The sequence below is a fragment of the Bos javanicus genome, chromosome 11, assembly GCF_032452875.1.
Source record: "Bos javanicus breed banteng chromosome 11, ARS-OSU_banteng_1.0, whole genome shotgun sequence".
NCBI lineage: Eukaryota > Metazoa > Chordata > Mammalia > Artiodactyla > Bovidae > Bos > Bos javanicus.
In genome coordinates this window covers 86,376,543-86,520,721 of record NC_083878.1, presented here as the reverse complement: position 1 = coordinate 86,520,721, position 144,179 = coordinate 86,376,543, and the positions used below count along the sequence as shown (strand labels likewise).

Here is a 144,179-nt window from a genome sequence, read left to right as displayed (position 1 = left end):
CTCCTTTGTCCATGGGATTCTCCAGGCAAGAATACTGGAGTAGGTTGCCATGCCCTCCTCCAGGAATCTTCCCAACCCAGGGATCGAACCCAGGTCTCCTGCATTTGTAGGTGGATTCTTTACCATGTGAACCATGCTGGAAGCCCCCAGGTGTAATTAACTGCCTGATTAACTCCCACAATTCAGGGAGCTCTTGTGGAGCAGTCACCTAGGAAAACTGAACCAGGCCCCGTGCTTCATCTGAGTCCAGAAGGGGAAGGAGGAGCCAGGTCAGTTTGGCTGTGACCATGTGGGCTCAGCCATCACTGGGGTCAAGGACAAGCCTGGACCATGTGGTTCAGACCTGGTTGTAAGCTGGGTGCAGCCATCCAGGTCACCTCCCCTGGGCGGCAGTGGCCGAGCCTGGGGCCAGTGGGCAGCCTGGGTGCACATAGCTGGAGGCAGGGCCAAACCAACTGGCAGATCGGACCAATTCTGTCTCCAGATGTCTTGACTGTATTTCAGAAGCCCTTCTGTGGATGGTTAACACCTCCTGTCCTTTGTGGATGCTTTGAAAGTGCAAAGCTGATCTCAAGGCTTATTGGAAGTGGGAGCCACCAGATGTGGGCTCAGGCCTGCCATGCCTTCCTGCTTACTTTTGGGCAGGAGCTCAGAGGGAAACTGGCCCCTGGTTGAGCCCCTCCCAAGGCCCACACCCAGAGTCACACAGGACAGTCTGTGTCAAGTAGGTGCTTGCCGTTCCCTAAACGCAAGCACAGACCTGCAGTTAAAGCCCTAAGAGGAATAGCCACAGTGCAGTTGCCCTTATTTGGTTCAGAAGCTGGGTGAGATGAATCAGCCTTGAAAAGAACAGGGACCCGGGACACTTCTTGGCACTGGCACTCGGAGGACCCGCAGATGCAGTGCCCTGGCCTCATCTGCCTAGTGAGGGCTTGTGGCCGCTGTGGGGCCACTCCTCTCGGGCCCGCTGTAACTACAGGGAGTGGCTTCAGCTGAGCACATGCCCTTCACAGGACCGTCCACCGTCCATGCCCGGTAACTGATCAAGGAGGGCTGTCAGAGTCTGGCCATCTCCCCTTGGGGCTGGCGGGGCTCTGCCGGGCTGCACGGCACTAACCCTGGCCTCTCCCCTTTCCATCAGATCACAGGCCTCTGTCCCCCTCCTAGGACAAGCCAGATGTGGAAGGGGTGATGGCCTGGTACACATGCAACATCCTATCAGGTTGTCATAACCACATGAGTTTGGGGAAATAGTGGAAACAGTGAGAGACTTTTTTTTCTTGGGCTCCAAAATCACTGCAGATGGTGACTGCAGCCATGAAATTAAAAGACACTTGCTCTTTGGAAGAAAAGCTATGACCAACCTAGATAGCATACTAAAAAGTAGAGACATTACTTTGCCAACAAAGGTCCATCTAGTCAAAGCTATGGTTTTTCCAGTAGTCATGTGTGGATGTGAGAGTTGGACTAAAAGAGCTGAGTGCCGAAGAATTGATGCTTTTGAACTGTGGTGTTGGAGAAGACTCTTGAGAGTCCCTTGGACTGCAGGGAGATCCAACCAGTCCATCCTAAAGGAAATCAGTCCTGAATATTCATTGGAAGGACTGATGCTGGAGCTGAAACTCCAATCTTTTGGCCACCTGATTCAAAGAACTGACTCATTTGAAAAGACCCTGATGCTGGGAAAGAGTGAAGGCAGGAGGAGAAGGGGATGACAGAGGATGAGATGGTTGGATGGCATCACTGAAGCGATGGACATGAGTTTGAGTAAGCTCCAGGAGTTGGTGATGGACAGGGAGGCCTGGCGTGCCGCAGTCCATGGGGTTGCAAAGAGTCGGACACAACAGAGCGACTGAACTGAAATGAACTGAACCACACGAGGAAGAACTTGCAGTTCCCCAGAGGGCTTTGGCGGGCAGCCCATGGTGTGACTGAGCCCCAGGAAGCTCCCGAGGATGGGAAGCCATGCACACTTGGTGGCTGGGAGCTGATGTGGAGGAAGGCACTGAGCTCCTGACGTCATAATTACTTGGTTCTTTGCACTGAAACATCCCACAATGACAGTAATTATCAAGCCCTGCCTGACGTGACATTTTCTTTGACACATGAGAAGACACTCCTGAATTTCTTCTCCTTCCTCCCATCCCCCTCCCCTGCCTCTCTCCATCCCTCTTCCCATTCTGCTCCTAGTTCACATTCAGCCCATGCCGCTTCCCTCACTGTGCCCTTTCCTCTCCTCATTTGATCCCGTAACGCCCCCTTCTCTGGCCAAAAGTAGATGTGGAGCTGGGGGCAGTCAGAGACAAGCGTTTGTCAGATGTTTGCAGGGCAGGGCCTGGAGCAGCTCGAATGTGTGTTAATGTCAGGAGCTGAGCCCTTTGCTGAAATCCACGGGAGATAAGGAGGGGCTGGCTGTCCCCACTCCTGAGGTTCCCTTTCCCCTGCACTCTGCTGGGGATCAGATTTCCTATATGGCAGCCAAGTTCAGTGAAAAACACTGGACTTGGACATACACACCCAGATAGATTTGTGTTAAAATCACTAGCTATTCACTTTTTAAAAAATTAAGGGACTTCCCTGGTGGTCCAGTGGCTAAGACTCTGAGCTCCCAATGCAGGGAGCCTGGGTTCAATCCCCGGTCAGAGAGGTAGATCCCACATGCCAGAAACTAAAGATCACGTGTGCCGAAACTAAGACCTGCTGCAGACAAGTAGATAAATATCTTCTTAAATTGATAACCTTTATTTTCTTAAAGCAGTTTTAGGCTTCTAGCAAAATTGAAGGGACAATATAAAGAGTTTCCATATACCGCCTGCCCCTACACAGGCACAGACTTCCACAGACTGTCAATATCCTCACTAGAGGGCATCTTTAATACTATCAGTGAACCTACACTGCTGTGTCATTATTCTCTCTTGGTGTCGTACACTTTATGGAAAGTGTTGGTCACTCAGTCGTGTCCAACTCTTTGCAACCTCATGGACCGTAGCCTGCCAAGCTCCTATATCCATGGGATTCTCTAGGCAAGAATACTAGAGTGGGTGGCCATTCCCTTCTCCAAGGGATCTTCCCAACCCAGGGATTGAACCAGGGTCTCCTGCTGGGAGCGAGCTCCGCCCGTGGCAAAGGTCATGAGGAAGGAGGCTTGGCATATGCAAAGGCGGGATCGAGCCTCAGGAGTTCCCCTGGAAATTCTTGAGCATCTACCCCCGAAACCAGAGTCTGCCTACTTTCTGCTTTGAGCTTTCACCTACACTCTGACTTTACGGGGGGCTGTCCCCCACTACCTCTCTCTGAAAAAGAGTTAGCTTACAGCTCCAGTTAATAATTCCTGGGTGTGACAGTGTTTCAACCTACAAACTCCTTTGGAAGTCCTCTAGCCTGCCTGAATAGGTTTTTCTGGCCACATGTGATTGCTCAGAGCCTCCCAACTGTGAGAGGCATGAGATGTTCTAAACTGTCTAAATACAGATTCCTTTGAGCAGTTAAAAGATTGATTAGAAATTGTATTGGTGAAGGGATTTTCACTTGTTAGGCCAATGTTTGCTGCTAAGTTTCCATATCCCTTACCTGCTGTGTCCCTGGCAGTGTATTGATTAATATAATTGGTGTAAGTAGTAGCTTTAATGTTTGTAACCTGGGACCCTTGAGTTAATTCTTTTTCTTGTTATAGCCCACCACACCTTTGCTCTGTAGGAATGCAACTTTATCTAATGCTTTTGGAGGGTGGCTCCTGACCAATCACCTTTAGAGAAAAATAAGTTTTCTGAAGAAAGGGTCTTAAAATGTTAACAGGCCTCCGGGCCAGAAGATGATGCAAATCACCTAGGCTTTTGCATATGATAAGTTTGCAGGAAGAAAGCCTGGCTTGCTGCGTGACTTTACCTCTTCCCCCATTATCCTCTATGCATAACTTAAGGTATAAAAACTACTTTGGAAAATAAAGTGTGGGCCTTGTTCACCGAAACTTGGTCTCCCCATGTCGTTCTTTCTCTTACCTTCTGGCTGAATTATTCAGCCTCTTTTCTCCACTGAATTTCCTCACTGAGCTATCCTTATTTCAGCCTCTTTTCTCCACTGAATTTCCTCACTGAGCTATCCTTATTCTATTACTCTTTATATCCTTAATTAACGTTTAATTAAGCAGTTGTTTCCTGATCCTCGCAGACGCCGTCCCCGCTTCGAATTCCTGGATCCACCGGGGCTGGACCCTGGCAGTCTCCTGCATTACAGGCAGATTCTCCACTATCTGAGCCACCAGGGAAGCCCGTATACACTCTATGGGTTTGGACAAATGTATATATCCACCCCACCCCCATAGTATCATACAGAGAAATTCACTGCTCTGTAAACCTCTGAGCTCTCCTGATTCATCCCTCGCCCCCCTAACCCCTGGCAACCACTGATCTTTTTACTGCCTCCATAGTTTTGTCTTTTTCCAGAATGTCATATAGTTGAAATCACAGAGGATATGGTCTTTTCAGATTGGCTTCTTTCACTTAGTCATATGCATTTAAGTTTCTTCCATGTCTTTTCATGGCTTGATAGCTCATTTCTCTTTAGCAACGAATAATATTCCTTTGTCTGGATATACCATTGTTTATTTATCCACTCACCTATTGAAGGACATCTTGGTTAAGGCCAAGTTTTGGCAATTATGAATAAAGCTGTGATAAACATCTGTATGTATCCATTTCATATGGACATAAGTTTTCAACTCATTCGGGTAAATACCAAGGAGCAGTTTTGTAAGAAACTGACAAAGTGTCTTCCAAAGTGACTGTACCATTTTTCATCCCCATCAGCATTGAATATATCCTTGTTGCATATATCCTGCTGCTTATCCTTGTTAGCATTTGGTGTTGTCAGTTATTTGGATCTTGAACATCTTATAGGTGTGTAATGGTATTTCACTGTGGTTTTAATTCACAAATTCTCTAATGGTCTAGAATGTGGAACATCTTTTCATATAATGACTTGCCATCTGCATATTTTCTTTAGTGAAGTATCTGTTCAGGTCACTTGCTGGAATTTTGATTGGGATTGCATTGAATTTACAGACCAAGTTAGTAAGAATGGACATCTTGACAAAATGAGTCTTCCTATCTATGAACATGGACTGCCTTTCCAATTACTTAGTTTTTCCTTGGTTTCTTTCACCAGAATTTTGTAGTTGTCCTCATATAGACCTTATACAAACTTTTTTTTTTCTTATACAAACTTTTGTCAGATTTATACCTAAGTATTTCATTTTGGGGATGCCAATTTAAATAATAATACCATGATGAATGCTTAAGTTAATCAAAGGGAAGATCCTTCTGGGCGGGTGTGGCCTAATCAGTTAGATCAGAGACTCTCTCATGCTGGCCTCAAAGCAGATGAGGCCTCCATGAGTTCTATAGTTGAAAGGAAATAAATTCTGCCACCTAGGCCTCAGATGAGACCCCAGCCCCTGCCAAAACGTTGACCACAGCCTTGTGAGATCTTGAGCAGATGACCCAGCTAAGCCTTGGCCAGATTCCTGACTCATGAAAACTGTGAGATAGCAGATGACTTTGTAAACAGCACTGACTTTGGGGAAGAGGGAAGTTGGGTGTGCAGATATGAGATTTTCACATTTTTGAATTTTTGCAATGAATATATATCAATTTTGTAATTAAAGGAAAATGTGAAAGGACTTGTCTATTTATTTATTTGGCCGCACTGGATCTTAGTTGCAACACTCAATATCTTTGTTGCATCATTCATGATCTTTCTTTGCAGCACCCAGGTTCTCTAGTTGTGGCGCTTGGGCTCAGTAGTAGTGACTTAGCTGCTACGAAGCATGTGAGATCTTAGTTCCAAGACCAGGGATCAAATCTGCATTGCAAGGCAGATTCTTAATCACTGGACTACCAGGGAAGCCCTTCAGGAATTTGTTTTTAAAAGGATGTTCTTCTCCTTTTACATTCCTTTTAAAAAGCTAGTGCAAAAGCAGACAGCATCCCATCGCCCTCCTGGTAACTGCTCTGCTCCACTCCACACAGCAGGGCCTGAAACCTGAGCATTCCCCTTTGCCTGTGTTCAGTTCAGTTCAGTTCAGTCGCTCAGTCGTGTCCAACTCTTTGCAACCCCATGGACTGCAGCATGCCAGGCCTCCCTGTCCATCACCAACTCCCGGAGCTTGCTCAAACTCATGTCCATCGAGTCGGTGATGCCATCCAACCATCTCATCCTCTGTCATCCCCTTCTCCTCCGGCCTTCAATTTTTCCCAGCATCAGAGTCTTTTCTAATGAGTTAGTTCTTCATATCAGGTGGTGCCTGTGTTGTCACGGCATTTTCCTTTCCCTAAGAAAGTCAAAGCAACTTCATGTCAGGCCCAGAGGGGGGTCATACTCCAGCCTCCAGGGCAGCTGCCTGCATCCCAATTCTTTGACGTCTTTCTACACATCTGGGCTGTGCCCTGTCACATCCACAGCCTTGCCACCTGAAGCCTGAGCTGGATGAGTCACACCTGAACAGAGCTGGGGGGCGGGGTGTACAGACACAAAGGGTCACGCCCACAGCAGGACTGGACCCAAGAGGTCAAATTCTCTTTCTGTGCCCTTGCCTTCACATTTTTAGCATCCTATAATTCATAAAGGTTATTCACACCCATTATCTTATTTATTTCTTGTGAGATCTTTTCTTAAAATACTTATTTGGCTGCACTGTGTCTTACTCGCAAAATGGAACCCGGGCCCCTTGCATTGGGAATTCAAACTCTTAGCCATTGGACTACCAGGGAAGTCCCATTCGGTATAAGATCTTGTACTCAGAAAGAAAAGGTCACTACTTCCATTTTGCAGATGGAAAAACTGAGCCATAAAAAAGAAAAAGGAAGCTCAGGAGCTGGAGCAAAAAAAAAAAAAAAAAGAAGTTTCCTGATGAATCCATCTTAAATCATTCTGTTTTCTACCCACTTCTCCATCCAATACCCACTCCCACCAGGCTGACCTCCTGCACTCGACTTCCAGGCACAGTTTATTTAGACAGAGGAGGAGGCCTGAGCCTTCTGGTCAATCAGCTCCTTGGCCCCAGGGGGCAGCTTGCAGGCTGATGGGTGCTCAGCAATAATGAAATGCAAATTTTCGGTGGAGTACAGAACTGAATTTTAATGAAAGGCATTATTAAATTCAGCAACACACAAAGAAATCTGAACTGAAGAGAACTGATTATTCCATAAAAAAGAATAGATTGCAGCTTGCCTAGTCCGTTGTCTAGACGAATCACTTAGATACACATGTGCTGGTTTTAATTAGCACCGTGGAAATTAAGCGTTCTGTAGCCTGAAATGTTATTGTTCAACAAATAAAAAAATACATATTCAATAAAAAAATACAATTCAAACAATTACCCTCCATAATGCCTAAATAGACTCTGTGTTTTTTCCCCTACCCTATTTAATTAAAAGCCCACATGAATCAAATTGCTTCTTCATCTTGTGTATAATAGAAGGCTTTGTTCTCCCCCAGTCCCCTCCCCATTCATGATATTATGAAATGTACAGTTCTAATAGAAGTCCTATGCAAGACTGAATAAAGACAGCAAGAAACTTTCCATTTTTGGCCAAAAAGTCCAGACTTTAGTCCCCTGGTTTAATCCTTCATGAATCTGAGCTCCTAGCTCAAATGTCTATGGATCACTGACCTTCAGTGAAAAGGCACAAATACATATATTTGTAAACCTATGGTATACCAGTCTAAGCTGCCCCGGAATCCAGACAGGGCCTAGGGGTCAGAGGATGAAGGGATGTGGCCAGAACCTTTGAGGAGTGCGGTGTCTAGGGAAGACTTGGCAGGTATAAGGGAGGAGGATGACTTAGTCTGCTCCAGCTGCCATAACAAAATACTCCTGGTAGCTGGAAGTCCAAGATCAAAGTCTTCTGAGGTTCCTGGTGAGGCCGCTCCTCCTGGATTGTGGATGGCCACCTTCTTGCTGCATCTTCACCTGGTCTTTCCTCTCCTGAGTGTGTGCAGACAGAGACAGATATTTCTGGTGGCTCTTTTTATAAGGATACCAATCCCACTAGATGAGGGCCCCGTGAGCTCTTTGTTTTGGTTCATAAGCTTTCTCTAGTTGCAGCGTGTGGGCTTAGTTGCTCCTAGGCATGAGGGATCTTACTTCCCCAACCAGGGATCAAACCAGCATTCCTTGCATTGGGAGGCAGATTCTTAACCACCGGACCAGCAGGGAAGTCCAAGGCTTCACTTTTTTTTAACCCTAATTATTGTCAACCAGTCCATTCTGAAGGAGATCAGCCCTGGGATTTCTTTGGAAGGAATGATGCTTAAGCTGAAACTCCAGTACTTGGGCCACTTCATGTGAAGAGTTGACTCATTGGAAAAGACTCTGATGCTGGGAGGGATTGGGGGCAGGAGGAAAAGGGGATGACAGAGGATGAGATGGCTGGATGGCATCACTGACTCGATGGATGTGAGTCTCAGTGAACTCCGGGAGTTGGTGATGGACAGGGAGGCCTGGTGTGCTGCGATTCATGGGGTTGCAAAGAGTCGGACACGACTGAGCGACTGATCTGATCTGATCTGATCGTCTTAAAATCCCAGTGTCCAAATACAGTCTCACTGGGGGTTATGGCTTCAGCCCATGACTTTTGCCCTTGGCTATGATTTGGTCCATGCAGAGAAGGCAGTGTGGGCCCGGGGGGAACACTGGACGAAAAGGAATTCCAGACCTGACCTCTGTGTGCTGCCCTGGCTAGGTGAGTGGAGATGGCCCTGGGAGGATGTGTGACCCTTGGTGGGATGGAAGGGGAGGGGCTTCTGGGGCTCAGGCAGGTCAGTCACCAAGGCTCCGAGGCTTCCAAGGGTCTGAGAAGGAGTCTAGGAGTTTGAGGCACAGGGCAGGCAGGTTTGGAGGGGCCAGTGAGCGCCAGCCAGTTCCCCTCTCTGAGATGCTGGCTCCTCCCACTTTCCCTGTCTGCCTTCTGGCTCCAGCCTGTTCTCCTGTCTCCAGCAGGAGTCTTCCTCCCTGCTTTTCTTTGGTTACCACCCCTCCAACTTGTCTTGACCCATGATTTACCTCTGTATCTCTCTTAAGTTCTGTTGTCAGCAGGCCCCTGCTCTCCTCTGGGCTGTTTAGGGACATTTGTCTCCTCTTCCTTTCCCACTTCCTCTCAGGACCAGCTTTCTTCCCTGTAGGGTCCTGAGATGTGCTGAATGGACCACATATAGTCAGCCTCTGGTTACTCTTGAGAATTTAAGCCATACTTATTTTTACCATGTCTGATGCACTCTGATGTTTCCTCTTCCATACTATCTCAATAAAAATGATGGTCAGTACTCAATAAATTGATTGCACAATCAATCAACTACTTGAGGTCTGAAAAATTGGCTTACCGTCCATACTCCTTGCAGGACTCACTAGGTTCTGTGCAGTCTGTTTCTAGATTTATCCATCAGTTTCTTGGGGCTACCAGCCAGCCACATGCCTTCCTCTGCACAGGCTCCTTTCCCCAGGGTGAGGTAGGTCAACCAGGTGAGGTCCTCATACATCAAGGCTCAGCACCAGCACCTGCCCAGCCTCCAGCTCTGGTGAGCCTTCAAGTTGTCTGTGGACTCCTGGGCTCCTGCAGCACCTTGGACCTTGTGACCATATCAAGGGGTGGCCAGGGGGTGGTTCAACCTGTTTGAGGAGTCCCCATCACACACCCCAAATGCACACTTTAGCCAATAATTGCTGTGCTTCTAAGCGAATGCAGCCTCTTTGTCTTCCAACCTTTTCTCAGCCTTCTAAACCAGCAACCACCACTTGATGCCCCCTGCAGGTGAATTCAGGAACCACCACTCCTTTCATGTAACTCTGTTAAACGGCTGCCTGTGTGCCTGCTCAGTCACTTGTCGTGTAGGACTCTGTGCAGTCCCATGGACTGTAGCTCGCGAGGCTCCTCTGTCCATGGGATTTCCCAGGCAAGAATATTGGAGTGGGTTGCCATGCCCTTCTCCAGGGGATCTTCCCAAGCCAGGGACCAAACCCATGTCTCCTGCCTTGCAGGCGAATTCTTTACCCACTGAGCCACCTGGGAAGCCTGTGATGACTGCAAACTGATTATTAGTTATTCAAAATATATTCTCCACTGAAATATGAACCCTGCTTCTCACCAGGGTAGGGTATTGTTGTGTGTGTGTGTGCACTTGCCATTGCTGCTAAGTCACTTCAGTCGTGTTCGACTCTGTGTGACCCCATAAACAGCAGCCCACCAGGCTCCACCGTCCTTGGGATTCTCCAGGCAAGATCACTGGAGTGGGTTGCCATTTCCTTCTCCAGTGCATGAAAGTGAAAAGTGAAAGTGAAGTCGCTCAGTCCTGTCCGACTCTTAGCGACCCCATGGACTGCAGCCTACCAGGCTCCTCCATCCATGGGATTTTCCAGGCAAGAGTACTGGAGTGGGTTGCCATTGCCTTCTCCAGGTGCTTGCCATTAGAAGTTAATAAATATTTGAATAGCCCATTAAGCTAGGCTAAAATGCCATTTGAACTTGACCCTGGAGGTACTAGGGAGCAAGAGAAGACAACAGAGAAGGGAAATAACATGAGTAAGGCCTGGAAGATGGATATGGGGCATGTGCAGGAGGTGTGTGCTGCACTATATCAGAGAGAAGAATTGGCATGAGGTTAAATCCCAGCTCCCCCAGCAGCCGAGCAACCTGGACAGGGAGGCGAAGCCTGTGGGCTGGGGCAGCAGGCTCCCAGGGTTCCCACCACAACTTCGCCACCTCCTGGCTGAGCACTTCAGGCAGGTTACGTGACATCTTGCATCCTCAGAGGGATGCTATGGAGATGCAAGTGCTTGGCTCATGATGCATTTATAATAACTGTTATTTTTACTCAACCTTTCTGAATCTCAGTTTCTTATTCTGTAGTAACACATCATAGGTTTATTTTAAATGGAAACAAAATAAAATCTGTAAAAAGAAGTTTCACCAAACTATCTTCATGTGATGTATTTTAACATATTCAGTTTTACATGATCTCATTAAAGAAGAAAAAAAAAAAAAGTACTGTCAGTGACCCAGCCTACAGAATATATTTTTAATAGATTTTTAAAGAGCAGTTTTAGGTTCATAGCAAAAGTAAATAGTAAGACAGAGAGTTCCCACATACTCCCTGCCCCCTCATTCCTTCAGCCTCTCCCACCAGAGGTGCATCTGTTAAGATCAATGATACAACACTGTCACATCTTTATCATGCAAAGTCCATAATTTACGCTGACATCCACTCTTGGTGTGGCACACCCCACAGTTTAAACAAACACAGGATGACATGTACCCAGAGCTAGAGTGTTACACAGAGTAGTTTCACTGCCCTAAAAATTCCCTGTACTCTGCCTCCTCATCCCTCTCTTTACAATATTTCTGTTAACACAGTCCCCGGTTCACAGGTGATGCTTGATAATTTGCAGGGTAGATGCTGCTGCTGCTGGAATGGTGCAGGCAGAGGCTGCAAATCTGGAAGAGAGGGGAGGGTGTGGGACGTTTCGTGGGAGGGACACACAGGCCTGGGTGACAGATAATGGGGATGGGGAGGTGGGAGTCTGGGGGTTCAAGGCTCTGGAGGTTGGTGGTGATTTTGGATTGCAGAGAAATGGAAAGTGGTGGACAGCGAGGACTTCGAGGCAGACTTTCAGTCCGCTAAGGAGCGTGTGTAGCAGGATTCTCTGAGGAAGAGGCGCCCATCCTGGGTTCCATTCCCATTTCACTGTGTGACCTTGGGCAGGTCCCTTCTCTCCTCCACGGGGCTGAACTGGCTGTAGCCGTTATACAGCACTCGGTGAAGGTGGAAAGTGACCCCCTAGGGGGAGCGAGGGAAGCATCCCGGGACCAGGCGGGACCGGCGGCCGGAACGCGCGGGAGGGCGCCTGAAGGGCTTTCTTGGGCACGGTTTGCGGGGCGAGCAACAGGCGGCTGTGTTCTCTCACCATCGATCTTCTCGATGCAGAGAGAGAGAGAAACTTTTCAGCCAGCGTCGGCCTGTCGCTTTCAAGCCGGAGGTCCCGGGCCCCGTGTGACCCCCGGCGCCAGGAGGCGAGGACAGGCGCGCGGCGGTGGCGGCGGGCGCGCAGCTGTGCCCGTCTGCCCAAGGGTTAACCCGTTCCCCTGCCGCTGCCGCGCGTGCCTTGCAGAATTTCACCAGAAGAGGGTACAGTCTGAAAAGCTCTTGACGTCAGGCTGGAATTCCTATTGTGTTTAGAAACGGCTTGGGCAAAGCAAGCCCAAGTTCGCTCTCCGCACACCTCGGCGGGCGGTGTGGGTCCGGCAGCGACGGGACCCGTCTCGCGCCGGGGGCGCACGCGGGGACCCGTGCGCCCGGGGACCCAGGACCCTGCCTGTCGCCCACGAGGGGGACCCCACTCCTGCAAGAGGCCGAGCCGAAGCGGCGGATCGCCGCACCCGGGAGCCGGGGTGAGTGCTCGGGGCGAGGCAGGTGGCCGCGAGAACCGACCCCCGCCACACACCGCCCCGCACCGCCGGCGCGCTCCCAGCGCCCGGATGCCCGCCGGGACCCCAGCCACCGGGTGCATGCCTCCCCCGCGGCGCGCCCCAGCCCGCAGCCGCCGGTTGTGACCGCGCTTCCAGGCAGGCGGGCGCCGGCCAGGCTTCCCCTGGGTCCGCGCACCGGTGGGACCCGCCGACCCTGCGGCGGCTGCAGGGCGCGGAGCCGAGGCCGCGCGGGCACAAGCCAGGAGAATGGACGGGACCGGGGAGCGCAGCCTCCCGGAGCCAGGTAGCCAGGACTCCCGGGCGGACGACGACATCGAGATCGTGGTCAACGTGGGGGGCGTGCGGCAGGTGCTGTACGGAGACCTCCTGAGCCGGTACCCCGAGACCCGGCTGGCCGAGCTCATCCACTGCTTGGCCGGAGGCTACGACACCATCTTCTCCCTGTGCGACGACTACGACCCCGGGAAGCGCGAATTCTACTTCGACAGGGACCCGGATGCCTTCAAGTGTGTCATTGAGGTCTACTACTTCGGGGAGGTGCACATGAAGAAGGGCATCTGTCCCATCTGCTTCAAGAACGAGATGGACTTCTGGAAGGTGGACCTCAAGTTCCTAGACGACTGCTGCAAGAGCCACCTGAGCGAGAAGCGTGAGGAGCTGGAGGAGATCGCGCGCCGCGTGCAGCTCATCCTGGACGACCTGGGCGTGGACACGGCCGAGGGCCGCTGGCAACGCTGCCAGAAGTGCGTCTGGAAGTTCCTGGAGAAGCCTGAGTCCTCGTGTCCGGCGCGCGTGGTGGCCGTGCTGTCCTTCCTGCTCATCCTCGTCTCGTCGGTGGTCATGTGCATGGGCACCATACCAGAGCTGCAGGTCCTGGACGCCGAGGGCAACCGCGTGGAGCACCCGACGCTGGAGAACGTGGAGACGGCGTGCATCGGCTGGTTCACGCTGGAGTACCTGCTGCGCCTCTTCTCTTCGCCCAACAAGCTGCACTTCGCCCTGTCCTTCATGAACATCGTGGACGTGCTGGCCATCCTCCCGTTCTACGTGAGCCTCACGCTCACACACCTGGGCGCCCGCATGATGGAGCTGACCAACGTGCAGCAGGCGGTGCAGGCCCTACGGATCATGCGCATCGCCCGCATCTTCAAGCTAGCACGCCACTCCTCCGGGCTGCAGACCCTCACCTACGCCCTCAAGCGCAGCTTCAAGGAACTAGGGCTGCTGCTCATGTACCTGGCCGTGGGCATCTTCGTCTTCTCTGCCCTGGGCTACACCATGGAGCAGAGCCACCCAGAGACCCTGTTTAAGAGCATCCCCCAGTCCTTCTGGTGGGCCATCATCACCATGACCACGGTGGGCTATGGTGACATCTACCCCAAGACCACCCTGGGCAAGCTCAATGCGGCCATCAGCTTCCTATGTGGGGTCATTGCCATTGCCCTGCCCATTCATCCCATCATCAACAACTTTGTCAGATACTACAACAAGCAGCGAGTCCTGGAGACAGCGGCCAGGCATGAGCTGGAGCTGATGGAACTCAACTCCGGCACTGCTGGTGAGGGCAAGGCAGGGGGCTCCCGCGGTGACCTGGACCACCTCCCGCCGCCGGAGCCCGCTGGGAAGGAGGACCCCAGCTGGAGCAGCCGGCTGAAGCTGTCCCACAGCGACACCTTCATCCCCCTGCTGACCGAGGAAAAGCACCATAGGACCCGGCTCCAGAGCTGCAAGTGATGGGGGCCGACTCAGGCACAGACAGGCCGGCTGGTGGAGAGATGGATGGACCAGCGTGATGGGACTGTCCATGACTGCCCGGGAGGGGCCGTCCTTTGTCCCCCTCCCTACCCACTCCTGAACAGAACTCTGGAGGCCCCCTTGGGCACCTCTGATGAGTCTGGGGTAAGATTCCCTTTGTGTTGTCCAGGGGCAGGGGAGGGAGACAGACAGGTGTCCAGGAGTCCCTGACAGTGTGGGGGTGATGGAGGCCATGGTCTGGTTGATGGCAAGAGCCCTCACCCGGTTCTGTATCTCCTTCAATAAAGCCTCCAGCTCTCTGCACCTGCCTATCTTCTAGGTTCTGTCTCACAGGCTGGCTGTTCCCCACTCCCCGACCCGGCACCCCTCTTTCAACTCCCAGATGTGGTTCAGCCCCACCGGGGAAGTAGGTGCACAGCCCAGGGTGATGGGGGGTGTTATTTTTAGTTAAAGGCTAATTAAAGAAGGGCTAATACTCAGGGTCCAGCCCAGGGAGCCTTGTCACATTCCAAGAGGCTCTGTGCCTCTGTTCCCTTCTGAGGAAAAGCTTGCTCCCAGGAGAGGGAGACTCCACAGAACGGGAAACACCGAATAGCGTGGTTACTGTTTATTTATCACCTGTGTGAGGCCCTTTCCACAACTTCTTTCCATTGCTTCCGGCAACGCTGTTAGCTAGGTACTCCCACTTCACAGAAGGAGAAACTGAGTTCCAAGGGCACACAGAGCAAGGATTCAGTCCCAGGACTGCTGAACCCAAAGCATATGCATTCACTGTGATGGGAGGAGGTCTTGGGACAGAAGACAGCTGCAGCCTGGGAGGGCGGCTGAGCTTCCTCGGTGTGGCTGTATCTGTCCTCCAGCTCGCCCTGTCTCCTGGAACCAGCACCTCTGAGGGATCAGCTGCAGGGACAAACGTGAACACGGCCCCTGCGGCCTGCGGCCAACCTGGTCTGAGAGCCCCCGGGAAACAGATGCAGACAGACCTGGGTTTGAATTCCAGAGATTGAGGAGGAAATCTCTGAGATGCCTTCTAGTTTCAAATCTCTGAGATGTCTTCTCAGAGAAATCTCTGAGCTGTTCTCTACCATCCCTCCCCTATCACTCCCTTCCTTGCTGTGTGACCTTCGTCTGGCTGATAACCTCTCTGATCCTCATTCTGATCACTTATTAAATGGAAGCACTATCTCAGAAGATCACAGTGCTTAGCACAGTGCCTGGCACATAGTAGCTGCTCAGTAAATGGCAGGTGTTTCCGTTACTGTGTGCTGGGAGGGGTGTGAGGGCCACAGCTGCCCACTCTGGCCTCCACGGGGCCGGGTGGTCATGCTGACGGGGGAGGGGAGGACGCAGGGCCCTGTCACACTGTCCTCAGTCAAAGGCAGGCCCCTTGGCAGGGGCGTGGTCCCAGCAGGCCCCTCTGGCTGTCCACCTCCCACAAACCCCAGCGCCCCATTCTTCCTTCCCCGCCTGGGGCAGCTGGTGCAGAGGGAGGAGCCCTCTGCAGTGAGGGGAGGTATGGGGGAGGGGGAAGGGAGGGGGGAGGGGAGGGGAGGGGAGGGGACGGGGGTCCCTGATCTGCACTGTCCTGGGTGTGAGTCCCTCCTCCTCTGAGACTTGGTCTCCCGTGTGTATGAAGAGGGATGCGTTCTCGGGGACTCTTCCAGGATTTAGAAGTCTAGGGCTGCACACATATTGGGCTGGGGGCTCCAGGAGGTGGGAGGCTCCATGTGATAGGGGCCTTGCAGGGAGGAGAGACTCAGAGCCATGCCTGTGGGGTGCAGGGCCCTGAGCCAACCTAGTGCACCCCTCCCTCACCCTCTTCTCTAGGGAAATCCCAGGTAAGGGGACCATGGAAGGCAGAGGAAGGAGATGGGCCTGGGGTTATGGGACTCAGTGGGAAGGAGGAGAGGGGGTCGGAAAGAGGGGATTGTCGGCCATCCCTGGGGCTCAGTGGGGCCTGCTGAATGTGACGAATGGGACTGAGTGGGGTGAGGTTGCCTCTTTTTGTCCCTACTGCCCCCAGAGTCCTTGGGAAGCTCCAAGCCTGGGCCAGTCTGAGGACTCTGAGCCCTGAGCCGGGGAGAAGCTGGGGGTTGGAGAGAGGCCAGGAGTGTCTTTCCTACTATTCCTCTGGGGTCAAGGGACAGTGGTTTTGTTTTGGGCTTTTTGTTTTTTTGGCCAGGCTGCATGGCTTGCAGGATCTTAGTTCCCCGAGGGTGCATGCTCAGTCGCATCCAACTCTTTGCAACCCCGTGGGCTCTTAGCCTCCAAGGCTCCTCTGTCCATGGAGTTTTCCAGGCCAGAGTACTGGAGTGGGTTGCCATTTCTTCCTCCCCGGATCTTTCCAACCCAGGGATCAAACCCGCGTCACCTGTGTCCCCTGGATTGCAGGTAGATTCTTTACTGTTGAGCCAGCTGGGGAGTCCCTCTTAGGTCCCCCACGAAGGATTAAACCTGGGCATCTGGCAGTGAAAGCACAGAGTCCTAACCATTGGAGTTCCCAGGGGAGAGTGTCTTCACGGCTACAAAAGCACTCAGAGCCCATCTCATCCATCCTAAGGAGGAGACTGACTCCCAAGAGGGCGGGCATCTTGTCTGAGCTCCTGTGTCTAAGATTGCATGGAATCTTGGTCCTGGAGGAGCTCAGGGCGTAACCTGAGCTCACATGGTGACAAGCTTTGTGAAGGAGGAGTGACCAGGGGTCTTTGGGAGGCAGGTTGTGGGGGGGCCAGCCCTCTCTCCTTGGGGATCTTCCTGGGGCACATCAGAATCTGCCAGGGAGCTTTACAAAATCCCAGTGTCCAGGCTGCAACCACACCTGTTATAGCCCAATCCTGGGTGACAACCAGGCATCAGTATTTTTTTTAAACTTTAAAGTGCACAGAGGTCATCCAGAGATTTTTGCTGAAATACAGACTTTGAATCAGTCACTCTGGGTGGTCCCTGAAAGTCTGCATTTTCACCACGCTCTCAGGTGAGGCTGACCTACTAGTCCATGAACTGCATTTTGCATAGCAAGAGGCCAGAGCAGGACTGGCAAACGATGACCCCTTGCTTGTATTTATACAGTCCCCAATTTAAGAACAGTCTTTGCATTTTAAAATGATTTTTTTTAAATCAAAGGAAGAATAACACTTTGTGACACATGAGAAGCACCCAAAATTCAAATCAATTCTTTTAGGAGTAGAGCCACGACCCTAGCTCACAGGTCACGTCTGGCTGCTCTAGAGCTACAAGGACACAGTTGAAGAGCTGTGATGGAGGTCACGTGGCCTTAGTCAAAACTGCTTATTCGTGGCCTTTCCATTACCAGTGTGCCAACCCTGGGCTACAGGAAACGAGCACTAAGTCAGGGGTTTTTGTTGTTGTTGTTATTATTTGGCTGTCCCTCACAGCATGTGGGATCTTAAGTTCCCCAACCAGGGATCAAACCCCTGCTCTCTGCATTGGGAGCATGGAGTCTTAACCACTGGACCACCAGGGAAGTCTCTAAGTCAGGCCTTGATGGATGAGTGGGGCTCCCACCAGAAGCAGAAGGAGGGGAGCTGCGTGAGCAAAGACACAGAGGGTAGGGCCACCTCACAGAGGGCGAGACCATGTCCATCTCGTGGAGCCTTGGCATCACAAATCCTCTCCTTCTTTCCCCCAAGACACCCCAACTCCCGGTGTCCTGCATGAGGTTCTGTGGTCCTGGCTCCTGCTCTGGGAAGTGTTTCCTTTCCCTCTATTCCTCTCATCCCATTCCCCAGCCCCCCATCCTGGAACCATCACCTGACATCCTCTTCTCTGATTCTCAAGGATCTGACAAACCTCCTGTGAGCTGTTAATTTCTATTGAAAGAGAGAGAAAAAGAAAGGTAGTTTTCTTGGAATCACAGGAATATCCGAGTAAAAGGAAAATAGGCAGCATCTGGTCCAGCCACCCACCTTGTCCCCTGCACCTTACTGACGGGAAAACTGTGGCTCCAAACCACACACAGGCGAGTTATGGGGGCTTTAATTAAAGTCTTCAAGGTCACAGCCAGATGGAGGACTCCCGCTTGTCCTACCTCTGTTAAAGCTGGGTGTGTACAACGAACCCGTTTTGAAAATAGAGAATGGTGACTGTGGCAGTGTGTGTGTGTGTACGCGAATCACGTGGTGAGCTGGTCACCCTCAGTTTTTCAGATGGGGAAACTGAGGCTCAGGGAGCAGAGGCAACAGGCCGGTGGCCATACTGCTTCTCGGTGCAGGAGCTGACCGAGTGTCCACGGTCCACACTCACCCGGAGGCAGGTGGTGACACGCCCCTAGCCTCCACCTGGCGTTTACCCCAAGCTTCCCTGATGAGGCTCAGGGTGCCGTCATCCGATCTCCCAGGAAAGCATCGCTGCAGATGGACTGGTTCTGGCGGTGGTGTTTATAAGGAAAGAAAAAGAAGGAAAAGGAAAACATTTTCTTGGGCAAGGCGCTCTGGACCAGATGCTCGGTCCACGCTGGGTTCAGGATCCATCCTGGCAACTGTAGGAGGTGTCTGCAGCTTCAAACTCACCATCTGGGGTCTGCAGGTACCACACACCACCACCTACGAGAGGCAGTATCCAGAAAACGGGGGAAAAAAATCCGTGAAAATGGCAAGACCTGGAATTATTTCACCCACGCTCCCTGAGGAAAGCTGACAGAGGCAGGTGAGACCGTAGCAGTTGCCGGGGGGTGATGGTAACGGGAGCACATGACCTGACTTAAAGGGTCCCTCTAATGGCATCATTTCAGCAGATGACAGGCCAGTGTCGGAAATGGTTTCCAGGCAGGGGCCCCTGCCTCCCCCACCCGCCCCGCAGCTGGGAAGGAGATGGCTGGTCCTCCCTCCTCCCCCACAGGAGGAGAATTCAGTGTCTCAACTGTGTCTTGACATCTCCCTGGGAGACGAGAGACAGGTGTTTCCGGAGAGACCTCCCACTTTTCCGCCTCTGAGACTCTGAGCACGGGGCCCTGGGAACGTCTGGCAGCGGATTTGAAAGGGGGTTTCAGTCGCACCGATAATCTGAGGAGGAAGCGCTTTCCTCCACTTACAGCAGCCTGAGTCTTAGCGTAGCCGCAGGGACGCCGTGGGGTTCCAGAAGGGGAAAAAAGAAAAAAAATGACAACAAGTATTAGGAGACTGTATGCTCCATCATTTCACTGTTATTGAGGCTTTCTGCCAGATTTAGAAGCTGGGGCTACTGTAACCATGGCTTTATTTCCCTCTGTCAACAACGGGCCCGAGGGAATGACTGCTCTGGCCTCGGGTGAGACCTGGGTGTCAAGTCCGTGTGCCTGTGGTCACATAGCTAAAGAGAAGTCATGCAGAACTCCAGCTTGGACCTGGCAAGGCAGTATCCCCTCTGAAGCAACAAGCTTAGCCTCAGGGTCCCTCCCCAGGCAAAGCCTAGGAGGGAAAAGACTCGCCCTGAACAGGAGCTGCCGGAAGTCACATTTTGTCCCCCAGTGCAAAATGGGGTGCCTGTTGACCAAGGCTTGGCTGGGAAAATGGGACCTGCCCTTCTGTGTGGCAGCCAAGAGAAGGTGCAGATATTAACACGCAGGCTGGTGTCTGCTGGCGCGCACGCTGGCTCAGGGGTTGGGAGCCGTTGCTCAAAGCTGCTTGTCTTGGCCATATTTGACATGTGTGGCTCCTTGCTAGATTTGGTGGGGCACATCTGACCCGGCCTTGGGGAGCGCAAGCCCCAGGGAGACCCAGTCTGCTCGCAGGTAAACTGGAGCCCCCAGAGCACCAGCTGCTGTCCATACCTCACACCTGAGTGGGAGTGGGAGCCATGAGCCAGAGCCCAGCTGTCCGCCCTTCGGTGTCCCCAACCACAGGCGACGTCCAGACTGCCGAGCTGGGCTCTCAGGGTTCCCACGGCACAGCTCCTGGTAGCCCACCCGCTTTATCTCCTGCTGTCCCCGACATCACACCAGACCAGGTGGCTCTGCCTACCCCACAGGCAGGAGAGTCTGCGCTCCCTGCCTGCGCAGGGGTCCCTAGCATCCCTGCTGTCCTTTATCCACCACCCCTTTCCCACTGTCGGTCTCTACCCCTGCATCCAGACCCAGCTGTGATGCCGTATTCCATTCTCAGAGGTGAGACTGCCTCCCGCGTGGCCTGTCAAGCTGCGTCCTGGCCCCGTTGGGGCAGAAACTGTGCTGGGAGGTCCTGGACTCTGCTCTTGGGGAGGTGGGCCCCGGGCAGAGTTAGCATGCATACACGCAGGCAAAGACACATGAACGCCTGCCTTCTAAATGAAAAGAGGAAGATGCTAAGGCCCTTGGTGCACCTCGAAGCCGCTCCTCCCCACTCTAGTTCCTTGCCTTTCTCCTTGAGCTGGTTCACAGCCAGCAAAGGCCGGGTCTGCAGACACGTCTCCTTTCTGTCCCCAGGTGCACCAGCCACCCTTGGCTCCTGGACCAGATGGGCCTGCCCCGTGGGAGACGGGAACCCCAAACATTCTTCTTAGCCGGGAGCATAGGCGGTGGGTGTGCAGACAGGGACCAGTCTCTCCTATAACAGAACCTTCCACACATTTTCTAGAAAACTGAGGCTTGGGGAGCTTAATGAACTTGTCCAGGGTGTCCCACTAGTGTGGGCAGAGGGGATGGGCCAGGATAGAGACCCTCCTGGGGATGGAGGCATTGCAGTCCAAGGCCCCTGGCCGCCTCTCCCTGATGCTGCTGGCTGTGGACGGTGACTTGGGCTGTGAGCTCTTCAGGGCAGGTTGGCATCTGGGCACCTAGAGCAGTGCCCGGCACACAGTGGGGCCACAACAAGTAATACGGGATGAACTTATTGTCACCCACTATGTGCATGGCATGGTGCCACGGGCAGCCTGGCTCCTGGCCAGACTAGAGCTCCTCTTTGCACTTTGTGCAGGGCTATCCTGTCCTTGAGGGTGGGGCCCACGTCCCACCTCTGTAGCTGGGCCTCACGTCGTGCCTTGGGCACAGAGCAGCTCTCTAGGTGTTCACAGTGCATGCCAGCTGGGCCCACCTTCCGCCGGGTCCCACTCCTGTGCCCGGCCCCATGTCCAGTTCACGCTGGGGCCATGTCCACAGGCGTCCTGGATGATCTCTTAGGCCTTGCTTGTTCTGACACCGGGAATTTTCTAAGTGCGCAGCCAGTGCCCACTCCGGGCAGGCGGTGTAAACAAGGAGAGATTTACGGCCGACTTTGCCTAAGCGGAGAGCCTGGTGGATTCCACAGCCCCATCTCCAGGCCTTGCTGTTCCTGCGCTTCCCGGGGGGTGGGGAGGGGACCTCACTTCCAAGTCGGAGGGACTCAGTTCCGGGAGCACAGAGGACATGGAATCATACCTGGGAGCTGTGGTGGGGGCCAGTGTTTTGTTTCATTTAACATCTGGAGCCCCTTCTCCCAGCCGCTGGTCCCCTCTCTGCAGGCAGAGGTCTGGAGCTGTGAGCACATTCTTCCCTGGATGCCCTGGGGCAGTGCCTGGATTACCGGGGAACACCACCCCCACCCCCACCCTCCACCACACCTACTTCAACCTCCCAGCCTCCCCACACTCCCTCCTCCCTGCCCCCACTTCCTGAAGCCTGCATCCTTCATTGCTAGGTGGAGACGGCACCTCTGGGGCCTGACAACCCACAGGCAGGACAGTTAGAGGGTCCTGGCCTCACCACTGGAGCCTGGTTTACCATAAAAGCCCACTCGCTTGTCCCCGGCCTCCAGTCTAAGTCCTGAAATCCTGCAACAAAGGACTTAGTCAAAAATGCCCATCGAGCAAGTCACCACCTTGCTTCAATCACTGGGGTGAGGTCCAAACTCCTTGACATCCCTTTGAGGGCTCCAGGATGAGGCTGAGTGGCTTGCGTCTCTTCCACCCCCTCTCTGCTCATGGGGGCAGGGGTGACCCCTGGGAGGCTTCACTGCAGGTGACCAGCAAACGTGAACTGCACAGGTTCAGCAGATAGGGCGGTGCTCAGGCTAAGGTGGGCAGTTTCAGGTCAGAGAGGCCCAGCTCCCTCTCCCTCTGGGTGGCTCTCCCTGCTCGGAACCCCCCTCCCCAGGGGGCCTCATCCTCTGACTGCCGCAGGAGTGTGCTCACCTTCACAGAGGAAGGAGGGGCACCATGCTCCTGCAGCTCAGGTCAGGAGGAGGGGAACTTCCCCCAGTCCCCAGCAGATGGTCCCTTCATTTTCACTGGCCTAAACTGGATGCTAAGCCCTTTCCTCCCTTGCACTCTTGGAACAAAACCTAGATGGTTATAAGATATTGTTCTTTTAATTCCCGGCCAGATTCCACTTGCAGTTTTATTTAAGACTGTTGCCTCATATTCACAATGAGACTGGCCTATGGTTATCTTGTTTTGTGCCATTCTTTCCGGGTGTTGGTATCAAGGTTACATCAGCCTCATAGGGTGAGCTGGGAAACCCAGGACTTTGGAACAGAATGTGGTAATTGCCCTGATACTTTTAGACCCAAGTCTTCCCCCTGATCTACATGGAGGTACCTCCCCGACATCCTCTTCCAAACGCCCTCTCCACTGCCTGCTCTCGCTTGCTGTGTCTTTCAGCATCTTGGTTTTCTTTCAGTTGCTTGCTTCCTCTGCCACAGGGCTTTTGCACATGCCACCTGTTCCCTCTGATAGAACTGTTCTTCAACCCCTTGCTTGCTGACTTAGCCTTGTCCTCCCGGTTTCCCTGTCTAGTCAAACACCTCTTACTGTACCATGTGTCTTTCTTCCTACACTCATCACACTTGCGATTTTACCTTTATTTATGTGATTTTATTGATATAATTAACACCTGGCTCTCTCACGAGACTGTCAGTTCTTTGAGGTTGGGGACTGGGTTTTTGCTTACCTTTGAACTCTCAGACTACACCACAATGCCAAAGCACATAATATATGCTTAATAAACTTGTAGTGACTAAAGGAAAGAACTTGCCCCTCACTAGGAAACAGGCATCTTACCTGCTACGTTAGTGACGATCTCTGCAGCCACACCTAAAAATGTTTACTCCCATAGTTACTCTTATTGTTTTCTATAACATACAGGAACTTTTGTCTCTCAACACATTAGCTCTGGTCAGCATCTCTTGATTTCTCATGATGTAGGAGTAAGATTAGGGCCTGATGGTTCCTTCTGCCTTCCCTCTTCCCCTGCTGCCTGACCACCAGGTCCTAATCTCTTCATGGCCCAAGCCTTAAAACACACACATTCTGTTCTGCGACTGTAATTACTTCTCTGCTTTGACAGTTGGCTGATTCTAAACAAGTTTAAATCAATGCCCAGCATTTAAATATTATTCTCATGTAATATTTTTCATCACAGATGTGGGGGAGATGGAATCTGACATCATTAGGTGAAGGGGCAGTACATAATTTTTTAATGTATCATGTTTTGATATACCTCCTCATTATCACTAGGAATATCCACTTCTTCCTTACAAGTGTTTATTAAAGATGAATCTGTTTTTCCTCTTGACAACATTCTTTTCAGAGCCTTCTAATGTCCTGATTGGGTTTGTACCATTTGCTCTCGAGGTCTGTGCCACAGTTGTCATCCTCTGATCTTGTTTGCATTACACCCCAGGGTTTGGTGTACAGTTTCTTGGCTACTATGTCATTCTCTTTCTTGGATCCCTGTTTTGTTTTCCTGGAAATATGTCCTTGAGTGTATCTTTCAGGATAGGTCCATGGATGATAAACCTTCTGAGTCTTTGCATTTTTGAATATGTCTTTATTTTGCCCTTATAGGGAATGGACCGTTGGACTGGGTAATTTGTCTGAAATCAGTTTCTTTTTTAGACCACTTGACTTTTCACTTTGGAGGCTTTTAAGATTTCTCTATATCTTTGGAATTCTGAAATTCTTTGAGGACATGAAATTTCACATAAAAAGCTCACCTCTTTTTAAGGTTTCCTCATTCAACACTTGGCTGTGACTTTCAATTTAAGACTCAAGTCTTTCTTTAGCACAGAGAAATTCACCTCTGTTATTGCTTTATCTTTTCTCCTGCTTGTCTGGGTTTTTTGTCTCCATATATTCATTAGAAATTGTGCACACTTCTATATTTAAAACAGATAATCAATAAGGATATACAGTATAGCACAGGGAACTCTGCTCTATACTCTGTAATTACCTAAATGGGAAAAGAATTCGAAAAAGAACAGGTACTTATATATGTATAACTGAAACACTCTGCTGGCCACCTGCAGCTAACACAACACTGTTAATCAACTATACTCCAATATAAAATAAAAACTTAAAAAAAAAGAAATTGAGTACCAATTTCTCATGTTTATTAACAGTAAATTTGCTTTGCTTGTGTGTATATTTTGCTTTCTCTTGCCCTTCTGTCCTGTATTTGAAGGTTTCTTTGGTTTTATTGTCTATATTATTGATTCAGTGTTTGGCTATGCCTGTTTTATCATCCTTCTAACTGTCTGAATTTTTTCGGCATTATCACTAAATTTCCAAGACATCTTTCTTTTCTGATCGCTCCTGTTCAATATCTACTCATGGTCTCCCCTGACTCCTCCCTTGTGTAGAAGTTCAGGAAGCAGAAGTCAAGATTATTTTTGTAGAGCCCGAACCTGAAAAACCACAGAGGGAGACAGTGGGATCTTTTCAATGTCTGAGACAGAGTCTGCCTGGAAAGGGTGGGGCTTTGAGCCCAGAGACACCAGCTCAAACTCTGCCTGGAGCACTGACCAGTGGTCTTAACTCCCACAGTTCCAGATTCCCCATCTGTGAATGGGGAAAACACTTCCTACCTTGCAGGCTTGCAGCCAGGATGGAAGGGCTCCCCTGGGCCCCTGGATCTGCACATTTACTGTGAATGAGTCTTCATCAATTAATCCAACACCCCTTCACCAGAGTGGAAAACTGCCTTTTGTTATTCTTCACCCCAGAGTTGTTTGGCTTTTGGACTATATATATGTATGGATATATTTTAGTCATTTCTGGGCAGCTTCTCATGCATATTCAAATCCAAGCAGTTAGGGCTCTGGGAGTGATTCAAATGTTTGTTGCACAGTGTAATTGATCTGAATATAGCCACATCACCCAAGGCTGCCATTCCCCCCCTGGGCCTCCTCCGCCCCCGCCCCCGGACCTGTCTGGGCCAAAGATCAACACGTGGACATACTGCCGCTCTCCAGCCTGCCCAGAGGAACTGGCAGGGCTGAGGGAGCCCTTTCCATCCTCTGGGTTTTTGTTTCTTCTCTAACCCAGTATTTGGTTCTTGTTAACCATCCTTTGTATAGATGACGGGATATCAGGAGAGGAATATCCAGGAGGTCATGCCTGTCTAAAATCACAGGTCGCGGGCCACGTGGCTGCCCAGGGCTGGCGCTCGAGGCTACTTGTGGAACGAATGAGGCGCAATTGGAGCCCGGAAGGCAGATCGCTGCTCTGGAGGAGGCAGGATCAGAAATTGTGAAACAACCTTGTAATCGTAGGGTCGGCGGGGCCTTCGCAGGCCAAACACTATGGACATCTTCAGTCGTGTCCGACTTTTTGCGACCCCTAGGACTGTAGCCCGCCAGGCTCCTCCGTCCACGGGATTCTCCAAGCAAGAATACTGGAGTGGGCTGCCATTTCCTTCTCCATCGCAGGCCAAAACAGCATCCTGTTTAAAGCCACAAGGAGGGACCCAGAGATGGAGGGCCGGCCTGTGCTGCATGAGGAAGGGGGTCCTACGGGGGTGGGAGGGGCTTGACTGGAAGGCTCCACCCCCTCCAGCACTCACCCCTCCCTCAGTCCCCCGCCCCTTCCCTTCCCCTCCCACGCTCGCCCTTTGTCGGCCTTGGCCACCCGTCGTGGCTCTATGGAGAGATGAGTGCCCCGTGGCTTTGGCTGTGCCCCTCACAGCTCCCCGGCCTGGAGACTGGCATCCAGCTTGTGACACCAGAGCCAGGCAGAGGCAAGTCCGCGGGGAAAGTGCCTTTGCACTTGGACATGGAACCTCTTCCGTCCAAAGGCTCCAGGAGCGCAAACAACAGACACTCAGGGCAGTGTCTCCGGGAGTCCTGCCTGGAAAGAAGCTGTCAGAACAGGTGACTCCCATTACCCACAGGGAGAAGCTCTGGCCCCTCTCCTGGCTCCTCTGACCCCTCTGGCCCCTCTCCTAGCCCCCCAGCCCATCCTGCTCAGACCCCTTCCTCCAACCCCCTGTTTCCTGCCTGGAAGGGGCAGGATCCTCACTCACATCCTTCAGGGATCAGCTCCAAGCCCACTTTCAAATCCTGAGTCCCTTGATCTCTGGCCCCCTGGCCACCTGGTTCACTTTCTCCGTGGTGCCCGGCACCCAGGCTGGTTGACCATGGTCCGCGCAGCATCTCTGGGTGTGCTGGCTGTGTTCCGGTCATGTGAGGGAAGGGGCAGTGTAGGGGCAGCATTCTCACACAGGAGCCCGAATCAGGAGCCTCTCAGTTCAGTTCAGTTCAGTCGCTCAGTTGTGTCCGACTCTTCGCAACCCCACGGACTGTAGCACACCAGGTTTCCCTGTCCATCACCAACTCCCGGAGCTTGCTCAAACTCTTGTCCCTTGAGTCAGGGTGTGTTAAAACAGAGGCCAGGGGCCCCACCCAGAGCTTTTCATTCAGTGGAGTGCAGGAGGGCCAGGGAATTTGCATTTTGATGTTTTCCAGGTGAGAGAACTGAGCCCAGAGAGCAGCTCCTTAGCCTGGTGGCCTCCCCTTGAGAGAATGGGGTCTCTAAGGAGGATGGAAACTGTGACAAACTAAGAAATATATACTGGGTCTCTGCCCTCAGCTTCTGATACAACAGCCCTAAAACTCTTGTAATTTCCGGAGTGAAGAGGGCATCTTTTATTCTAATGGGGCTCACCTTGGGTTAGCCCTGCCCTAGTCCAGGGATTTTGAGATAAATGAGGCCAGAGCCCTGTCCTTAGGAAGGCAGCAGAGAAACATTGCATGTGTGGGGTGCTGCTCCATCCCAAGGGAGACAGCCAAGATGAAAAAAAGTCCCCTGACTCTCAAGATGCTCGGAGCTCTAAGCCAGAGTGTGGGGCCCTGGGCTGGTGGTGAACCTCTGAGACTTATGGGTACAGGAGGGACCTGGAAGCCGTCTGAGTGCACAAGGACTGGGGTTTCCAAGACATCCTCAAGGATTATGAGGACATGAGACAGATCATTTGAAATAACGACTGTCCTAGAAGTTGACAGCTGTCTGTGTACACACAAATCTTCCTGCTACTAAACAAAGCTGTGGTGAGGGACTGAGTACCTGGTCCCTTGAACTAGCTGCCTCTGGGTTATTGGGAGAAACACAGCGGTGGAAAGCACAAAGCCATCAGTCAACCAACCTTGATTCTCACTGTTACTGATTCTGTTAGGCTGGAGGGGTCGCTTAATCTCTGGACCTGAGAAATAACACTTCCTTCCAGGGTTGCTGTGAATCAGAGATAACCAGGTCCATTGATAATCACTTTGTTCCTGCTTTCTGGCCCCTTGCCTGCCCTTTTCCCTCCTGGACAACACTGAAGGCCCAATAGAGACGTCTGTGGACTTTGCACACCCTCAGCTAGCGAGTCACTGATGGAGCGAGGGGCCCCCTTTGAGTGAAGGGCCCAGGCACCTCTTCTGTTTCTCGGGCTGCCAGCACCCAGCCTCAGGAAGGAAGCTAAGGGTGCTACTTTGAGCCGAAGACCGGAGCCCAGTGGTGACTGGAGCAGGGTCCAGGCTGGACAGGCAGTGAGATAGGGCTAGAGGCTCCAGTCCTGACTGGGCTGGGAGGGAACCAGGAGTTGAGGTCACTCCGGTCCCGGGTGTGGCTGAGGGGATGCAGCCAGAGAGAGCTCCTCCCTCCAGCACATCCTCCGAAGATGCTATCTTTCCAGCATCTTTTTTTTTTTTTTAATATTTATTTATTTATTAAGCTGCGCCGGGTCTTGGTAAAGGCACACGGAATCTTTGATCTTTGTTGCAGCAAGCAGAATCTTTAGTTGAGGCATGTAAACTCTTAGTTGCGGTGTATTGAACCTACTTCCCTGAAAGGGATCGAACCTGGGCCCTCTGCCCTGGGTGCACTGGATACACTGGGTATGTGGAGTCTTAGTCACTGGACCTCCAGAGAAGTCCCTCCAGCATCTTAAACGGTGGAGTACTGACGTGGATCTTAAGGCTCTGCTGCAAAGATGTTAGGGGAAATGACAGTGAGCATGACAGGACAGGCTGAGGTGGGCCTCCGGCAGTCCTGCCCTGCCCTAGGCCCCTTCCCCAGGTGCTAACAGCTAACGTCAGTGAGCTCCACGCAGGGCAGGACATTGTAAGTTACCTGCATCAACCCCACCCCCTTTACCTCCGTCTCCTGCCCTCACCACTCCTATTCTGACAACACCTCCCAAGGCAGTATTATTTTGACAACTCCTTGTTTTACAAATGAGAACTTGGGTGCAAAGTGTTGTCCTACAAGAGGTGAGCAGTTGGGCTTCCCTGGTAGCTTTACCATGGCTGGTAAAGAATTCACCTGCCACGCAGGAAACCCTGGTTCCATTCCTGGGTCGGGAAGATCCGCTGGAGAAGGGAAGGCTACCCACTCCAGTATTCTGGCCTGGAGAATTCTATGGACTGTATAGTGCATGGGGTCACAGAGTCAGATGAGATTTTCACAGGTCTGACCCGGGAGCCACACAGGAGGCCTTATGCCCCCACCCTCCAGGTTAGGGTCCTTGAGTGTGTCCCTAGCAGGTCTCTAGGCTGAGCAGCTGGCCAGGAGCTTTCCCCACGGCCATAGACGCTCGGGCTCCAGACAGTGGGTGGGCAGAGAGCTCATTTTGCTCACTGCTTTTCTTGCATTTGTGGGGGATACTGAGGTCCAGAGGGCAAGGGGTCCACCTCTCAGGTTGGACAGCCATCAGAGCCGAGGGTGCATGGCCCCAGAGTCTGGTCCATCTGCATTTCCCTTCTCTGAGCCCCACCGGAGACAAAGCCAGACTGGAAGGCCGTTGACCTTTCTTCCATCAGGGGCGCTCTGGGGACATAGAAACATTTCCAAGTCTTTTTAAAAAACTTAAATACATATTTATGATTTGCAATAGTGACTAAAAAAGAATATTTACACCAACTCTTAGGAACAGATCAATGGAACTGCTTTGGGGGAGGAAATAATGAACCTGTTAGAAAAAGTAAGGCATCTCCATTTGGTTCTGAGTGTTTGACAAGGAAAAATGTGATGATTGAACCGAGTGCCTATGATCAGTGATGCAGAGGCATGGGCCAGCAGCCCTGCATTCAGCCCTGGACACTAATGGGCCAAGGAGAGGAGAATATGCTTTAATAAGCATGATAGAGGACGTCCCTGGTGGCTCAGATGGTAGAGCATCTATGTACAATGCAGGAGACCTGGGTTCGATCCCTGGAGAAGATCCCCTGGAGAAGGAAATGGCAACCCACTCCAGTATTCTTTCCTGGAGAATTCCATGGACAGAGGAGCCTGGCAGGCTACAGTCCATGGGGTCACAAAGAGTCGGACACAACTGAACGACTAACACAAGCATGGTAGGAGCTGGTTGCCCGCAGGCAGCTGGGACCCACCCCTCCCTGGACACCTGCATGTCCAGGTGTTTTCTCCATCTCTCAGCCTGTCGGGTGGAGCGCCAGCCTATCCTGCTGACTCTGTCCAGCCCAGGGAAGACTATGACAGGCCCCTTGGCATGAAGAAACAGGAGAGGGCTCTACGTAGCACTCACAAAGAACTTTCTGTGTTTTCTCTTATTATAAATATGATATATATTTATTATAAAAATTTAAGATAATTCATAAAAGTACAAATTAAAAGTACAGAGTCCAATCACTCAGAGACAGCAGGAGGCTGCTTCACAGGTTCAAAGAGGCTTCCCGGCCCAGGAAGCACCCCGCTTGGACCCTCCCCGCCCCCCAACATCCCAAGACAGGTTTCTCAGAACTCGAGCTTGTGACATCAAGCCTTAAATTGTGTAGAATAAGTCCTTAAAGATAGTTTCTCTAGCGATTCCACTGGCTGTTGAGCAAACCTTATTAGTAATTAGTTTGCCAAAGATAGCAGGCCCTCAGAGTGCAGAAAGAAGTGGTAATTACTGGAGCCAGCCCTTCCAGCTCTTTTCTGCAAAAATGAATACCAACCCCCTGGGGTTTCTCTGGACTGTTTTAAATCCCAGAGCCTACCGCCCAGGATTTGGCTCCCCACTAAGCATGTCAATCTCGTTGAGACACACTTTCCTCATCCATCAAGTGGCGATCCCAGGTTTGCCTTGGTCACCCACTTCATATCCAGCTGTGTCTGGCTGCATGCTTGCCAATTGCTGGGGGGTGGGTAGGGAATATAGGGGCACTTCAGCAAGCAGGGGATGGTTGAGATGAACAGCAAGGGCACTGCAAGCAGAAGCCGCCCAGGCACGTGGAGGGTGTGTGCAAAGGGGCCTGAGAGGGGGCTGCAGCAGCTGGGACCATGTCATGAAGGACCCAGGGTCTCCCGCCAGGTTGAACTCCATCCTAGAGGACACAGGAGTGACTGGGGCGTCTAACGCTGGGACACAAGGTCAGATTATTAGTTAGAAGAAGAACTTCCAAGAGAGGATGACGGTGGGACTTGCCTGGCTCTCCAGTGGTTAGACTCCACTTTTCCACTGCACGAGACACGGGTTTGATCCCTGGTTGGAGAACTAGGATCCCACATGCTGGGAGGTGCTGTGAAGCCTGTCGGGGACCGGCGAGGACCCCTGTGAAATCAGAGATGGTCGAAGCAGCTCGTTGCCGGGTCCACGGGGACACGAGGACATTTCACATTAGGAATGTGTCCTTGGTTGGATTTGTCAAGAAGATTGCAAAGTGAATGTAAAACCTTTCCAACTCTAGCAGAATGAAATAGAATAAGAATCACCAAACAGATGGCCTCCCCGATCCTTTCTCACTTCCCCGCTGGAATGCCATTTCTCTCTGTCACCGTGCAACGATACAGGATTTATAGACATCTTCCTTTCCTGCAGAAGAAAATCAGGTCTTAAGGAGCAGACCGCATCCTTCCTATGACATTTCCCTCTTCCGAGAGATGCGTCTCTGAGTAAAGAGCAGGTCGTGTCAGATGGCCCCTCCTTCCTGGAGCCAGATGGACCCCTCTCTCCCTCTTGGCAGGAGGGAGCCTTCCAGGGGTCTCCCCACCAGGTGGAGAGTTTGCCTGCTTCCTGTCTCGCAAGGATGCTGGGTGAGCTGTGAAGTCATGGGTTTTGAGCGTCTCAGAGTGAGGAGGACTGGATTTGAACTTCAGTTCTGCCACTTACATAAAGTGAAGTATGGTGAGTTATGGGATAATGCTGAGGCTCGTGTGATGTCTTCATAAAATGGAATAATAACACTTTTTTGTTGTTTGAGGATTGAATCCCGCAAATGACCTAAAGCACCGGACTAACCCATAGAGAGTATGTGACGAACTTTGAAGCTTCTCCTTTCTTATGCCTCTCTGGGTGTAGCTGCTGATGTGGCTCACAGCGGGGCTGGGACGGGGGCTGGGGATTATTGAGGAGGAGGATTCAGCTGCAGAAACCAAAGCTGATTTTCAAATAACAGAAAACTGGATATGCAGTCAGAGCAGAAGATACCTAACAGCCGGGGGGAATGGGGAAAGACATATAGCCTCAAATATGTTATTTTCATTTCAGATGAGTGGTAGAACAATAAACTCATACCATAGAACTGAATAAATTCAAGTTGGATTAAATGTATTAACGTACTGGGAGAAAACATCATTCATTACTGTATATAGTGAAGGTAAAAGAAGATCTTTAAAACATGATGACAGGCACTTCCCCTGTGGCTCAGTGGTAAAGAATCTGCCTGCAATACAGGAGATGCTGTTTTGATCCCTGGGTCAGGAAGATCCCCTGGAGAAGGAAATGGCAACCCATTCCAGTAGGGGAAAAAAAAAAAAAAAAACAACCCAGCATGATGACAAAGCTAGAAACTATCACAGATAAAAAGAGACTAGTGAAGATAGCAGAGTACAAAGACCCTTAGCTGACCTCCTCCCACAAGTACACCAGAATCAAACCTATCTGCAGAACAACCCTCAGCGAAAAAGACTGAAAGCTACCAAAGGTAGAAACTACCAAAAATAAAATACATAATTGATAGATAAAATTGGCAGATTTGATCATAAATTTAAAAACTAAAATGGATAGATTTGCTCATAAAAAGAGAACAGCTATGCTTCCCAAACCAGTCATGAATAAAACCAAAGGCAATCGACAACCTTGGAAGATATATTTATCATGTATATAGCTGGTAAGAATTTCAACAACTGTAATGTATAAGTAGCCATTAAAAATCAATTGAAAAGAGAAAAATATTTCAGTAAAAATGGTAAAAGAACATGGAAAGATATCACAAAAAAGAAATGTAACTGATCAATATGGGAATAAATGTTCAACTGTATATTAACCAAATATATGCAAAATGAAGTATCATTTTGCCTTATTCTTCTGTTGGCAATAATTGGTGAGCAAAGACAGACATAAATTGGCAATTTCAGACTCTACTCTCAAGGCTGTAAATGGGTATAACTTCTATGGATGCATTTTGGTGATACAGTTGAAAAATTTTAATTTTTGCATACTCTTCGTAATTTTTGCATACTCTTTGTGATTTTGTCTTCAGAAAGTTATTACAAGGAAATAATCATCAGTAAATACAGAGACTTAGCTACAAGAATACTCATAGTAGCATTGTTCACAAAAGCAAAAAGGTAGACAAAATAGAGGATCAATTTAAAACTATCTCCATATTATATGATTATTAAAATAATATGTTAGCAAGATATATATATAGGGGAATGTATCTATATTATTCATATGGTTATATTATTCATAATATATAAGTAATAGGTGAATATTCAGTGACATAGATAGAAGTTATTGCATATTGTTAGCTAAAAAAAGCAGGCTACAAATTAGTAATATATTCATTATAAGTCTTGATTCATTTTTTAGTACATATATGCATAGAAAGAAACACCGTATGTATGTCAAGAGCAGTAATCCCAAGGGGATCATTTTATTTTCTGCTGTTTGGTTCTCAGCATTTTCTATTTTTCTCTGAAATGAATATTTATTACTTTGCAACAATAGAAAATTTCTACTTCTAAGAAAACTTATTTAAGAAAAGAATCCTCCACTTTGACTGCTGCAGATTCTGCTGCCTTAAGTCTGTCTCTGAAATGTTGGTTCATAAAAGTAATAGATGCCAGGGATGCCAGTTTATGGATGGGAGTATCTCCTACAGAAGATATTAAAGCAAAACATCAGTAACAAAATCTCCACTGCTTCTGGAGTGAAACGGGGCTGTATTTTACAGTAGAGTCCCACTGGAATATAAAATCTCAGGTTCTCTGCCTTCTCCCCAGCGATTGCTTTGTTGATGGTGGTCAATATCCTGATGGGCACATTGGAGTACAAGTGTCTGGTGGCCATGGTCCAGGCTTGGTGAGGCAGATGGGAGCTAGCAGGGCACAGCAATGGTGGGAAAAGGATAACGCATCTGGGAAGCCAGCCCAGGAAGAGCTGTCGGCCTGGGAGGGAAGTGAGGAGTCCTAGTGAGGGCTTGGGCTCTGTTCACCATGTCCTGCAGCCTCTCCAGCGAAGTGGGGTGGCTTGCCTTCTTCCCTACTGCCCCCAGAACTCATTTAGTCCTGCTGGAGCCCCTCAGAAACATGAGAGCCTCGGCCCCACAGCAGCACTGAGAGAGCTGGACGTATGAGGAGATGCTTTGCATCTGGAGTTGAAAAATGGCTTGAGGTCACAGGGCCCCAAGTCTGGGAAGGTAACTCCGATGATGGTTCTTCTCCTGCCATTCACCTGGGATAGGATTGGATTTCCGAATGAACCACAGCGCCCAGCTGCCTACAATCTAAGAGAAAGGACACCTTTTCTAAGGAAGATAAAGCTCAACATGAGGGTGATGCTTTGGGAATAGCAGACATTTCAAATGGCACCCCTGTCTCATCCACAGGATATGGTTCCCCCCAGCCCCCCACCTCTGCTGCAGGAGCCTCAGGCTTTGGACCATATAGTCCCCATGTCAGGCACAGGAGGAAGGTACCAGTGATGTTACAACACAGTCCCTGGGAAAGTTGTCACTCACAAGTGAGCTAGCCCGTCAGACCCCGATCTTAGGAACATGCATGTGCATACATGAAAGATAATCCACTGTTAGTCTTCCCTGGTGGTCCAGACGGTAAAGAGTCTGCCTGCAGTGCAGGAAACCTAGGTTTAATCCCTGGGCCTGGAAGATCCCCTGGAGAAGGAAATAGCAACCCACTGCAGTATTCTTGCCTGGAAAATCCCATGGACAGAGGAGCCTGGCAGGCCCCAATCCATGGGGTCACAAAGAGTCGGACATGACCTAGCGACTAACACACTCACAATGTTAGTGGTGGGAAGGGATGGTGAAAGAACCCGAGGAGAGACAAGCCATGGGGCAGAGTTGGGGCCGGAACAGCAGCAGGGGGGCTCCCGGAAGGGCAGAACACAGCCTGGGCCTGAGGAGCTGGGACCCTGGCTCGTGTGCAGAGGCCCTGGGGCGGGTGCTCGCTCCTGCCTCTGCAGGTATGACCTGTGCAGTCACATGGGGCCCCACGCTTGACGCACTGCCTTGCTCCTGCCTTCTTGAAATCCATAATACTTTTTGAACTAGGGTCTTTGGTTTTTCATTTTGCACTAGGCCTTGCAAACTATGAATTATGAAGGCAGCCTCTTGTTTTTCATTCACCATTTCAACCATTTTCAAGTATACAAGTCGGTGGCTTTTAGAACAATCACCATGTTATACCACCATCATCACTCCAGTTTCAGAACATCTTCATCACCCCCAAAAGAAACCCTGCTCCGTTAAGTATTTGCTCCATATTCCTCCTTTCCCCCAGGCCCTCATCTATTTTCTGGGTTTGCCTGTTGTGAGCATTTCATATGGATGGCATCATTATAATACATGGTCTTTTGTGTGTGGCTTTTTTCACTTTTGTTTTCTTTCTTCTTTTTGGACTCAATAATTAATTTTTTTTCCTATTTAGTGTTCATTTATTTTCCTTTTATGGCATTTGTTTTCAAGGTTCATCCTGGTTGTAGCTTACATCAGGACTTCATTCCATTTTACAGCTGAATAATATTCCAGGGTGTCAATCCATCACATTTTGTTAGTTCATGCATCTGCTGATGTATGTTTTGATTATTTCTACTTTTTGGCTGTTAAGAAGAGCACTGCTACAAACCTTCGCACACAGTACGTTTTTGTTTGGACATGTGCTTTCATTTCTCTTAGGCTTATCCTCAGAAGTGGATATTGCTGAGTCACATGGAGACTCTATGCTTAACTTTTTCTGGAACCCCCATGCTGTTTTTTGCACCAGCAACGCACGAGGATTCCTATTTCTCCACATCTTCATCAGCACTTCTTTTCCGTTGTTTTGATCATAGCATACATCCTGGTGGGTGTAAAGTGATATCTCACGTGGCATTGATTTACATTTTCCCGATGACTAATGATGTTGAACATCTTTTCATGGGCTTATTGGCCACTTGCAGATCTTCTTTGGAGAAGCGTCTATCAGATCATTTGCCCACTTGTTAGTTGACTGTCTTTTTGTTGTTGAGTTGTAGTCCTGACTTTGATCTGTGTGAGGTTTCATCTCCCTTTTCTCCTATGTAGAATCTCCTCACAGTCTGCCCCTCAGCTGGCATGAGCAGGTCTTCTTGCTTTTATCCCCTACAGAAGCCAGACACTAAGCTCTTTTACCATTTCCCTCTCCTTTTTTCTAACCCTCTCCAAAGGTGCTAGTTTCTGCTTTGGGTTTTTACTTTGAGAAACATCACCCCCATCCAAATACTTCCCTCTGGGTAGCACCTTCCTGGCTCATTTGTTATTTGGGACTATTTTTAAATGTACCCATTAAACCTTAGGTAATTAGCACAACTTGGAGACTTCCTCCCCATTTAGAAGGAGAGAAAGCCACTTGCCTCACTCAGCCATGGATTCATTAGAAACCTCATCAGTGAGGGGCTATTGATGGGCACTTGCTGTTTAGGCAAAGTCACGAAGGAAACAGGGCACTAGACACTGAGAAGTAAGTCCCTTTCTGAGTGAGCCCAACAGTGATCATATTTTCTGCCTGTGGCAGATTTTGGAAAAGAAGAAATTAAATCTAGAAGCTTCCATCGAAATTCAGATCAGCACTAAGCCCCAGAGTCGTGAAATGGTAGGAATGAGCTGCAGGACTATTTGGTCCTGGATCCCCGTCAAGCTCAGCCCCTGCTTCCTCTGAGGCCTTGAGGGGGAGCCCAGATGAAGGTGAAATTTCCAGACCCGGTGCCTTGACTCTCAGAGATGAGCCTCCAAGAGTTGAGGATCCGCAGCTGGACACCCTGTATGACTTTGGGCTGGCCACTCACCCTCTTGTGCCTGAGTGTCCTTGACTGTGAAAATAGGGCAATTTTCATACCTACCTCATACGCTAGTATGCACTGATAATTGTTATATTCATAGCCTTAGTCTTACTAGAAGAGGGGACCCAGTAGCAGGAATGGAGTGTCTAAAAGTGAAAGAAAGGATAGAAAGAAGGCAGAGGAGGAAGGTGACAGCTGGGAGTGGTGGTTGAGGAAGAGAGGTGGGGCTCACCTTACTCTTGATAATCAGAACGTAGGCTCTCATGGCAGGAGAGACCTAAACGTCTCCATGGAGCAGTGGACTGTCCACTGCAGTGGGAAGAGTTCTAGTCTCTGGAGGCCACACCCCACCGTAGTAACCCTAAGGGGCTCAGCAGTCCTATTCACGGAGACCCAAAGCAGACGCTATGGTCTCCTTTCCTGTCCCTGGCCTGCAGGTCTTACCAAAACACTGCACTTTGCTGACTCCTAGGGCTAGCATCCAGGAATACAGGCAAATTACTACCCCAGGCTCCCTGCATCCCAACCGATGACTGATAGGAGTGGGGTAAACATCCCCACTCCCTCTCCTGCTGGGCGAGCTCAGATGTGTGTGCTGCGAGCTGCAGGTCCCAATGGATGACCGTCATCGCCCACAGTGGGGTGTACTGGGGGGCACTCCGCCCTGCTGCCCTCTTCTGTTGCTTTCTTCCATCAGCACTGGCCTCCCGTTTCCTGGGATCACCTCCCTAAATGATTCACCCAAACTGAGCCTTGTCTCAGGGTCACTTCTAAAGATTCTAGACAAGGATGAAGCCCAAACCTGCCAGAGACTTCTTCCCACGGGGCCTGGCCATGCCACCAACGTCCAGGAATAGAGAGCCTCCAAGTATTGTGGGAAAGGCTTCCTGCAGTCTGGGCCATGGAAGCCCCTTCAACCGCCCCCTTTAGGGAATGGGTCCCCATGGGGTCCTCAGATGAACCCCAGCCCTTATCTCTCTCCTGAGACATCGCCCAGGAAGCCAACTCAACCTTGTGCTTGAGCTGAATTTGGTATTAAAAAAAAATTAAAGGTAGAAAACTGTTGAAAATCTCATGGTTGTTTTATGGGAGAGAGGAAGGGAAGAAGGAAACACCCTTCATGCCTCCTGGGCATAAGGTGCTGTGGTGAGTGATCCTACACAGCAATTACGCCCGGCCCCAGAGTCACGCCACCCTTGCCTTCTGTTTCTTGTCCTCAAGCACCTCACTCCTGCGAGCCCAGATGTCGACAGGTGCAACCTGCCCTGGCCAGTTCAGCCTGGCTTGCTTCTGCCCTCGGGGCCTCCTGCTGGGGGCTGCCCACTCTGCACTGGAGGATAAGCCTTGTCCAGCCTTCTAGAAGCTCAGTCTGAGGGTGTCAGATTCACCAAAATAACTGAGGGCCAGCCAGATGGTGATGAGGCAAAAATAGAGGCTCGCAGACCGTGGGATCTGTAAGAGGGAGACGAACCATGGTCAGGAGCTGGTGAGGGCATCTGTAGAGGGGTTTTGGAGGAGGGGGAATTGGGGCTGGTCCTTGAAGAGGAAGAACCACGGTAACGGTTGTCAGGACTGATAACAGCAGCCGTAGCTCAGGTTTGTGCCCAGAACGGTTCTAAGCACTTACATCTTTGGGTCCTTTAACCCTCCACCACCCTATCAGATGGTGCTGGGATCAGCTAACAGATGTGGGAACTGGGGCACATAAAGTGACATTTTTTGATAGAGGACACGTGAGTTGAAGGGGCTCCCCAGGTGGTACAGGGGTGAAGAATCTGCCTGCCAATGCAAGAGACGCAAGAGACTTGAGTTTGATCCCGGGGTTGGGAAGATCCCCTGGAGGAGGAAATGGCCACCCACTGTGGTATACTTGCCTGGAAAATTCCATGGACAGAGGAGCCTGGTGGGCTGCAGTCTATGGGGTCACAGAGAGTCAGACAAGTAGCACACGTACATAGTCATGACTTGAAAGTGGCAGAACAGGGTTTTGACTCCTGTTGCAGAATGAGGCTGAGCAAACAGGCCTCCTGGACTGGATGGAAGGTCTGAGCTGAGGCAAGGGGACTGCAAACCGTGCAGAAGACCCTGGGATGCAGGGCGATGTGCTGAGTGCTGTGAGCTGAGACCAACTGAACAGAGAAGGGCCTAGAAGGCTCAAGCAAGAGGTTTGGACACCATCATGTTGGCAGCGGGGCAGAGGGCAGTAGGCAGTACCTCCTGCCCAGATCTGAGGTCTCTAAAGGTCACTGCATGATGCGGAGACTGCAGGATAGATGTGGCTTGAGAGACAGAAAGAGGCCAGTTCACCGAGTCGGAGTCCAGCAGCCTTGCCTGAGCTGGTGCGTGTCTAGACATGGAAATCGACAGATGTCTAAACATCACACAGCTGCCCTCTGAGCAGCTTTCCTGGTCACCCAGACTCTCTTCCTTCTCCCTTCTTCCCTTTCCCTGGACACCCAGAATTAACTGCTATGTGACCACGCTGCCCACACACTCACACGCCCTCAGGCTCAGGACCTGCCTGGGCCAGTTCTTCCTGATGGACAACTCTCACGACTCCTCCTTTAGCTTTCGGCTGATCTCCATCAGAGTTCTCAGGAAGAAGGTCCTGGGGTCACAGCGGGGCCTGATCCTCCCTGTGGGTCTCCAAGGGCAGCATCTCTGATTGGTCACTAGGGAGGAGGCAGTTGGAAGAGAGAGACAGCTATTCATAAGTTTAATGCAGATAAAAAGTCATAGAAAGCCAGATTCTGGCCATAGGTGATGTCTTCTCTAGATGGGTCTGACCTTGAAAGTGAAAGTTGCTTAGTCATGTCTGACTCTTTGTGGCCCCATGGAATAGCCCATGGACTTCTCCAGGCAAGAATACTGGAGTGGGTAGCCGTTCCATTCTCCAGGGGATCTTCCCAACCCAGGGATTGAACCCAGGTTTCCCGCATTGTGGGTGGATTCTTTACCAGCTGAGCCACCAGGGAAATCCTATGGCCTGAGCCAAAATCTCCTTCTGTCCCCATGACCACAGGGATAGGCAGCAAAAGCATGAAGGGCTTCTCCTAGGATGGCTGCATGGTAAAAAGAAGAGGGGAGCCCAGCCTGCCGAGTTCTGATTTCCCACCCACCTCCTGTCGGCACTGCGGTGAGGACGGGGACCAGTTACACATGGCTTTCAGGTCAGATTTCTCTCCAAGCTGACATTCATTCCACTGCTCAACCTGCTTTTTGAGTCATTCAAACCCAACACAGCTCAGCTCCTGGGCGGGGTGGCAGGGCTCAGGAAATGAGGTGCTGTAGCAGCGGGAATGGGGAGGGGAGGGTCCGGGGAGGGAAAAGGCTTGGGGCTTCCAGGGGGAGGGGGGCACCTCCTTACAGAGTCTGTACCATGGCTGCCCCCAGTCCCCCACCAAGGGCTCAGCTCACAGGCAGGTGACAAACACAAGGTGGGGACCCCTGACCACAGAGACATCAGTCGTTTTAAGGGCCTGTGGAGCGTCAGGACGCGTGGCCCTGGCAGGCCCAGCCCTCCCCAGAAGACCAGGCGCCGTGTTCCAGGACTCTCTCCCTCTCCATGGTGCCCTTGTCCTCAAGGAAGCCCTGACCTCCTGCCCCGTCCCTCTGGCTTCGTCAGGAGAACAGCACCTAAATAATAATACCAGAGAGAGCACGACGCGGCAGGCGTGATGTGTGGCATCTCGCTGAAACCCTGGCGACAACTGTTTCTTCCTTCTGTGGCTGAGATGTGCTCTGCGCTGGGAGCTGGTGGGTGAAGCCGGCGACTCCTCCCCAGATGTCTGGCTCTGAAGCTCCTGCTGTTTCTGAAAGGCGTTGTCCCTGACGGGGGTGGGGACGGAGGAGCTTAAAACGAAGGGATGAAGTAGGAAGGTGGAATTTCTGGAAGCCGGAGTGGGGGCAGCCTCCTCAGGCACCTCTGACCTCGCCTCACACGGGCTGTTTCCTGTTCACAGCTGCATGGGACCAGCCCTTGGAATAGCTTTCCAGCTGGCCTTGTTCTCAGTTGAAGTCAATTTACACTGAGGTAAAATAGAAAGGATATGTCTGAAGAATGGCATCCTCCTTCCTGCCCCTCAGGATCAGAAGTTTGAAGTGAAAGGGGCTCCCCGGAAAAGACTGAGTAGTTCGAGACCCCAGAATTCTTCCTCCACTGAACTTGGAGACCTTCCTCGCTGGGCCCTGGCGTGCTTCATCATAAATGCATGACATCCCATCTTCTGGATGAAGACACTGAGGCTTGGGGAGGTTAAAGGACTTGGCCAAGGTCACTTAGCTCATTCATGTGAGAACCAGGGTTCCAATCCAGGTTGCTTGGACTCAGGGTCTGCTCACTTGCCGCTACACTGTAGATTTCCATTTTGTTGTTGTTGTTCAGTCACCAAGTCGTGTCCGACTCTTTGCGACGCCATGGACTGCAGCACGCCAGGCTTTCCTGTCCCTCACCATTTCCATTACAGGAAGCATTAGGGAGCCACCTGTTGAAGCACAATAAAAAGAGTTAAAAAAAGTAATTTGGGCGGAGCATCCCTGGCTGTCTAGTGGTTAAGACTCAGTGCTTCCTCTGTAGGGAGCACAGGTTTGATCCCTGATCAGAGAAATAAGATGCTGTGCAGCCAAAGGAAAAAAGTAACTTGGAAAAGTTTGGCTACTATTTCTTCATCCCATGAATCACTTGGTGTCTTTAGAAGGGAATAGGGTGAACTTTCTGAAAGATTCACAACTGTTCTAAAAAATAATGAGATAGTAAGAGTCTTCCTCTTGTTTCCTCATAGTGGATTTCATTCTTTAATTTCATATTTAAAAGTTAGATGTAAACGATTAGGGGCTTCCCAGGTGGCCCTAGTGGTAAAGAACCTGCCTGCCAATTCAGGAGACATAAGAGATGCGAGTTCGATCCCTAGGTCGGGAAGATCCCCTGGAGGAGGGCATGGCAACCCACTCCAGTATTCTTGCCTGGAGAATCCCATGGACAGAGGAGCCTGGCGGGCTTTCAGTCCACGGGGTCACAAAGAGTTGGACATGACTGAAGCGGTTTAGTGTGCACACACTTACATAAATGATTCAGTTCAGTTCAGTTCACTCGCTCAGTCGTGTCCGACTCTTTGCGACCCCATGAATCACAGCACGCCAGGCCTCCCTGTCCATCACCAACTCCCGGAGTTCACTCAGGCTCACATCCATCGAGTCAGTGATGCCACCCAGCCATCTCATCCTCTGTCGTCCCCTTCTCCTCCTGCCCTCAATCCCTCCCAGCATCAGGGTCTTTTCCAATGAGTCAACTCTTTGCATGAGGTGGCCAAAGTACTGGAGTTTCAGCTTCAGCATGATTAGTTGTCAACAAAGCCCCCGTGGGCATGTCCAGGGCAGGCAGATGTGCTGGCTGTGGTCTGTCCTGGCTGGGAATTCCTCAGGCCCAGGTGTTTTGTCCCCGAGAGAGGAGGCTGTCCTTCAGGCACAGCAAGAGGATGACCATCAACACGCGTCTGCGACTGAGCTGCTGGGGGTGCACTTCTCAGGCCTTTGTCCTCAGGACATCAGCGCGATACTCGTCTCCGAGCTCTCTCCTCAGACCTGGCAGTCACCAGGTTATGAATCCCCAGATAGGAGTGATTTTCATCCCTTCACTGCCAATGGAATCACCCTTTTTCCTTACTCTTTCCCTATGTTGGAGGGTTGGACCTGGGTTTCTTCCTCCAGAATCTGTTGCCTATTTCTTTCTAGCAGCTCAAGCTGTATTTTTGAAACTCCTCCTGACCTCTTAAATCTCAATGTGAGATCTATATTGGCAAGCCCTCTTGTGGTTGCAATTGATGGAAACCCTACTTGAAGTAGGTTAGATGAGAGGCAAGTTGATGGTGAGACTCAAGCAGTCAGCAAAGTGGGGGCTAAAGACAGACCTCACCTCTTGACTTCCAAGAGCTTCCAAAATTTTCTCTCTCTCCTCTGTGACTCTCCTGAAATGTCAGTTTTATTTTCTTCTGACTGCAGACTGACTTCTGCCTCAGAGCAATATGGCAACCAACATCCCTTAAATCCAGCCGGTCTTTCTTGGGTCTGTCAAAGGATTAATACAATGTTTTTTAAGAGTAAAATTGTTTCTTTCCTAGAAATAGGAGATGAATATAGGTCAAATATTTTATGTAACTAATTAATAATGAAAGATCCAACAAGAAGAAAAGATCAAGTTTAAAAAAGAATCCAAAGAGGAGATATATATGTATGTATACACAAGTAAATACACATGCAATCAGGAAGGCAGAAATGAATTTGCTACTAGATATAAAACTGTCTTCTACCACAGAGGGTACTAATCAGTTGCAACTTGGCAGGACAAAATTGTTTGCATTTCTATGAACAGAAATAATGGTAATCACCTTTGTCTCTCTACAATGAGTTTTAATCTTTAAATATTTGAATAATAATCAAAGACAATGAAAGACACAGACCCTTGTAGGATCGGATAACCCCTAAAATGTTCCCTAGGCAAAGTCTAGCATTCCACTAAAAGGATATCCAATCCGTTTTTGCTCATTTGAGAATTTCACAATTCTTCTTGGTTGGTCACGTGCCCGGGGGCCAATTAACCATGGCCAGAGGGGCAGGATGCTGAGTGGTCCAGCATGGGACAGGTGTACATCCTTGTGTCCATCATTCTGTCCAGAAGACAGGGGCATACACCTTTGCCATAAGCTACAGGGAGCCCATCTGAGGATGCTGGGGTCTTTCTCAGAGAAGGTGAAGTAGTGGTCACTGGGATGTGACCCCCTTCTTGTCCCCAGATTGTCCACCATGCAATGAACGAATGAAAAGTGCAATTAAATGTTCTTTTTCCTACACTTTTTATTTTGAGCACAAAAACAAAAGCTGTTTTAAGCAATTTACATATGCCTGTAAGTCTCTCATGTTTTTCTTCTGGACTAGTTTTCTGTTTACCTAGAAATTTCTAAAGTTTTCACACCATTGATTGTATGTCATTCATTCATTCATTTGCTGCTGCTGCTGCTAAGTCACTTCAGTCATGTCCAACTCTGTGTGACCCCATAGACGGTAGCCCACCAGGCTCCCCCGTCCCTGGGATTCTCCAGGCAAGAACACTGGAGTGGGTTGCCATTTCCTTCTCCAATGCATGAAAGTGAAAAGTGAAAGTGAATTTGCTAGACACATGTTTACAAGTACCAGCCCGGCTCTGTATTTCTGCTGGGGTGTTCAGCTGTAAGCTTTGTGCATCAAGTTCTTGTTTCTTGATCTTTCCTTCTAGTGGAGAAGACAGACAGCAAAGAGATAAACAAGTACATGCCTGCATTTTTAGTCACTTCAGTCATGTCCGACTCTTTTGTGACCCCATGGACTGTAGCCCATCAGGCTCCTCTGTCCATTAGATTATCCCAGGCAAGAATACTGGGGTGGGTTGCCATGTCGTTCTCCAAGGGATCTTCTCCACCCAGGGATCGAACCCACGTCTTCTGTGTCTCCTTCATTGCAGGTGGATTCTTTACCTAGTGAGGCAGCTACGTACAGTAGTAATATTCAAGATGAGGGGGAGCCAACCTAGCAGTGGTCAGGGGTCAGAATCACAGGCAGAGGGCTGAGTGTGTATGGAGGTCCCCAAGGAGAATGGGTTCACCCCATCAACAATCAGACACACAGAATATTAACTCCTGACATCTTTCATGTTTTACTAAATTCCAGGCACATAAGCTCTATCATCACAGATAATTTTTCATTTTGAGATTATAAAGGTGTATTGGTCAAGGCCATAGTGAAAGTGAAAGTTGCTCAGTCACGTCCGACTCATTGCAACCCCATGGACTACAGTCCATGGAATTCTCCAGGCCAGAATCTGGAGTGGATAGCTATTCCCTTCTCCAGGGAATCTTCCCAACCCAGGGATCAAACCCAGGTCTCCAGCATTACAGATGGAGTCTTTTCCAGCTGAGCCACAAGGGAAGTGCAAGAATACTGGAGTGGGTAGCCTATCCCTTCTCCAGGGGATCTTCCCCACCCAGGGATTGAACCCACATCTCCTGCATTGCAGGTGGATTCTTTACCAACTGAGTCACCAGAGAAGCCCAAGAATACTGGAGTGGGTAGCCTATCCCTTCTCCAGGGGATCTTCCTGACCCAGGAATCAAATCAGGGTCTCCTGCATTACAGGCGGATTCTTTACCAACTGAGCTATAGGGAAGCCCAAGATCATAGAATGGGATGTGTTTTACCTAAGAATTTGTCAGCTCGGCATATAACCTCAATATATTTAGACACGTGGTATGAGGGCCCCCAGTCTGGAGGGTGGGCCTGCCCCGCAGCATGCATGGCAGGACAGCATAGGCCTGGGGGCTGCCCCCTCCCCCCGCCCCCACCCCCATCATGGCTCCTCTGGGACCCTGGATAGAGAATGAGACGCTGCAGTAGGTGAAGGCCGTCTGGAGGGCAAGAGGACAGGGCCAGGCTCCCAGGCAGCCAGAGCGGTTCTGCCTGCCATTTCTGGGCCCCAGTGGCACAGGAGCACCACCAGCAGCCCTCATACCCCCACTTCCGCTCCTGTCCACACGAGCTCCCCTGGACCTCAGGAGGCTTTGGCACTGCTGTGATGCATGGGCCCAGACAGGCCGGCCTTATTACTGTCATTGCTCAAGGCTTTTCTTTGAAAAACTATGCTTTTCTTCATGGGGAAGAGAGGGGGGAGGCCCGATTGCAAGTGGTGGGTCCAAAGGGCCAAGACAACATGTCTAAGCCTTCAAATTCACTGGGAGAGCTGGGCGATGGGGAGAAAGCAGGCCCTCCTCCCCCCAGACCCCGGCCTCCACCTCCCTCAGACTCCAGGGTGGGCTTCCCGGGACTCCAGCTGCGACCGGGAACCCAAGGCTGCAAGGACAACCCTGGTGACCGAGCCGAGCAGTGTGAACAGAGACTCTGAAAGTCACTGAAAAGACACAGCGAGTGTCCCTGACCTCTGCAGGGGGACCTCAGTAATGAGTCGCTATCAGTTTCTTCAAATTAGCATGTAATTTGATACGACCGCTATTCCCTGGACAATTAGCTGTCCAGCTGTTCCTTAATAATACTTAGATGATCTAAAGCTGACTCATTCTGGGTTGGTGTTCTTTCCCCACATCTACATGTGTCTAATTAGCACCTTCTCCCGGCGGCAGACAGAGAAGTGTCCTTAACCGCAGAGCGCTGGCCCCGGGCCCCACGGTTCCTGCTTCAGACATGAGCCCACAGCCTGCTGTGCTCTGGGTGGTGGGCCAGGGCAGGGAGGGCAGCGAGACCCTCTAGGAGGAGAAACAGGTGCACGAAAGGGTCAGTGTACTACACGGCAATGATCGTGCCAGACGCTGGGGTCAGAAGGCGACGTGGGTGGGTCAGGATTCAGTTGTCTCCAGCTGGGGCATCAAGGGGATCAAACAGGGGAGGACGACCAGGCGTTTCTAGGTTGAAGGATCAGTGTTCTCCTGGCTGACTCTCGTCTCTGTGTGAAGTCACTGTGCTCCGAGGTATGGGCCACCCGTATCTGTGAACTGACTCCTGCCTGGGGCAGGACCCTGGCCTCCCAGCTCACAGTGTGATCCAGGAGACCCAGGGCTGAGTAGGTACTCAGCATGGGTCTCGGTTCCATGCTCCTGGGGAGTGATCGTGGGACAAAGCTTTCCTGAGATCAGCAGGGATACTTGCTGGCTTTCTGCTCAGCTAAGCTGTCAGGAGGAGCCTCACAGCAAAGGGTGACAATAAGGTTGCGTGTGTGCCTGTTCACTTTCAGTCGCGTCAGTCTTTGCAACCCCAGGGACTGTAGCCCACCCTTCAGGCTCCTCTGTCCGTGGGATTTCCCAGGCAAGAAGACAGGAGTGGGTTACCATTTCCTTCTCCAGGGGATCTTTTTGACTCAGGAGACCTGCGTCTCCTGCATTGGCAGGCAAATTCTTTTCCACTGAGCCATCTGGGAATCCCACAGTAGGATTAATGGCACAGAATTCAGACATGTCCTCAAATGACTAAGCTCCTCTTTCTACCACAATGCTGCAGCCCAGCTCTGTGTTTTGAAACCTACTTATATTCTTTAAAGTTGGAATATTCTGCTGCGCTAGATCATGAATTCCCAACACCAGTGATATTACCTCCGAGAGGGCAAAAATCAGTTCTTAGGGTAAACACATTTTTTTTTTACTCTTTTTATGTATAAAGCACAGAGTGAAGCATAAACAGATATGCAGCATATCCATGGTATTCAGGTTTCATGGGGGTTGGTGTGAACAGGAAAATCTAAAAAGGTCTAAGAAGTCCCTGGGGAATGATAAAGAAGATGATTCTAAGACACACTGAGCTGGAAGGAGAGGAGACTGATGACCACATCCTCCTCTTCTCTTCTCTCAAATGTATTTGGAAGTGAGATTGCATGCATCAGGGGTTAGTAAAGATACATAATGTATCTGGTTATTCTGTTGTTCAACAGACATTAATGAGTACCTGTAATAATATGCCAGGTGGGCTTTTCAGCTGGATCAGCAGTAAAGAATTCGCCTGCCAATGCAGGAGACACAAGAGATGCAGGTTCGATCCCTGAGTCGGGAAGATCCCCTGGAGAAGGGAATGGCAACCCACTCCAGTATTCTTAGGGATAATCGTGTGGACCGAGAACCCTGGTGGGCTACGTGGGCTACAGATGCGAAAAGCTGGACATGACTGAGTGAGTGAGCACAGTATTATGCTGGGCACTGTTCCAGAAGCCTGAATGAAGGACAGGAAAAATTCCTTCTCTCACTGCTGAAGCTCACGGACAGTATATACTCAACTCTCTTAAGGCCCACCGCCTCCGCCCTCGCCCACCGCCCAATGTCTCATTTCACTATATTTTTAGCTTCTTTGTGATGGCCACACTCTTTTTCCAAGTACTAAAGTCTCTATTGTTTTTGTTCAGTTGCTAAGTCATGTCTGACTTTGGGACCCAGGGACTGCAGCACACCAGGCTTCCCTGTCCTTTACTATCTACCAGAATTTGGTCATACTCATGTCCATTGAGTCAGTGATGCCATCCAACCATCTCATCCTCTGTTGTCCCCTTCTACTCCTGCCCTCGGTCTTTCCCAGCATCAGACGGTCTATTAACAGAATACATTACCCTAAAACTTAGATGCTTAATATAATCATAAACATTTCTTTTTCTCTTATAGTTTCTGCAGGTCAGAAAATCAGTGGCTTGGCAGTTCTGGCTCAGGGTCTCCCAGGAGATTGCTTGTCAGTGTCAGCCTGGGCTGCAGTCATCTGAAGGCTTGCCTGAGGCTGGAGGAGCTGCTTCCAAGGTGCCCCTCTCTTGTGACTGGCAGGTTGATGATGGCTGCCAGTGGAAGCCCTCTATTCCCTTCCTCACCATAGCACTACTTGAGCTTTCTTCCAACATGGCAGCTGGCTTCCCTTAGAACAAGTGATCCAGAGAAGGGAAGGAGGAAATGGTGATGTCTTCTGTGGCTTAGCCTTGGAAATAGCACACTGTCACTGCCATAGTATTTCTTGGTCCCAGGGGTCAACCATGACTGAGTGAGAGGAGGGACTACATGGGGCATGAGAACAAAAAAGTGAGGTTCATTGTTAAGAGGTTCATCTTATAGTGAAAAAGCAACAATGTAACAAGAAATGATTTTGAGTAACTGAGAGAATGTAAGGAAAGACAATTCATTTAGAATATTTCCTTTCCAACATCACAGAATTGGCAGCATAATTCCTCCTCTGTTAACTGGCTCTACTTTGAATATCATTTACACAATCATTATATTACAGGCATTGTTTGTTTGATTTCAGTGTTCAGTATATAGGGAAATTTGGGAAGATTTTTAAAATTGGAAGTACAAGACAGAAATTCAGTGTTTGAATAATGACAATGTAAAAGCGATGTGGAATAAAAAACTGGGATGTGGGTGCCATGAGCAGAGGTGGGTAGAAATACAGGGACACTAATTATCCATTTCACATGGTAGGGGAGGAAGAGACAAGACCTATAATTGATGGATCAATGAATTAACGTTTACATGTAGTATGTAAACTGAAGTAGGTAACCATTAGTGCTTCCCTGGTAGCTCAGCTGGTAAAGAATCACCTGCAATGCAGGAGACCCTGGTTCAATTGCTGGATCGGGAAGTTCCCCTGGAGAAGGGATAGGCTACCCACTCCCATATTCTTGGGCTTTCCTGGTGGCACAGATGGTAAAGAATCTGCCTGCAATGCAGGAGACCTGGGTTCAATCCCAGGATTGGGAAGATTCCCTAGAGGAGGGCCTGGCAGCCACTCCAGTATTCTTGCCTGGAGAATCCCCATGACCAGAGGAGCAGGCTTCAGTCCATGGGGTTGCACAGAGTCGGACGTGACTGAAAGACTTAGCACAGCACAGCTTAGGTAAACATTAGGTTCTTGGGTAACCACAGAAAACGTATAAATATTACTTTAAAATTGCAAGGAGGGGTTTTCCTGGTGGCCCAGGGGTTAAGAATCTTCCTTGCAATGCAAGGGACACCAAGGTCAATCCCTGGTCCCGGAGGAGCCCACATGCCATAGAGCAACTAAGCCTGTGTGCAGCAATTACCGAGGCCACGCTCTACAGCCCAAGTTCCACAACAAGAGGAGCCACCCCCGGGAGAAGCCGCGAAGCACAGCTGGGGAGCAGCCCCTGCCCGTGGCGACTGGAGACGGCCTGCACGCAGCAACAAAGACCCACCACAGCCGAAATAAATCCCTTTTTGAAAATTGCAAGGAGGAGTTGAGGGAAGGAGGTGGAGGGTAGTGAAAGTGATCCAAAGTTATTAGCCCTCGTGAATGGTAGTCAGTGAATGCTGCTTCAGATTAAAAAGCAAAAGCACAGCCTAAACACACTATTAAGACAAAACAAAGCAAAAACAATTTTTAACCTCAGAAATGTATACTATTATGTACTGCTTGAAACTGTATTTCCTGCTACATTTATTGGTTTTTAAAATAGCTTTATTTAAAAAATAAATAAATAAATAAAATAGCTTTATTTTATTATCTCTTCCTGGCTTTAGAAAACCAGAATTTGAAGACTCAGGTAGAGTTTAGAAAGCCCAATTTTCCCAGTGCACTGAGAATTTAGGCTGGATGCTATGATTTGATAGGTAATAGTAATATTGGCAGATACCTCATAGGATTATTGTGTTACTTTAATTTATTATTAAATTAAATACAATATTTCAATGTAAATTGAAATTTAACAAAGGAACATAATTCATTGTTGATCTTACTGTTAAATTATTAGAATTATAATACTATTAATACAAATATTAATAATAGGATATTGATTGGAATGAGAAAGGATATTAAGCTATATTGAAGTAATACATTTGTATGTATTCATTTACTAGTTCAAGAGACATACTGCTTCGTATGCCAGTATGGCAGTGGTAGTATGCCAGTATGCCAGTATGACATAGGCATGCCAATGCCAGTGGAATGCTATGAGGCCATTAAAATGATTTTGAAAGAGGTTGTTTACTGTTATGCAAGGATATTAAGTGAAAATATTATGTTTCAAAACAGTATGTTTCATGCAGATTTTGTTCATAGATTAAGAATATAATAAATGTGCACTAATAAATATTTTATCAAAGGAATAGATGACGTAATGGCTAATATGTGCGTATTATACACACATACACACAAAGCTTCCACCAAAATATTAATAGCCTTATCCCTAAGTAGAAAGTTTTGCAGCTGTTGTTATTTCCTCCTTTTAAAATTTGCATTTTCTAAACAGTCCTTAAAATACTTTATTACCTTTTTAGTACAAAACAAACACACACAACAGAGAAAGAAACAATAGGAAGTTATTTAAAGATACACTGGAAACTCTCAAAACTGTTTATGTTTTGACTTGTCATTTTATTGCAAAAAGTATTTGGGTAGCAAGGGCATGATTGTCAGAGGAAGTTAGCTGTGTGCTAAATGACCTTTAGAAAGGGGTTTGGGGCCAGAAATCCCATCTCTTTTCCATCATCCCCAAGTGACAAGTGCAAGAATTGCGGATGTGGTCCCTGGGGGTAAATAGCCAAACTGGTGGCTCAGAGGTTAAAGCGTCTGCCTCCAATGCAGGAGACCCAGGTTCGATCCCTGGGTCGGGAAGATCCCCTGGAGAAGGAAATGGTAACCCACTCCAGTATTCTTGCCTGGAGAATCCCATGGACAGAGAAGCCTGGTAGGCTACAGTCCATGGGGTTGCAAAGAGTCGGACACAACTGAGCGACTTCACTTCACTTCACTTTAATTAAAGAGTTGACCTCAAAACCTAAAATTGATGGTGAAACAAAGCACACCCGGAGGAGAAGCTGGCACTGCCTCTTGTCCCTGCAGAAGGAGGCCAAGAGCCCCCTTCCAGCATCCGGTGAATTCAGTGACAGAAAACTCAGGATCTCCCCTGCTCGCTGGTGGGGCTGATCTTTCTATCTTTCTGGACTTGATTCATCCATTTAGGCAAATCCGAGCCTCACTGAAAATTGAGGAATATTCCTGAAAATATTAAGGGTGGGCTAAGGTATTTTTTCCCCTGTGATTCACTGAAAAGCTTGAAGTTTAACTTTATGATTAGGTTCACAAGTGACAGCTATTCCCAAACTCATCCCTTGCTTGCTGAAAACAATGTTTTTGTAATGAATGTCTACCATTTATCTTTTGGAAATAGGGGGTTTCCATTTTTGTTCTTTTCATGGCATTACATGCAGGTCATTGCAAAAGAGGATCTGCTGTTCCAATGACTTCAGAATGTTCCTACGGAGAAGGCACTGGTGACCCACTCCAGTACTCTTGCATGGAAAATCCCATGGACGGAGGAGCCTGGTAGGCTGCTGTCCATGGGGTAGCTAAGAGTTGGACATGACTGAGCGACTTCACTTTCACTTTTCACTTTCACTTTTCACTTTCACTTTTCACTTTCATGCACTGGAGAAGGAGATGGCAACCCACTTCGGTGTTCTTGCCTGGAGAATCCCAGGGACGGGGGAGCCTGGTGGACTGCTGTCTATGGGGTCGCACAGTCAGACACGACTGAAGCGACTTAACAGCAGAAAGAAGGAGACACACTATTTCAAAATTATATTTCCCCTAAAAGAGACAGAAGGAGATTACCAATTGTCCCAAAATGTAGATGAGAAAGAGAAAGTAAGAGGCATTTCTAGGCATTTCTCTGCCTTTCATATCCTTCTGCCTGCTCTCCCTCAGCCAAGCCTTTGCCAAACAAGAGGAAGTCTATTCTGAATGTGAATCAGAGCTGTGCCCCATTACCTGCCAATTTTCTATAATTTTCAGATAACATTTCTTCTTTTTAATTTTCTTGAAATATAATATGGCTGCCAAGGCTGCATTCCCTTGTGTGAAATTCTTTGAAAGGAAGAGATACAGTAGCAAGAACAGGAAATATTTTTTTTTAATTCAATTGAATTCAAAGCAAAAATAACGAAAGTAGCTTTGCCCAAGAGAAAAGCTGGGAACTGAAGCACCCTGGGGGACTTTTCTCAGAACTCATGGAGATGACAAAAGTTAAGTGGCAGGAAGGATGGTGAAGTTAATAACAGTCTCCACCGAGACTGACCTGTTCCAGACCTTTCCATGTGTCATCTCCCAGGGCTCATGAAAACTCATTGACATGCTTATTATTATTATTAATCATTATTATTAGGTCCTTTTTACAAATGAGGGATGGAGAGAACATCTGTTTCTGTTGGAAGGAAATTCCAAATAGAAAAATAAGATTCATCTGGCTTCATTCAGCCTCAGACCTCCAGATTTCTGTTTTCAAAAGGCTGCCCTTCGGCCTGGATGGGAGGGGAGTTTGGGGGAGAATGGATACCTGTATATGTATGGCTGAGCCCCTTTGCTGTCCACCTGAAATTATCCCAACATTGTTAATAAGATATTCTCCAATATAAAATAAAAGGTTTTTTTTGTTTGTTTGTTTGTTTTAAGAAGGCTGCCTTCCTGCATCCTCACTCAACACACTCAACACAGAATTGGTGCAGAAAGAACACATGCTGAAGTCAACAGAATGCTCTCTTCACTGCTCTCCCCTCAGACCCTGGAAAGTCTCCTTTCTCGGGGTGGAGGGGGGGAGTCAGGGAAAGCCATGTGGTCCAAACACATTCTGGTTCCCAGGAAGAAGTTCCAACCGCCCGTCAGCTGGATGAGACTTCAGTTGTGGAGGGTTGGAACCAAAAGGGACGAGAGCAACTCCATCATTTACTGGGAAAAACCAGGAGTTGAAGGACTTGTTGGAGTCACCCAGAGCATCGGCAGAGCCAAGATGGGACCCTTGGCACCCTCTTCCCATCTCCGTGTTCTCACTGCCTCCTCCGCCATGCCCTCCCCTCTAGGGCAGCCATCTGCTCATCTCCGTCTCCCTGATCCTCTTCCCTCCAAGAGGAGATATGTTCGGGTTCTGCCCTCTTCAGAACAGGCTGGAGTTTTACCCTCTTTGCAACCCACAAGAGCATCTTGTCTATGGCAGGTTTTCAATGCATGCTCATGGCTGACTACTGTCTTCAGGTGGCCAAGCTTCTGTCTTCGCTCATCCTGTATCACCATTAATAGCATTAACTCACTCTTGTGCCATGGTTTCCTTCCCAGATATACTCGAGCAAACTGGAAAGACAGGCTGGTGAATTATCCCATACCATACAGCAAGTATCAGCAGAGGTTAAAAAAAAAACTCTTAAATTCTGCCATGATGTCCACTTAATATGACAAAGGAAGTGCTTCTTTCTCTACACACAGTTACCAGCACATGCTTCACCAGCTACCAGGCACTGGACTAGGCTGAAGGAGGTCTCTGGGTGAAAAGACAGATTCTCACTCCCTTGTCTTCCTTTAAGCAAGAGAAAAGGGGAAAGGAGTGGACAGTGTGCCTGGTGGATGCGAGCCAGAACTGCGAGAGATTTGCACTAGAAGGGAAGTGGTTGGAATGACCTGGGGTACGAGGGAGTTGAGAGTCTTGGCAAGAATTTGGTTAAACACTCTTCCATGGAGGCCACACCAGCAAAGGAAGGTAGTCAAGAGGAGGGCCGAGAGTATGGAAGGGAGAGAGATCAGAGGTCTCCCTAAGGTCCACCTGCAGGCGCATCCTCAGTGAGAAGGAGGGGTCAGGTAGTTAGAGACTGTGGGCAGAGTGGACCCCAGGCTTCAAGATTTCTGAGCAGGTATGCCTCTGGGTGGTGGTAAATTCCAGCACCGACCAGACTCCATAACTAGTGACCTTTCCCTGCTGGGGCACCTAGAATCCCAGGAGGGGCCCAGAAGAGAGAACTATAACACAGCAGTCCTATGGCTGATCCTGAGTCCATCAGAGATGTCATTACCCATCCCTGGATCTTTTTCCGACTCCACTGATTTCTGTAAAGAGCCTCCTTTTCCTTTAAAGTTTCTTCTCTAAGTAACCTGCTTTGGTTTCCTCCTTCACTCAGCCTTTGGAATACCTGAAGGATGCTCACTCCTTTTTTGGGCAAAACAATTACTGTGCAAACAGACTCATTTTCTTTTGCCAGTTACCTTGGAGTTATCACTTCCACTTAAATAGAATCTGAACTAAAAATAGGTGTACTGAAGTGGGTTTCCACCTGTCTTCTCTTGCTTCCTGACACCTGCGGTCCTCTCCTTTTCAAAGCAAAATAAAGCTGCGTGCAGACACACAGACGCCCACCAGCGAAGGCGAGCACATTCAGGGAACGGACATCGGCTAACAGACACTTTTATCTTTCAACCTCCTGTCTCCCCTGTGTTTTTCAGAAAGCTGGGCAACAGAAGAAGCAGAAATGCCAGACTGCTTTTTTGGCTATAGCTCTGAAAAAAGAACGATCTGAAAAGTGGTCGGCCTATAAGATAAAGATGTGGGCTGGATATGCTGCCTTTTTAAATGTCAAGGTTTTTGTTGAATAGGCATTGAGTTGGAATGGAAAGGTCAAAGCTGACAGGCTAAACTCATACTCAGAAAAGCAGTTCGAAGTTCCTTTCCTTCCTACCACCTCCCCTTCCAAATGGAAGGTTGCTAACGTTACCCTAGCACAGCAATTAATGGCTCATGAGCACAAGCCAAAAAATAAACCAGCTTGAGGAATTACTCAGTACAATGTAAAAGCGGCTTAATGTCCTTCTTAAAACCAAAACAGTTTGTGGCAACTAGAAATCCTTCTTTTTATTAAAGAAAGTCTTCATTTAGGCAAATAAGCAGAAAGGGTATCAGATCCTCTGGGACCCCAGACTCTTCTTCTTCTCACAATGAAATCACTTGATTTCTGATACAGGCGTAGTTTCAGCCCAGGCACTAAGATCAACACAGCCTCTGTCTGGGCGGGGGGAGTCTAGGAACATCAGGTTGGCATAAGAAGTCATCATGATGGTGTCTGCCCTGTTCAGCACACACACCAGGAACTGGGCATGCTGCTTGTTACTAGGGATGCTTAGATTTAATAATACAGAAATGGCAGCACCTCTGCCTCCCAGAATCTCTCTGCAGCTTGAGAGACACATAATCAGATAACGATGGTGTGGGGATGTTGGGGCTCAGACAGGACGGCACAGGGTACTTGGAGGGAATGGAAAACAATTCCCTTTAACTTTGGACCAGGTCGCAGGAAGTGGGGCGCCTGCCAGTTTTCTCTCACTCGGGTTTTGTGTTCCAGCTTACAAGCTGGTCCTGTTTGTCCTGAGCACATCTGGGTGTTCTCACATCTAGATGCTGACAGATGCTGCCAACACCTCCATGCTTTTATTCCCAGATTTCCTGCTTTCTGTATCACTGTCTGTACATTAGAATTTTCTGGAGAACTTTTAAAACTCTGTTATGAAGGAATACCTCAGACCAATGAAATCATAAAGTCCTGGGGGTAGGACCCAAGCAGCAAGAGTTTGGGTTTTTTTCTTTTTTTTTTGTATTGGGGTATAGCCGATTAACAATGTTGTGATAGTTTCAGGTAAACAGCAAAGGGACTCAGCCACACATATACATGCCTCCCCTCTCCCCCCAACCCCCTTCCATCCGGGCCACGCAGCAAGAGTTTTGACAGCCTTGCAGGTGGTTCTAGTGTGCAGCCAAGACTTTTTTGCACTCATCTTCCAGACCAACCTATTGATCGTCCCCAGCTCCTGGCCTTGGTTCCCCCTGCCAGCTTCCACCCCTCCTGAGAAGTCAGTCACACCCATCATCAGAACCAGGGCTTCCCATTTTGACCCATCCCCCGCCCAGTGGCTCCTCGTACCCATTGTGACAGCTGGAGGCATTCAGAAAATATTCAGATGTGTTAAGGATGCCTCCATTGCTGCTGCTGCTGTTGCTAAGTCGCTTCAGTCATGTCCGACTCTGTGGGACCCCATAGATGGCAGCCCACCAGGCTCCCCCATCTCTGGGATTCTCCAGGCAAGAACACTGGAGTGGGTTGCCATTTCCTTCTCCAATGCATGAAAGTGAAAAGTGAAAGTGAAGTCGCTCAGTCCTGTCTGACTCTTAGTGACCCCATGGACTACAGCCTACCAGGCTCCTCCATCCATGGGATTTTCCAGGCAAGAGTACTGGAGTGGGGTGCCATTGCCTTCTCCAATGCCTCCATTACTGGTGTTTAGGGTTTAGGACTTCCCTGGTAGCTCAGGCACTAAAGAATCTGCCTGCATTGCAAGAGATGCGGGCTTGATCCCTGGGTCAGGAAAATCCCCTGGAGAGGGGAATGGCAACCCACTCCAGTATTCTTGCCTGGAAAATCCCATGGACAGAGGAGCCTGGCAGGCTACAGTCCATGGGGTTGCAAAGAGTCAGACATGACTTAGCGACTAAACTCACAGGAGTTTCAGGAGTCTGCCAAGTCTATTTGCTCTGAATTTCTGCATAGATTAGATGCAGGAAAGAAACCTAGAGGGTGAATAGACAGCCTTTATCGTGCATTTCTAGCATGCAACAAAGAAAGTCCCAACATCCTTCTGTCAGTGCTGTGGAAGCCAGCTCCATGAACTTCGAGCCTGAATGATGCTTCCTTGTATTGAGGCCTGCGAGGTGCTCCTGTTCTCTGCATCATTCATGCACTATTTCAGGTGTCACATAGTTGCCCCATTTTAGGAGTGAAAACACTGAAATCACATGTTTGAGCTCATCCAGTTGGCAAATGGAGAGTCAGGATTTTAATCCAGACAAGACACCAAAACTTGAGTTCTTCCCTCTACATCTAGTGGAAGCCGGCAGTTACTGCTGTAGCTCACAGAGAATGAATGGCCTGGTCTCCAAGTCAGAGGTGCCGTCTTATTAAAAAATATATACAACACGGGAGTTATGAGTTAAGTTTTTATTCGGGGCAAAATGAGGACTGCAGCCTGGGAGACAGCACCTCAGATAGCTTTGAGAAATGGCTCCAAAGAGGCAGAGGGGAAAGTCAGCATACACATGATTTTGGTGACAGGAGAATACATGCAATCAAACACATATTTTTCCAGAAGGTTTCTAGTAGTCTCATGAAGCCCTTGCTAGTCACAAGGAATGGTCGTCACCATGAAGGATTTTAGTGCTTTTCTAGGTATAAAGAGATATAAGAATTAGGCTCATAAAATCGGCTCCTGAAAATATCTAGCTATCTGAAGACCTGTCCTGCCAGTTTCTCCCTGAGCACAGAGCGCCTCATTTCTGCTCTCCTCCCTGAACTCCTTGCAGGGGCTGTTGAAGGTCAGCAGCTGCAGCAGCACAATATTTAATCCTCGTAGAGGCAGAGGGCAAGTGCCCATGGCGAGTGCCACTTTGCAGTTAACAGAGATGTGTCCATGTGTCCCCATTCCAAGTGTCCCCAAGCACTTCCTGGTGCCAGGCTCTGTGCAGCAGCATCTATGCAGATCCTGGCTGGGATGAAGGGGCAGACTTCACGTGACAACCACACCAGGATGTCTGATGCCAGGATGGCTAACACCATTTACCAATCCTGAAAGCATCCAGTGGTTTGGGTTTTCCAACCAGCCTCCTGTGAGTCTGGACACTTGGGCCTGGTGGCCTGCATGTGGGCCCTGGGCCCTTGCGGACCTGGCCAGGCAAGCAGCTCCATAGCCACAGGGTCTAGGGACCTTTCAGCAGGAATGCCTCTGAGCCTCTCTCCCAGCCTCTTGGATCAGGTGGCCTCAGCTTCCACTTGAGAGGTTTCCTTTCCCTGCTCTAGTTTCTCCATCTGCTGATAAACCTTGTTGCTTTCTCATTGGAATGATGTGTTTTTCTAAGCCAGAGCCCATTCATGGATAAAATAATATGAACAACAAATTTAGAGTCCTGTTTTATTTCTCAGTAGATGTGGAGTGAGGGGACAGCTCAATGATAAAATGTACATGGTGATTTCACAGTTATTACTGCTTTATGAGATTTCACAGCCAAATAATCACTTCCCCAATAAAGGATCAAATTCCAGAATATTGCTCTTATCTGTGGAGTCTAATGCCTTCTGATTGAAATAATAACCTGAAACAACACTGGGATTTCAGTAGGCTCCACTTAAAGGAGTTTATGGCTTGGGGGAACCAACATCTCAGAGATTCAAGCTGATTTCAAATCCCATGATCTGTCTACAATGTGGGCTCCTCACCGAGACTTCCTCTTAAAAATGGACCAAATCACCTGGCAATGGGCTTCAGCTCCTGCACCTCCCAGTGGGGGCTCAGCCTTGGGTGGGGTACCAGGGTGGGGAGCAAGACACTGTCTTCTCACCTCCCCAGACTCCTTCATGTGGCTTCCCACTGGGCTCTGGGCTGACATTCGGCACCAGCTGGGGGCTTAGATGTTTTCTTGTTGGAGAAAAAGAGCCAGACTGGGGGATCTCTGGGCTACCTTCCAGCTCGGGGAGACCAGCAATCTAAGAAACGAGATGGCTTCTCTCATGGGAGACGAGTCCAGCTAGAGCACCTGCTCCACCGAGTCTCGTGGGTAGGACTCAGCGCTCAGGCTGAGGGAGGGTCCCCACCAGCTGCCTGTCTGGGCTGTGCTCTTGGGCCAAACATTGTGAGCATTCAGCCCCTGAGACAGAGGGGTCCACTTTGAAGGGCAGCGCAAGCTGGTCCCGGGCATATTCGTGTGCTCCGCTTGTTGACCTGAGTCTGCTTCTCTGAGAATGCATTGCTGAGCTTGCCAGCAGGAGGGAACGCAGCCTCCACACTGCCACCCAGACAGGCTGGTGCCAGGTGCCTGGCAGCTGTGCCCGGAGGCACCTTCTTTCACAGGAAGAGTGTCCTCAGATGCTGTACATCTTGGAGGCCAATCCCGGAAACAAAGCTGTAGGTGGGTGGGGCCCCATGACCAGGGGCCAATACTGGGGAGCTGGAGACCCCCAGAGGCCCACGGGGGCTTGTTCCCACTCTAGCCCTTTCTGGGTGCTTGTCACAGGGAACTAAGATGCAGGACAGCAGTTTGGGGCCCGCTGCAAGGAGGGGTCCACCACATAATCCAGCCGTGGGACAGGGCCTTCCGTCGGCACAGGTTTGGCCAAAGTCTTGGAGTCCCTCGTCACTGCCCCAAACCCCCCGGAGCCCCTTTTGCCCAGCAGTGTAAAGGCAGAAGCCTTGAGAACCTTATGTGAGGCTCCCTGCCTCTGGTCCGGATGTTGTTCCCATTTTCTGTTATACTCTGTGCCGGAAGCAGTCATCCAATGGTTCATTTTGAGAGACAACTATGGTCCAGACAGTTATCTTTGTATCTGCCCGGGTTCTCCATCTGTCAAGCCTCCCAGCCACCCATCTCCTCTCAAAGTGGCCATCTCACACAGCCTTCACGGCTTAAGCCAACTGCCTCCAGGTCAAGTGACCCGACCCTCGGTGGCAGGAGCCCTCGTTCTGAGTGCAGAGCCTCTGTCTCTGACATCCCTGCTTCTTTGATATGGGGATCTCTCCAACTTGCTGTGTAGTGGTTGATGTCTTCATCCAATAACATTTGTAGACAGTGAGCCTGTCTTGGCAGAATCGATGTCTAATTATCCTGTTTGCTGAATGAAAGCAATAAAGAGGAATTATTCACTGGCTGGATGGGAAGGATGAAATCAAATTATCTGCAGGCTCCTTTCAAGGTTCGAGTTCAAACTTCTTTCAGATTTTAAGAACCTTGGAGTTAACCTCAAACCATGCGTTTCCCAAAGCACTTTCTAGAGTTCACTACATCAGGAATTCTTAGACTGTCTGAGAAGTCCTACGGACAAGAATCCCATGTTTTTGTTAAGTTAGACATTGCCCAAACTTGCTACAGCACAAGACTTCTTTCAAGTAATAACCACTAACATCCAAAATAAAGTGATGCAAGGCGTGGGATATGAAAATCCATCCTAAACTGTGGAAGACCTCCATTTTAAAAACAAGAATTTTTATTCATTGCAACCCAGAGGAATTAGCTCTTGAGAACTGAGGGAAGAACCATTCCTGGACAAGACCACAGCAGCCCCCACCTCCAAGGTGCTGGAGTAGAGTGGACAGCAGCAAAGCCCACCCCCTTCCCCTCCTCTACTTCTCTTCTCCATCCTTTTGGAACTGGGGGTCATTTTAAAGAGAGATCAGGAAACTAGGAGCCACATTAAAGAAATACATTTACATTGTAACCCAGTATACACCTATATGCACCTATAAGTGTGCATAGGCATATAAATAACTAAATTAGAAGTTTCACTAAACAATACTTAACCTTGCTATGTGTAATATTGTCTGATATTTTCTATCTATTCTCTTTCATTAAAAAAAAAAAAACACAGGCTATGATCTACTAAATAGATTTCATGAATCTCTAATAGGTCACAACGTGTAATGCAAAAAGCACAGGACTGGACTGATCTTTTAAAGAATTAAAGTTCCTGAAAGTTATGAAATCTGCCACAATAGAGACTGGCCACTGGCTAAGAGCAGGGACTGGAGAAAATGAAGATCATTTCATGAGAAAGCCCAGGCGAGTCAGATTGCCTTATCAGCTGGTTGTATTAGAAGGTGGTGAAGCAGGTTGTGTAAACTCTGAAGGCCAGCTGAGCCCATGGGGGTGACCTCCATCTCAGAGCAGGCCTGTGTGTCTGGGACCAGGAGCAGTGGGTCGTGGGAAGTGAAGGACATGGACTCCTTCTCAGCGGGCAGCTCCTTCTCATTCCTACTGCTCTCCTGGAAAGAAAGGTGGGCCTGTCCTCAGGAGACCCTTTGATGTGTCAAAACAACCTGGAGGAACTTCCCTATGGTCCAGTGGTTAAGACTCTGCACTGCCAATGCAGGTGGTACAGTTTCGCTCCCTAGTCTGAGAACTAAGAACCTGGAAACTGGAATATTCATGTGAAAGATCTGTTTGTTTTTTAGTGTCAGCAAATAATATTTTAAAATATGTAAAGCACTGTGAAGGCAGCTTCATAGATCAAAGTCCATCTCCAGACATAACTGACCCATGGGCCGCCTGTTTGCAAGGTTGCAAAGCTGATGATGGGTGACAGAGAGCAGACTTAGAGGGAAGGGAAAGGAGGCTACGGGTCCTGCAGGTCAACTAGGGCCTGAACTAAGGTAGAGGCAGTGGGACCACAGACCCCAGAGCCACGTGGGAGGGCCAGTCAACAGGTGTTAACCATCTATTAGGTGCTGGCATGCAGGTGGCAAGGCTAAGCAGCAGTAGAGTGATGGGCCAGGAAAGGAGAAGGAAGGAGCTTAAGTGCTGGTTAGCACCCCGCAGAGCAGCCGCAGGGCACACAGCTGAAGGACAAGGCCCCCTCCCCACCCCCCGCCCCGAGCTAGTGAGATGTCCCAGTGACTCCTCCGGGTTGGGGTGGAAGACAGATGTCTAAAGCCATGCTGTTCAGGATTTCTGCCAAAGAGAAGAGAAATAGCTTGGGATTTTGTGTCCGCAAACATTCCTGAGCCCTTGTCAGGAGTCAGACACAGGACATTTCAAAGAAGGATTGTCTTGCCTGTAAAGAACTTACTGTTTACCATGCAGCTGTCTGCCAGCATAATAAACTTTCTTCCCAGAATTCTAGAAAATTCCTAAGAAAGCAGAGAGGATGAATAAGTCAGGCAGCAAGCAAGATGGAGAAGGGAAAAGGAGCTCACATTTACTGAGTAACTACCATGTTCCAGTATAGATCAGGAAACCCATTTCTCGAATCAAGAGGAAACATGACTGAGTGGGTAGCAAGCAAGGGTGTCTCTCCCTCCTGTAACTCAAGGGTAGGCTATCCAGGGCCTGTGTGGCTGCTCCATGAAGTCACGAGGGGTCCAGTCTCTTCTCTGCATCTCTCTTCCACCATCCTCTTAGTGATAAGATAGCTGCCACACATCTAGCCATCACATTTGCTTTCCACTTAGGAAGATGGTAAAATCCCCTTATTCTCCATCTTTTTCATCTGGAGTGAAAGCCCACCCCTAAGTAGATTTCCACTTACATCTTATTGGCCACAGGAGTGTCACATGGCCACCTCTGATAGGAAGATGTCTAGAAAAATTTGTTTTAACTTCCCAGGCTCTAGAGAAGAAGGACACAGAAAAACAAACAAAACGCAGTGGGGAGCTGGGAAGAGTGTTAGTGTGGCCAGTCCACAGTGTCTGCAGAGTCCGTTGCTGAGTTAAGCTGTACTTCATCTTGTGTGTTCTGGAGAGTGGTGATAGCCAGTACTGTGAATGCTTACAGCCCCTGTGAAATGCACTGCAGGAAGACAAGACTGGAGGCCAGAGAGAGGGCTCCAGGGAGCCCTACTCTCCTCCAGGGAGGTGACTCTCAGTGCAGCCTGAGGCGCGTGGTCTGGGTGGAACAAGTTAGAGAAGCACCAGCAACAGGACTTGCTGAGGCTGGGGGTGGGGTCAGGGGGTGAAGACATCAGCAGGACCCCTAGATTTCTGGGCTGGGAAACTTCGAGAATGGTGTCAACACTGACCACGCTCATGACTGAGGGACACAGCTGCCAAGGGACAGGACGCTGTCAGTGAGGCTGGAAGTTGGAAACCAAGGACTCCGTTCTCTCTCTGATGGCACTACGGGTGGGTGCTGCCTAGTCTTGCCAGTAATCTTTGGTTTATAGATGCGTTGCTCCAGTCTCTGTGTCCATGGTCACATGGCCCTGTGTGTGTGTGTGTGTTACATGTGTATATGTGTATGTGTGTGTGCATGTATGCATATGTGCATGTGTGTGTGTGTGTGCACATGTGTGTTTTCTTCTCTTCTATTGTGGACGCCTGTCCTATTGAATTAAGGTCCCACCTGACTCCATCGTGACTTTTTCTTAACCTACTACATCTGCAAAGATCCTATTTTCAAACAAGGTCACATTCTGAGGTTCATGAAGGGAAGGACATGAATTTTAATGGAGGGACGTTATCCAACCCAGTGCATTTATACTCGGTTTTTATCTCATGCATCTTTAATTTATATTTTTGTACCTAATGTATCACTAAAGTAGGACTGAATATATACATATTTCAATGTTGAACTAGATTGGAGGTTGGGAGACTGCTGGTTCCTATCCCAGTTGTCCATATGAAGACACTAGCAGGTCTCTTGGAGAAGGAAATGGCAACCCACTCCAGTATTCTTGCCTGAAGAATTCCGTGGACAGAGGAGACTGGTGGGCTGCTGTCCATAGGGTCGTACAGAGTTGGACACGACTGAAGCAACTTAGCAGCAGCAGTGAGTCTCTAGGATGAGACCATGATGGTTCGGCTGTACGTGGGCTGAAGTGGGGGTGAACTGGGTGCTCCCAGGGGCCCTTGGTGGAGACAAACACAAAGTTCCCCTTCTTCCCATGGTTCTAGCAGCCACATCTCTGCAGACCAACCGCAAAAACAAGGAATCTCTTGGGCATCGAAGTGCTGCTTGGTATTTTGCTAAATGCTAGGAAGGCATCATCTGCCTGATGCATCTGTTGATTTGCTCTGTTATTTGAAAGCAAACAAGAAAAATAAAACAAAACTCAGAAAGCCTTCTTGCTGATGGACATCCTTCAGAATTGTCTCCAAGCTCACAAGCTGTGTCAGTGTACATCCGTCTCTTTCCTGTAGCACCGTTCAAGGAGCCTGTGCTGCGGAAAGGCTAAAGGTAGCAAAATTAGGGCAGAGGGTGAGTGCTTATGACATCTACTTGGAACCGAGTGGGCCCGGGTCCCCGGCTGACCCCCCCACCTCTGGAAGACATGTGCCCCCACCCAATCTCCGCTTCACTTTCAAGTTCTCAAACTTGTGGTGCTCCCTTGGGCACCACAGACACTCACACGGCAGAAGGGGGTGGGTCAGGGCACAAAGATGCTCTCCAAGCAGTCAGAGGGTCAGAGCTGGCCCTGAGGCAGATCTGGCCCAAACTAAGAGCTCAGTCTTAGTTTCCAGAATATCTTGCCCAGAGGTAAAGTGGAGCTTTTTCTAGCTCAGATCCGGCCATCTCTCTCCTTCAAGAAAAGGAGCCTCCTTCTGTCCTCACAGAGTTCTCCTGCTGAAGGTCCAGCCCAGGGGAGTGTCGGCTGATTTAAGCTCTTCACCCCACTGTCCAGCCTAGATACCCCCGGCCAGGTTTCCGGTCCTCTGAGCCACCCCTCTCTACCTCTCACTTCCTGGTCCTTCCTCCTCTCTTGATTCCTGAGATCCATGAGCCAAGTTCTTTTTAGAAAATTCTGGAGGCTTCTTCTTGCTATCCTTCGCTAGTCAACTTGGCAGTACAGTCATTTTATGAACATGAGAGAAAGAAAAAAATGCTAATAAAAATATAGAGAAAGCAGTGACAGCCACCCTTCCGCGTCCTAACAAAGGGACAGCATTTCACCCTTCTGTTGGAGAAAATGTCCTGAACGGTTTGAGAGGCAGGACATCCCAGACCAGATGGGTGAGAAGTGAGGCAGAGGGCAGACTGTTCTGTATCACAAAGTCATAGGAACTGAGGGACCATCCACTGTCAAGCTTCTCAGTGACCAGAGATAGAGCCCGACTGGGAGTGCCTTCTATCTGGTGGTGAGGCCCAGCTGTGATGGGTGTGGGGACCTCAAGGAAGAGGGGTGAGTGAACCCTGACTCCCCCAGGCTGTATCCTCTGTCCTGCCCTGTGCTGTTGGGAAGACCTGGGATGGTGGAGTGAAGAGCCCGCCCCAGGTCCATTCCACCTCTGCTCACCCCTCCTCCCCAGCCCTGACCCTGGTCCCCATTCACTTCCCATCCTGTCTCTGCTCCTTTCCGTCCCATCCCACCCCGCCACGACCATAACCACAACCACGGTGTCGTCCCCATGAGGAAGGGAAGTTGCCCCTTTGCAGCTCCAGAGGGGAGTCTGGTGCCTCAGGGCCCTATGCTGCCTGGGGTAGGATCGGGCCGGTGTCTTTGGTGGTGTCTCCTGGACCAGGATGGTCCTTGTCCCACACTGTCTGTCCTACCAGGCTGCCCCTTTCTCTATCCTTTGGTTCAAAACAGCAGCTTGTGTTGAGAATTTCATTCTTTGTTGGGCTACGGCATACGCAGTCGCCTTATTTAGAACACCCTCGTTGGCAGGTTGTGATAAGTTTTCCTTAAATTTGAATTCCTTTACCTCGAGGCAACACAGGCTTAGGTTTGGGTTACTAACATGGACTACTAAGGTGATACAGCAGCTTGCCAAGGTCCTGCTGTTGAACTCCAAAGAAGGCCATCACACTGAGAGTGTGACCTCGGGGTGCTGGGCCTCTTCACACCCCAGACCTCCCTCTTACCCCCTAGAGCATCAGAGTCAGTCCTGGGGACTCATCAAGTCAGAATCATCCCCATCCTCAGCATCGTCCCTTCCTTACTGACTGGGTCTAATGGCCTCCTTGTTTAATTAATTTTATATTACAATCTCTCAACAGGGTTTTTTGGTATCAGTCCCAGGCCCAAGGTTATGGCTCAACTTCAACCCTCCTCTTCTACAAAAGTTCCAGGAAAATTCTCACTTGTCTTGTAATCAGAGCCATGCTTTTCCTTGGCAACGGGTTTATTTTTACCTTACAGATATTAAGAGTTAAGGGAACGATCATATTATTGGGTTTCTCCCTTCCCATTGGCTGCTTGAAGGCTCAGAACCAGGATGTGGCTTATCCCTAGCAGGTGCTTAGGACACAGAGGCATGTATTATGTGTGACAGCCTCGCTCATGGCTTCAGCTTACCCTCCTACACTTACTTTACCTTTTCTTATTACTAACTTTACCTAGCTATCTTAAAGTATTATTTGTGTCTTTACAAGATTGCTCTTTTTTCTGGAGGAAGGTAGATAATGGAAGGATGGATGGACGCATGTTCGGATAGGTGCCTGGATAGACAGAGTGTTACTAAGTCCAAGTTCCTACTGCTCCCTGCACGACAGGCTGATAAATCAAGACAAGAGTTGCTGGGGCAAAGGAACAGTGGCTTGACTTGGAAAGCTGGCAGAGACAATGGTGGACTCCTGTCCCAAAAAACTATCTGCCCGAGTTAGAATTTAGGCTTCTTTTATACTCGAAGGGGAAGGAGTAAAGTCAAACGTTCCTGGTTCCCATCAGCCTTTGTAGGAGGCGGTGGGGGCGGAGTTAATTTCTTCCTTCCTGTAGCCATTCACGGGTGGGGAGGCAGGGTTCCCTGAGGTGGACCGTCACGTATGATTTAAGCTTATAGGCCACATCCCTTCAGTGACTCATTGTAGCAGAAACAACGGTATTCAAAGGTGAAAATAAAAGAAACAGATGCAATATGGAGTCAGATCTGTTCTTCCCTACTCCAGGAGAGCTAGAGCGCAAGTCCACCGCTCTACTGGGGTTTTGACCTCCTGTTGTTTCTGGCATGGTGTCCGACAGAAGCTGATGTATCTCCCGAAGGCAGTAAGCCACCAGCCTCCTGAGAGGCCCCCTGCCATGAAGCTGCGCAGGTGACATGGAGCCTACAGACTCTCTCTGGAGACGGCCTCAAAGTCCAGCTGGTCCCATGTCCATGGGGATCCCTCTTCTCTCCAGCACATTCTGCATGCCATGCTACAGTTTTCTTTCTATAAATCTTGGACTTCTCTGTTTCGTTTTCAAAGACAGTGCTCATTTCTTTCCCTGAACAGAAGAGTACAGGCAAACAGTCTGAGGATGAAATGCGCTGTGTGAGAAAGGGGAAAGAGAAAACCAAGCATAAATCCTGGGATCCTGGGACAGAATGAGATTCTAGCCAAACTGGAGCCTCTGGAACACCATCACAAAGTCAAAAGTTAGCAAAGAAGCCTCTGTGGGAAATGGAATGTCTGTCACAATGCCCGAATTAATATCAGAATTAACTCTTCCTTCCTACTCCATCTTCCCAGCTTTGGTTTCTGGTGTCCTAATTCACAGTAGATAAGCTGCTTCCCTGAACTGTCTTCTTTGTAATCGTCTTTCTAGAAGATTAAGCACCCTTTCCTCTGGACTCCCAGCCCACCTACATTCTGCATTCATAATAATTAAGTACCAACTTATTGTTTTCCTGAACTAGTCTGTAGGATTTGTGTATTATTCATGTCTTTCCAAATAGTCTGTAAAAAATGGTAAGATAGTACTGTTCCCCCTCTTTGTAATTTTCCTATTTCCTTTGATCATGTTGATAGCTCTTCTTTCTTTTGTAGTTTTCTGTAAAAGTGACATAAAAAAATTAAAATTGCAAATGTCTCTTTTCATTTCATTCTCCTCTGGAAAAGTTGTGGGACTCCAAAGGCGTGAAGCCAAAAGAAAGAAGCTGAATCTATAATTTATTTTTGGAATAATCAGTTGCCAGTTAATTTGTTCATTAATTTCATGACTAAATGTGAGCGGGGAGCATCAGAACAGTCCTGATGACTCATCCCATCAGGGCCTCAGCTTCATCCCTTCCCCACTGGGCTCATCTCAGAGAGAGCAGGGCAGTGGGAGGGCCCGTGCACAGGTCTCAAGTCGGGATGAACGCAGTGTGTTTGAGAACTGAAGGAAGACCATTGGGATGAAAGTGCAGTCAAGGAGGGGTGGGAGGAAGGAAAAAAGGGGCTAGATCTCAGACAATTAAGTAAGGGTCTGCTAATTAAAAAACCACTTTTGCAGTCATGTGGACAAGGGATCAGGGAGACCAGTGAAAACACTCTTGCAGTGGCCTGGGGAGAGATTAAGATACTCCTGAATTAATTAACTACCTTATTTCAGGTGACCCTCAATAACTAAGGGTAGGCTCATGGCAGGCAATATGGAGAAAGGTCATCTTTTAGAAAGGAGTAGAATGGCCTCGGAATAGAACTTGCTCATGGGTTGGGTTGATAAAAAGAGGGAGAGGGAAATGAAGGATTAAGTCCAGACTTCTGCCTGAAGCTCGGGGTGGACGTTGATATGACAAAAGCAAAGATAGCTGGGAGAGAAATGGCCATGGAGGGTGCCAAGAATTGGAGCAGAGACATCAGGCAGGCTCTTGGGAGCATAACGGTTGAATCTTTTAAGAGGGGCAGTTACAGTTACACCTCCATTCCGCCAATGCGGGAAGGAGGCTCGGAGAGGTGTTTGGTCAAGTAACTGGCCATACCCTGCAATGTATGGTAGAGTTTGTGTTTGAACCCAGTCCTGCCTCTAATCAGCTTAGAAAATGAGCTATTTTTGCATAATTAAAAGTTTGCAAATTACTGGTTTACCCTTTAAGGAAGTGAAACACTTATTATACTTTTAAAATTTTGATGGAAATTTGCATACAACAAGACACACAGGAGCTTACCTTTCTCTGCATCCCCACCTGTGCCCTGAGCTGCCGGCGGGGAGGGACACAGTGCAGCCGTTGGGGAAGGGTGTGACTCTGGGGTCGCCCGAGTGTGGGGGATGTGTCCTCTGCCCAGTGGTCCCGACTGTCTCTCTTTCTCTGGGCCACTTAGAGAAAGGACACACCTCCTTCCACTGGGTTCTCCATTTTATTCTCTAGTACCGTCACCAGGAAACGATAGGCTGCTCTTGCGGCTGCTAATTGCTACTAATTTCTGGGATTTGTTGGTTGCTAATGTAGGCTGCAGTGTTCTTGCCTGGAGAATCCCAGGGACAGGGTAGCCTGGTGGGCTGCCGTCTATGGGGTCACACAGAGTCGGACACGACTGAAGCGACTTAGCAGCGGCAGCAGCAGCAGCAGTGTAGGCTGCAACATCGGAAGTAAGAATCGCTGTGCTCCTTGCCTTATGGAAAGGGAACGCTCCTGCTCCCTCACCCTCCCAGAACAGGACATTCGGCCTGAGGCACAAGCATGGACGAGCCAGCAAACAGGGGAACCGAGCCAAAACGCAAAGGATGGCAGGGCGGAAAGACATGATGGATGCCAATAAGGCGCGCACCCCACCGAGGCGCATGGTGGGACGATCTCCAAAGTTACACACCCTGACCTCTCCATCAGACAGGATGGCGAGGATTTAGAGAGCTGCTGGCATCTCTTCTAAAGAGATAAAAGAGGACATCACAGCAAGGAGATAAGAATAAACCAGGACAACCGTTATTACTGAAAAGAAAGTTAAGCAGTAAAAATCACAATTGAGCAATTAAAGTCACTTTAGGAAACAGAAGCATCATGGAATTAGAAAATAAAATCAAGAGTCTTCTTAAGGAGTGGGAGGGATGATATTGGAAAAGCAAGAACCAAGGCTGCAAGTGGAGAAGGTTCACAGGGTCTGAAACTTACAATCACAGATAGTCACCAAGACTGTGTCTCATAAAAATTTTAAACCACAGGGAGAAAGATAGAATTCAACAATCATCCAAGTAGAAAAATCAGGTTACAATGAAAGAGTATGAATCATAGCTACCTTTGATTTCTCCAATAACCTAACTTCCCAAAGAGAAAAGACAGAGATCTATAAGCCCCAGCTTGGCAGAAAACAAAGTGCTCTGAGAATTAGTTTCACCGGGCTTCCCTGGTGGCTCGGAGGGTAAAGCGTCTGCCTGCAATGCAAGAGACCTGGGTTCGATCCCTGGGTCAGGAAGATCCCCCCTCAAGAAGGAAATGGCAATTTACTCCAGTACTCTTGCCTGGAAAATGCTATGGATGGAGAAGCCTGGTAGGCTACAGTCTATGGGATCGCAGAGGCGCACACGACTGAGTTCACTGAGAATTAGTTACCCAAACAAGCTGTATATTGTAGGCTGCAGAATGACACTCTAGGATCCACAGAATGTCCTTATATGGCTGCATGAATCCACAGATCAGAGCCCCCATAGACCCCATTACACATGGGAATCTATTACACACCAGAGTAAGCAACACCAAACACTGGGGAAATATAAGGCTGTTTACTAAAGGAAAGTGAAAAGTGAAAGTTGCTCATCGTGTGGACTCTTTGCAACTCCATGGACTATACAGTCCATGGAATTCTCCAGGCCAGAATACTGGAGTGGGTAGCCTGTCCCTTCTCCAGCGGATCTTCCCAACCCAGGGATCAAACCCATGTCTCCCACATTGCAGGCGGATTCTTTATCAGCTGAGCCACCAAGGAAGCCCAAGAATACTGGAGTGGGTAGCCTATCCCTTCTCCAGGGGAACTTCCTGACCCAGGAATAGAACCAGGGTCTCCTGCATTGCAGGCGGATTCTTTACCAGCTGAGCTACCAGGGAGGCCCCCTTTATTAAATGAAGTTAGGCTAATTGCATAGGCTCCCCTGGTGGCTCAGATGGTAAAAAATCTGCCTGCAATGCAGGAGATCCGGGTTTGATCCATGGGGTCAGGAAGATCCCTTGGAGAAGGGAATGGCTACCCATGCCAGTATTCTTGCCTGGAGAACTCCATGGACACAGGAGCCAGGTGGGCCATAGTTCATGGGGTCACAGAGTCAGACATGACTGAGCGACTTCGAGAGAGAGAGAGAGGCTAATTTATAGGGCTGTTGAGTTTAATTGAGACCTGCATCTAATATCATGCCTCCAAAATACACTCCAGATGCTTCAAGGAGTTAAATAATTTTAAATATGTAAAATTGAAGGGAAACCTGCTAAAGATAGATTTGAATATTTATCTCAACTTCAGAGAGAGGCTAGACTCTTCAAAATGGAGTCAACAGAAGCAATTTCAATGGAAAAGAGCATTTAACTGTCACTGAAAATTGAAATCCTTAGTGTAGCAAAAGCTAACAAAAGTCTCAAATCTAAAACCATGTCTGGTAATAATGTCTTCAGCATGTTTTAAGCATCAGGTCCTGTGCAAGGCACTTATATGTCATCCCGTTTCATCTTTGCAGCAGCCCCGAGACGAGGTGTGGCTACCTTTGCTTAATCAGTGGCAGGGAGGCTGTGTGTTTCCCAACCTTGTGATCAAGTCTCTCCCACATGTGCTCAGTCATGCCTGACTCTTTGGGGCCCCACGGACAAGAGCTGATGACAAAGGTGTTGCAGGAGGGGATGTGACCTAGAGACCATGGAACCTCTACTGCTTCCAAGTGAAGATGCAGGGCAGGCAGGGGTGCTACACAGAGATGAGGAAGCTGTCAGTGCCCTGGGCTGGTGCCACGGCCGAGCACGCCCCGATGATGCTGGACCCAGGCCACTGCTGCCCCAGAGCTGACACCAGGAGCATGAGGCTTCACACCTTCTCTCACCTTCTGATCTGGTGCCAGGGCCTCCTGTTGGCCCACTTGAGTTGGAGCCCAGGCAAGGGAGGGTAGGACTGTGGTTGACAGGCTTCCAGCCCCATCTGTGTGTAGACAGAATGACATTGCCAATGAGAGCTAGGTCCTAATCCCCAGAACCTATGACTACATTAAGTGATGTGGCAAAGAGGAATGAAGCTTGCAGATAAAATCAAGGTTTCTAATCAACTGACTTTAAAACAGGAAGATGATCCTGGGTGATCCAGGTGAGTCCAGTGCTCTTACAAATGGAAGAGGGATCTGAAGAGAAACAGAGGAAGAGACACGAGAAGGCTCATCTAGCATCGTCAGCTCTAGAGATGCAGGAAGGGCCATGAGCCAAGTGGGAGGCCTCTAAATCTGCAGACAGTAAGGACCCACGTTCTCCCCTCGGCCTCCAGGATGGGAACATGTTTTCTTTTGAGCCCACTGAGACTCGTGCTGGATTCCAAATCTACTGAACTGTAAATAGTAAGTATGTATTGCTCTAAGCCTCTAGGTCTGTGCTAATCTGTCACAGCAGCCGTGGAAAACAAACGCACTCTCCCATCTCAGAGGAACGTTCTAAATCACCAAAAGGTTTCTGCTTGCAAAGGGAAAGCAGCAGGCCTAGGACTCTGTGAACAGAGCCAGGCTTCCCTAGTCTAGGGACGCAGAGCCTCCAAGAAAGGTATTATTATCTCTACTTGATACATTAAGAAATGAAGGCACAGAGAGGTCAAGCAACCTACCTAGAGTCACACAGGTATTGTGTGTCAGTTCCAGGATCCGAGCCCAGACAGTGTGACTGCAGGGCTATATTCTCATCCACTATCTGATACTGTCTTAGACGTGATAAGCTGGTTGCAAATATAGTAGCAAAATACTGGAAACCACCTCCTTATCTATCAACAGGATTAAGTAAATGGTGACGCAGCCGCTCGATAGGGTTTAGGGAGATTTTCAAAACGGTAAGTATGAACTACATGGGGAAATATTTACAAACAACATGAAATGCAAACAGCAGAATGCAGAATTATACTTACTCCATGATGGCAATATGCCAAAGCCTTGATGAGATAAACAAGAAGTAGATAACTTCATAGCTGGTAGGAACGAGGGGCCGATGTAGTTCCTTAAGGAGTTTCCAATGTGAGATGCTGAAAAAACAGGGAGAATTTGTCAGGCTGTTTCCACCAGACATCACGTCGTTCTGTCACTTCTCACTACCATCTTGCGTCATCTGCAAAATGGGAAGAAAACACCCCTCATTCCCAGGCTGCTGTGACCATCAGATCAGACAAGTTGACAAAGCTGTGACTGCAGCTCAGGAAGCAGATCGCCCCTCCTCTCCCTGACTTTTATGTCAATACAAGTTTTAAACAATGTAACGTATTTTAAAGACCCTGGAACTCTAGGGTTTATTTGGGGGTCACAAATGTTTAAGGAGAAGCAGGAGTGACAACTGGCTAGGCTGCCGTCAACTCAGAGGAGCAGTCAGGAAATTCCCGTGTTTAGGGCACACACTTGGATGTGTCAGACGTGTGCGCTCCCAAGGCCTCCCCCCGTTGGGATGACCAGCACCCATCACCTCAGTAGTCTCCGGGTCCCTTTGTCTTTCCCCTCTTCACCCCTGTCCCCAGGCACACGATCTGCTGTCACACTGGTGGTTTCTAGTCAGTACCTCTCATTTGTCCCCAGTGATGGCTGCTGTCGGAGTTTATACCCTTGTTTGTGATAAAACAGAAATGAAATTATGTCATTAAGCTCTAATGGGACATGCAGTTTCGGCCACCGTTTGATTGCATATTCATAGCTGAGCCCTAATTAAATAACTGTCAGGAGAACATCTCTATAAATCTCTCCTCTGGTGCAATGTGACTCAAATAACCAGCAAACAGGTGAGCAGGTCTAAAAGCTCCTGTCTCTCGACTTTTCAGACATCCAGATGGAGCCTGTTGGGCTTGTTCAACGTCACCAACACTGGCTTAGAAGACAGACTCCCTGCCGCCTGCCTGGGGAGCCCTGGTTTCCGCTTCTCTCCTTCCTCCCTGTCTCCTGCTGCAACTCCTGCAGCGGAAAGCCTGCCCCTTCTCTGCCCTTCACCCCCAGCTTCTTTTCCTCCATTTAAAGGAGGTTTGCTCTCACCAGTTCTGTGAAGGCCACTGTCTGAGTCTTCCAATTCCAGGATGTGTTCTGATGCCAGCACGAGTGAGGCTGCTTCTCTGGGTGTGGTTACCATGCCTGGAATGGCCTGTTCTGTTCTCTCCTTGGTTTACCTGAGGCCAGGTGCACCAGGAGGAAGTGGGGGTGTAAGGCAGCTGGAAACAGACAGGAGCTATCAAATCTGGGCCATCAGATATCTGTGTGTGTGTTAGTCGCTCAGTCGTGTCCAACTCTTTGTGGCCCCATGGACTGTTGCCCGCCAGGCTCCTCTGTCCATGGAATTCTCCAGGCAATAAAACTGGAGTGGGTAGCCATGCCCTTCTCCAGGGGATCTTCCCAACACAGGGATCGAACCAGGGTCTCCCACTCTGCCCGGCAGATTCTTTACCATCTGAGCCATCAGGGAAGTCCTCAGATATCTACTTGTGCCTAAAACAACAAGTCAATTTCACTACCTTAAAACAAACGTAGAAAACGTCAGAAATAATAATGGGCATCAGCCTTGGCTTTTGTTCATCCTACTGATAAGGCAGAAAGAAAGCACTGTCAGCTGTGGGCACTTGGGCCTGGAACCCAGCAGAATCTGGACCGGAGGCTCAAGCATTGTGGGTAGAAAGCACATGGTTTAAAGTAGGGAGAGGGGGTGGGGCTGGATCCCCTCTTATCACCTGAGGGTTACACAGTGTCAGAGGGTAGACGTCAATGAAAGTTACTGAGACTGGGGTGAGCCGTGGAAACTCTCAGCCTGGGTTCTCTCAGGATGTCTCAGCCACTTCCTCGGGCCCTAAGAATCCAAGAGTACAAATAAAGTATCTCAGTGTTGAGGAATAAACCAGGTGCTCAGTAAATGCCCCCTGTAGGGTAAGGGAGTTAGAGAAGTCGAGGTTCAGAAAAAGAACAAGACCGGCACTTTACAGGAACAGATCACCTTTAATGAGGCGAGAAGGGGCAGCAGTCAGATTAGTGAACTGCTGCACTAACCCAAGAAAAGAGTAAATATATATAGGCATATATGTGGAAATCTACTGTCTTAAGGGGGCCTGTTCTTCTCCAAGGTGGTTCGGCTTGGTTATCTCTTAAACGGCTGGGGCTAGGAAAAGGAATTCTGGAGATCGGCCAGAGGCTGGGACTGGCTGGGAGCTGGTCGTAATCAATCTTAATGCCCATTTTTTTTCTTCTCCTGAGAGAGTTCTTTGTTTTGCATAGAATTGTGAGGAGGACCCGGAGGGGAGTTTTAACTCCAGGCTATTCTGAGCCATGTAACTTTCCTTCACCCCGCCTCTCAAACAGCACCAGGACTTCATTTACTCTTCAAAATTGGAGACTGCAAAAAAAATTATTGACACCTGATAGATACCCTCTAGAATAATTCTTGGAGGGTAGCTGTCAGTGAAAGTTACTGACAGTGGATGTGATGGCCGATGGTCTTTGGCACCCACTCCGGACCCAGGAGAGCTGGGACTATCTGACCTTCACAGTGGCTGTAGGGCACTAGCTCTGAATCTGGAAGGAGCCTTCCAGGCCAGGAGCAGGAGGACACAGCGGCCCCCCTTTAAACTCGGTATCATACACCGCGGGGTGGATATAAACTATTTACCAGCGCCAGGACCACAGAACAAGAGAAAATTTTTCCAAGTTTGGTTTGTTTTCCCAGATCTGAAAATAAACTAGTCTCCATGAAACAAACATCTCATAAATTAATCATTTGGAATTCTGCTTCACTTCAAAAATTTAGTGAATGTCTTATTAACTTGGATACTCAGAAGGATTCCTAAAATAATCAAATAGAAGTCTACATTATCGTTTTACACTCTTTTTTACAAGTATTGGGGAATACCAGATGGCTTGTAGGAACAACGTATTCTGCAACTACCCTTTTATCCTTGTAAAAAAGTGAATTACGAGTATCCATGGATATTCTGGCTCAGAAACTCAAGCTTTCCAGTGATAATTAAAATATGTCATACTGGCACGTGGATGGAAAAATCCATGGAAGAGAAAAGCTAATCCAGACACAGACCTATGTATTACGCATTTGGCATATGATAAAGATGATTATTTCAAATCAGTGGAAAAAGGTAAGTCAATAGATGGTATTGTCACAATGGGCTATCCATTTAGTAAAAAATTAATATGGCGCCTTACCTCACATCTCACATGTAAACTCTGGGTACATTAGATAACTAAGTATATGTCTTTGGATCTGGAAGGAAATGTAATAGTCTTTAAAAAAAAAAAAAGTCAAAGTACACAGTAAGCATTCAAAATGAGGTTTCTCTGATTTCAAAGCCTGTGTCTCCCTGATGTTAAGAGACGAGCACTTTTCCCTACAGGCCTCCGTGTTTTGTGATGACAGATAAAGTCATTCGGCTTCTTTCACCCATGCCCGTTGTCAGCACTGCCACCTACTCTAAGCCAAATACCAAGACGGAAGACAGGAAATAGAAATTCCTAAGACCTATGGCAAGAAAGCAAACTCCGGCCCACCTTTTCCTATCTTGTCAATGTCAGTTCCTTCTTTGGAACATTTCAATATATTCTGGGTGAAAGGAAGTAGGAGGAAGAACAACATGGTTGTACCAAAAGGAGAAAACATCTCAGATGTGCCTGCGAGATGGAGGCTAATGATAAATGCTAGTTAGAGAGAAATAATAGAAACAACATAAATTGTGAAGGCTGCTAGGAGGAATAAACAATTGCTCAGGAAGAGGAGTGGGAAATTAGCAGGAGCAGCAGATGAAAGGGAAACTCGCAAAGACATGAGGTAGAGAAAGAAGGATGTGAGGGTTATTTCCATCTGAGAAAGAGAAAAAAATAATCAACACCCCAAAATGTACCCAGCAGATAACAAAGACTCAGAATAGAACAAACAAGAGCTTCAAAAGCAAGTTCAAAGGAAATCAGACTGTGTGAATGAACAAGGGTTTAACGGGATCCCAGGACTGCAGACTTGCCAGGTGAGTCTTCTCAGCTGCCCCAAATCCTTCCAGAGGGAGTGGACAAGCCTCCAAAAAATGGGTAGGTTTGCCCAAGTTCACACAGAGATCAAAGGAGCTGAGACACAACCAGCCCTTCTGACTTCAGATCCAGGACAGTTTCTATGGCTTCCCAGATACTTTGTTCAAAATTCAAAGTAGGGAAAAGATGAAGTCAGAAACTGAAGGCAGAACCACAGAGGGCCCAAAAGGACTCCAAGAATCTCCAAGACCTCAATCAAGGTGCAACTGAAGACTAATGCTGGGAATTTAGTATTGTCAAGCAAAATACTATATGTTTGCTGGCATGCTTCCTATTTTTGAAAGCAAAACTTCATTCCAGAAGACTTGTAAGGAAGTATCCATGAGTACACTCCATCCATCCAGGAAAACATCCCCCTCCCCCACCCTAACATCCAAGGCAGTGTTGCTGAGGCAGCACACCCAGAAGTGACAGATTTCAAATGAGGGCACTTACAAAAGGAAAGAGCCTCAGCATTTATTTTTAACAAACTTTCAAGTGGCATTCTCAGGACTGCATGTTTCTTCTTTTTAACCATGCTACCCCCAATCCATCTTCAGAAGACAGGTAGGCAGGAAGGGCCTGCAGAGAGCTTGCTCCTGGGCGCTGGGGGGTCAGCGGTTGTCTGATTGGGTCCAGCCTCTCTCGGTTTCAGGGCAAACAGCAAAGTATGGGGGCTGAGAGCAATTTCCAAAATCAGAAAAACTCAGTCAGAAGGCTGCATTTTAGAGCTGAGGCTGAAGGTCAAAGCAGTCATGCTATGCTGGGATAAGACCAAGGCTTCCAGGCAATGCTAAGCTGTCCTGATGAACTCTGGATGGAACAGCTGGGAATACTGGGGAAAGAAATGGATCTGGAGTTAGTTCAACTGGGGTACAATATACTCACCAGCACCGTGCTTCCCGAGTGGTTTCCTACCTGTCTGAGACTCGAGGTCTTTCCTGGTAAAAATAAAACAATGTTGGCTTCCTAGTTGGAAGAGAACCGAGGGCAAACAAGAGGTACCAAATAGATGTTCGGCTTAAAGCTCAACATTCAGAAAACGAAGATCATGGCATCTGGTCCCATCACTTCATGGGAAATAGATGGGTAAACAGTGGAAACAGTGTCAGACTTTATTTTGGGGGGCTCCAAAATCACTGCAGATGGTGATTGCAGCCATGAAATTAAAAGACACTTACTCCTTGGAAGGAAAGTTATGACCAACCTAGATAGCATATTCAAAAGCAGAGACATCACTTTGCCAACAAAGGTCCATCTAGTCAAGGCTATGGTTTTTCCACTGGTCATGTATGGATATGAGAGTTGGACTGTGAAGAAAGCTGAGCGCCGAAGAATTGATGCTTTTGAACTGTGGTATTGGAGAAGACTCTTGAGAGTCCCTTGGACTGCAAGGAGATCCAACCAGTTCATTCTAAAGGAGATCAGTCCTGGGATTTCTTTGGAAGGAATGATGCTAAAGCTGAAACTCCAGTACTTTGGGCACCTCATGTGAAAAATTGACTCATTGGAAAAGACTCTGATGCTGTGAGGGACTGGGGGCAGGAGGAGAAGGGGACAACAGAGGATGAGATGGCTGGATGGCATCACCGACTCAATGGATGTGAGTCTGGGTGAATTCTGGGAGTTGGTGATGGACAGGGAGGTCTGGCGTGCTGCGATTCATAGGGTCGCAAAGAGTCGGACACGACTGAGTGACTGAACTGAACTGAACTGAACTGAAATGACATTCCTGTGGGTTGGGCTTTGGAGTCTGACAACTTTGTGTCTAATCTCTGCTTGGCTCCTCCCACGCTGCGCAGCTCTGCCCTAAGTCCTGACCTCTCCGGACCTCAGTGCTCATCACTCTGATTATAGTGCCAATAATCTCCAGCTCACAAGGCCCCTGGGAGGTCAGAGGAGGGATGCCCCATCTGTGCATTCTGATGAGCAGTGTGCAGCCGCGTGTGGAGAAGGAATCAACAGGGACCGGTTCTACTTTTCTCAGTTATCTCCCACCCCCGTGTTGGGGCAACTCCCCCTTCTCCATGCTGGGTGGCAGCTCCCTTGATTACAGCCTGACTGTAAGAACCTTTCAGTAGGCACTCAAGATCAAGTCCAGTGTTGGGCCCTGGGAATAAAGTGGCCAATAAGTGATGCACTTGCCTTCAAGTCTAGGAGAGGCAACAGCTAGAAGACAGAATAAACCAGCCAGATGTCCCCCCCACCTTCCTGCCACCACCATTAGAAGGAGAAGAGGATGCCATCTTCACCAGACCAGATGAATCAGTGATGGGACCCTGTCGCCGGGCAGTAGGGAGAGAAACTACAGACGACTTGTGACATTTCTCTGGGAAGGCAGCCAGGCTGGGGAGGGCAGGAAAGAGCTAAACCTCCTTGGCACAGTAATGTTGGCATCTATTATTCCCAAAAGGTGGAATCTCAGAGCCAAAAGGAGACACAGCCGTTCCTCAGTATGAGGTTAGACCGTGATGTTTCTAAGGAAGCAGGGATGCTCACCCTGTGTAAGGTGGGCTGACTTTTGGGGGATTCATTAAGCAAGTCAGCCACCACTTTCTTTGAAGAGGAAGTCAAACCAGAACTGGAGCCCTCCCTGACGTTTCCTCCTAGCGTCCACCACCCTACCTGTCACACCTGGGCCTCCAAGTGAGCAGAAGAGCTGGAGGTGAGAGAGACAGGTCAGAAGTGGAGTGAGCTGGATCTAGAGGCAGCTCAAGGGGCAGCTATGGGGCCAGTACACCAGCACTGGGACTCCAAGCCGGTAACACCCTCTGCACATTGCCCTGCCCTCTGGGAAAGAAGAGCACGCCCCCACCTTGCCCTCTAGAAGGGCTAGTCTGGTACAGGCTGATGGGGGCTGAGGACAGATGACCTCAGGAAGGGGCGTGTCTCATTCAGTGTCATCCTTTGCCAGCTTAGCAGAGAACAGACTGGCGAATCATTGGCCACCACCTCTGGCACCTTACAGATTGTGGGAGGTCCTGCTTAGTCGTGTCCGACTCTACGACCCCATGAACTGTAGCCCGCCAGGCTACAGTCCATGGACAGGCTCCTCTGTCCATGGGATTCTCCGGGCAAGAATACTAGAGTGGGGTGCCATGCCCTTCTCCAGGGGATCTTCCCTACCCAGGGATCGCATCTGTGTCTCCTGCATCTCCTGCATTGGCAGGGGGATTCTTTACCACTAGCAGCACTTGGGGGTCACCTTCTGCTAGAGGCAGCAGCTGAGGACCTCCTTCAAGCCCCTCGTTAAACCCCAAATTCTAGAGATAAAAAGACTCAGCATCATGGTTGTCCCCACCAAGTTCCAGGGCTGACTGTATGCCACAGAAGAGGGGAAACACCAGGACTGTATGAACAATTGAGTGAAAACAGCCTTTGCTAGTATTGAGACAGACGTCTACACAGGGACTTAGAGGGAACTCACATCCCCCTAAAGGGGCTTTCAGGAGTCATCCCTAGAGGATGTGGCCCCCCACTGAGTCTAGAAAGGTCAGGAGGAGGAGAAGAATGTTCTCAACAAAGGGTCCCCTTAAATCATTTGTTCATTCATTCACTCAATAACTCAGTGCCTACAAGGTACCACCACAGGGTGAGCATCAGTTCCTACCCCGTCACCCCCACCCCCCACATCCCGGAACGTCACAGCGGAGAACAGAGAAGAGGGGTCAGAGTTATTCAGTGTCACTGGGAGGAGGGTAGAGGCTGCACCCTGGAGAACTGAGATTTCACATTTCTGCCTGCCTAGAGGGGTCTGAGCACCTCTGTTGCCTGGGGGAGGTTTGAAGGCTTCTACCCAGAGGGTGAGAAGAAGCTTGCAGATGGTTTGGAAGAGGAAGGAAAGCCTTGAGTGCCAAACTGGAGTTCCAAGCTTAGCCTAAAGACTTCTCTTTTAAGCAAAGGAGTCATGTGCTCAGAACTGCATGCTGGAGGGTTGGCTCAGGCTGTTACCTGAAGGTGGACCGAAGAGAAACAAGATTAGCTGAGAGGCTGACAGGCTGATTCATAGAAATCTTCCAAAGGAGACCGAAGAAACTCCAGAGAGGGCAAAGGCAGGAGCCGCATCCCCAAAGGCCTCAAGGGTGAGGGGCAGTCATGAACCAGGGCAGCTCAGTGAGGGGACAAAGTTTCGTTCTCCATTAACTCATCTAGTCCTTGAGGTACCAGGCAGATGTAAATGTCCCCCCGTGGACAGAGGCCGAGATGCCTCTTGAATCATACAGCAAGTTAGCATCGGAGCCAGGCTTGACCCCCCAGCTTCTGACTCTCTGTCCAGAGCTCTTTCCACTGTCATCCCTCCCATCCTGAGCCAAAAAGTGTCCGAAAGTGGGTGTGACATGCGCCCCCACTGGGGGCAGGAGGTCTCAGGGAATCAATGAAGACATTGCACCCCTCATGGAAATGGTATCCAGACATTTAAATTGGTATCTTTATGGACTTCCCTGGTAGCTCAGCTGGTAAAGAATCTGCCTGCAATGCAGGAGACCCCAGTTGAATTCCTAGGTTGGAAAGATCCCCTGGAGAAAGGATGGGATACCCACTCCTGTATTCTTGGGTCTTTTTGGTGACTCAGCTGATAAAGGATCTGCCTGCAATGTGGGAGACCTGGGTTTGATCCCTGGGTTGAGACAGGAGGTCTCAGAATCAATGAAGACATTGCTCCCCTCATGGAAATGGTATCCATACATTTAAATTGGTATCTTTATAATCAGCTTAAGGGCTTTTTATTTTAATATAGCAGCTGAGAGGCAAAATCAGGTCCCACTTCAAGTGCTACTAAAATCTGCTGTGTGGGTAGCTCTCCGAAGTGGAAATGAGGCACCCTGAACAGCCACCCACACAACAGCCTAATTTTCACTCAAGAGTCGTTATTGGAAAAAAAGAAGAAAAGGTGACTCAAAGCCCCTGGCAACTTTGCATTTAACTTCTGAAGCCTCCAGTGATGAGCTGGGATTCCTTTAAGAGTCAGAGCACAGAGCCCGGCAGTGGCAGGGGCTGAACTCCAGGTCTGGACCCGGTCAAGGTCTCACACCTGGTGTGTCCTGCAGTCCATGCTGCATCTCCATCACCGTTCTTGGGACAAAGGGGTGCGTGGCCAGGCCTGAGCCTGTGTTTCCACCTGACCCTGGAACCTCAGTTGTAAATGCTTCATTCACAAGGTCCTGGGGCGGCAAAGATGATACCCCACTCCCGAATTAGGGAAACTCAGTTCCTCCTTCAGCACCCCCTGCCAGCTCTCCCTCTGTGGGCCTCATCACCCCCTACCTGCTCACTGGGAAGGAGCAAGCTGCTCTTCCCGCCTCCATGGGTCCTGCCCCCTGGCTCAGCTCCCCTGGGATGCTGTGGTCTCTCTCAAGTAGAAATCAGAACTTGCGTTGCTCCCCCACTCCAGCATCCAGTCCCTGCAAAGATGTCTGGAGCTGACTCTTCTCCCTCCCTTGCCCTCAGGGCCTCTGGTTACACTGGGCCCTCCAAGGGTCAGCTCCTTGGCTTCTGATGTGTGGGCATGTAGGGGCGGGGGTGCTTAGAAGAGGAACAAAGCAAACAGAATGGAGCAGAGAGAAACTTTTCCCAAAGATGTGCAAACATGAGACTATGATCCTGCATTCTCTCTGATGGAGGAGCTGGCCTCAGAGTCAGAGAAGAAGGTTCCAGAACAGGCAATGAGGAGTGGGAGAAAGCTCACATGCTAGGGGAACACTGAGAGATCCCAAGCAGGGGCCCCACCCTCAGCACTCAGACGGGTGAGGCAGACACACAGAGCCAGAGACAGAAGCAGCCCCTGGCCCGGCTGCTGTCCCACAGGCATCTACAGTGACAGACATGCAGTCGCCTCCTGCAGACACACACCCACCTGAAGGGTCCTCGGTGAGAGACATCCAGTCGCCTCCTGCAGACACACACCCACCTGAAGGGTCCTTTGCTTTATCACCTTCTGAGCTGGCGGTTCTCCTGGAGGCTCCGTTCACACATCTTCACATTTTGAGAGGCCAAGTTTTGAAAGAGAACAGCTGCTTTTTATCTTTTAACATCCACGGAATGTTTGGACCCATGAGAGAAAGAGAAAGGGAGAGAGACAGAGCAAGAGAAGAAAAATATCCACACAGGGTTTAAAAAACTAAACAACCAAGCATGATATTTAAATAACTAAATGCCCCCTATCTTTCCCCAATATTAGTATATTGTCCAGGGAACCTATATACTAATCTCTCTGTTATGCAACTTGACTCCTAACTCTAGAAATAAAATATTTAGCTCACACTATTGCTTAGTTCTCTTATCTTCCATAACTTTCATAGTTATACCAAATGGTTTTTGTTGGGTTAATGTAATATATTTAACGAAGCCTTTGACTGTGTGGATCACAATAAACTGTGGAAAATTCTGAAAGAGATGGGAATACCAGACCACCTGATCTGCCTCTTGAGAAACCTATATGCAGATCAGGAAGCAACAGTTAGAACTGGACATGGAACAACAGACTGGTTCCAAATAGGAAAAGGAGTACGTCAAGGCTGGATATTGTCACCCTGCTTGTTTAACTTATATGCAGAGTACATCATGAGAAATGCTGGGCTGGAAGAAGCACAAGCTGGAATCAAGATTGCCGGGAGAAATATCAATAACCTCAGATATGCAGACGACACCATCCTTACGGCAGAAAGTGAAGAGGAACTAAAAAGCCTCGTGATGAAAGTGAAAGTGGAGAGTGAAAAAGTTGGCTTAAAGCTCAACATTCAGAAAACGAAGATCATGGCATCCGGTCCCATCACTTCATGGGAGATAGATGGGGAAACAGTGGAAACAGTGTCAGACTTTATTTTTGGGGGCTCCAAAATCACTGAAGATGGTGATTGCAGCCATGAAATTAAAAGACACTTAGTCCTTGGAAGGAAAGTTATGACCAACCTAGATAGCATATTCAAAAGCAGAGACATTACTTTGCCAACAAAGGTCCATCTAGTCAAGGCTATGGTTTTTCCTGTGGTCATGTATGGATGTGAGAGTTGGACTGTGAAGAAAGGTGAGCACCAAAGAATTGATGCTTTTGAACTGTGGTGTTGGAGAAGACTCTTGAGAGTCCCTTGGACTGCAAGGAGATCCAACCAGTCCATCCTAAAGGAGATCAGTCATGGGTGTTCTTTGGAAGGAATGATGCTAAAGCTGAAACTCCAGTAGTTTGGCCACCTTATGCGAAAAGTTGACTCATTGGAAAAGACTTTGATGCTGGGAGGGATTGGGGGCAGGAGGAGAAGGGGACGACAGAGGATAAGATGGCATCACTGATTCAATGGATGTGAGTTGAGTGAACTCCGGGAGTTGGTGACGGACAGGGAGGCCTGGAGTGCTGCACTTCATGGGGTCGAAAAGAGTCGGACACGACTGAGCGACTGAACTGAACTGAACCTTAAAATATACAGAAAACTATTACTTGTTTCAACAACTACATATAGTATTTCTTAGTTCAATTGTGTCCGACTCTTTTCGACCCTATGGACTGTAGCCCACCCAGCTACAGTCCTCTGTCCATGGGATTCTCTAGACAAGAATACTAGAGTTGGTTGCCATTTTCTCCTCCAGGGGGTCTTCTCAGCCCAGGGATCAAGTCCACGTGAGTTATGTCTTCTGGATTGGCAGGTGGGTTTCTTACCACTAGTGCCACCTGGGAATAAGATGAAGGAAGCATTTCTCCCAGGCTCCCTGTTTTGTCATCTTCATCATTGCTTTCAGTTTATCATGCTTTATAATATTAATGTTTTGTCCTGTATCTATGGCTTCCCTGGTGGCTCAGTGGTAAAGAACCCGTCTGCCAGTGTAGGAGACATGGGTTTGATCCCTGGGTCAGGAAGATTCCCTGGAGGAGGAAATGGCAACCACTCCAGTATTCTTGCCTGGAAATCCCATGGACAGAGAAGACTGAGATGCTACAGTCCACAGGGTCGCAAAAAGTTGGACATGGCTTAAACAACAGGACAATTGTATCTATAATCAACTCCTGTATCAACAACTTAATTGTCTATAGGTTCATTTTTAAAACTCCATTTAAAGTCAGGGGTGCTGATAATATCATAAGTATGCAAATATTTTCTGTAAAGAAAGGTGATTCAATACACAGAGAAGGAAACAGAATTCCGTGTTATTAGAAGCTCACCCCACATGAAGTGGTGGTACCTCCAGGAGCCTGCATCCTTGGTTGCCCCCACCCCATCCTAAATATCAGATTGGGGGTTGGCCCGTGTCTGTGTGGCCCTCACTGTCTTCTGACAGGAAGCTCATAATATGGATCAAATGAGATTCGAAAAATGGTTAATACTCCACAGCAAGCAACTGCAATGGGCTTGTTCTCCATGGATTCCTGAAATTGTAACTGAGCAGGACCCTAAGTCTAAGAAAACCTTTATTCAAAGAATAAGTTTAATCAGAGAAGTGAGAAAATGCAGAAAGAAAAGAAAACAGTCAAGCAAGACAAATTAATGTGCCAAATCGCTTCAGTCGTGTCTGACTCTTTTGAGACCCCACGGACTGTAGCCCACCAGGCTCCTCTGTCCATGGGGATTCTCCAGGCAAGAATATACTGGAGTGGGTTGCCATGCCTTCCTCCAAGGGATCTTCCCGACCCAGGGATTGAACCTGTATCGCTTATGTCTCCTGAATTGGCAGGTAGATTCTTTACCAGTAGCACCACTTGGGAAATCCAAACTAATAATACTTTAGCCATTAAACAAAGTCAAGGACCTTTAGTTGCTCCTCAAGGACTATAGGTAATATTCTGAGCTGTGTCGTCCGAGCTGTTTTGAACATACTGAAACTCCCACCAGGTGGAAGAAGCGAATGTATGCTGCTCATAAGACTAGTCAGAACCAGAAGGTCATTGATGCTGAATCCCCGTTACCTTACCACCAACCAATCAGAAGAATGTCCATGAGCTGATCACACCCTGCTCCATGAACATTCCTCATGAATCCTTTCCAGGATGGGAAATACAATCGTAAGAGCATTCGCTCGCTATGGCCCTCTTTGCCTGGCAAAGCAAGAAAGCTATTTCTTTTCTATGTCCCCCCAAACTCTTGTCTCAGTGTTTCTATGCTGTGCCAGTGAACAGAGGCTGGGTTTCTGCAGCACCATCAACTGGACTCACGGTGTGCTGCCCACACAGTGGTTCTGGGGAGGCTGGGCTGTCAGGTACAAACGCCAGATACAATTCTTTTTGTCAGGTAACTCACCCTGCATGGCATTTCCTGCTGTTCCTCCCTCCCATCACATTCTGCCAGGAAATTCCTCAGCTGTCAACACAAAGTGGGTCATAAAATCCTCATGTTATTTTCCCTTTCAATTCATCTAATTAGTTAAAGAATGTTGACTGTCATGTACAGCCTGGAATTTGTAACATGAACTTGGCAGGATTCATGTCTGTACGTGAGGATTCTTGTGTTTAATTTCCCATGATGGAGAAGGGAATATTCTATAACCACACGTCAAGCAGGTTCACTTTCTGCCACAATTTTCATGTACAGTATTTTTTTTGTTTTCCTTGGGTTTCTAATTCTTTTCTTTACTGTGGAAAGAAAAATAACTGTGTTTCTTTACCAGATCACTAAGATCTTCCTGGTTCTTTATCAGAAAGCTTGCTGAGCAGAAACTTTTTTTTTTTAATTCCTGCGTGCACACATGCTAAGTCATCTCTGTCGTGTCGGACTCTTTGTGACCCCATGGACCATAGCCCGCCAGGCCCCTCCATCCATAGGATTCTCCAGGCAAGAATACTGGAGTGGGTTGCCATGCCCTCCTCCAGGGGATCTTTCTGACCCAGGGATCGAACCCGCATCTGTTGTGTCTCCTGATTTGGCAGATGCTGGTGCACAGAGTCGGATACGAAGTGACTGAGCAGCAGCAGCAGCAGCAGCAGCAGCAGCGCCACCTTTTAATTCCTAATGTATATCTTTGTTTCACTACCAGTCTCCCCAGCCTGTTTTAAAGGGAGAAAGCATTAAAAACCAGCATCAAAAAATGATAAGAGGCGTCATCATTGACCCTCCAGTTCTTAAAAGGTTAATGAGGAAAAAATGTGGGCAACCTTTTCTCAAAAGCTTGGAAAATTTAGAAAAATGAAAACTTTCCATTAAAAAGAAACTTATCAAAATAGACAAAAGTAGAAAGCATGAACACCTATTTGGCGCTAAAGGGAGTCAAAGCCATAATTAAAACCAAAGAAAATTCCAAATCATAGATTCACAATGAGTTCCGTCATTTCAGAAGAGCACCAATCTAAAACTCTTTCAGAGACTCGGAAAAGATGATACTGTCCCCAACTGATTTTATGTCAGAATAACCTGGCTACCACCTACTAACATGTGGGGGGAAAAAATTCACTCATTAAGAGAAATGCAAAATTGTGAATAAAATAGAAGGAAACAGAACTCAGAAAGGTATTTAAAAGGTAAGTACATCATAAGAAAGTTGGGTTTAAGTCACTGCTGATCCAGCATTTGATTCTATTTACTTCTGGCTGTGCCGGGTCCTCATGGCTGCATGCGGCTCTCATCGCTGAGGCTTCTCGTGTTGCGCAGCATAGTCTGTAGCCAAACAGGCATCGGTAGTTGCGGCACATGGCTTAGTTGCCCTGCTGCATGTGGGATCTTCCAGGACCGGGGATCAAACCCGTGTCTCCTGCACTGGTGGGCAGGTTCTTCATGCTGAGCCCCCAGGGAAGTCCTGCTGTAGCTGTTTATCAGATAACATTTTTGCATTGCTTCAAATCCTCTTGGTTTTACTTTCCCTCCAACTCCTGGAAACCAGTAGCACATCAGCTTTAACAATCTTTGCATAGCTACGACCTATTGGATTTTTAAAATTAAAATTATATTAAATCTGTGTGTTGGTTTCGGGAGAATTCACATCTTTATGATATTGAGTCTTTCTATCCATGAACCTGACATAGCTCTAGATTTTCTGAAATGTTACTCAATAAATTTTACCACTTTCTCCACAAAAATCATGCGTATCTTTGTTAGAGTTATTTCTAGGTAGCTGGATCTGTTTGGTTTTATAGCTATCATAAATGATATTCTGTTTCAAATGATGTTTTATAACGGCTTAATGTGTAGTTTAAGGAAATACTTTTTTTTTTTACTGCAATTTAAAAAATAACTCATGCACTCGTGGTCAGTTAATCTACAACAAAGTAGGCAAGAATATACAAGGAGAAAAAAAACTTCTTCATTAAGTGGTGTTGGGAAAACTGGAGAGCTACAAGTAAAAGAATGAAATTAGAACACTCTCTAACACCATACAGAAAAATTAACTCAAAATGGATTATAGACCTAAATGTAAGACTGAATACTACAAAACTTCAAGAGGAAACATACACAGAACAGTCTTTGACATACATTGAGACAATATTGTTTTGGATTTGTCTCCTAAAATAAAGGAAAAAATAAATCGATAAATAAATTGGACCTAACCAAACTTAAAAAGCTTTTGCACAGAAAAGGAAACCATAGACAAAGGAAAAGACAACCTACTGAATAGGAGAAAATATTTGCAAATGATATGACTAACAAGGGATTAATATCTAAAATATGTAAATAGCTCATATAACTCAACATCAAGAAAACAAACAACTTTATTTAAATGGGCAGAAGAACTGAATAGACATTTTTCTAAAGAGGAAATACACATGGCTAATAGGTGCTCAACATTGATAATCACCAGGGAAATGCAAATCAAAACCACAGTGGAATACCTCACACCTGTCAGAACGGCTTTCGTCAAAAAGAAACGCGAAAAACAAATGTTAGTGAGGATGTGGGAAGAAGCGAACCCTTGGGTAGTGTTGGTGGGAATGTAAATTGGTGCAGCCACTGTGGAAAACACATGGAGGTTTCTTATGCACCACCATATAACCCAGCAATTCCACACCCAGGTGTGTATCTGAAGAAAAACACAAAAACACTAATTCAAAAAAATACATGCACTCCAACATTCATAGCAGCCTTATTTACAATTGCCAAGATATTGAAGTAACCTGCTGCTGCTTAGTTGCTTTAGTCGTGTCCGACTCTGTGCGATCCCATAGGCGGCAGCCCACCAGGCTCCCCCGTCCCTGGGATTCTCCAGGCAAGAACACTGGAGTGGGTTGCCATTTCCTTCTCCAAAGCATGAAAGTAAAAAGTGAAAGTGAAAAGTAAAATGAAGTCGCTCAGTCGTGCCCGACTCTTAGCGACCCCATGGACTGCAGCCTACCAGGCTCCTCCGTCCATGGGATTTTCCAGGCAAGAGTACTGGAGTGGGGTGCCACTGCCTTCTCCAAATGAAGTAACCTAAGTATCCAGCAGCCAATGAATGGATAAAGAAGATGTGATACACACACACACAGACACACACACACATATATATATATACACACATACATATATGTGTAAATATACATACATACATATATAATATTTGTTGTTTTTCAGTCACTAAGTCATGTCCAACTCTTTGGGACCCCATGGACTGTGGCATACCAGGCTCCTCTGTCCTTCACTGTCTCCCAGAGTTTGCTGAGTCAGAAATACTATATAACCATCTCATCTTCTGCCATCCCCTTCAATCTTTCCCAGCATCAAGATATTTTCCAATGAGTATGTGTGTGTGTGTATACATAAATATATATGTATATGTATATGTATATGTACATGTATATACACACAGTGGAATACTACACAATGCAATACTACTCAGTCATAAAAAAGCACAAAAATTTATCATTTTCAGTAACATGGATGGACTTGGAAGGCATTATGCTAGGTGAAATAAGCCAGACAGAGGTAGACAAATACTGTACAATATCACTTACAAGCGAATCTTTTAAAAATACAACAAACTAGTGAATATAGCAAAAAAAGAAGCAGCCTCACAGATACAGAGAACAAACCAGTGATTATCAGTGAGGGTGGGGACAAACAGGGTGTGGCAGCAGGAGGCACAAGTGACTGGGTGAAAGACAGGGCTTCCCTGGTGGCTCAGACAGTAAAGAATCCGCCGAAATGTGGGAGGTCTGGGTTCGATCCCTGGGTCGGGAAGATCCCTGGAGGAGGGCATGGAAACCCACTCCAGTATTCTTGCTGGAGAATCCCCATGGACAAAGGAGCCTGGCGGGCTACAGTCCATGGGGTCACAAAGAGTCCGACACAAGTGAGGTTCACAGGATAGGATACAAGAATGTGTTGTACAACATGGGAAATACAGCCAATATTTTGTAATAACAGTATATGGAAAGTAACCTTTAATAATGATATAAAAATTTAAAACATTTAATGAGGATATCTTCCAAATAAAAGCTATAATTAAAAACCTAAAAAAATCTAGTATCTTTTTTATTAATTCTAATTATCTAATCCCTTAGGTTTTCTACATAATATCTGCAAAAAAAAACAAAAACAAAAACACAGTTCGGTTTCTCTTTTCCAACCCTTAAAACTTCTGTTTCTTATTATTAATCCTCTGGCTAGAACTTTTTGTACCATATCATAGGGTTATGTATCATTCTCTTTTTTTCCTGTGTTTTACCAGGAATTACTTTAATGCTTTAACATTAAGTAAGATGGTATCTGTAGGTTCTTTGCAGATATACTTTATTAGGTTTAATAAGTTTTCTTCTATTTTTTGTGTGCTAAGTTTTCTTTCCTTTTAAAAAAAATTATAAGTGGATGTTAAATTTTCTCAAATGCTTTTAATGCACCTATTGAAATCACTGTATTCTTTTATTCTCTTAATGTGCTAACTTACATTAATAGAATTTTGGGGGGGCAGGAGAAATTAAGGTTTTTAAAAATTAAAATATATCTTGTAATCAAAACCCTTTGCCTAAACCTCAGGCTTCATTGGCTGGCTGAATTGCATTTCAGCCTAGAAGACAAACATATCAAAGTACAGTAATCACGTATGTGTGTGTGTGTGTGTGTTAGTTGCTCAGTCGTGTTCGATTCTTTGCAACCCCATGGACTATAGCCCGCCAGGGTCATCTGTACATGGAATTTTCATAGCAAAAATACTGGAGTGGGTTGCCATTTCCTTCTTCAGGGGATCTTCCCAACCCAGGAATCAAATCCAGGTCTCCTGCATTACAGGTAAATTCTTTACCGTCTGAGCCACCAGTAGTCACATATCATACAACAAAACTATGGAGGTCTGATAGTATGACTTCCCTAACGAAGAAATAAAGGCTCTTGCTCAAAAGGTGACAGTTGGAGAGGAAATTTCAGGTGTTCCACTGACCTGTCAAATGTTGCTTGGGGCAAAATAGCCCAGATTCTTAAATTTTTGTCAAATTAAACTAAATATTGAAATAACAATTGTTGACTCCTTTGCTCTCTTGGATCAGCAACAGTGAACAACTCTACCACTTGGCAACATGGTCTGCTCTGGTCAAGAATCTGGAATCCCAGAGTGACAACAGCAGGAATGACAAAGTAATAATCTCCAAAAATGTACTTCTCCATAAAAGCAATGAGAACATTAACCAAAAATGTCCAAATCAATATTTTTTTTTAGAACTTGAAAACTAACCAAAGATTTGCAATGATGTAAAGATTGTTTATACTTAAGAAAGTGGCTGAATGTTGATAACAGCAGTGAAATTTATGGTATTTATCATCCCCATTGTCATTCCTTCTCGTAGTGCCGTTCCTTGGTTTAAGAAATCAAGTTTCGTCACACTGAAAACCAAAAGCCACTCAGCAGGCACTGGAAAGAGAAGACCAGATTTGGATTCCCCAAAAGTCTCATTCTGTAGAATTTTCTTTATTTTGTCTGTTTGGCCGTTCCCTGGCAACCGTTACTGGAAGACTTCTCTTTACATGAATTGACTTAGAGTTTACACAGTGTGAACAACCTTCTCCCTGAGGGTATTTGCCAAAAACAACCCGCAGCAATTGTTCAACATCCACCGCGGCCTGCAAGGGTAGTACCAGTTGGAACAAACAAAAAGCTGACCGAAAAACTTGCTGAGATATCAAAGGCATTATACACGTGCAGCTCTGGGAGCATGCCCTTTGAAAGACCTGAGAAGTCCTCACCTCTGACTGATCTTGAGGATCAGTGTGAGCAGGAAGTGAAGACTAAGACAGAGTTGATTTTCTGTCTGAGTGTTGAAGGCATAAAAAGGTAGTCGACAGAATTAATCATTATTCAGATGCAAATGGGAACCACAGAGAGATACCACTTCACACCCACTGGGATGGTTACAACCAGAAGGCAAAGATGTAGAGAAATTGGAATCTTTGTACACTGCTGGTGGGAATATAAAATAGGGCAGCCACATTTGAAAACAATTTGGTGGTTCTTCAAACATGTGAACATAGATTTACCCTCTGATACAGTGATTCCATTCCGAGGTACATGCTTAAGAAAACTGAAAGCACATGCCCACATGAAAACTTGTACATAGATATTCATAGCAGCTTTATTCATAGTAGCCAAAAAGGTGGAAACCAAATTTTATCAAGTAGTAAATGGATAAACAAAATGTGTTATATAGGTATACCTCATTTTATTTCATTTCTCTTTATTGTGCTTTGTAGACATTGCTTTTTTTTAAAACAAATTGAAGATTTGAGGCAACCCTGTGTTGAGCAAGCCTATCAGCACCATTTTTCTAACAGCATTTACTCACTTCATGTCTCGTTGTCACATTACAGTAATCCTTGACATATTTCAGAGTTTTCCATTATTATAATATGTGTTCTGGTGATCAACCATTTTGGAGGCAGGAGAGGTAAATATGTATATGCTCAGTTCACCATTCTGAACCAGAACCCGATCACACTGTTAATGCCTAGTCAGTCATCCAAGGAGCCTGTCAGAGGTAGCATCATGGGTCTCCCTGCTTTCACGTGGCACCCCTCTTTCCTCTCTTCTCTCCCTCTGTGTAGCACATACCCCACGGGGCTATCAGCCTGTGAAGGCAGGAACCAAGTTCTCTCTCCCCAGTTCCAAGCACAGGGCATGGCCCCCAACAGCTCTTCTGCAAAAGGCATGGATGGCTTTCTGAAAATGAATATGTGATGAATGACTGAACAAATGAGTTAACATTAACATTATAGGCAGAGGTGAGGAATATCTGTAAATATATTGAACAAAAGCCTTCCTTTTTCTTTCTTATTTGAAAATCAAGGAGAGGATAATTTTAATTATGAAAAATTGGGTTTTTCCTTATCTCAGCTCCACAGTGCAGTCTGCACAAGCTCTAACCAGCCCTTCTGAGAAATAATTGACAGACCTCTCCAGAAGTTATGCTGTAGCCCAAGCATGAACAATGACAGGGAGATCCCATCCCAATCCAATATTGGAAGCTCTCTTTCAGGCCAAGAAAAAGTCTTTCAAATATCAAAGATTTTCCTACCATACATAAAATAAAAGCAGTGACTCTAGTGATGTGAGAAACTTTAAAATTTGCACTAGAAAAGTCCTAGGGTCGGAAAGATCCCCGAAAGGAGGTCATGGCAACCCACTCCAGCATTCTTGCCCAAAGAATTCCATGGACAGAGGAGCGTGGTGAGCTACTGTCCATAGGGTCACACAGGGCTGGACAAGACAGAAGCAACTTAGCATGCACACATGCAAGCCAGCCATATTTATGCATGCACATCTCTTATTACTGGGCAGAATTAGATGTAGGCAAATCAAATTAAATGATCCAAATTGACCAAGTCATAAAACAAATCTCACCCCTCCTCCAGCCATTGATGTATGTGGGCATCGCCATGAGTTTATATTATGATGTGTCGGGGATGGCAGAGGCTCCAGATTCCATCATCAGAGCGGGTAGCTCCTCAGAGAGAAAACCAGAGCTTCCTGGTCCAGAGAGGACCCCCAGCTCCCTGCAGGACTCGGATACACCGTCTCCTGCAGTGTCACCTGCTTCAGCCACACCTGACAGGAAACACGAATGAGGGCAGACTGCACGCCTTTCCCACGTGAGCTGACACACCGGGTCTGATCCACCGCCCACTTGCCAGGTCCCACGTGTATCCGACACCCAACTGCTCAGATCTTAGGAGAATCCCCGTTTCCAGCTCTGTGGCCCACCGTCCTACAAGGACACTTCTCTAGGATTTGAGTTCGGTCATCTCTCCTTCCAGCTTGTCTACCTTTCTGTCCTCAGTCCTGATCCCACACATTCTGGGACGTTCCCCCTTCCTGCTGCCGACATCTCAGGATGGCTGAACTTCAGGCCTGTTGGCAGCCTACCTAGATGGGATGACAGAACTCAGCTTTGTGGGCAGTAGGTTTCTACAATGTGGGCTCTGAGCCACACACTTTGAGATACCTCTCCCGCAAATGAGACAAATCTTTCTCTTCCCTTTGGTGATAATGATTTTGGTCCATGATCATCATAACTAACCTCTGTTTGCTGGGGCCACAGGCCACATTTGGTGAGGAGGGCAGTCAACACATATTAACTAAACTTTCTTCAAACCACAGGTATATCCCACTTAGAGCCAATAGCCTGGTTTCTAAATGTGATTCTCAAAAAAAAAGAAAAGGAAACGGGGTCCCTTGGAGAAAGGGCTAATTCTAGAGATGAAGCAGGAAAAAATACAAGATGAGTCTGAAGTATCCTGTAGTATCAGAAGGTAAAGCAGTGCTCAAAAACTCAAACACAGGGACCTCCCTGGTGGTCCAGTGGTTGGGAATTCGCTTGCCAAGGCAGGGGACATGGGTTTGATGCCTGATCTGGGAAGATCCCACATGCCACTGGGCAACTAGGCTCATGTCCTGCAACTACTGAGCCCGTGCGCCAAAAGCCCACGCCCCACACCAAGAGAAGCTGGAGAACCACAACGAAAAGTAGCCACAACTCCCGGAAACTAGAGAAAGCCCATGCACAGCAACGAAGACCCGGCAGAGCCAAAAATAAAAATAATTCATTAATTCAAAAAATAAAGTCCTGTTTTTAAAAAAAGAATTCACCATCAAAAATAAAAACAAAAAACGTCAAAAACAAAAAAAGAATGAGGCATGTCAAAGGAACACAGGAGGTAACTTCAAAGAGCCAAAAGCTGGAGACCAATTTCCATAAGGAAGAATTCCAAGCAGTGTATGCACAAACTACCCAAACTCACTCTCCTTCCCTTGAGGGTCTTTGGACTTGATGATCCCCCTTTAAAGAACAAATGCACTGTGCCTTTACCGCAGAGAAACCTGGCAGACACCATCGCAAGACGCAGATGTCTTCAAGCACCTTTACGTGGTTAGTTAGTAACCCCCCTGCCTGATATCTCAGTTGGTAAAGAATCCGCCTGCAATGCAGGAGACCCTGGTTCGATTCCTGGGTCGGGAAGATTCCCTAGAGAAGGAAAAGGCTACCCACTCCAGTATTCTGGCCTGGAGAATTCCATGGACTGTGTAGTCCATGGGGTCAACGAAGAGTCAGACACAACTGAGCCACTTTCACTTTCACCCAGAGTACATTCTGTTTATCATCACCCTCGGTGCCCCCAGACCTTGTAAGGTGGGGCCATCACCCACTTTCTGAAGAGGAGACTCAGCTCAGCCAGGCAGGTGGTCAGCACTTCTTAGGCAGACCTGGGGAAAGACCCACTGCCCACAACCACCCACGCCATGCTCACCGTGCTAATCAAGATGCTGGGTTGTGAGAAATCCCCTCAACGCCCTAACTTCCACTGCAGGGAGGGCACTGGAGGAGAGGGGAGCCCAGCTGTTTGGAAGGAGAATGAGCTTTACTGCCCATAGCCAGTAGGGGCGGGGAAGGAAGTGGGGATTCCTCCAAAAGACAGGAAGAGGGCCCAGGGCCAGAGGACTGAGCCCAACTGGAGAGGCTGGGTCAGCACTGAGGGCGGACCCCAGAGAGGCCAGACTCAGGAATGCTTGTCTGCTGAGCCCCCAGCACCACTGAGCTAACAGGAAAGGCACGTGTGCTGCTAAGGAGTTAACCCCCCAGGCGGAGGAGCCAGGAGAGCTGAGGCTAAGGACTGAGCTGTGTCTCCCCCTCCCCCATGCTCACCCTAGATTCGTAAGTACTGATGCCCTAACTCACAAAGGAATTTCATTCCGAGACTGGGCCTTTAGGCGGCAATGAAGGTCAAATGAGGTCACAAGGAGGAGTCCTAATCCAATAGGACGTGGCTTTATAAAAGGGAGGGAGAGAGATTCCCCCACCTCTCTGTTCCTCTCCCTAGGAAGGTCGCCATCTGCAAGCCAGGTGGAACGTGCTCATCAGAAACAGAATCCACCAGCACCTCTATCTCAGACTTCAGTCTCTGGAAGTGTGAGAGATCAATGTCTGTTGTGTAAGCCACCCGGTCTGCAGAACTTTTTACAGCAGATTGACCAGACTAAGGCAAGTGTTATAGACAGGGCGCTGCACAAGCTCACACACGACCACCCCTCCCACCGCCGCCCCCCACCCCGCCCCCTTCCCTGCTGGCTGGGCAACCAGAGAGAGCTCCTTGGAGGAGGAGAGCCTTAAGTGAGAGGTGGGGGAGGGGAGGACTGGAGGGAGGTGCTCCCCAGGAAAATGGCGAGTGAAAAGGCAAAGGAAACTTCTCGAAATACATTCTGGAGAGACGCTGTGCTCTTTTCTGCGGTTAAAATTCCATGTCACGCCAAGAAGATGTATATTTCCATCTTAAAAAAAAGAATCATCCCAGACATTTTTAAAACCTCTTAAAAATAGAAAATGAGGAGAAACAAGTGGGCGGAGAAGTAAACGCATGAAACCAGTGTGTGTCCTGCTTTAGAACACAGGGAGGGCTGGGGTCACGTTCTGGGGTCTCCCCTTCATCCGGCCCCAAACCCATACACCCAAGACACAGTGCGGACACCTGTCTACAAAGAACACCCACCTTGAGCACGGGGCATGCATGTGTGCTAAGTCACTTCAGTCGTGTCCAACTCTTTGCAACCCTATGGATTGTAGCCCACCAGGCTCCTCCGTCCATGGAATTTCCCAGGCAAGAATACTGCACTGGGTTGCCATTTCCTTCTCCAGGGGATCTTCCTGACCCAGGGATTGAACCCATGTCTTATGTCTCATGCATTGGCAGGCGGGTTCTTTACCACTAGAGCCACCTGGGAAGCCAGGGGACTGGCCAGAAAGCCCTTCTTTCAGATTTGGAATGCACCTATTCCCGGGGAACCAGCTGTGGGAGGAGGGGGGTTCTGAAGAGAAGACCTATGTTTTCTTCACTTGGTCCCAAGGTCATTCTCCAGCCTGGCTTTGCAGAGACAGATAGAGTCTCTGTGTGTCCCAAATTAGGAGGCATCCAAAGTGCAACTGAGCGCGCACAATCAAAGAAGCCAAGGTCTGAGCAAAATTCCAGATAGGGAGGTGTGGCACCCCACACAAGGGAGCCAGAGGCCGATTCCCCAAGGGCATCCAAGGGACAGGAATACCTGAGAGGGCCAGCTGCCTGGCCATCAAGGATGACACAGTCCAGATGACCCTGAAGAGTAATGTGGTCCTTCATGGGAGGGGCACGGGGTGGGCATTCCCAGGGAAGCGAGGCCTGAACAAGAGTGGATGAGCAGAAGGATGAGGACCCACAAGTCCTGACGCCCGGGAGGGACGGAAGACGGAGCAGCAGCTGCAGGAGCTGTGGACAGCGGGTGTCGATATGGAGTGCTTTGACTTAATGTCAGCCCCAGGATACTGAGACGCTCCCCAGGGAGAAAGAGGAGACCCCCCAACCTTGACCAAAGCTAAGTTTTTGCCACTTCAAGAGAATGGCAACTCAAAAATCATGAATAACAGAGTAAAAAGGAAGTCTTCGTTTCTTGTATACCATTTTCTGCTACCCTGCATTTCATGCTCTGCATTTTTATTCTAAGATCTTAGATCCTAAGATCTAAGATCCCTTTTCATTGTACGCTTGGAAAGAAGGTGACACAGATTTTCACTCATGGGTTCAGCATTGAGAGTTGGGGCTATGGAGAGGAATTGTTTCTGGAATAAAAGAGGGGTACGCGTTCGCTGGGAGGCCCACGGGTACTTCCTGGTGGCCTCCTGTGCACCGTCCCTGTGCCAAGGACTCTGCAGGCAGTCTGAGCCTCAACTTCCCTGCCTGGCTCGGGCCTCCATGTGACCTCCCTGCCTCCTTTGCCCATTAGACCTTGGAGGACAGAGGCTGAGCTTGCTCATCTCTTAGTGCTTTGGGGGAAAAGGAAGGACTATAACAGAAACAGCAGAAAATAGCATCCGAACTGCTTAAAAGGAGAAAGAAAAATGAAGCCTGTGTTTCTTGAATACCACGTGCCATAGTCACACTGCCAATACATTGATAATTTAAATGCATGCAACACCCTAAGGTAAGTACATTATTTGCATTTCGTACATGAGGAAATACACCTAGGGAGGTTAAGTAATTTTCCAAAGTCACTCAGCTAGTAAATAAGATGGCAGAGAAGTGATCTGAACCCAGCTGTGTCCTACTTTAAAACTTGTACTCTTTCCCCTGAATCGGCTCTCTGCAATGGCTGTAAATGAATGCTTGCAGGGCTGAAGAATCACCGATTTTCCCCACTCCCTTTTACAGCTTTTACTCACAAAATGCATGTGTACTGAGCCTCTTCCTGTGTGAGGTGCTGGGACCGCAGGGTCTGTGGGAACCCCTGCCATCCACACCCTCCATCAAGTCAGGCTGGAGGATCCGCCCAGACTCCATCTGAACAAGTCTTAAGAGTTTAACAGGAAAATCGTCAACTAGGATGGAGTTAAATTAGCATAAAAGTGAATTAGCAATTACCAAGTTGTCAAGTCACAGCAGAAGCCCAGGAATTTCGACAACTATTAAGACATCATTTAAAAATATTTAATTCCACTAAGAAATAGAGGAAAACAACAGAATGGGAAAGACTAGAGATCTCTTCAAGAAAATCAGAGATACCAAAGGAACATTTCATGCAAAGATGGGCTTGATAAAGGACAGATGGTATGGACTTAACAGAAGCAGAAGATATTAAGAAGAGGTGGCAAGAATACACAGAAGAACTGTACAAAAAAGATCTTCATGACCCAGATAATCACGATGGTGTGATCACTGACCTAGAGCCAGACATCCTGGAATGTGAAGTCAAGTGGGCCTTAGAAAGCATCACTACAAACAAAGCTAGTGGAGGTGATGGAATTCCGGTTGAGCTATTCTAAATCCTGAAAGATGATGCTGTGAAAATACTGCACTCAATATGCCAGCAAATTTGGAAAACTCAGCAGTGGCCACAGGACTGGAAAAGGTCAGTTTTCATTCCAATCCCAAAGAAAGGCAATGCCAAAGAATGCTCAAACTACCGCACAATTGCACTCATCTCACATGCTAGTAAAGTAATGCTCAAAATTCTCCAAGCCAGGCTTCAGCAATATGTGAACCGTGAACTTCCAGATGTTCAAGCTGGTTTTAGAAAAGGCAGAGGAACCAGAGATCAAATTACCAACATCCGCTTGATCATGGAAAAAGCAAGAGAGTTCCAGAAAAACATCTATTTCTGCTTTATTGACTATGCCAATCAAAGCCTTTGACTGTGTGGATCACAAGAAACTGTGGAAAATTCTAAAAGAGGTGGGAATACCAGACCACCTGATCTGCCTCTTGAGAAATTTGTATGCAGGTCAGGAAGCAACAGTTAGAACTGGACGTGGAACAACAGACTGGTTCCAAATAGGAAAAGGAGTTCATCAAGGCTGTATATTGTCATCCTGCTTATTTAACTTATATGCAGAGGACATCACGAGAAACGCTGGACTGAAGAAACACAAGCTGGAATCCAGATTTCTGGGAGAAATATCAATAACCTCAGATATGCAGACGACACCACTCTTATGGCAGAAAGTGAAGAGGAACTAAAAAACCTCTTGATGAAAGTGAAAGTGGAGAGTGAAAAAGTTGGCTTAAAGCTCAACATTCAGAAAACGAAGATCATGGCATCTGGTCCCATCACTTCATGGCAAATAGATGGGGAAACAGTGGAAACAGTGTCAGACTTTATTTTGGGGGGCTTCAAAATCACTGCAGATGGTGACTGCAGCCATGAAATTAAAAGACACTTACTCCTTGGAAGGAAAGTTATGACCAACCTAGACAGCATATTGAAAAGCAGAGACATTACTTTGCCAAAAAGGTCCATCTAGTTAAGGCTATGGTTTTTCCAGTGGTCATGTATGGATGTGAGAGTTGGACTGTGAAGAAGGCTGAGCACCGAAGAATTGATGCTTTTGAACTGTGGTGTTGGAGAAGACTCTTGAGAGTCCCTTGGACTGCAAGGAGATCCAACCAGTCCATTCTAAAGGAGATCAGCCCTGGGATTTCTTTGGAAGGAATGATGCTAAAGCTGAAACTGCAGTACTTTGGCCACCTCATGCGAAAAGTTGACTCATTGGAAAAGACTCTGATGCTGGGAGGGATTGGGGGCAAGAGGAGAAGGGGATGACAGAGGATGAGATGGCTGGATGGCATCACTGACTCGATGGACATGAGTCTGAGTGAACTCCGGGAGTTGGTGATGGACAGGGAGGCCTGGCGTGCTGCAGTCATGGGGTCGCAAAGAGTTGGACACAACTGAGCGACTGATCTGATCTGAGATCATTCCAGCTGAGGGATCTGATTGCTTCTGCTCGGTTAGAGGTGTTCTCTGGGGGAAAGAATTAAGTGTCAAAAGGTATCTTTCTTCTATTTAATGGGCAGCCCCATAGAGAGTTGTGTAGATGTGGGGCAGTAGATTTTTATGCAAATAGATTTGGTAAATACTTGAGTAACTTGGAGACAGGTTCAGTTGAGTTGAGTTCAGTTCAGTTCAGTCACTCAGTCGTGTCCTACTCTTTGCGACCCCATGAACCACAGCACGCCAGGCCTCCCTGTCCATCATCAGCTCCCAGAGTCTACCCAAACCCATGTCCATTGAGTTGGTGATGCCATCCAACCATCTCATCCTCTGTCATCCCCTTCTCCTCCTGCCCTCAATCTTTCCCAGCATCAGGGTCTTTTCAAATGAGTCAGCTCTTTGCATCAGGTGGCCAAAAGACTGGAGTTTCAACTTCAACATCAGCCCTTCCAATGAACACCCAGGACCGATTTCCTTTAGGATGGATTTGTTGGATCTCCTTGCAGTCCAAGGGACTCTCAAGAGTCTTCTCCAACACCACAGTTCAAAAGCATCAATTCTTCAGGGCTCAGCTTTCTCTATAGTCCAACTCTCACATCCATACATGACCACTGGAAAAACCATAGCCTTGACTAGACAGACCTTTATTGACAAAGTAATGTCTCTGCTTTTTAATATGCTGTCTAGGTTGGTCATAACTTTCCTTCCAAGGAGTAAACGTCTTTTAATTTCATGGCTGCAATCACCATCTGCAGTGATTTTGGAGCCCCCAGAAATAAAGTCTGACACTGTTTCCACTGTTTCCCCATCTATTTGCCATGAAGTGATGGGACCGGATGCCATGATCTTAGTTTTCTAAATGTTGATCTTTAAGCCAACTTTTTCACTCTCCTCTTTCACTTTCAAGAGGCTCTTTAGTTCTTCTTCATTTTCTGCCATAAGGGTGGTGTCATCTACATATCTTGGCCCTTAACATGTGAGTCTGAGGTTTTCCAGTGTGCCTCGGAGATTTAGGCCAAATAACAGTTTTTACCAGGCTATCCGAAAACAAAATGAGCTTTAATTAAATGAATATAAGATTAAAAATCCATCACACCTAAATCTTTCAGATAAGTAGTGACTTTACTGTTTGTAACATTTAATCCCATAACATTCCACACTGTCTGTGTGTGTGCTCAGTCACTCAGCCATGTCCCACTCTTCAAGACTCCATGGACTGTAGCTCGCCAGGCTCCTCTGCCCTTGGGATTTTCCAGGCAAGGATACTGGAATGGGTTGCCATTCCCCACTCCAGGGGATCTTCCTCACCCAGGGATGGAACCCGCATCTCCTGCATCTCCCACATTGGCAGGTGGATTCTTTACCACTAGCACCACCTGGGAAGCCCTGAAACATCTGAAAAAGGACTCCATGGGCAGTAGTAACAGGCCCTGGTGCTCTGGGAGGGTGTGTGTGTCCCCCCATGCCCTGTACCCCAAAGCCCTACTCTCATTTGGCACCAAGGAGGCCCTGCTTGTGTTAAAAAACTGGAGGACCTGAGTTCAAACCACCACCTCACTCGCACTAGCCAGATGTCACAGAACAAATATCTCCAATTTCCTCTTTTATAAATTGGAGAAGCTAAGACCTACTTTGTAGGGTCCTTATGAGCACCAGCCAAATAACATACTTCAATGTGCTTTTCAAATTGAAAAATGCTTAAGAGATGTGAATTGCTAGTATATTTTGAGGATATAAACTCTTTTTAATCAGTTATATTATTATACACAACTCATTAAGAGTACAAAATCTTTTGCTATGTCTAAAAATATATGTCCGCAATTAAAAGCAATTTTTAGTGACTGCAGAGTAATTGAAAATGATTTCTTTTTAAATTTTGGTTTAACTCGATATGGTATAATAATTCAAAGATCTGGTTCCAGTTTCCATTTATTTTAATAATTGCTTAGCCCACCAGGCTCTTCTGTCCACGAAACTTTCCCACCAAGAATACTGGCGTGGGTTGCCATTTCCTTCTGCAGAGGATCTTCCCAACCCCGGGGATCGAATCCACATTTCCTGTGTCTCCTGCATTGCAGGCTGATTCCTTACCGCTTGAACCACCTGGGAAGCTCCAATATTGATGAATTAGTTCCTACAAAGGTGCACATTGCTATTAATGGCTCATATTCTGCTCTTCAAGAGCAATCACTGTGGGAGACAGGACAAGCCTCAGAGACACTGAAGGGTCAGTTCCAGACCACCGCAACAAAGCCAAAATTGAAACAAAGCGAAAATCACAAGAGAGCAAGTCACATGAATTTTTCGGTTTCCCAGTGCATTAAGTTGTGTTTATACTATACTGTAGTCTGTTAAAGGTGGGATAGCATTATGTCTAAAATAACAACAGCCAGTAATTGAAAATGACTCTATTACTAATAAATGCTAACCGTCACTGAGCTTCCAGCATGTCATAATCTTTTTGCTGGTGGAAGATTTCAAATATTTCAAAAATTACCTGAATGTAACACAGACACAGGACGTGAGCAAATGCTGTTCAAGAAATGGCACCAATAGAGTTGCTGGGCACAGGGTGGCCACAAACCAAAAAAACCCACGTTCGAAGTACAGTAAAGTACAGTGAAGTACAGTGAAGCAATGTCTGCCTTCTAGTGTGGTGTTGAGAGTGGAGACTTGGAGAAAAGTCAACCTAGTCCAGAGTCTGGAGCCACTTCTGTCCTAAGAGGAACCTGTGACCCAATTGGAACCATTTCATATTTTCAACTTTCAGATTCTGCATCTGTGAATGAGATGGAGAGAAAATTATGGGTTGTTGTAAGAAGAAAATTAATGGAGACAATTAAGCAAAATACATAACTAAAGAAGATAATTTTATAAAGTGTATAAAATATGTGTCATTCACTATAACTTTTATTACTAATATTTATACAGAGTTGTCAAACCACAAGCTGACCTTTTCTGGGTGTAATGGGTACAGGAAATATCCACTCAGGGAGAAGCTGGGTTGGAATTCAAACTAATTACAGAGCTCAGTTCTATTGGGCTCCCTTGGTGGCTCAGAGGTAAAGAATCTGCCCACCATATGGGAGACCCAGGGTCGATCCCTCGGTCAGGAAGATCCCCCGGAGGAGGGAATGGCAACCCACTCCAGTATTCTTGCCTGGGAAATCCCAAGGACAGAGGAGCCTGGTGGGTTACGGTCTACAGGGTCACAAAGAGTTGGATGTGACTAAGCGACTGACAGTCCTATAGGACTTACCAAGGCATCGTAAATATAGTGGAACATCAATTTGCCAAATGAATGGATGAGTATGAATGTTACACCTAAAAGCCCACCTGGACAGGATGCAAAGTTTTTAGAAGGAGAAGAATTTTTATCTTTTAAATGTATTTTATTGAAGTATGGTTGTTTTACAATGTTGTGTTTCTGTGCCATGCTGTGCATAGTCATTCAGTTATGTCCGACCTCGTGGACTGTAGCCCACCAGGCTCCTCTGTCCATGGGATTCTCCGGGCAAGAATACTGGGGTGGGTTGCCATGTCCTTCTCCAGGGGATCTTCCCAACCCAGGGATTGAACCCATGTTTCCCACATTGCGGGCAGATTCTTTACTGTCTGAGCCACCAGGGAAGCTTGTGTTAATTTCTACTGTATAGCAAAGTGATTCAATTACACACACATATATTAATATATTCTTTCTCATATTCTTTTCCATTATGGTTTATTACAGGATATTGAATATAGTTCCCTCTTCTATCAGAGTTGTTAAAGTTGAAATCTGTGGAGATACTTTCACAATCAAAAGCACATTTAGAGCCGGGCTCTGACCCCTGTGGTTTGAGTTGCAAACCCCTCTGTCCCCATATTAACCCCACCTCCTTCTCTGAACTGTGTACAGATGTCAAAGGTGGTGTCGGTTTCTTGAAAAGGCAAGATCCAAATCCCTAAATTTCACTCTCAACAGTTGCATGGCCAGGTGCGGGCCTCCTGCGATCTGAACTGAGTTCCCCTCCTATTAACAGGTTTATCCACCCCTTCCCTCCTGCCAGCCTCTCTCATCAGAGCTCACCCTGGTTTCAGAAGAAAAGCATCTGGAGGCAGTAGAAAGAGGCTCGAGCCTTAGATTCCAGGCCCAGCTGTACCACTTCATAGATGTAAGACTTCACACAAGTCACCTCTTGCCCTTCTGCCTCCATTGCCTCATCTGTAAGACAGGTCCTCATCCTTCTCCATGTGAAAGGAAGAAAGAGTCACACAGAGAAAGGTGGCCACGTGGTCCTGGCTGAGCGATTGTGTCTCCAACGTAAGTCGCTGGCCAGGAAGTCTGTTGAGAATTACCACTTAATCTGAATAATTTCTCATTTCCCTCCAAATCTAAAAAAGTTATCAAGAAATGCTTCACCCAAAAAGCTTCAACCAGGACTTCCCTGGTGGTCCGGTGGTTAAGACTCCATCTTTCCAATGCAAGGCTGGCAGGATCCACCCCTGGTCAGGAAACAGATCCCACAAGCTGTGCAGCACAGCCAAAAATAAATAAAATAAAAAGTTTTTTTAAAAAATAAAGAAGGACCAACAGCTTCTATTCAAACAATAAAATAAATGTCTTATTTTATTGTTTTATTTTATTCTTATTTTATTGTCATCCTTTCAAACAGGAAAGATTCCTGTGAGCAATCACAGGAAAAAAAATCTCGTGACAGAGATATTTCTGTGATTAATTCTGTGGAATATCCTGTCTGTCTCCTCCTTAGGTTCCAGAACAATCTATCCATGGAGAACGAAGCCTACTGGTAGGCTTCTCTCAACACAGGGAATACACAGTCTCCTTCCCAAAGCTGGAACATTTCCCATCTCTCCAACAAACAAAAGCCTGACATTTGTGCCAGTGCTTTTCTATAAGGTCAATATACCGAGGAAAGATTGGAGAAATTTGCATTTAAGGCATGCAAATCCCTGATATTTTAGGTCAGGATCTCTGCCCCAGAAAGAACATTCATGTCCTCAGACATACATCTGTACGTGGGTTGGGCTCCACCTGCCCTCTGAAAAGAGGATCTGTGTAAGGCAAGTCCATCCATGACCTGGGTGTTGACCAGATTACAACAAAATCTCTTCAACAGCTTATTCATTCACAAAAGTGTCTGCTTGACCTGTGATATGCCAGGCCTGAGTCATGTGCCAGCAGCTTGGGGCACATCCCAGAGCATGGGGACAGGGTGCTGCCAGTGGAGATCTGCAGAGATCCACTGGTCCACCTTACATTAATCAAATAATCACACAAACTCGTTATTGCAACTATGATGAAGTCTGTGAAAGAAGGGACTAGGCATGAGGATGAGGGTGGGGACAGCAAAGAAGGCTTCACAGCCACAAGCCTTGCACACAGTACATGCTCAATAAATGCAATGAACCAAACCTTCATGTCTCTCTCAAAAAATTCATGTGTTGAAATCCTAACCCTGGTTTGATAATACTAGAAGATAGGGCTTTTGGGAGGCTCCACTCTCGTGAATGGGATTAGTGTCCTTATAAAAGCTCTCTCACTCTATCTTTCCATCATGTGAGGCCAGAGCAACAAGACCACCATCTATGAACCTGGAAGCAGGTCCTTGCCAGACAGAGAATCTACCAGCATCTTGATCTTGGACACTCAGCCTCCAGAAGTGTGTGAAATAAATGTTTGTTGTTTAAGCCTCCAGTCTATGACACTTTGTTATAACAGCTCAAACTGACCCAGACAATGAATATCGAATGGATGGATGTTAGATCTGAGCCCTGAAAGACAGGTAGAGGTTAACCAGTCTGGAGTATGTGGGGCAGGGAGAAGGGTGGTCCAGGGAAAGGGAAAGGCAAAGGCTTATGCATATGTCCTGAGACAGCAGGGAGAATGACCATCTTGCCTAAAGAAGAAAGCTCTGTGGGGCTGGTCAGCTGAAAGCAAGGGCAGACAGCAGTGGAAGATGAGGTGAGGAAGACATCAGAACATCAAGCCCTTTTCCCATTCTCAGAACCAAGAATTGGTAGACAACCCTTTCATTTTTATTATAACTTTTTATTTTGTTTTGGAGTATAGCCGATCAGGGCTTCCCAGGTGGTGTTAGTGATAAAAAAGCCTGTCTGCCAGTGCAGGAGACATAAGACACGTGAGTTCAGTCCCTGGGTCAGGAAGATCTCCTGGAGGAGGGCATGGCAACCCACTCCAACATTCTTGCCTAGAGAATCCCGTGGACAGCAGAGCCTAGTGGGCTACAGTCCACAGGGTCTCAAAGAGTGGGAGACAACTGAAAGAACTTAGCATGCACGCACACAGCGGATTAACAACGTTGTTATAATTTCAGGTGAACAGAGAAGGGTCTCAACCATACATATCCATGCATCCATTCTCCTCCACACTCCCCTCCCCTCCAGGCTGCCCCATAACATTGAGCAGTGTTCCCTGTGCCGGACAGTAGGTCTTTACTGGTTATCCATTTTAAATGTAGCTGCGTGTACCTGCTCTCCCTGACTATCCCTTTTCCCCATCCTTCCCCCACACCTGGCAACCTTAAGTTTGTTCTTTAAGTCTGCGAGTCTCTTTCTGTTTTGTAAGTTCATTTGTATCATTTCTTTTTAGATTCCACCTGTAAGGGATGTCATATGATCTTTCACCTTCTCTGTCTGACTTAATATAGTGAACCCTTTTAGTTCACCTCATTTTGATCAGTTCCACTAGCTGATATCTAATGCTTAAGGTACAGGAGGTAGATGTGAACAGAGACCAACTGAATGGGCCTGCCCTCGGGGATTTTGCTGCCTTGTAAAACACTGCTGCTGCTGCTAAGTCACTTCAGTCGTGTCTGACTCTGTGTGACCCCATAGACGGGCAGCCCACCAGGCTCCCTTGTCCCTGGGATTCTCCAGGCAAAAACACTGGAGTGGGTTGCCATTTCCTTCTCCAATGCATGCAAGTGAAAAGTGAAAGTGAAGTCGCTCAGTCGTGTCCGACTCTTAGTGACCCCATGGACTGCAGCCTACCAGGCTCCTCTGTCCATGGGGTTTTCCAGGCAAGAGTACTGGAGTGGGGTGACATTGCCTTCTCCATTGTAAAACACAACTTTATTCAAAATGCTCAGACGTAGGAAGTGGCTGTGCAAAGGTATCAAGCAGAACATTTGCACAGATAAACAGGAAGGAATAATACAGGACAGGTTGAGCAACACTCTATACACACCTGCCAATATTTATACAGCACGTTCCAGCCCTTCTGAGTTTCTCAGGTAGCATTACCCTGATCTCTGCAAAAGACACCGGTTAAAAATCCAAGGAAAAGGCTTCTCCGGGGGCTCTGTGGTAACGAATCTGTCTGCCAATGCAGGAGACATGGGTTTGATTCCTGGTCTGGGAGGATCCCACATGCCTTGGAGCAGCTGAGCCCTTGCACCACAATGAGCCCACGCTCTAGAGCCTGGGAACTGCAACTATGGAAATCCGCAACAAGAGAAACCACTGTGATGAGAAGCCTGCATATGGCAACTGGAGAATAGCCCCCATTCGCTGCAACTAGAGAAAAGCTCATGCAGCAAAGAAGACCCAGCACAGCCAATAAATAAATACAGTCATTTTTAAAAGATCCAAGGCAAGAATATCATTAGGACTTAATCCTGGTCCAAATATTCTAGGCCATGTGCCTCCATTAGCATGTAGGAAGAAATCTTCCATTCCCTGCTAGAGACGGGGCAGGCCACGCTGTGACATTCTCACAAAACACAGGTGGGGTAGTCACCGACGGTGAGAGCCAGAAGGTACCCCAGAGATAAAGTTATTCCGACCTCTCCTTCTAAAAAGAGAAGACTGAGGCCTAGAAAAGGCAAAATATCCTTCACAAGATCACTCATAGAGGTTAATAAAAAACAGAATCCAGAATTTAGTCTGATGTGAAGTCCAGTGTTCTTTTTATCTGATCACTCTAGCTCCTGGTATAAAGAATATATGTATGCCCGTAAACAGTATAGCAGGTAAGATTATAAGATGACTGAACTGACCTGTCTTGCTTTTGGGGGTTGTCGTATGTATAGCTTTCCCCTCGTCCTCTCTAAGGCAAAGACTTTCACCAGTCTCCAAAGACCCCACCAGAACTTTCATGCTAACCTATGAATTTACTATTTGTCTAATGATCCAGGAAGAGAGAGGTGGGAAGATTAGAAAAGATCATTGCCTTCTCTGTTGGTGAAAATGCTGTCAGTTGCCAAAATAAAGAAGTATCATCTTACCTAAAAAGGCTTTCCAAGCAAGATGAGTTTCAGATTAGTTAACTCAGTGACTCAGTAACATCTTCAGAGACCCCAGTTCTTTGCGCCTTCCCCTTTGTTGACCTGATTTTAGGCTGGTTCTTCTCATGGTTGCAAGATGGCTCTTCTCATGGTTGCAGCTATCTAGTCATCACATGCAAATCTAAGAAGGGCTAGAAGAGCTGTTTCTCATACTTATACCTCAGCCAGTCACAGAAAAGGAGAATGATCTTCCCTAAATCACACGGGATGGAGGGGACATCCAGAAAAAATCAGGCAAGATGAAGGAGAGATGGATTTTTAATCAAGAGCCAGCTACCCACTTCCCCCTACTGGGTTCCAAACACTGCTTTTTGCCTTCTAAACCATTTCATTTTTAGTCACTATAAGCAAAGAGTTTGAATGTCAACAGAACAGTCATTACAGAAGAATTCTGCTGCACCAAGACAATAGATGTGCCCTGTGGAGTTTATTATAATGGATTTAAATTCCATTTCATTTTGTTTGGTAGAAAAGTCATATTCACAACTCACATTTTCCTCCCCTCCAGGGGCCTCCACTGTTCTGATTCATTCCACCAATAAGCAGTCCTAAAAACCTGTTGGATAATATAAATGAAAATGAGAACAAGAAAGATTTCTGTTCTATTTGTTCTTAATATCCTGGGGCAGGACTTGGATTTACTTGTTTGGAGCAATGTTGTGGCTTATGAAGCCTGTGAAAGCTCCCAGTGCTATAAAATCTTGTAATAAATGCAGTTCCTTAGAACAAAATTCTTGCAGGAACTGTGTCTTAGTTATTCTGTAGCTTTAAAGAAAACACTAACAAATAAAAATTAACGTGATACCTAAACTTTAATCCATCAGATGGTTTTAGCATCTATGCTCCGGCACTAAAGTATTACTTCGCAGAATTTGCAAATACAGTGACAAATGCGTAAGGGCACTTTATGCGTGTGTGAAAATATATATTACCAAGGATGCTCTGCCCTCCTCTCTTATTTCTAAGTGTTGCTTTTAATTCACTGGTTCTCTGTCCCCTTTGTGATGATGTCCCTGAGGACCTAGATGAGCATTCTCCGTCCCCTCAACAACCTCCTCCACCACCACATTTTGTTTACAAGAATCCAGTGTGGTTTCTCTGAACATTGTATATTTTCTCACACCTCCGCTTCTTTGAATGAGGTTTGCCCTCCATCTAAAAATACCCTCCCCATCAATCTGAGATCTTTAGGCTTAAGCCCTTAGCTTATTCCCAGTGCTTCAACACAACAGTGATGACCATCTCGGTTGCCATTTTCTGGATACAATAATGATCATTTTCTTAGGATAATTTACTAAAAGTGAAACAGCTAGATCAAAGTGATGTAATAAAAATCACTAGAATTTTAAACAAATGAACAAAAAATTACCCTCCCCATCAACACTCCCTTCTTTGCTGGATGATTCTCACTTATCTTTGAAGACTTCTTTCAAATCCTTCCTCTTATCTGCCAAGAACAGGTCCCTAATTCCCTCCCCCAGTGCCATCAACCATGTGTGGGGGCCCTTGGTGACTCCTCCACATCCTGTAACAGCCCTTATTGCACCTAAAGTCAGGTGAGATTTGCCTGTGGACACTGCCCTGTGCCCCACGCTATAGAGGTACCACTCTGACCCTCCCCATGGGTCAAGTCTAAGCTGTGCCCACCTGGAGCCCATGTCCCTTCCTCTCTCAGACCACAGTACAGGTGCTCAGGCTCCCAGAATTCCCACCCAAATGACCCCAAGTCTGCTGCGGGCCTGCTCTGACACTCACTGGCATGTACATCCCTAGGCCCCCGGGGCCTCTCAGGTGGGGCTACTGGTGAAGAACCCACCTGTCAATGCAGAAGACGCAAGATACATGGGTTCGATCCCTGGGTTGGGAAGATCCCCTGGAGTAGGAAATGGCAACCCACTCCAGTATTCTTGCCTGGAGAATTCCGTGGACAGAGGAGCCTGGCGGGCTACAGTCCACAAGGTCCCAAAGAGTCAGACACGACTGAGCACCACCCCGAGGCCCGAGCGGAAGCTTAGCAGTTGTCTCTGTGAGGCTGTGGCAGCTGAGGCTGTGGTCCCTCCTGATGCACGGAGAGGAGAATACGGAAGGACAGACATCAGAGAGAGGGGAGGCCTGGGGCCAACAGCTGCAGTATAGCCACATTTCTACCGGAAACCTACCCAAATTGCCCAAGAGTTCTGAACACAAACCTTGCCTTCCAGTACAGCTGTCAAGCAAAGAGACTAGGGTATTATGTTTTATTGAGCTGTTCGTACTAGGCCATGGACTGTGGGCCTCCACAAGCTCTGGCCTGGCCCTGTGCACATTAGGGGCACTTCTGGGGATGGCCCAGTCATGTGTGTGGTGCTTGGCATGACAGACTCCCTGAGGGGAGTTAGTGTGAGTTCCCCTCCGGACTTCGGGGGACTGGCCAGGGTAACCGTTATCTCGTAGGGACCTTCAGAGGAGGGACACCAAACTCCATCAGGAAGCTGATCTGGTGTTGACAAAGCATTACAAAAATAAAGTGTGAGTTCCAAACAGGATGGTGTTTACTATAAATCATTCCTGTTTGAATTTTACCTTCTGAGATGTTTCAGCTTTTGAGGTTGTGTTCCTTTTTGAGGAAATCTATTCTGCCAAGGTCAGTTTTCATTCCAATCCCAAAGAAAGGCAATGCCAAAGAATGCTCAAACTACCACACAATTGCACTCATCTCACACACTAGTAAAGTAATGCTCAAAATTCTCCAAGCCAGGCTTCAGTAATACGTGAACCGTGAACTTCCTGATGTTCAAGCTGGTTTTAGAAAAGGCAGAGGGACCAGAGATCAAACTGCCAACATCCACTGGATCATCAAAAATGCAAGAGAGTTCCAGAGAAACATCTATTTCTGCTTTATTGACTATGCCAAAGCCTTTGACTGTGTGGATCACAATAAACTGTGGAAAATTCTGAAAGAGATGGGAATACCAGACCACCTGACCTGCCTCTTGAGAAACCTGTATGCAGGTCAGGAAGCAACAGTTAGAACTGGACATGGAACAACAGACTGGTTCCAAATAGGAAAAGGAGTTCGTCAAGGCTGTATATTGTCACCCTGCTTATTTAACTTATATGCAGAGTACATCATGAGAAACACTGAGCTGGAAGAAGCACAAGCTGGAATCAAGATTGCAGGGAGAAATATCAATAACTTCAGATATGCAGACGACACCACCCTTATGGCAGAAAGTGAAGAGGAACTAAAAAGCCTCTTGATGAAAGTGAAAGAGGAGAGTGAAAAAGTTGGCTTAAAGTTCAACATTCAGAAAACAAAGATCATGGCATCTGGTCCCATCACTTCATGGGAAATAGATGGGGAAAGAGTGGAAACAGTGTCAGACTTTATTTTTTGGGCTCCAAAATCACTGCAGATGGTGACTGCAGCCATGAAATTAAAAGATACTTACTCCTTGGAAGAAAAGTTATAACCAACTTAAATAGCATATTGAAAAGCAGAGACATTACTTTGCCAACAAAGGTTCATCTAGTCAAGGCTATGGTTTTTCCTGTGGTCATGTATGGATGTGAGAGTTGGACTGTGAAGAAGGCTGAGCGCCGAAGAATTGATGCTTTTGAACTGTGGTGTTGGAGAAGACTCTTGAGAGTCCCTTGGACTGCAAGGAGATCCAACCAGTCCATTCTAAAGGAGATCAACTTGGTGTTCTTTAGAAGGAATGATGCTAAATCTGAAACTGCAGTACTTTGGCCACCTCATGTGAAGAGTTGACTCATTGGAAAAGACTCTGATGCTGGGAGGGATTGGGGGCAGGAGGAGAAGGGGACGTCAGAGGATGAGATAGCTGGATGGCATTACCGACTCAATGGACGTGAGTTTGAGTGAACTCCAGGAGATGATGATGGACAGGGAGGCCTGATGTGCTGCGATTCATGGGGTCGCAAAGAGTCAGACACGACTGAGGGACTGAACTGAACTGATTCTGCCATGAGAAATTCCAAAGAAGATTTTCCGTGAGTGCTGAGGGAGCATGATAGAATCAGCTAGGTGCTGAATATTGGCACAGGAAATGTACCCACAGAGACCTGTCTGTATTTCTGTATCATGACTTTAAACACTCTAGACCTGTGGATCCCAAACACCAACGTATGTAGAGACTGCGCAGAACCATGAGAATCGGTCTGGGGCAGACACGGGGGATCTGTATGGGTGGGTCAGGATTGTCTGTGTTTTTGTTTTGAGTTTCAGAGATGATTCCAAGGAGCTTTGTATGGGGACCGTTGCCCTCAACTAGAAATGGACACAGGGCCTTTATCACGTGCCAAGCACTGTGTCATTTAATTGTACACGCAATTTTGATTTCAACCTTCCCAGTGGTCCTGTGAGGCAGAATGTGTGCTCTCCTCCCCCACAGATGAACAACTGAGATGAGCAGGAGGAGTGATTCACTCAAGTTCACAGAGCAAGTTAATGGTGAATGCAAGACGTGATAAAAAGACTTCTGGCTCCAAGCCCGGCAGCCTTCCACAGGAGTGCCAATAAATGGCAGGACTGAGGGATTATTTCAGCTCTCAAAGTGTTACCCAAAAGGCTTATAGCTTAGGTTTCTCTTCAAAGACATCCGTTTGTCAGGATAATTCCAAGTGGCTGTGCATCTCCCAAATTTAAGGGACAGTCTGGAAGCAGTGCTTAGAAATTCAGGTGGCTCCATCAGTGATGGAATCAGGACTGGCAAAGAGGAACTGTGGCATTTCTAAAGATGTGGGCTTCTGAAGCAATAACAGACCATTATTGGAGTGGGGGAAAAAGCTCTCATTCCATTAACGACTGTGTTTAAAGCAAGAGAGTGAAAAATCTTTTAAAGCTTCAGGAGCAAACACGTGAATTTTCTCTCTTTAGAAAAAAAAAGTTCCCAAACAAAAGCTCTGCCCTTAAAATGGTCCCCAAACGATGTTATTTTTTTGCCATTTATTCTGCAGCCATATACACATGGGCTTGTTTTCAACAGTTCCTTTAAGAAAACGAGTGCACAAACACCGTCTGTTCAACGATAACAGGAGAGATGAAATCTGCGTTTAGGGATTGCTTTCATCCAGTCACAAGTGGCCTCTTCTCTTCAACAGGAGGGATTCGGGACTCAGCCAACCTCCATCTCGGGTCCCGGTGTCCCCCTCCTGGGCAGAGGCCAGCAGTCTCTCCTCCCACCCCAAGAGTCCCTGTTCTACAGCCAAGCACAGACCATCTCTCTTTCTATTCTTTAGTTTTTCTTGGACTTCTTTTCTTCCTAGATACCCAGATTTCCTGGTCACTATAACATTTCTGTGAACCACAGGGAATGGCTACCATGACTAGGTTTTAGCTCTAAAGCAAACCCTATCTTTGGGTCTCCCAGTTCCCCCCCTGGAAGGAGCCAGTGGTTCTCCTTGTTGGATGTCCCTTCAGAAACAGTCTCTGCATGGCTAAACATATCTAGTAGATATGTATTTTTTATACACAAATGTTTACAAATATATAACTAGTTCTATGTTTCTATATATATATGGGCTTCCCTAATAGTAAAGAATCCGCCTGCAATGGAGACCCCGGTTCGATTCCTGGGTTGGGAAGATCCCTTGGAGAAGGGATTGGCTACCCACTCCAGTATTCTTGGGCCTCCCTGGTGGCTTAGACGGTAAAGAATCTGCCCGCAGTGTGGGAGACCAGGGTTCGATCCCTAGGTTGGAAAGATCCCCTGGAGGAGGAAATGGCAATCCACTAGAGTATTCTTGCCTGGAGAATCCCCTGCATCCATGGGGTCGTGAAGAGTCGGACACAACTGAGAGACTAAGCGCAGCACAGACACACACACATACACATATTTGAGGTGTATTGAGTCTTAAAGAGTTTTATTTGACTGAGCGACTTTCACTTTCTTTTGCTTTGGGTTTTTCAGCTTAACAATGATAACATCTGATAGTAAGGACACTCCTTTCCACTCTGTATGCCTCATTTTTCTTTCTCATTTAATTGGCATCAGCTCTCCAATGATGACAAATAACAGTGTGATAGCACATTTATACAAATTAACTATCTTAGACCACAAAGAAAATCTTCATAAATCTCTCAGAATGGAATTTGTACTAATGACATCCTCTGATCATAATGCAATGAGAATAGTAAGATTAAAAATAAAATAAACAAAAAAAGCCCTTCTACCTGGAATTAAAATATATACTATTAAACAATTCTTAGGACAAATAGGAACTACAAAAGGAGTTTACACAATATTTTGGAAATAACAGAATGAAAACATGACATATTAGAATCAATGGAATTTTGCAAAAGCAAATGTCAGAAAAATATATATATTAAATTATAATAATAATATAAATGGAGAAAATAAACACAATGAATTAAATACAAGTTTGAAAGACTGGAACAAAGAGTAAACAAAAAGCATTTTCTTAACATGATTTCATATATACATATATATGGAATATATATATATATATATGTAAAGTCCAACATTACATTAAATGGAAAATACTAGAAGATTTTTGCCAAAGTCAAGAACAAGACACGGATGCCTTTTACTGTTACTATTTTAGCATTGTGTTGGAGTATAGCCAATGCAAGAAAAAGTAAGACGAGGCATTAGATTTAGAAAGAAAGATGCAAAATTCTCACTATCTACCAGTGATATTGAATTATTCTTTTTCTCTTTTTTTTGTGTGAAACAGCCCAAAACACAAATGGGAAAACTACAAACAATAAGAATTTAGAAAAAGTAGGTTATAAAATGAATATAGAAAAATCAATAACTTCCATACTTAAAAAAAAAATTCACTTCAAATTGTTGACTAAAAAAGATGCACAACCTGAGAGCCGTGAGTTAAGTTTTATTTGGAGCAAAATGAGGACTGCAGCCCAGGAGAGAGCACCTCAGACGGCTCTGAGAAACTGCTCCTAAGAGGTCCTGGGGAAGGTCAATATATGTGATTTCGGTGACGGGGATGTTCATGCAATCAAGCACTTATTTTACAAAAGTGTTTCTGCTGGTCATGAGGAACTGATGTCACCATTAAGGGATTTAGAGCTTTTCTAGATGCAAAGGAGATGCAAAGATTGGGATCATAAAATCAGCTTCTGAGAATATCCACCTAAAGACCTGTTCCACCAGTTTCCCTGGAGCACAAAGTACCTCATTTTCCACCCTGAACTGCCTTCAGGGAGTGTCAAAGGTCAACAGCTGCAGCAGCACGGGATTCAATCCTCCAAGAGGCAGATGGCAAATGCCCTTGTTCAGGAGCCATGTAGAGAGAATCCCAAGTGTGGTCAATATAAGCCCCATTTGATCATCTTCTGACCTTCTCTGCACAGCCATTCAGCCCTGAGAGGCCTTCCCCCAGCACCCCGTTCCCAAAATAAAAAACAAAGAAGAAACCAGCACAAAAAGAGCCAAGTCAGATGCGGGCAGGTGCAATTATGTCACCCACTGTGCTCTTCACGCCAGAGGAAGTGTGTCCTGTCACCGGTTATTATTCAAAGAGGCCAGCATCACGTTCGGCTATTGTCTAAAGCTGGCTCGCTCTCTTTTCTAATAAAACAGCCCAGCTGCTTTCCCTTCCATGTGTCTCACTCTGACCCAGGGTAAAATTTAAAATGGCACCAATCGTGGGTGGTCGTGGCCCCAGAAGTGTGGTTTGGAGGCAGCACGTGGAGCCGTGGGAAGAATTCCCACCATCAGATGCAGGAGCAGAGATGCCATGGCCCCTGCTCTGTCCGGAGCTGGCCCATGGCCCTGCTGGATCACTCAGCCCCTAGGACCTCACCTGTAAGAGGCCACCAGTGACCAGGCCTGGAGTCCCTGCAACGTTCCCAGCAGGGTGACTCGGGAGAATGTCGCTGTGGATCCATGTCCCTTCTCTGATGGCCTGAGCTGGAGTGGGCAGCCTGGGGTCACTGAGCCAAAAGAAGAAAGGGCATGAGGGTGGCTGAGAGACGGCACCAGAGGCGGCTGGGTGAGAGCTGCAGAGAGACAGACAGGACAGGCAAGTCTTGGGTCGAACACTGGAGACAGAGGAAGGGAGACGGATTGAAGGGGAGGCCAGAGCAGGTGTGGACTCGAAGTGGGGAGGGAAACCAACACAGGGCTGAGCACTGGGAGCCACTGCCCAAAGGCAGGAAACCAAGCCCTCGGTGCCAGCCCGCCGTCACCAGGGTACCATACCCCACAGCCTGAGTGGTAGGTGGATGGACAAGCAAAATGTGATCTGTACACGCACTGGGGCATTATTCAGCTTCAAAAAGGAAGGAAATCCTGACACCTGCTATAGCGTGGACAGACCTCAAGGGCATCATGCTATGGGAAAGAAATCAGACATGTGAGATTGCATGATCCCACTTATAAGAGGTACTTGGAGTAGTCAAATCATAGGAGCAGGGCTTCCCTGGCGGTCTAGAGGTTAAGAATCCCCCTGCCAATGCAGGGGACGCAGGTTCCATCCCTGGTCCGGGCAGATCGCACATGCTGCTGTAGCAACTGAGCCCATGGGCCACAACCACTGAGCCTGCGTGCCTACAGCCCATGTTCCACCACAACAGGAGGAGCCGCTGCAATGAGCAGCCCGCCCACCGCCATGAGACCCAGGGCAGCCCAAATAAATCAATAGATAAACAAATAAATCTTTAAAAAGACTCACAGAGACAGAAAGTTGAATGGTGGTTGCTAAGAGGCCAGGAGGAAGGGGAAGGGTGAGAGTTTTACTGGGCACAGAGTTCATGCTGGGATGAAACAGTTTTGAGTAAAGATAACGCTGATGGTTGCACAAAGCTGTGAATATATTCAATGCCACTGAATTATGTCCTGAATAAATGGTTAAAACTGATAAATACCATGTTGCGTATGTTGTGCCACAATTAAAAAACAAAAACCGACCCAGTGGGTCAGGAATGCTGGGTCTTGGCATCAGAAATGAAGAAAGGGCTGAGTGTGCTGGGGGAGGGCCCCTGGCGTGGGAAGGTCAAGTCTGGCCTGTCATACAGTAGGGTACAGACTCCCAGGCTGGGCTACGGTCTGGAGGAGACCTAAAAACTCTGGGCCTTGTGGGTTTTGCTGTTTCCCAAACTTGGCCTCCGGGGGATCTTTGCCCCTTGGGAGTTTATGGCCACCTGCCCCAGACATCTTCTTTAGATTATGAAAATGAGCAGCCCCAGCTGGATCCTCTGCCATCAGTGGGTGACAAGTGATTATCATCGAGCAGGAAGACATGGGCCCTTTGTCACTTGTGACATTAGCAGCCCCAAAGGTCCTGGTGCCTGTGGAGTTCCCTTCCTGCAGGATCTGACAGGCCATTTACCAAGCACACTGTGGGATCTTTTATCGTCATTCAATTTACACAAAGCGAGCCCAGCCTGGAGGGGTTGAAGCAATATAATTTTAACACTTAATTACTTTGCTTCCTCATTGACAAGACGCCGCATCCAATGCAATTTGTCATTTCATTAGGCAATAAACACTGAAAGCAGCCAACAGACCAAAGCGGGCAAGCAGAGGTGGCAGCAGCTCATGGAGCTGATGCGAAGGAGGTGAGGGCAGCAGGGCCCTCATCCGTCCCTGGAAATCAGATGAAACCACGTGCCCTGGTGCATCAGCCACCACCGCCACCTCCAACCACAGGGACACAATGACACCAGGTGATGTCAACACTAAATTGTTGATCCTTTATCATAAAGACACAGTCACCTTTTAGAATGCAGAATTGTTGGATTAAAAATCTGACTGGGGAAGAATAACACTTTATCTGGCCGTGGAGGAGAGAATCAGTTGGGACTGGACAATGGAGTCAAGACCAAGAGGAAATCAGTGTGATCTAGAAGCTACAGGCAGATTATACTGTCCTTCCTGCCACTGATCCCTGTGCATGTGGGTGGTGGGGGGGTCTGTGAAGCGGTCTCCATCACCATTAGAAATGTCTGCAAAACAGCAAAGCTGATTTAAAGCCATTTTAAAGATAGATGTTATTCATAACTTATCCTAGAGGCAGTGTGTGTGGACATAAGGATGAAAGTTCTTGTCAAACTAAAATTTTGATTCAGTACCCGTTCAAGTAAGAGTTTGGAAATCACTAGCCTGACCAATTACTGGGAAAATATTAGCAACAGAAATGAGTAATCTACTCCCAAAAATGCATCCAAGGTAGAACCTACAGACGCCAAAGAAATCCATCTTTAATCCATAAACATTTCTCCATCAAGGAAGAAGGCAGGGCTGTCCATCATGACTTATTTCAGATCAGATCAGTCACTCAGTCGTGTCCGACTCTTTGCGACCCCATGAATCACAGCACGCCAGGCCTCCCTGTCCATCACCAACTCCCGGAGTTCACTCAGACTCATGTCCATCGAGTCAGTGATGCCATCCAGCCATCTCATCCTCTGTCGTCCCCTTCTCCTCTCGCCCCCAATCCCTCCCAGCATCAGAGTCTTTTCCACTGAGTCAACTCTTCGCATGAGGTGGCCAAAGTACTGCAGTTTCAGCTTTAGCATCATTCCTTCCAAAGAAATCCCAGGGCTGATCTCCTTCAGAATGGACTGGCTGGATCTCCTTGCAGTCCAAGGGACTCTCAAGAGTCTTCTCCAACACCACAGTTCAAAAGCATCAATTCTTTGGTGCTCAGCCTTCTTCACAGTCCAACTCTCACATCCATACATGACCACAGGAAAAACCATAGCCTTAACTAGATGGACCTTTTTGGCAAAGTAATGTCTCTGCTTTTCAATATGCTATCTAGGTTGGTCATAATTTTCCTTCCAAGAAGTAAACGTCTTTTAATTTCATGGCTGCAGTCACCATCTGCAGTGATTTTGGAGCCCCCCAAATAAAGTCTGACACTGTTTCCACTGTTTCCCCATCTATTTCCCATGAAGTGGTGGGACCAGATGCCATGATCTTCGTTTTCTGAATGTTGAACTTTAAGCCAACTTTTTCACTCTCCACTTTCACTTTCATCAAGAGGCTTTTTAGTTCCTCTTCACTTTCTGCCATAAGGGTGGTGTTGTCTGCATATCTGAAGTTACTGATATTTCTCCCGGCAGTCTTGATTCCAGTTTGTGTTTCTTCTAGTCCAGCGTTTCTCATGGTGTACTCTGCATATAAGTTAAATAAGCAGGGTGACAATATACAGCCTTGACATACTCCTTTTCCTATTTGGAACCAGTCTGTTGTTCCATGTCCAGTTCTAACTGTTGCTTCCTGACCTGCATACAAATTTCTCAAGAGGCAGATCAGGTGGTCTGGTATTCCCATCTCTTTCCACAGTTTTTTGTGATCCACACAGTCAAAGGCTTTGGCATAGTCAATAAAGCAGAAATAGATGTTTTTCTGGAACTCTCTTGCTTTTTCCATGATCCAGTGGATGTTGGCAATTTGATCTCTGGTTCCTCTGCCTTTTCTAAAACCAGCTTGAACATCAGGAAGTTCACAGTTCACATATTGCTGAAGCCTGGCTTGGAGAATTTTGAGCATTACTTTACTAGCGTGTGAGATGAGTGTAATTGTGCGGTAGTTTGAGCATTCTTTGGCATTGCCTTTCTTTGGGATTGGAATGAAAACTGACCTTTTCCAGTCCTGTGGCCACTGCTGAGTTTTCCAAATTTGCTGGCATATTGAGTGCAGTATTTTCACAGCATCATCTTTCAGGATTTGAAAGAGCTCAACTGGAATTCCATCACCTCCACTAGCTTTGTTCATAGTGATGCTTTCCAAGGCCCACTTGACTTCACATTCCAGGATGTCTGGCTCTAGGTCAGTGATCACACCATCATGATTATCTGGGTCGTGAAGATCTTTTTTGTACAGTTCTTCTGTGTATTCTTGCCATCTCTTCTTAATATCTTCTGCTTCTGTTAGGTCCATACCATTTCTGTCCTTTATCGAGCTCATCTTTGCATGAAATGTTCCTTTGGTATCTCTGATTTTCTGGAAGAGATCCCTAGTCTTTCCCATTCTGTTGTTTTCCTCTATTTCTTTGCATTGATCACTGAAGAAGGCTTTCTCATCTCTTCTTTCTATTCTTTGGAACTCTGCATTCAGATGTTTATATCTTTCCTTTTCTCCTTTGCTTTTGCTTCTCTTCTTTTGACAGCTATTTGTAAGGCCTCCCCAGACAGCCATTTTGCTTTTTTGCATTTCTTTTCCATGGGGATGGTCTTGATCCCTGTCTCCTGTACAGTGTCATGAACCTCATTCCATAGTTCATCAGGCACTCTATCTATCAGATCTAGGCCCTTAAATCTATTTCTCACTTCCACTGTATAATCATAAGGGATTTGATTTAGGTCACACCTGAATGGTCTAGTGGTTTTCCCTACTTTCTTCAATTTAAGTCTGAATTTGGCAATAAGGAGTTCATGATCTGAGCCACAGTCAGCTCCCGGTCTTGTTTTTGCTGACTGTATAGAGCTTCTCCATCTTTGGCTGCAAAGAATATAATCAATCTGATTTCGATGTTGACCATCTGGTGATGTCCACGTATAGAGTCTTCTCTTGTGTTGTTGGAAGAGGGTGTTTGTTATGACCAGTGCATTTTCTTGGCAAAACTCTATTAGTCTTTGCCCTGCTTCATTCTGTATTCCAAGGCCAAATTTGCCTTTACTCCAGGTGTTTCTTGACTTCCTACTTTTGCATTCCGGTCCCCTATAATGAAAAGGACATCTTTTTTGGGTGTTAGTTCTAAAAGGTCTTGTAGGTCTTCATAGAACCGTTCAACTTCAGCTTCTTCAGCGTTACTGGTTGGGGCATAGACTTGGATTACTGTGATATTGAATGGTTTGCCTTGGAAACGAACAGAGATCATTCTGTCGTTTTTGAGATGGCATCCAAGTACTGCATTTCAGACTCTTTTGTTGACCATGATGGCCACTCCATTTCTTCTGAGGGATTCCTGCCCACAGTAGTAGATATAATGGTCATCTGAGTTAAATTCACCCATTCCAGTCCATTTCAGTTCGCTGATTCCTAGAATGTCGACATTCACTCTTGCCATCTCTTGTTTGACCACTTCCAATTTGCCTTGATTCATGGACCTGACATTCCAGGTTCCTATGCAATATTGCTCTTTACAGCATCGGACCTTGCTTCTATCACCAGTCACCTCCACAGCTGGGTATTGTTTTTGCTTTGGCTCCATCCCTTCATTCTTTCTGGAGTTATTTCTCCGCTGATCTCCAGTAGCATATTGGGCACCTACTGACCTGGGAAGTTTCTCTTTCAGTATCCTATCATTTTGCCTTTTCATACTGTTCATGGGGTTCTCAAGGCAAGAATACTGAAGTGGTTTGCCATTCCCTTCTCCAGTGGACCACATTCTGTCAAATCTCTCCACCATGACCCGCCCATCTTAGGTTGCCCCACAGGCATGGCTTAGTTTCATTGAGTTAGACAAGGCTCTGGTCCTAGTGTGATTAGATTGACTAGTTTTCTGTGAGTATGGTTTCAGTGTGTTTGCCCTCTGATGCCCTCTTGCAACACCTACCATCTTACTTGGGTTTCTCTTACCTTGGGTGTGGGGTATCTCTTCACGGCTGCTCCAGCAAAGCGCAGCCATTGCTCCTTACTTTGGACGAGGGGTATCTCCTCACCACCGCCCTTCCTGACCTTCAATGTGGGATAGCTCCTCTAGGCCCTCCTGCGCCCTCGCAGCCACGGCTCCTTGGATGTGGGGTTGGTCCTCCCGGCCACCACCCCTGGCCTCGGTCCTGTGGTTGCTCCTCCCCGCCGCCGCCCCTGGCCTCAGGCTTAGCCCTGCTTATAAAGCTTAAACACTGGAGTGAGACTGGGCTTAAAAGAGGAATTGACAGGAGTCCTGCTTTCTTGGAGGTTAAGAGTCATAAAAAGAAAAATCATAAAACAGCCTGAGAAATAACCAAAACCACCCTGGCATTCAGACTAAAAAAAAAAAGGATGGGAAACAGGGGTAATAAACCTCTTAGATTTGACAGGTATGACTCATACGTGAAAAACTTTGAAACAGACCAAAATGATTACCGAGCATCTTCACGGGAAAGATAGCATTGTCTAATTCTGGATTTTCTCATTCTCTGGGATTTACACCTCTCATTTTATTTAAGCTATTTTACTGTTCTGTAAATTGTAGCCAGTAGCAGTGCAAATGATTCTTGTCCATAGACATGCAAATTAACTCTATTTAGAAGGACAATGGTTTTCTTCCTTCCCTTCCCTGGAAAAAGGCAACTTTTAATTTATCTATAAATACCTTTTTTTTAGCATTACTTATTTGTTTGCATTATTTGTTAGTATTATTTGCTGAGTGCCGAAGAATTGATGCTTTTAACTGTTGTGTTGGAGGAGACTCTTGAGAGTCCCTTGGACTTCAAGGAGATCCAACCAGTCCATCCTAAAGGAAATCAGTCCTGAATATTCATTGGAAGGACTGATGCTGAAACTGAAACTCCAATCCTGTAGCTACCTGATGCGAAGAACTGACTCATTTGATAAGACCCTGATGCTGGGAAAGATTGAAGGCAGGAGGAGAAGGGGATGACAGAGGATGAGATGGTTGGATGGCATCACCGATTCAATGGACATGAGTTTGAGTAAACTCCAGGAGTTGGTAATGGACAGGGCGGACTGGTGTGCTGCAGTCCATGGGGTCGCAAAGAGTCAGACATGACTGAGGGACTGAAATGAACTGATTTGTGTTTGTCTCTGAATTTGCCTTTGAACTGTTGCAACATCTGACTGGTTCCCCCAATAATAAGTGAATTAAATAAAATCTTTGACATATGTTCATTTTTTGTGTCTGTGACTGTCATTATCACACCCTCTTTTAAAACACATATCGGGGCATCCTGATTTACTGCAACACTGTTTACAATGACCAAGAGATGGAAGCAACCTAATTACCCATCAACAGATGAACGGATAAAGATGTGGCATGCTGCTGCTGCTGCTGCTAAGTTGCTTCAGTCATGTCCGACTCTGTGCGACCCCAGAGACAGCAGCCCACCAGGCTCCCCTGTCCCTGGGATTCTCCAGGCAAGAACACTGGAGTGGGTTGCTAATTTCCTTCTCCAATGCATGAAAGTGAAAAGTGAAAGTGAAGTCATTCAGTCGTCTCTGACTCCTAGCGACCCCATGGACTACAGCCTACCAGGCTCCTCCGTCCGTGGGATTTGCCAGGCAAGAGTACTAGAGTGGGTTGCCATTGCCTTCTCCAAAGATGTGGCATAAATATACATATATGATGGAATATTACTCAGCCATAAAAAAGAATGAAATTCTGCCATTTCCAACAACCTGGATGAACCTAAAGAGTATTACGCTTAGTGAATTAAGTCAGACTGTTATCTTTTATATATGGAATCTAAAAAAGAAAACAAACAAATGTATATAACGAAACAGAAACAGACCCACAGAATTAGAAAACAAACTTGTGGCTACCAGTGGGGAGAGGGGAGAAGGGAGGGGTAGGGTTGGGGTAGAGGGTTAAGAGACACAAGCTACTATGTACAAAATAGATAAGCCGCAAGGATATATTGTACAGCACAGGGAAATATAACCATTGCTTTTTAATAAAAAGGAGTGTAATCTATAAAAATAGTATCATCTGATACTAATACGGTAAATCAACTATACTTCAGTTTAGAAAAACATGCACCAGGGAAAGTCAAAAACTCGTAGAAAATCCTGACTACACTGGCTTAAGCAGTAAGGCAGATTTACGACCAACGTAATGCTAAGTCCAGAGCAGGGCAGCTCCAACCTGGCTAACACAGGTCCGCCCCATCTTCCTGCTCTGCTCTCTGCTCTGTGTAGCTTATCACGTTGGCTTGGCTCCCTCAGGGTGATAAGATAGCTGTTGCAGTACTGGTGCTTCAAGGAAACACCATCACGTCCAGTGGTACAGGGCAAGAAAAGCATGTCTCTATACCTTTCTTCTGATGAGTAAGACCTCCACAGAAGGTTGGGGGAGACAACCCCTCCAACATCTCACTGCAAAGAAGTGCATGATGGACACATCCCTAACCCACGCTATAAGGAGGTAACAGCTGAGTAATGGCTCAGTGGGTTCTGTGGCCATGTGCAAAAGGGAGGATCTTACAGTCAGGGGTTCAGAAAACCTCCAGTTCGGTGATAAAAAAGCATAAAAGACTCCATGCAACTTGGATGTTAGTCTTACAAAGAAGATTAAACCCAAGATACAACCCTCAAGCTCAGTGATTTTCCAGTAAAGGGAACTCATTAAGAAGAAACAGCACTATCAAGTCCATTGTTTTAATGGGGGGAGGGGAAAAAAAGGCAAGAAGAGCTACCCTTTCTCAGTGTTTTTGCAACTATGTGATGCTTTGTGCATTTCAACACCTCAGAATAAAGCTGTCTTAAACACACCCCAGATTTAGGTTATTTTGGACAATAAATTGTTCAAAGCACATTTGAAAATTTTAATAGATTATCATACTGATCACTATTTTATATCATGAATAAATGTTAATAAATAACGTTCGTCTGTCAGTTTTCAGCCAATTTTTGCAACAGTTGCTAAAGCACTAGAATTACTTGCTAAGCAAGATGGAGGAGCTAATATTTATTAAGCATCTACTGGTCATGGTGCTAATTTATTTATTTTTCTCATCCTATTTAATCCTTTAAGAAACACACACTTTAAAAAATTTTAACTGATAAGGAAACAGACTCTGATAATTTATAAAGAATGCCCAAGTTGTACCATATTTAAACATAGGTGTGTGGAATTGTGAAGCTGGTGACCTTCAACGCTACCACACACACACATCACTTCAATATTTCCTATTGTCCTTGCTGTACTTTCTCTGACTCTGTCCATCTTTTAAAAGACAGACCTAAGTCTTGCAGAAGTGCATGTTAGTACTCAAAATGACAGCGCTATATCCCGTGTGCATAAATCACTAGTGGTTCCCTGGGATTCCCAAGATATTATAATTCGTGGATGGAAAAAGTACAAGTGGGTTTGCGGTTAATTACCTTTCCATCTGGCTCAAAAAGTATTTAATTGGCAGTAGCTGTGACAAGAAACAGTCTTCTCTATCAACACACACAAACCACCTTCAACTCAGATTTGCGGTCTACATTTGCTTTGGGTTACTTTCTACATTGGACTTCCTTTGTGGCCCAGATGGTAAAGAATCCGTGTGCAATGCAGGAGACCTAAGTTCGATCCCTGGGTTGGGAAGATCCCCTGGAGAAGGGCATGGCAACCCACTCCGGTATTCTTGCCTGGAGAATCCCCGTGGACTGAGGAGCCTGGTGGGCTACAGTCCATGGGGTTGAAAAGAGTCAGACATAATTGAGCAACGAACCACCTTAAGGCATTAAGGTTAATGCCTTAACCCTTTTGCATTAATTGTCTTAGTCTATTCAGGCTATTATAAGCAAAATACCATAGATTTTGTGGATTATAAACAACAGACATGTATTTCTCATGGTTCTGGAGGCTGGAAGTCTGAGGTCAGGCTGCCATCGGATTCAGTGCCTGGTGAGAGTCCACTTCCTTGGTCATAAACAGCCCTCTTTTTTTTACTGCTCCCCCAAGTGGTGGAAGTATGAAGGATGCTCTCTGGGGTCCCTTTTATAAGGACACTAACCCCATTTCTTCTCATACTGTTCATGCGGTTCTCAAGGCAAGAATGCTGAGACGGTTTGCCATTCCCTTCTCCAGTGGGCCTCGTTTTGTCAGAACTCTCCACCATGACTCGTCTGTCTTGGGTGGCCCTACATGGCATGGCTCATAGTTTCATTGAATTGGACAAGTCTGTGATCCATGTAATCAGTTTGATTAGTTTTCTGTGATTGTGGTTTTCATTCTGTCTGCCCTCTGATGGATAAGGATAAGAGACTTGTGGAAGCTTCCTGATGGGAGAGACTGGCTGTGGGTAAAACTGGGTCTTGGTCTGGTGGGCAGGGCCATGCTCAGTTCAGTTCAGTTCAGTTGCTCAGTCATTTCTGATTCTTTGTGACCCCATGGACTGCAGCACGCCATGGTTCCCTGTCAATCACCAACTCCTGGAGCTTGCTCAAACTCATATCCATTGAGTCGGTGATGCCATCCAATCAGCTCATCCTCTGTCTCCCCTTCTCCTCCCACCTTCAATCTTTCCCAGCATGAGGGTCTTTTACAAGGGTCAGTTCTTCACATCAGGTGGCCAAAGTATTGGAGTTTCAGCTTCATGGACTGTTGGGATCTCCTTACTGTCCAAGGGACTCTCAAGAGTCTTCTCCAACACCACAGTTCAAAAGCATCAATTCTTCAGTGCTTGGCTTCCTTTATAGTCCAACTCTCACATCCATACATGATTACTGGAAAAACCATAGCTTTGACTAGACAGACCTTTGCTGTCTAGATCGGTCATAACTTTTCTTCCAAGGAGCAAGCATCTTTTAATTTCATGGCTGCAGACATCATCCACAGTGATTTTGGAGCCCCCCAAAAATAAAGTCTGTCACTGTTTCCATTGTTTCCCCATCTCTTTGCCATGAAGTGATGGGATCGAATGCCATGATCTTAGTTTCTGAATGTTGAGTTTTAAGCCAATTTTTTCACTCTCCTCTTTCACTTTCATCAAGAGGCTCTTTAGTTCCTCTTCACTTCCTGCCATAAGGGTGGTGTCATCTGCTTGCTCCTTGGGAAAAAAGCTATGACAAACCTAGACAGTGTATTAAGAAGCAGAGACATTACTTTGCCAACAAAGGTTCATCTAGTCAAGGCTATGGTTTTTCCAGTGGTCATGTATGGATATGAGAGTTGGACTATAAAGAAAGCTGAGCTCTGAGGAATTGAGGCTTTCTAAATGTGGTGTTGGAGAAGACTCTTGAGAGTTCCTTGGACTGCAAGGAGATCCAACCAGTCCATCCTAAAGGAAATCAGTCCTGAGTATTCATCGGAAGGACTGATGCTGAAGCTGAAACTCCAATACTTTGGCCATCTGATGCAAAGAACTGATTCATTGGAAAAGACCCTGATGCTGGGAAAGATTGAAGGCAGGAGGAGAAGGGGATGACAGAGGATGAGATGGTTGGATGGCATCACTGATTCAATGCACATGAGTTTGAGCAAACTCCGGGAGAAGGTGGACAGGGAGGCCTGGTGTGCTGCAGTCCGTGGGGTCGCAAAGAGTCAGATATGACTGAGCGACTGAACAACAACCACCCATTCCTGAGGGCCCCACCTTCATAACCTAATCACCACTGGATACCCTCACACTGGAACTTAACATTTCAATATATGAATCTTCGGGGACATAAACATTCAGTCTGTAACACTGACCAAGGCCACTGGGCTTTTGAATCATTTTTGCTAAGTGCTTACTCTCATGTCAAAGTTGGATCTTCTTTTAATTCCCCCAAATTCCCCCAAAGTACCCGAGATCTGTCACATCATGCCTAGGCAAAAAAGCACATTGTCTAAATTCATCAACTACATTTTCAGTTCCTTAAGACCCTTTTTAAAACTTGCTAATAAAATTGCAAAATGTTAACATCAAGTGCAGTTAGCCTGCTTAAACTCCAGCCAGAATGGAGGGGAAGAGAGAGGGTTCAGTGTTTAAGAAAAAGGGTCCAAATATTAAAGGTACAAACCATCTCCCAGAGCTTTTGCTCAAACTCATGTCCATTGAATCAGCGATGCCATGCAGCCACCTCATCCTCTGTCGTTTGGCCGTAACTCCTGAAACTCATGAAGTATTTTGGTATTGGGAAAACCCAAAGGTTCGTCTCTGCTCCTCTCTCTTTTTTCCCTCCCTAGCTTTTTTCCCTCCCTAGGTATTTATGGATTCCACAGTCTTAAACACATATCTTAGTACATGAGTAGGCGTTAGCGATCAGCCCCATGGATCCGCCATATTTGTGTAGCTTCTCTTTCATCACCTCTCTGCTCACCTCTGGATCATTATAACTGACCTTAGTAACACATCTGACACCTCCCTGTCAGTGTTTTGTGAAACTCTTCCAGGCACAGAAGAGCCTCTCGGAAGGGTAATTAAGGAAATGACGAGCTTGTATTTTTTCAGTAATGGTTCTTCAGATCTGTACACATGTAAGGCAGCACGATAATAAATTCAACAATCCCAGGGCATCGCTTCCACAGTTAATGAGAAAAAATGAATCCAATTTACCACCACTGTCTTTGGAGCTGGACATATAGGAAAGAGACAGCTGCTTTTCAAACAGCACAAAACCCCTCGTACAAAAGCACCGGGCATGCAGGAACAAATGAAATGCTGACTTTTGAGGGGAGCAAGATAGAATTTCGAAGGCTTAATATTAACGAGTTTTACAGAATGCTGGCTTTTGAGAGGGAACAAGAGAGAATTTCAAAGATTTAAAAATAATGAATTTTAAAACACATTTCCCCCAATATAACTACAGTGTGAAGCTCTCCCTTGGAAAAAGATTGCAAAATTGCACTTGTAACAGATAAGCTCTACAGACACATTTTAATTTCCATAACAGAAATTATGCAGAAGACAAGATATCACCAGGCCTTTCTATCTTTCTTCTTTAAGATACCATGGTCTGTGCGTGCTGTGTGCTAAGTAGCTTCATTTGTGTCTGACTCTTTGGGAGCCTATGGAACTGTAGCCGCCAGGCTCCTCTGTCCATGGGAATTCTCCAGGCAAGAAGCTGGAGTGGGTTACCATGCCCTCCTCCAGGGGATCTTCTGAACCCAGGGATGGAAACTGCATCTCTGACGTCTCCTGTGTTGGAGGTGAGGTCTTTACCACTAGTGCCCCCGGCAAGCTCCCCACTGTCTATAGTTTGGCCAAAAAGGTAAAACTATAAATTCCAAGTCCAACATTACCATGTTTTCCCTTCCTCGACTTCTAGAAACTCTGCCAACTTCCCCTCCATTTTTTTCACACGTTTTTTATTGTGGTAAAATACACATGGGCTTCCCAGGTGGTGCTGCTGCTGCTGCTAAGTCGCTTCAGTCGTGTCCGACTCTGTGCGACCCCATCGACGGCAGCCCACCAGGCCCGGCCATCCCTGGGATTCTCCAGGCAAGAACACTGGAGTGGGTTGCCATTTCCTTCTCCAATGCATGAAAGTGAAAAGTGAAAAGGAAGTCGCTCAGTCGTGTCCGACTCTTAGCGACCCCATGGACTGCAGCCCACCACGCTTCTCCATCCATGGGATTTTCCAGGCAAGAGTACTGGAGGGGGGGGTGCCATCACCTTCTCCGCCAGGTGGTGCTAGCAGTTAAAAAAAAAAAAAAACCTGCCTGCCAATACCAGGAGACTTAAGAGATGAGGGTTCAATCCCTGGGTCAGGAAGATCTCCCGGAGGAGGGCAAGGCAACCCACTCCACTATTCTTGCCTAGAGAAGCCCATGGACAGAGGAGTCTGGCGGGCTGCGGTCCATAGAGTCGAAAAGAGACAGACGCAACTAAAGCTACTTAGCATGCAAACTACACATAACACAAACTTGACCATCTTAGATCATAGAGCTCGGTGGTATTAAATACATTCATAATGTTGTGCAACCATCACCACCATTCATCTCCAGACTTTTCATCTTATAAAACTGAAACTCTGTCCCCGTTAAACAATAACTCTGCATTCCCCAGCCCACGGGCACTGGCAACCACCATTCTAGTTTCTGTCTCTGACTTGATTTCCTTAATTACTTAAGTTCAGTTCAGTTCAGTTGCTCAGTCATGTCCAAATCTTTGTGACCCCGTGGACTGTAGCACGCCAGGCTTCCCTGCCCATCACCAATTTCCAGAGCTTGCTCAAACTCATGTCGGTGATGCCATCCAACCATCTCATCCTCTGTCATCCCCTTCTCCTCCTGCCCTCAATCTTTCCCAGCATCAGGGTCTTTTCCAATCAGTCAGTTCTTCACATCCAGTGGCCAAAGTATTAGAACATCAGCTTCAGCATTAGTCCTTCCAATGAATGTTCAGGGTTGATTTCCTTTAGGATTGACTGGTTTGATCTTGCTGTCCCAAGGACTCTCAAGAGTCTTCTCCAACACCACAATTCAAAAGCATCAGTTCTTCAGCCCTCAGCCTTCTTTCTGGTCCAACTCTTACACCCATACATGACTACTGGAAAAACCATGGATTTGACTATACACACCTTTGTCGTACGAAGAGTAAAGCAGTTATCAAATGAGCAGCTGTCCAGATTAATGATTTGTGAAGATCTAGTTAGTGTTTATTAAGTACTTGTTAAGTGCTGGGCTCTGGGTAGGGGCTTTTGCACATGTTACTATCTTAATATCTCCCCCATACAAAGCCTCTGTGTGGCTACCACAGCATCAGATTTCCAGACAGCTGCAAGTCCATGAACAAACATAAGCGTTTGCCAGGTCTAATGTGCACTTGGCCTCGCAGGAACCAGGAGAAATGAAAATTCAATTCAATTAACAGGTGGTTATCCCTCATAATTGAAACCTGTCTTTTAAAACCCACCTAATTGGAATTTCTCAATTGCATACTGCATTTGGAGACTTCGGCTGTGATCTTCTCCCAGACATAATTAGGATATACGCGTCTGTTATTTCTGGTGAGGCCAAGAAGTGTATTTTCCTCACTGTCTTCGGGAACAAACTTCACCCCCTATTCCCTGAGCCACTTCAGTTAACATTTAGGAGGGTCATTCTTTCGGGTCCCCCTCACTGCCTTCCCAGTTCAAAAGCCAGGCCAAGCTGGCCAGAACAATCCAGAATCAGAAATCTGTTCTTACCAGCAGTGTCATTAGCAAGCTGGCTTGTAGATTGTGTACCTTCTGGTCACGGAAACAGGGAAATGATTACTGCAAAATAGGGAGAACTCACACAATTCCCAAGGGCTTCCTTCATAGCTCAGACAGTAAAGCATCTGCATGCAATGTGGGAGACCAGGGTTTGATCCCTGGGTCAGGAAGATCCCCTGGAGAAGGAAATGGCAACCCACTCCAGTACTCTTGCGTGGAAAACCACACGGATGGAGGAGCTTCATAGGCTACAGTCCATGGGGTCACGAAGAGTCGGACATGACTGAGCAACTTCACTTTCACACAATTCCCAAGCCCTGAGCCTAGGGAGAGAGCATGCTCCCCCGTCTCCCGACTTTGGGTCCCCATCATCAACCCCACAGAGGGAGAGAAGGGAACAATTTCAGGCAATGGGATGAGTGCACTGTGGATGTTTCCAAGCACCCCAGCACCTAAGCGGAGGAAGAGCCCTCCTGGAGGAGAACCCACCGATCTCATTGTTGTTGTGTAGTCGCTGTCTTGACTGGCTCTTCTACAACCACCTGGACAGTAGCCCGCCAGGCTCCCCTGTCCATGGGATTCTCCAGGCCAGGATACTGGAGTGGGTATTATTCCCTCCTCCAGGGGCTCTTCCCAACCCAGGGACGGAACCCAAGTCTCTTGCATCCCCTACACTTCAGGCAGTTCTTTACCACGGCTCCACGTGGAGTAAATGGGGCACAAAGCATTCCAGCAGCTTGACCAGGACTGCACAGCTGAGATCAGGGTCAGACAGCCCGGGTCCTGCTCACGAACCCCTGTGCCAGCTGCACCCCAGCAAGACAAGAAGAGAGAGGTACATCTCTCTCCCCGGGCGGCTGTCTCCTTACAAGCCCACGCCTCTACGTCCAAGAGAGGCACCAAGTCAGAATGATCATTTTAAAACTGAAGCCGAGTCATGTCATTTTTCTGTTCAAGTCCCTGAGAAGGCGCCCATTTTCTGCAGAGTGAATCTACATCCGCCCTGTGGCCCCCAGGCTACTAATCTGGCCCTGCCTTCCTCTCTGATCTTATTTCCAGACCTCCTCCCCTGCCTCTTCTCCAGGCACACTGGCCTTCAGGCTGATCTTCAGACACTCCAGGCAGATCCTGCCTCAGATGCCTCAGGGCCTTTGCACCTGCTGTTTCCTCTTGTTTGAACACTTTCTCCATGTATCCCCACTGCTCCCTCATTTAATTCAGGCCTTCACTGCAATGTCACTTCATCAGAACCTTAGGTCATGATACCTAAGACAGCACTCCCTCACCACTCCCTCCCCTGCCCCTGACATTTCTTTGCAGAACTTATCACCATACCACAAAGCATATGTATTATGTACTTGGCTATATACTTGTTGCAGTCCATGGGGTTGCAAAGAGTCAGACAGGACTGAGCGACTGAACTGAACTGATATACTTATTGATTGTTTTCTTGTATGTCTATTCACTAAAAAGTAAGCTCCATGAAAGCAAGTCATTTGTGTTTTTTAATTTTTATTGGAGAAAAATAAGATAATTATATTTTACTTAGTTAAATTTAATTAATTTTTATTAATTAGAATTTTATTTAATTTTATTTATAGTTGATTTACAGTGTCATATTAGCTTCTGTATAGAGCAAAATGAATCAGTTACACATATACATATATCCACTCTTTTTTTAGATTCTTTTCCAATATAGACTTTTACAGAGTATTGAGCAGAGTTCCCTGTGCTGCACTGCTGCTAAGTCACTTCAGTCATGTCTGACTCTGTGCGATCCCATAGGCGGCAGCCCACCAGGCTCCCCGCCCCTGGGATTCTCCAGGCGAGAACACTGGAGTGGGTTGCCATTTCCTTCTCCAATGCATGAAAGTGAAGAGTGAAAGTGAAGTCACTCAGTCATGTCCGACTCTTAGCGATCCCATGGACTGTAGCCTACCAGGCTCCTCCCTCCATGGGATTTTCCAGGAAAGAGTACTGGAGTGGGGTGCCATTGCCTTCTCCGTGCTGCACAGTAGGTCCTTATTATTAATAGTTATCTATTTTATACATAGTACAGGGAGGCCTGGCGTGCTGCAGTCCATGGGGCCACAGGGATCTGGACACAACGTAGTGACTGAACAACATTTTATACATAGTAGTGTGTATATGTTAATCCCAATCTCCATTTTATCCCTCTCCCCACCTGTGTCCCTTGGTAGCCATAAATTTGTTTTCTATGTCTATGACTTTATTTCTGTTTTGTAAATAGATTCACCTGTACCATTTTTTAAGATTCCACATATAGGCAATCAGTTCAGTTCCATCGCTCAGTAGTGTCCGACTCTTTGAAACTTCACGGACTGCAACGCCAGGATAAGCAATACCATAGGATGTTTGTCTTTCTCGGAGTGATTTACTCCGTATGATAATCTCTAGGTCCAAGTCATTTGTGTCCATCGCTACCTAGAACGGTGCCTGGCATGGAGTGGGTACTTGAGAAAAAATGTTAAACGAATAGATGGTGTGTGTCCATCCCATTATCACCCAACTCTTTGCTGCCAATGAGCGATGCCAACCTGTTATACAAATAGTGTTAGACACCGTATGCCAAACTGTCATTCAAAGTAGCTGTCTGAAGTATCTGAAAACTACTAACCATCACATTAAGTTGGCTTTGGGAAATAAACACAGAACTGAAACATCCAGTGGCATGTAGAGTATGTCTCAGCCCCATTTACAAAACGCTGCCTTCTTACTACGCTACTGCTTGCTCAGAACTTAACGTGTTAACACACACGGGCCGTTCCCTAGCAGCAGCTCAACATTCAGGCAGAGGCCTGGAATTAAAGCGTCTCTACTTTTCTTTAGCTAAATGGTAGTTCTAATTATAGCATTCAGACTGGCATGCATATTTATTTACTCATCTCTAGCCTTGGCTTATAATTAAGGGTTAGCGCATTCTACCTTGGAAAATGGGTGACAAATTATTGCAACGTGTTCTGGGGTGGTTCGGGAAGCTCGGGGTGTTATCCATTTCTATAATTACGCCATCACATTACATCGAGTGCGTGTGGCGAGGGCCGCAGCAGGCACACGGGAATGAAGCTGCTGGTCTGGATCCCAGGAGGCAAGAAAGAGGGTTCATTTGCAGAAACACAGAAAGGCAGGAGCCATTTAGCGCCTGGCTGAGGGGTTCACAACATCGCCTTGGCATGCCCCCAGTATACCCCTAGAGCAAATAGCAGGTGTTCAATAAATATTTGGAAAATGAAGGAAGCATGTGAATAAAAGAATTAATTAATGCAAAGCAACCAGGCTACTTTGAATCTCGCGTCTCTTGCCTACACCACGCCACTGTCCTGAGATCCCTGTGCACAACATTTTCTGTAGCAGGTTCTCAAATATTCCCAGGTTGGGGCGGCCTCGGGAATTCAACGCGTCTCTTCAGACGGAAACGGTTGAACCCATAACATGCCTGCCTCCCTTGATGGTCATCGTGGGGATGTAAAACCTGGCCCCTAGCTCCAACTTGGGGAACTCATAAGGGCTGCGAAGGGTCTCAGGGAGTGGCTGAGAAACACCCCTCCCCTCTGTGGTTGGATGTCGTAGCCCAGCTTCCCCCTCCTGCGCCCTGGGTAGCCCTCTCCGCCGGGTAGTGGGTGATCACGGAGCACTGCCCTCACCAACTTGCCTGAACCCATTCTCTGTCTCAGGGCTGGTTTCCTGGGGGCTCCCCACAATACTTGGGGAGCCAAGCCCCCAACACACCACACCCGGCAGCCAAAGGAGGGACCCCCTCACAGTCACATAGTAAAGGGATATGTTTCTCCAAAGATGATACCTGTGCCCAGAAAGTTCCAGAAACTGCCCCTGATTCCCTTTATGAGCAGGCCTGGGAATGTCCTCCCACTGACAGCCCATCCCTGGTGATCTCCTGGTGTATAAGCCTTGGCCTGGGAGACTTTTCGCTATTTTCAGTTATCTATTCAGTCCTTCATCCCAGAGAAATGTGCTGGGCCTCTGCTACAAGCTAGGCTGATGCTACACGCCGGGGGACATCCAGGAACTCATCGCAGCTCCTTGCCCTCAAGTTGTTCAACCCAGGCGGGGAGAGAGATGAACACGTGCCTGCAGTACAGGGAGTACAAGTCCCAGGCTGGGGGGCCGGGGGCTGTCCAGACAGGAGAGGACAGAACCCAGATTGGAGTAGGGGTCCCAGGAAGGCTCAGTGACTGTGAGCCCTGACAGTCAGCCCTGAGCCCTGAGTCCTTCCAGATGCTCTTTCCCAGAAGACGACACCACTGGCGTTCCAGACACATCTCAGGAATGACAAGTAGTTTAGTGTGTCTGGACCAAAGGGAGGATGATGGAGAAGCAGTAGGAGGAAGTGGCGGGGTTGCGGGGAGTGCGGTGAGTGGAGGTCAGGAGCTGAATGAGATGCTTGATGCTCAGGTGGGCCGCAGCAGGAAGCCTCGGTGGATGATGGGGGGCGGGGAGGCAGACGGCAATGTACATGATGGGGTCACGCAGAAGAAGACGTGCCTCCCAGCTCTGAGGATGGTCCTCACGCAGCCCTCCGTGTCCCTCTCAGGGAAGAACAGCCCAGGGGAGAGTTCCTGGGAGGATCGCACTGCTTCATGGGGACCCTCCCTGAGCACCACATTGTTTCATGACCACCACCTGGCCCTGGACCAACTCCTGCCTGTGCCCTGTAAAGGGAGTAAAGTGAAAAAGTCGCTCAGTTGTGTCTGACTCTTTGCGACCCCATGGACTGTATAGTCCATGGAATTCTCCAGGCCAGAATCCTGGAGTGGGTAGCCTTTCCCGTCTCCAGGGGATCTTCCCAACCCAGGGATCAAACCCAGGTCTCCCGCAATGCAGGCAGACTCTTTACCAGCTGAGCCACAAGGGAAGCCCAAGAATGCTGGAGTGGGTAGCCTTTCCCTTCTCCAGGGGATCTTCCCCACCCAGGAATCGAACCGGGGTCTCCTGCATTGCACGCAGATTCTTTACCAACTGAGCTACGGTAAAGGGAGACTCCCTGGCCAAGTGTGCCCAGATTGTCAGTCACTTTGCCTCACTTTTGGAATTTAGCTTCAGAGCCTCTAACAGCTGCCTGCATTCCCAACTAAAATATTAAAAGAAATATTTTTGTTACGAAATTGCTCTGCCTTGCCAGAATCTTGCTGTACTTTTGCAGTGATGTTCTGGGCTCCTTGGAAGGCTAAGGAACAGCCCAGAGGAGAGGGCGGGGAGGCACTAGGGAGGCATCACCGATTTACACACCATCAACAGAACCAACTGCCCACTAGGCTCTGCCATCATAAATCAACCTTCCCAGGTTAAAAGCAAGAGTGAACCTGAGCCCAGCACGGAGGGGACAGCGGGACAGTCAGCACCAGGCCTGCCCTGTCTCCACCGGGACAGACGTCAGATCTCTCACTGACCTGGACCCCTTTTCTGTCCAGCCTTTGTTTCGCCACACTGGTGTAGCTGGAGTTATAACTTGGGGTTAGAAGGTCCCCGAGACACTGCCTTCACCTCAGCTTACAACTTGGAAAATTAAACCAGAGGGGGCACTTACTTTGTATATACTGAGAAACAAAAAGAAAAAAATAGTTTTTAAAGATGGATGAATCCTTATATGAATGTAAGATGAACAGGTAATTAAATTCCGCAAGTCACAAAACCAGCTGGAGGCCGCTTTCCACCCACCTCGGCAGGCCACTCCACAGTGTCTGAGGCTTCTGGCGGTTGTGGGATTTGGGGGAGGGTCTGGCACGTGGTCTGGGAAAGAAAGGGGTTAAATAACTGTCAATGCCCACCCCCTTCCCTCTCCCAGTCCTGAGGCTTCATCTGAATTCTACTGCTTCACATGGGGGGGCTTATATTTTTAATAGCTCAGTCCATAACCTGGTTTATTGATACAACTTCAACTCCGATCCACATGCTCTATCCCCAGAGTTCTCACATCATAGACAATGCAATGTCATTATCCCAGATAAGAGAGAGATGGTAAAGGAAAAAAAGGGTTTCTGGTCACGTTAGATAATTTCAGTGTCAGAACCAGACAATTTATAGCCAGGAGAGTGAACGACCTCATTCCAGATCAAATGAAATAACACAAAAGAAATTAAGAGAGGAAGAAAGAGGTCGGCTGACTGAAAATAGGAAAATGTCATCCAGTTTTAAAGAATGGAGGAAAAAGGTGAAATCTAGAAGCAAACTAGCAAGACTGACCAATTTTGAGCAAACTTCCAGAGTGGTGCAATTTTTATTGATTTTTACTTTTTCAGTTTTAATTTTTTTATTGAAATATAGTTGATTTTCAATGCTGTGCTAATTTCTGCTGTACAGCAAAGTGATTCAGCTATACACATATATACATTCTTGTTTTATAATCTTTTCCACTATGATTTATCCCAGGATACTGAATATAGTTACCTATAATATACAGCCAACAAACATCCTTTTAATCAAAGCTATGGTTTATCCAGTGGTCATGTATGGATGTAAGAGTTGGACCAGAAAGAAAGCTGAGCCCCGAAGAATTGATGCTTTTGAACTGTGGTATTGGAGAAGACTCTTGAGAGTCCCTTGGGCTGCAAGGAGATCCAACCAGTCCATCCTAAAGGAAATCAGTCCTGAATATTCATTGGAAGGACTGATGCTGAAGATGAAACTCCAATACTTTGGCTACCCCTGAGAACTGACTGATTGGAAAAGACTCTGACCCTGGGAAAGATTGAAAGCAGGAGGAGAAGGGGACGACAGAGGATGAGATGGTTGGATGGCATCACTGACTCAGTGGACTTGAGTTTGAGCAAGCTCTGGGAGACAGGGAAGCCTGGCGTGCTGCAGTCCATGGGGTCTCAGAGTCAGACATGACTGAGCAACTGAACTGACTGATGATATACAGTAGGACCTTGTTGTTTATCCATTTTAAATATAATAATTGGCATCTACCAACCCCAACTCCCAGTCCAGCCCTCTCCCTCGCCTCCTCCCCCTTGGCAGCTACAGTCTGTTCTCTCTGTGTGTGAGTCTCTTTCTGTTTTGTAGACAGGCTCATTTGTGCCATATTTTAGATTCCACATAAAGAAATATCATACGGTATTTATCTTTTTCTGACTTACTTCACTTGGTATGATAATCTCTAGTTGCATCCATGTTGCAGCAAATGGCATTAGTTCATTTTTTATGGCCGAGCAGTATTCCATTGTGTGTATGCACCATATTTTCATAGATTAGTAGACATGCATGTTGTCTCCATGTCTTGGCTATTGTGAATAGTGCTGTTATGAGCATAGGATTGCCTGTATCTTTTTAAATTACAGATTTGTCTGGGTATATGCCCAAGAGTGAGATTACCAGATCATGCTATGCTAAGTCACTTCAGTCGTTGTCCGACTCTGTGCGACCCCATAGACGGCAGCCCACCAGGCTCCCCCGTCCTTGGGATTCTCCAGGCGAGAACACTGGAGTGGGTTGCCATTTCCTTCTCCAATGCATGAAAGTGAAAAGTGAAAGTGAAGTCATTCAGTCGTGTCCGACTCTTAGGGACCCCATGGACTGCAGCCTACCAGGCTTCTCCGTCCATGGAATTTTCCAAGCAAGAGTACTGGAGTGGGGTGCCATTGCCTTCTCCATATGGGATCATATGGTAGCTCTATTTTTAGTTTTCTGAGGAACCTCCACACTGTTCTCTATAGTGGCTGCACCTACTTACATTCCCACCAACAGTGTAGGAGGGTTCCCTTTTCTCCATACACTCTGTGGTATTCATTATTTGTAGACTTTTTAATGGTGGGCATTCTGACCGGTGTGAGATGGTACCTCATTGTAGTTTTGATTTACGTTTCTCTAATAATTAGTGATGTTGAGCATCTTTTCCTGTCTCTACCAGCCAGCTGTATGTCTTCATCTGCATGTCTTCTTTGGAGAAAAGTCTATTAAGGTCTTCTGCTCATTTTTCAATTGGGCTGTTTGTTTTTGTTGAGTTGTATGAACTGTTTGTATATTTTGGAGATTAAGCACTTGTCTGTCGCATCATTTGCAAATATTTTCTCCCACAGAATGGTGTAATTTTTAAATGATTAGTGAAAAAAAAAAAAAAAGAGCTAATTGCTGGGAGCTGGTGAACAGTCAGTAGGAACCAACCTCATGTCACTTTAATGAGGTCGTTAGGATGACAGCCCCAAGGAAGGCAAGGAGCTAAATCATCTTTATTTTAGCAAGAAAAATTGTTTCACCTCTTTCCACAAGTCTTTATAAAAATGAAGCGGCAGCAACATCTAGAGATGAACAATGACAGATGGCAATTAGCGGCCTCAGTGTGACCATAAGGGACGCTGATGCCACCAACCACACTTACCAGTTCAAGTTGCCCTCGTGCCTACAGACCCATGAAGGCGCTGGTGGGTCTGTGAGCCTGATGTGGTATTTCTGAAGGCCCAGCAGGAAACAGGCTTGTACTGGCAGGCCAGCTGCATGTCTGCAGCGGGCAGCGAGGGGGCAGGTCTGGCTCCGTTCAGGCTGCATGGGTTTGAGTGAGTCATAACATCTATCTGGATATTTTTGTCTCCAGCAACATGGAAATCTCCATAATCTGAAAATTCTGTTGCCACAAAACACCTACAAATCCTGGGTAATATATGATAAATATCCTCTTAATGCATAGTGGTGCCTTCGATCAAGTCAAAGAAGAACCAGGAGCCAAAAGCAAAGAGGAAACTGAGAACTCAAGCTCCTGCCCCCCTCCCCACCCCCCCTCCCCGGGAACATTTGCCAAGCTCGGGAACAAGGAGGCTTGGTGTCCACGCTGTTCGGAAACCAGAACAAAACCGTGGGCCTGTACCAGGAAGGGACTTGGAAATAAGACGCCTTAGAAATGCAGGATCCTTGGAGGCTGTACTCTCAGGGACAAGAAGATGGAACACGGAAAAATTAACAGAGCAAGATGTCAAGGAAACCTTTCAATTCCCACTCCTACTCCCTAAGAAGCGAAAGAGAGTCCTCCATGAGAAGCCATAATCACATACCTGCCCTCGTTGGGTATGGAGTTTGAACTGACACTCTTTGGTCTGCAAACCAAAATCAAGAAATTATCTGTGAGTGACCTAGGGTTGACGGTTCCCTGTGTGCTTGGCAGAAATAACTGCAAATTCTCTCTGGAGCAGCATGCCCTCAACCCAAGGTGTATAGGAGTTCCAAGATAAATCCCAGTCTTTTGTAAGATCAACCTTAACCGAGTGCTTAGGTTGTACTTAAATCCTTTACGTGTGTTATGCCACTTAATGCTCACAAAATGCTTTGGATGGTAGGTATTCTCCTTATTATTGTACCTCTGAAGGACAGACACCCTTCAGATTTTTCAGGGTCCCTGATAGAGATGAAGTTGAAGCACTTAGAAACCACATCTTGGGAGGAATGTTTGAAGAGACTGGAAAAAAATCAACTCACTGGAGGTCTGACAGACATCCTCAGTTACCTAGAAGGCCATCCTGTATCTTGTTCTCAGCAGTTCTAGGGGCAGAATGGAGAAGCTCAGACCCTCTCGCAGAAAGGCATTTCTTACGGGAGAGCACCAGGCATGTCATAACAGAGAGCTCTCTGCAGTGGATAAGGTGAAACCGAGGCACAGCAAGGATGCTGCAAAAGCGACCACGGGCTTGAGCAGGATGCAGAACCCAAGATGTGAAACTCCTCTTCCAGCTCCTTAGAATCCTATGGACCAAACAGAGAAGCATCATACATTGGGATATTTCTCCTTCATCCCCTCCTTCCTTCTACAGCAGTTTACTGAGCCCCTACTATATGGGTCTTCCCTGGTGGCTCAGAGGTTAAAGTGTCTGCCTGCAATGCGGGAAACCTGGGTTCAATCCCTGGGTTGGGAAGTTCCCCTGGAGAAAGAAATAGCAACCCACACCAGTATTCTTGCCTGGAGAATCCCATGGACAGAGGAGCGTGGTGGGCTACAGTCCACGGGGTCACAAAGAGTCGGGCACAACTGAGCAACCTTATTTACTTACTATATGCCAGGCATCATTCTAGCTGCAGATGCATTTATGGTGCATCTATGGTTTGTCTCTAGCGAAGGAAACAGACAAGGACAAAATAATTTGGGGTAACAATGCTAAGAAGAAAACAGAGATGAGACAGACTGGCAGAGAGCTGTTGGGAGTTCTTTAGTGGGAAGTCATGGAAAGGATGGGATTTGAGCTGAGACCTGAATGTCAAGTGTGAACCAACCACAGAGAAAGTCCCAGGGAGCAAGAAGCTGGAGATGTCAGGTGGGGCCACCTGGAGCCCAGGAAAAGCCCAGCTGCAGTCATAAGGCTATGGAGAGGTTTTGCTCCAGTTTCTATGGGGAAGAATGACCCCGTATGTGCTGCGTTCAACAAGACCCAAGGCTTTGATAACAAAGATCTGTATAATCACTGAGAAAGTGCAAATTAGCCCTGCTGGCATGCAAATTGAGGTAAACAATGTTTCCAACAGGACGTGGATGACACCAACAGTACAGAAAAACAAAGAAACCCGGGCAAGGCCATCTTGCAGCTGCAAAATGACTAACACTCTCCCTAGAATCGCCCAGCAGAAGGCCAATCACGAGGCTCCTTTCCAAGCTGGCCTTGGATTCCCAGCTGCAGCAAGCCCCGTAAACCCAGCACTGGGGCTTCAAGAATGCTCTTGGGGTTACCCTATGTGGTAAGCTGCTACATCATCACGATAAAATTAGCCAGCATCACTCTTAACAGCTGCCAGACTGTTTGCTAAAAGATTTATACATAATTTGAGACATTTCATGTTGCCATAACCCTCTGGGATGACTGCTTTATTACCATCAGTGGCACCCCACTCCAATACTCTTGCCTGGAAAATCCCATGAACGGAGGAGCCTGGTGGGCTGCAGTCCATGGGGTCACTAAGAGTCGGACACGATTGAACGACTTCACTTTGACTTTTCACTTTCATGCATTGGAAAAGGAAATGGCAACCCATTCCAATATTCTTGCCTAGAGAATCCCAGGGATTGGGGAGCCTGGTGGGCTGCCGTCTATGGGGTTGCACAGGGTCAGATATGACTGAAGCGACTTAGCAGCAGCAGCAGCCAAGGGATAAGACTGAGATTGACAGAGGAAAACCATAAGTAGCAGAAAGGGGATTGAGACAGGGTCTGTCCCATAGAGAAGCTTGTCTGACAGGTATCTGCAAACTAGGGTCTTCACCAACACAGCTGCTCTCAGGGTTCTGAGCGCTGGTGAGGGCAGGAGCTTGTGCTGGCCTCTGGGTCTGACCCCTAAGGGCTTGCTCGTAATTACCATATTTTACCACCTTTCTGCAGGTTAGGTCACCGACTGAATTTGAGGCCCAATAAAATGCAGGAGGCACCCCATTCTAGTCCCCTCGTTCCCGGGGTCAGAGACCACCCGGAGCTAGGGGCAAGCCTGGAGCAGGCGTGAGGGCTGACCTCTGGGCTCCCGGGGACACCAACTAGCATGAGTCAGTGGGGGAGAGGGGAATGGGGGTAAATCATGAGGACTCAGATGGGGGCTCAGAAGGTCAAAGGCAAGGCGGCCTGGTCCACTGTCATCGCGTAGCCTGTCCCCTTGTCTTGCAGGGGGCAGGGGAAGAACAATCCTGTGAGCCACTGACACCACAGCATTTGGGCTGGAAAACACCAGGCTGGCTCAGTGGTAAAGAACAAGCCTGCAATGCAGGAGACGCGGGTTCAGTCCCTGGGTCGGGAAGAGCCCATGGAAAAGGAAACGTCTACCCACTCCGGTATTCTTGCTTGGAGAACTCCATGGACAGAGAAGCCTGGCGAGCTATACAGTCCACCGGGAAGCCAAAGAGTAGGAGACGGCTGAGCGACTAAACAACAGCAACAAGCACAGGGCGATTGTTAAAATACTGACAACCCTCCAGGCCCACTGGAAAATAGCTGCCCCTGTCCACCCCACCGCTCTCACCTCTGCACATCTGCAGAGCGGGAGGCCTCCTGGCCTTTCCCATCGACTGGGCCGGGGCCTCACCTATTGTTACAGCATCACCGCTGCCGGGAGACTCTCTTCACCGAGGGCTGTGTGTCCAGCACGTCTTCCCGGAAGCCCGCTGTGCAGGGTTCCTTCATGGACACTTTCTCTGGACGTCACACTCATTCTCAAAGTGCCTCCAATCTTAAAGATGCCCAGCTTCCTTGAGGGGGTGCTGGCATGACTGTAGGAGAGGTAACTGGTGGTTCAGGGCCCCACAGAGGATGCAAAGCTACAGGCTGCCCCCTGCTGTCCTGGTTCAATATTGCAACCATTTCCAGTTTAACTTACCCTTTTCTCCACTCACCTGACATTAGTGAGAAGTCACAAAATAAAGAAAATAAATGGCCCAGCGTATTTTTCCAGCACTCCTAATTCCCAGGAATCCAGTGAGTGAAAGTCGCTCAGTCCTATCCGACTCTTTGAGACCCCGTGGACTACACAGTCCATGGAATTCTCCAGGCCAGAATCCTGGAGTGGGTAGCCGTTCCCTTCTCCAGCAGATATTCCCAACTCAAGGATCAAATTCATGTCTCCTGCATTGTAGGTGGATTCTTTACCCACTGAGCTGCCAGGGAAGCCCAAGAATACTGGAGTGGGTAGCCTATCCTTTCTCCAGGGGTCTTCCCGACCCAGGGATCGAACGCAGGTCTCCTGCATTGCAGGCGTATTTTTTACCAGCTGAGCCACCAGAGAAGCCCAAGAATGCTGGAGTGGGTAGCCTATACCTTCTCCAGCAGATCTTTCCAACCTAGGAATTGAACCGCAATCTCCTGCATTGCAGGCAGAATCTTTACCAGCTGAGCCACCAGGGAAGCCTGAGTCTCCAGAATATCAACCAGTGAGTTTATATTTTGCACAAAGTAAAACTGCTTATGAGGGTTGCTTTTTCTCTGCAAATAACAATTTAAGAAGAGACCATGGCGGCAGTCAGGAGAGGCGGCAGTCCTGACACTGCATTTCCTGCCTGTGTGAGCGGTGAGGGCGGTCACTCTCCTGAGCCCCCAGGCTCTGCACTCAAATCCAGAAATATCCAGCCCCACTTCACGAGGCAGTCCTGATGCTTCAGGCAGAAGTGCAGGTGAGCACAATCTCAATCCTGAAGTGCTATACAAATGTTATTTTTAATGTAATTATCAGGGAATATTTAAATGATCTCTCAGAGCCGAGATTGGTGTTGAAAATGTAGTGTACCTAATTCCTGGAAATTATCAAGACCTCTGGGCTTCC

General features: G+C 47.4%; 1 protein-coding gene and 1 long non-coding RNA gene across 2 annotated transcripts; one reads left to right on the top strand and one right to left on the bottom strand.

Moving 5' to 3' along the window:
• The first annotated feature begins 12,111 nt into the window (after nucleotides 1-12,111).
• KCNF1 (potassium voltage-gated channel modifier subfamily F member 1) lies at nucleotides 12,112-14,537 on the top strand. Its single transcript, XM_061433313.1, has one exon. It carries the CDS (start codon nucleotides 12,726-12,728, stop codon nucleotides 14,211-14,213), a length of 1,488 nt encoding a protein of 495 aa, XP_061289297.1. The 5' UTR covers nucleotides 12,112-12,725; the 3' UTR covers nucleotides 14,214-14,537.
• Nucleotides 14,538-57,913: 43,376 nt separating this feature from the next.
• On the bottom strand, nucleotides 57,914-143,129 carry LOC133257440 (uncharacterized). Its single transcript, XR_009739556.1, has 4 exons — nucleotides 142,887-143,129; nucleotides 82,216-82,329; nucleotides 72,191-72,304; nucleotides 57,914-59,621 (listed from the first exon to the last, which is right to left on the bottom strand). It is a non-coding gene; the product is annotated as an uncharacterized LOC133257440 (long non-coding RNA).
• Nucleotides 143,130-144,179: the final 1,050 nt, after the last annotated feature.

Coding starts and splice junctions, on each gene's coding strand:
- KCNF1 (XM_061433313.1), top strand. CDS start 12,726: ATGGACGGGACCGGGGAGCGCAGCCTCCCGGAGCCAGGTAGCCAGGAC.